The sequence below is a fragment of the Cuculus canorus genome, chromosome 16 (genome assembly GCF_017976375.1).
Source record: "Cuculus canorus isolate bCucCan1 chromosome 16, bCucCan1.pri, whole genome shotgun sequence".
Classification (NCBI taxonomy): domain Eukaryota; kingdom Metazoa; phylum Chordata; class Aves; order Cuculiformes; family Cuculidae; genus Cuculus; species Cuculus canorus.
The window spans coordinates 1,180,978-1,306,822 of NC_071416.1; the positions used below are offsets into that span (position 1 = coordinate 1,180,978).

Below are 125,845 nucleotides of genomic sequence, written 5' to 3' on the forward strand. Positions count from 1 at the left end.
ACTTCATCCACCCATTCCTTAAACACCTCCAGGGAAGGTGACTCGATCACCTCCCTGGGTAGCCTGTTCCAGTGCCTGATGACTCTTTCCATGAAATTTTTTTTCTGATATCCAGCCTGACCCTCCCCTGGTGGAGCTTCAGGCCATTCCCTCTTGTCCTGTCCTCTGTCACTGGGGAGAAGAGCCCAGCTCCCTCCTCTCCACAACCTCCTTTCAGGTATTTGTAGAGAGTAATAAGGTCTCCCCTCAGCCTCCTCTTCTCCAGGGCCTCCTCTTCTCCAGGAACTTAAGGCTGTTTCCTCTCACCCTGTCACTTCTTACCTGGGAGCAGAGCCCAGCACCCACCTCACCACAACCTCTTTCCAGGCAGTTGTAGCCCAGGTTGCAAGCCTCTTGTCGTGTGGCCTATAAGAGTTCATCCCTATCACTCAGCTCTGGGTTTTCAGTTTTTTTTCCTTAAAATAAACCAAACCTCATACATTGAGGGTCACACACGTTCGCTGGCCTAGGTCCAAGCATGCTGACCACCTTCATATGGGGTAACCCAGGCTGCTCTGTGCAGCTGCAGCAAACACCAGCTGCTTGCTTGCTGTCCTGGTGAGGAGCCTCTCTGTCTGGTCCTGCTGCTGCAGGTGAGTGTCCTGAAGCAAGGCAGGGATGGTTTAAAGCTCATTGCTGTGTGTGGTGTACTCATAGAACTGGCTGTCCTTTCGTACCCACAGGCATTGTCCTGCCAGCCCATTGCCAGCCCATGAATCCTACCCCGGCCCAGGTATCCAGTGCCTGGGAAGCAGCAAGGCAGGGTGGCACCAGGGCAGCAGTGGATGGGAGACGAGGCCAGGGCAGTGGGACTGAACCAGCGCTGAGGGCACCGGGGTCCAGCCCTGGCCTGGGCTCTGGAGAGGCAGCAGGACTGGGTTGCTTGCTCAGTGTGGTATCAAGCTTCCCGGCATCCTTCCGCCCTCTCCTTCAGCTGCTGGCAACTGCCTGGATTACCCCCGTACAGAGGTGGTCAGCATGCAGGCTCCTCTGCTTGCTGACCAAGCTGGGATCCTGCTGCCACAGCAGCCCCACACCTGCAGCCCATGGTGCTCCTCCCTGGGCACCTCTGGACTGGGTTTGGGGCAAGGACAGGATGCCTATTCCTAGCTTCCACTTTTCTAGGGAGTGCACAAGGATTAACCGGCACACATGGCTCACAAACAACTTTTGTGAGGTTCAAGTTCAGGAAGGACTCTGGCAGTTCCCTGGGCACAGCCGGCTGCAGAGCAAGGGGCTGCCATCCTGGTTTGGGGAAGGCTGCATTAAACCCTGTGCCGGCCAGAGATCAAGAGTCATCACTACAGCCAGTTGTGCATCCAGGGAATCTGGGGTGTTTAACACCTTGTATTGCAATTATGTGAAGCAAACACCTTCTGCCATCACCTGTTATGGGACAAGCTGGGGAGGAGGCAGGGTCCACATTCCTGTCTGCACAGCTCTGTGGTCTGCTGTGGTCTGCTTTTGCCTGCTGTATCCAGAGCATCTCACCTGCCCTAGGAGCCAGGAACTTGTTCAGCATCCTCGAGGGGAACAGCCACCTTCTAGGGAGCTACTGCATGTGGATATCTACATCTAGAACCCCATTTAACTACCCATTTCCATGCTAATTAAGCATTTGCAGATTAAAGAGAAACTCTAATCTCAAATGAGACAGTCCAATTTCCTAAACGAGCTTATGGTTTTCATATGGAGATCAACATGTTCTCACTCACACATCACTCACTCCAGGCTGCCAGATCCAGCTTTATGGCTGCTGTTTGTATTCCACATGCTCAAGTTTTTAACGCAAGATCAGTGACGTGTGTCCCACACACTGCTCTGCCAGCTCATGACACTCCAGCGGTCATCAGTGTTTCTGGCTGCCAAACCTTCTTCCTGAGGCTGTGGCACCACCTCCTCTGAACCACCAGAGCTGGACACCCCAGTGACGAGAACATCGATGGGCACACTGCGCTGCCAGGCTGGCCGTACGCAAGGGACAACGCAAAGCAGCGCTTCATGCTGTGTTTGTCCCTCTGCACAAGCAGCCCAGCTGCTGCTAGCCATGGCATTTTCAGCTACACGGTCTGGGGTACATCAGGCTCCTATCCTCCTCCCTTGGATTTATATTTATATTTATATTTATATTTATTTATAATTTTATATATTTATATTGTTTTGCAAGCACAAGACATCCCTACAACCAGAAGAAGCCCACATCACGCCAGTATCCCCCAACAAGCCTGCCTGGGCACCTTGAGGAGCTGGAGCATCTGTGGGCAAGGCAAAACCAGTATCAGAAATTCCACATCTGAGCCAACGCCAGCCTGAGATGAGGCAGTGCCCACATGCTCTTCCCCTTCTACCAGCCTTCCCACAAGACTGCCAAGCTCTTTTCTGCAGCTTGAGGATTGCTCTTCCCAGTTCAGGGGCTGGGGCTTGCTAACATATGGGTCCAAGCATCCTGTGGACATGCACAGCACTCCTGCCATGCAGCCCCCAACACTAGTCCCGCAGGCACAAACACGAATGCATGCGAGCACTTGGTGAAAGCACCCCCAGCTTACTGTGGGGAGCAATCATCCGTCACACACAGTTCCACCAGAGCACGGCCCTGGGAGGGTCTCACCGCTGTTCACCCTCAGAAATGGGAGCTGTTTTCAAAATGATCTCCAGGTGGAGGAGAAAAAGCAGTTGAAAACGAGCTGAGAGCGAAGGCAAGGGGGAGCTGCAGTGGTGCAGACTGATCAGCCTGTAAAGAGATAGATCTTTTCTGGAGCTAGAGAAGAACTGGTAACATCCGTCTCAGAAACATGTGAGCCAGGTTTGGGGGAGGAGGTCAGCGTATGGATGGGAAGGAATACAGCTCGGCAGCAGTAACGGGGTTATACCCAAAGGCATGTGTGAGCCAGGCTGTCTTGGCCCGCATCAGCCACAGCACTCACAGGGTATCCGAGCCGGAGCTCAGGAACTGCAGAGTCTCCACCATGCTGTGCAACCCAGGACCCATGTTAACTCCTTCATGTGAGCAGAGACAAAAGAAAACAACACTTTTAGACCATGGAGTCAGGAGAGGCTATTGTGCTAGGAGTGTGTTCAGCATTAACATGGGCAGCCCAGAGCAGCCCCAGGACTGCCCAGGACAAAGCCTTTGCAGATCAGGCGCCACCGAGGACTCTTTTCACAATCACACCTGATGGACAGAGAGACTGTTATCGCATGTACGAAGGAGAGGAGGGTCCTGGCACAAAAGCCAAAGTGCCTTTCCCCTTTTCCATCATATAACACGTCTTCACACCAGGGCATCTAGTTTTGTTCTTGCTCAACACCATCTGCTGAAAATCCAGCTCTGAGTACAAAAAAAGCCCACTTGCGCACTCACCCTCCAGTGCAAACCGATCAACGCACGAGCTGGGTGACAGAGCGCTCCGCTTGTCCCTGCAGCTGCCACAGCATCATCAGACCAGGAAACACACACCCCTGCCGCCAGCCACCAAGGAGAAGTGGTGCCAGGAGATGCAGAGCCAGGAGAAGTTCTGGAGCAGCAGGTACCCCCTTCTGGACACGGTGGGAGCAGGTAGAGGAGTACAGTGCCCAGGGAGCAGCTACATTTATCTCCGAGTACAGCAGAGAAGGCGCTAAGGCAAACACAGGATTCTGGCATGCAGGACTCACTACCGCAGGTAGGATGAGCTTGCTCAAAAGAGCCCAAAGGAGCTCCTTGGGGTCCCGCTCTGCCCAGCACCCCGTCACTATCCTGGGTATCCCACATGTCCCTCCTGCATCCATACTCTGCACACACAACAGCGTGCTGAGGGTGCTCAGGGCTCCCTCTGCACAGCCTCCCACATGCCAGGCAAGGAGTTTACAGCTGCACTAGAAACTCATCTTTCCCAGCTCATAAAAACTTTCGAAGCATGGAAACGAAGCAGTAGGTGCTCAGACAGCACTCTGACAGGATCAAACCACCTCAGAGAGGCAAGTTCACATAGGCTGCCATTCTCCTTGCACCTTCCTCCGTTGTTTTAAACCACCACATCCCCTTGAAATCTGCTGCCCAACTTGCGCTCCAGTCTGGCTCCATGTTCTTTCTCCCCAGACATCCTCCAACAGCCAAGCTACAGCATCATTTGACACCAAAGCTCCTGTCAGGGCTCTCCATACGTCACACAGCACGGTCCTGCTCCTCTGTGCTTCCGAGAGCTTTCTCTCACAGCCCTCCCCTGAGCTCTCATGAGGGCCGGCACTGGAATGGGAAGCTTGGCTTTCTGCACCTATCTTGTGTCTCTCTTCCTCTGATTTTCTATATTTTTATCCTGTCTAAGGGACTAAAAGGAGCAGGCGGGCAGCCCCACGCTGCAGAACCCAGAGGAACGCTGCACATGGCTGGCCTTGGCTCTCTGCTGCTGCTCCGCGTGCCTGAGGCCATGCTTTGAGGAGAGCTGGCCTAAAGTCACTGAGGACTGAAGCTGGAAATAACACGGCACTCACTCTTTCTGTGCTCAGCCCCCAGCAAAACCCAAGACAAAACCACACTTGCAGGGGTCAGCAGTTTCACGGCACATCCAATGCTTGCAGGGGATGGTGTGACAGAGCACACGGGGCATGCGCAGAAGGCCCCGGGAGCTCGGGGATGCCGGGAGAAGAGCTCCTCACCAGACCTCCAGCACAGGGCACATGAGACCCTGCCGAGCGTGCCACTGCATCTCACATTAGAGTGCATCGCCCAAGGAGGTCCCCAGTCGTACCAAGCTAGCCCCACCAAGAACAGCTTCCAGCTTTTCTTCTCCAACCACGCTGAGCCATTCCCCAGCAAGAAGGCATCCCCAGCTTTTCACTAAGCCTCTGGAAGCGTGTCCGTGGCCACACTGCCTGTCCAGAGCAGGGGCCAGCGCAGGAGGGCATCCCACAGCCCCTCTGCCAGTCAGACTTACCCACAGGAACTACTTGTGAGGTCAGGCTGGCCTGGCAGATGTTGTCCTCAGGCCTACATCTGCACAAATTGCTGAACATGCCCTAAACACCACTATTACCACCCAATTTGAGAAGGCCTCAGGCTCACAGCAGGGCTGGGTGGCGTGCACAGAGCCCTCCAAGTATGCCCCAGTGTCCCCATGGGCACTGCCCGCAGCGCCTCCCACACGACCGCTGGGGTGGGACATGAGGCCATCCCACTATTTGCACTGCGGCAGCTGCGAGGTTATGAGAATCGTCACAAGTCACAGCGCTGGAAGCAGGAAATCTAGAAGACGGCCACAGGACAGAAAAGAATTCCTGATATGTGGTTTGCAAAAAAAGCAACAACGCCAGCTTGCTGCAATTGGTCTGTAACGATAAAACAAGCAGCTCCGCAAGGTCCCCTCCACCCACCAGAGGGATCTTGGGTGTCCTCAGCCATCGCCCACAGCAGGCTCCAAGTCAAGACCCAAAGCAGTGCCCCAGTTTCACGGGATAAGCATATTCTTGATAGGGTTTTGAAATTTTAAAGACACCGAAGTCTCAAACAATGTGCTCTAATACTCATGGCATGTCCGCACTGCACAGCTGCTGGGCTGTAAGCAGTGAGCAGCATAGCCCTCCTGCTCCCGCCTGCCTGGGACGAGGCTGGGGCACACACACCTCCCAGCCCTCTGGGCAGAGGGAAATGTGGATGCAGTGGCTCAGGGTGTACAAGGCTCCTGAGCAGACACCAACCATGCATCAGTCCCATAACCTTGCTTCCAAAACTAAAGGTGTTCAGTATTACCGCAAAAGAATAAATTATTTCTGATATTTATCACCTTGTGGGACAGCGACAGCGGGCTCTACGCGGAATTCACTCACAAATCCTGCTCCCGTTGGGAGTCGCAGGTCTTCAGGCAGCACAGTTGAGCCTGCGTGCGTACACGGTGGGCCTGGCTGTGGCGGGTTATCCAGCAACAGCGCAAGGGCGGTGTGAGCTCCACCCGGTCTGGGTTCCATGGGTGCCCCAGCCCGGGACCCTGCCCAGGGCAGCCGTCAGCTCCCAGAAAAGAATCATAGAATGGGTTGGGTTGGAAGGGACCTTAAAGATCACCCAGTTCCACCCCCTGCCATGGACAGGGACACCTCCCACCGCACCAGGTTGCTCAAAGCCCCATCCAGCCCGGCCTGGAGCACCTCCTGGAACTGCTGGGCAACCTGGGCCAGGGCCTCCCCACCCTCACCATGAAGAATTTCTTCCTAATGTCTAGTCTGAATCTTCACTTCTCAAATTTAAAGCCATTGTTGCTCCCCTCAGCTGCAGAGGATCAAAGTGGAGTCCCAAGAATGGGAAACACCTCCTATTTTCAGCAGCTCACTATGCTCCTTTAAGGTCTTGCTTTTCCCAAGAAACAGAAAGGGTTTCAAGGAGGGTTTGAACCCCAGCCTTGCTTTTTGGAAAGAATTTTCCTGACTCAGAAGCTGGAGTTTCACACCAGGAAAATTATAAAGTCTGCCAATTTTCCACCCGAGGCCAATCCTGCATCTCCATCCCTCACAGTGCAGCAGAGCAGCTGCAGTCCAGCTCTGGCGTCGGGGCACACAGCACCACTGCCATGCTCCGAGAGGCGGCTGGGGTCAGAGCCAACCTCGGCCCTCACACCCCTCACCACAGGCGCTCCTCTGCTGTGAAATCCTTGCAGGCCACCTTTGAAAGCCAACCAAGAGCCCTAACGCTACAGGCTGCAAATCCAGTTGTGCCCATAAAGACGCTTTTTACATCGGCACATGATGCCAGCTCCAGAGCATTCTGTGTCAGGGCAGCACAGGAACACCCCACAGCAGCCCCTCTCCCGCCTCTCCAGGAGCGTGAGGTGCTCTTGGGCCTCAGCTCGATCCAACCACACCACCCCCCATCCCAAGAGGATTTGAAAGGGCACGGATGGAAGCACTCACATCCCCAAAATGGGACAACGAAGGCTGTGCAAGCACTATTAACTGAACTTCCACAGGTGGCTGTTCCACAGGAAAAGCCTTGCCCAGGGATGCCACGTGCCAGCAGCAACACCAGGATCCAAACCCAAAGCCTGGATCCCAAACAGGGAAGGAGCAACCCGTTCGTGCTGGCACCCACACCCTGCATCAGCCCTGCAGACAGGAGAAGACACATCTGCTGGCCACCTCCCCCTAGGACAGGGGAAAATGGGAGAGAGTGAACGCTGTACAATCCCTGTCCAATTGCTCGACTTCAAAATAGGAGTTTTCTGACTTAAAAAAAAAAATGCAGAAATTTGCACATAAAAGTCAAGGAAGCACGAAAGGAACCCCAGTGACTCTCAACTCTGTTCTTCGGCACTGGCAAGGCTGCGAACGGGAGCTCTGGGTGCACAGGTCGGCAGGGGAGTGGGGCTGGAAAAGCCCTGCCAGAGCAAAGCAGGAGCTGCCAAAACACTTGGCCTGGGAGAAGGCTCGTCCGGCAGCCCTGCTCCAATGGGAAATCACAGCTAGGGCTGAGAGAAAGGCAAAAGCTGCAGTTCAAGAGGGCTTGGAAGGGTTCACTGAAAGAAGTGGAGGCTGCTACAAGACCTGGGCTTGCAGGAACCTTCCACAAAGATGACCTTGTCCGATGCTCAGCCACAAGATTAGGGTCGGGATAACGCTGAGACAAATAAAGTCCAGAGCTGCAGCTGGAGTGGAGCTGAAAAGAGGCGGCAAAAGTAGCTGGCAGATGCCAAGAAACCTGGGCTGGGAGAAATCACTGGCCCAGGTCATTGGTGGGAGAATTCTCTATAGCTTCCCAGGAAAATCAAGGTTATGGCTGAGAAAGGGAAACCCAGAGGTGCAGCAGCAGGCGGGTGAGGGAGGGTTTGCCTGAGCAAAGTGGGGCTGCAAGAGGCCTCAGCTGGGAGAAAGCCTTCATCCGGGACACGGCTGGGGGCTTGGCGCTGGCTCCGCTGGAAAACTGGGGTCAGGGTTCGGAGAGTGAGAACTTCTCAAGCTCACGTGCAGCTGGAAAGGGACTGCCTAAAGGAAGAAGGGCTGCCAAGAAGTCTGGGCTGGGAAACAGCTCAGAGGGCTTCCTTACAGCTCAGCTAGAAAACAGCTCTGAGGGTCAGGGGTTGACAGGAAGGAAAGCTTACACTCACAGCTGGGGAGGGCCCACAAGGGACTGTCAAGAATCAGAACCATAGAGTCACTTAGTTCATAAAGACCTTTGAGATCATCGAGTCCAACCACACCTGTCCACAACTAAAATAGATCCCTGAGCACCTCAGCCACCCATCTTTTAAACACCTCCAGGGATGGGGACTCCACCATGTCCCTGGGCAGCCTCTGCCAGTGCCTGAGAAACCTCTCCGTGAAGAATTTTCCTCTAATATCCAATCTAAGCCTCTTCCAGTGCAACTTGAGGCCATTTCCTCTCATCCTACCGCCTGCTACTTGGGAGAACAGCCCAACACTCACCTCACTCCAACCTCCTTTCAGGCCGTTGTAGACAGTGATGAGGTCTCCCCTCAGCCTCCTCTTCTCCAGGCTGAACTCTCCTGCTCCTCCACTGCTCCTCATAAGGCTTGTGCTCCAGCCCCTTCCCCAGCTCCATTCACAGTCTCCAGACATGCTCCAGCCCCTCAATGTCCTTCTTGTAGTGAGGGGCCCAAAACCAAACCCAGGATTCGCCATGTGGCCTCACCAAGAGACCTGAGCTGGGAGACGCCACTTGCCGGGAAATGGCAGGGGCCCTTCCTTACAGCCCGGCAGGCAAACAAGGGTTGGGTGAAGCAGTAGAAAGCCTGGTGTTCCTGCTGGTGCTGTCAAAGACAAGGAAGGGCTGTCAGGAGTCCCAGGCTGAGCCAGTTTTCGCATGAGCTGTGGGTTGGGGTCTTCCCCACAGTTCTGCACAAAATCAGAGTTTGGGTGGAGTGAAAGTGCGGGCGTAGGGCTGAGACCGGGCTGAGGCTTCAGCAGCCACACAGGAGCTGACGAGAGCTGGGCTGCATCCCAGCTTCCGTCTGGGAACGGTTGTGGCCTCTGCTATTGCTCTGTGGGAAAAGAGGAGCCAAAGCCAGGGTCAGGGTTAGGGCCGAGAGACAGAGAATGGCTGGAGCTTCTCGGAGACTGCAGCTGGAGAGGGGCTGCCCAGAGACTGGGGCTGGGGAACCTCATCTGGGTTTCCACGTTTAAGGGCTCAGATGGAAAGTGAGAACTGGGGTTAAGGCTGACAGAAAGCGAAAGCCTGGGGTTTCAGTGGGAACAGGGTTAGAAATGGGCTGTTAAAATTACCTTAGGTCGGCAAGAGCCCTTGTAGAGCACAGCTTGTCGAAAGGTTCAGCTATAGAGTTAGGGTTAGGGGAACACTGATGGAAAGAGAAAGCTTAGAGATGCAGCTGGAGCAGGGATGGAAGTGGGCTGCCAAAGCAAAGTGGGGGCCTGCAAAGAGAGCAGGGCTTGGAGAAACCTTTGGTCTAGAAAACAGCTCAGCAGCCTTCGTTAACAGCTTCCCATGGAAAAGGAGAGTCAGGCTGGAGAGAGATCCTGGAGCTGCAGACAGAGCGGCGCTGCAGAGGGGCCGCCAAAGGAAACGGTCAGGAGACCTGTGCTGGGAGAGGTCTCTGCTCTGCAACACGCCTTGAGCACCATGCCGACCGATTCCCAAGAAAAGGAAGGCTCAGGAGAGGACTGAAGGATGAGAGTGGCCACTGGAGCAGGGCTGGGAGGTGGCAGCTGAGACACTTGGGATGAGAGAAATTTTTCCCTGTGCAGTGCCCGAGGGTCCTTGTACAAAGCTCAGCAGGAGAATGGGACGAGGTCTGAGGGAAAGACAGCTTCTCCATGTAAGGTAACAAAGAGGCAGCCATGCTAACAGGCTCTGCCCTCCTGCATCAGGTGCACAGAGAACAGAGCACACTGACAAACAGCATTTTCTAAAATCAAATGTTTGTTTGCAGAGGCTGGGGCCCTGCTGAGGCTAGCTGAATTCTTACAAGGACAGGCAAAAGATCAAATTCTGCCTTTTTTTGTAACCTCTTCCTCAAAAACAACATCCCTTCTTGTGGAATCCTTACATGAAAGTCAGCCTGAGGCACTGCAAAGCTCTGCACTCCAAAACAGGGAGAGCTAGACAAGAATTATTCCAACTGCACAGAGGAGCTTCGTCACAGGGAGCACCAACACCAGCTAGGATGCAACTACATTAAATCCTATCTTGCGGGAAGGAGCTGCAATTAGACCAGCCTGCCAGTCTGACAGCCTCCACAGCCAAGAGCTGAAAACATCATGTGTGTGAACAAGCAGAAGAGGACTATGCCCACAGGTCACGGATTCTGAGAGCAGGCAACAGGATGAGCCTGCAGCCATCCCAGCTGCTCTCAGCTGAGGTCCCACTTGCCTTTTAGGAGACTCTGCTGGAGGGTTCTCACAGCTGAAACTCCAGTTGACCCTGCAGTGCATCCTCCAGACAAGGTTGGGCTGATCCAAGTTCACTGATCACTAAGATACCTGGCAAAAGGTGTCCTCCAGGTAACGTAACACACAGAGGCCAGGATCAGCCAAACAGGGCCAGCCTTGGGGCCTAGACAGGACAGCCACTTTGGTGGAATGATGCAGGGGGATTAACCTTTGGCTCAAGTTTAGGCCCCTAGAAAGATCTCAAGGTGCTGGAGTGCATCAAGAGAAGCGAAATGGTCTGGAGCCCAGGGGTTGTGGGAGCGGCTGAGGGCCCTGGGGCTGTTTACCCTGGAGAAGAGGAGGCTGCGGGGACACCTCATTGCCCTCTGCAGCACCTGGAAAGGAGGTTGTGGCAAGGCAAGTGCTGGTCTTTTCCCCCAAGTAACAAGATGAGAGGAAACAGCCTCAAACTGTGACAGGGAGGTTTGGACTGGATGTTAGGAAAAACGTCTTTACTGACAAGAGTGGTGAAGCACTGGAAGAAGCTGCCCAGGGCAGTGGTGGAGTCTCCATCCCTAGAGGGATTTAAAAGCTGTGTGGATGTGGTGCTTCTGGACACAGTTTAGTGGTGCAGTTGGCAGTGCTGGGTTAAGTGTTGGACTTGATAGTCTTAAAGGCCTTTTCCAACCTGAACAATTCCGTGGTTCAAAAATTGGGAACAGACCCCCAAACCAGTAAGGCACATGGCACAGTCAGGGGCTGCTCCTGCCTTTCCCTTGGGGCCACATCCAACGTGTCTCAGCCCCTCCCTCTCCCCAGCTCCCACGCAACCATCACCAAGGACGAGCCCTACAGATGATTCCAGGCATACACTCTCTGAGTGCAGGCTGGCATTCCCCCATTGCACTTTCACCAACATCTCTTCAAGTATTCTTCTTCCCAACAGGACCAGATGCTCCAGTAGCCCCTTAGTCACAGACACACAAAGGCACTTCAGAAAGAAAGTTTTATTCAGCCTTTATCTAAAGAGCAACTTTCATTTCCTGCAGGAAAATCACATCTGCAGCGCAGCAAGGAAGGTGGGGGTCAGCAGCTCGGAGCGCAGTTCTGGTTTTGCTTCGCCTTCTCTTCCCAGCTCCATTCCTCTGGCTACTGTGTCCAAGCCCTGACCTCCTCTCTCTTCCCTCACCATCCCAGTGCTCCCAGGCCCCCCACTTCCTCACACAGTCCTGCCTGTTCCCCCAAGTCCCATCCAGAGCTGCCCCGGGACAGGGGTGGCACAGCCCTGCCTGTTCTCCCAGGACAACAGGGCTACAAACTCCAAGAAAGCAGAGGCCTCAGCACTTGCAGAAACTGGCATCTGCCCCCAAATGCCCCTTAACCAGCATGGATGAGAAATGTTTCGCTTTATTGGAGCAGATCCCTGCAGCACGGGGCCGTGTTCGCTGCCTGAGAGAGGCAGGTGCCTTCCTTCTTCACAGGGAAGCACGGACAGATTTGATCTGTCAAAATGAGCTGAGCCAGGAACCAATGTGGGCAGTTAAAACAAAAACCAACACCTGACCGCCAGGTCCTTAGAGACAGTCAATCATCTTCAGAAGGATGAACAGAAGGGACGTACAATTTTCTCCAAGGGAAGAAGCAAGCACAACAGGAGCTTGGATTGAAAGAGCAAGCAGCGCTCACAAATCACCCCCTGACTGACACAGGGCACCCTCAGGCCTGTGTGCCAGGAACAATGGTGAGAACACACACCAAAAGCCTGCTCTTTCTTTTCACCTTCCAAGTAGGAATTCTGCACCAAAGCCCCTCCAAGTCTGCTGCAGAAGAGAATGGAAACTGGCAGCAGCCTTGGGTTATACCACAGGCACCAACAACAGTCACCTGTAAGGTGACATGTGCCACTACAGCATATGTTTCAATGCTGAATTTCAGACCACAGTCATGGCAAACTCACTGACACAACCAAGCACCCAGCACCATGCACACATATACGTATTTTAATGAAGTTATAAAAAAGGACTTGGGGTGCTAGGGAAGGAGAAGCTCAACATGAGCCAGCAATGTGTGCTTGCAGCCCAGAAAGCCAAACCACGTCCTGGGCTGCATCCACAGCAGTGGGACCAGCAGGGCCAGGAAGGGGATTCTGCCCCCCTGCTCCACTCTGGTGAGACCCCACCTGAAACCTGGTGTCCAGTTCCAGAGTCCTGAGCACAGGAATGACATGGATCTGTTGGAGTGAGTCCAGAGGAGGCCATGGAGATGATCCGAGGACTGGAGCACCACCTGCACAAGGGCAGGCTGAGAGAGTTGGGGTTGTTCAGTCTGGAGAAGAGAAGGCTCTGCGGACACCTTAGAGCAGCTTCCAGTACTGAAAGGGGCTCCAGGAAAGCTGGGAGGGGCTCTTGATCACAGAGTGCAGGGATAGGACAAGGGGGAACAGTTTTCAGCTGAAAGAGGGGAGATCGAGGTGAGATCTTAGTAAGAAATGTTTTCCTGTGAGGGTGGGGAGGGCCTGGCCCAAGCTGCCCAGAGCAGTCTTGGCTGCCCCATCAAGGCCAGGTTGGATGGGGCTTGCAGCAATCGGATCCAGTGGGAGATGTTCCTGCCCATGGCAGGGGAGCTGGAAATGGATGAGCTTTGAGGCCCCTTCCAATCCAAACCATTCTGTGATTCCATGATTCCAGTGGAGAGACTGCACTTGCTCCTCAGCAGGGCTCTGTGATACTGGAGTCCTAGGCCAGAAGTGATAATCTCCTGATGCCAGCTCAGGAAGCAAAGCAACCTGAGTCCAGTGTTCCCAACTGCACCATGGCTGAGGGGAGGAGCCCCTCCAGCAATCCAAGGTAAGGGTCCACTGTCAGCCAGGAGCACATAGAGACACTGCAGGCTCACAACTCTGTCTAAAATTACTCTGAAAACATGAGCTGGGGTCCACGCCTCCGCCGACCATCCTCAGGAGGAGCCAAAAGCCAGGATTTTCAGATAAGCAGCTTTCCCAGCCACTTTTCCAACAAGGCAGACTGGAAGCTGAACTCATTCTGCGCTTCATCAAAGACATTCAAGGCGAACAGGAGCCCCACACTGCAGGCTGGAGGCCTCTCTGCTCATTACAAAGCACAGAAGCACTTTAGGACTGCACACCCAGCTCCACACACACTCCCTCACCCCTACCTGAGATGCACCCGCTCCAGGCTGAGCCCACCTGCCAGCCGTGCTCCCCGCAGATCCTTCCCAGGTGCAGGGGCAGCCCCAGGCACAGCTCAGCAGGCTCAGGCTCTAGGGAGGTGACAAAGACAAGGTCTCACTGCAAGCAGCTCCTTTGAGATATAGGCATCAAGAAGCATTCAACCTCCATCTGTAAGCAGGATTCTGGTGACACTTCCTTCCGGATGAGGAATGCGAGCCTTGCTCACCTCCTCAGCAGCATGTGGCTTTTCTCTTTCCTCCCTCCTACAGGCCTGATTACAGCAAGGATCCTTTGAAAACACAGGTCCCAGAGAGGCACAGCCTCCATCAGCCCCAAGGCCAAGCAGAAGGCAGGGAGATAAAGGAGAGAGGAGAACTGCACAGCCATGCCGTAAAATCGCTGCTTTTCAGATAAGCAAACCTGCTCTGTTGAAGCGCCTCAGGAAGTGCTGCATGTCCTCGGCGTTTGGGCACAGCTTGAAGGAGATGAGCTCAGCCAGGTTATCAGGTCCGAACCTGCTGCCCAGGCCTGCAGGTCAGCAGTGAGTTGGGCTCAGGGACTGCAGTCGACCCAGCTGGAGCAGGGAGGCTCAGCACTGTGCTGCACTGGTACCAGAAGATGTGCCAACTGCCCTGAGAAAGGCTGGCAGGGGTCAGAGTACAGACTGGTGCAAAGACTCAGATCTCTCCACAGCAGGAGTCAGTGCTCCCAGAAGCACAGAACTGCAGGCAGCTCCCACAGCCACAAGCCCTTCCAAACACAAGGCAGCAACAAAGGGCACTGGGAACAGGGCAACTGAGAATGTTCAGAAGATGGTCTCACAAGTAAGGGTCTTAATCTTCTTCTGCCTCACACCACAATCCCTGTGCCAGTGTCAACAGCGTCCTTGCAGGCACATCCCACTTTGGGGTGGCGGGAACACCCCACTGCCTCACACAAACCCCAGCAGTAGCTCTTTGGGGGCAGGAGGTGCTTCTCCAGCCCTGGCAGCCCGAGAGCTGCTCTGGTCCCCACTGCCTGATCTCATGGTGGCAGCAGCCCTTGGCTCAGACACAGAGCATCAGTGCCTCATGCCTGACAACAAACTTACAGCCTTGAGGAAAGGGGAGAGCCATCTGCAGCCACTGCCTACCACGCAGAGACAACAATGAGCCACGTCATCTTTGTATCAGGGTCAGGCATCACACAAAACCTTCCAGGCCTTTGCAGAGCTGAGGCGTTAACACTGCTGCTGCAGCAGAGGCTCCTGGAATCCTGGTACTCAGCATAGTAGTGGTACAGGAACAGCATCGGCATCTCACAGCGTGCCCCACTGCACAGCCTGGAGTGCATCTCGCATCAACAATGGACCAGCAGCACATCAAGCCGAGCTACACCAGCATCCTGGGCAAGGGCCAGCCTGGACAAGCTAACATGGATCATTCCCAAAGGAGTAAGGGTGCCCGCATCTGCCTGAAGACGGCCAGAGGAAGTAAGTACTGGCCATTGCTTGCCAACAGATTTGCTGCGTTGGCCTGCTGCTCCTGCCCTAATCACTATGAGCGCTATGGAGCAGCAGGTGACAAGCCAGGACGGATAGGCTCCAGCAGGCTCCCTCAGGCAAGCAGGAGCAGAGGCCTGTGGTGGCACCTGCAGGGGCCTCCGAAGGGCTCCCCAGCTTCAGCAGCTTTGCTGTTTGCAAGGCAGACAGCAAGGCTGAGGACAAACAAGCAGGGTTCAGGCACCAGCTACCCTCCCTGCCTGGTGCATCAACACTGCAGGTAAGCAGCAAGAGAGAACAGATGGGTCCAGCTGGGACAGACAGAGCAGAACTCGGAGCTTGCACTACCCTTCATCCATTTAGCTCAACCACCATCCTTCTCCCAGTCACCAAACACCAGGAAGAGACATCTGCAGTCCCTTGGTGCTGTTTACTTCCTGATACCTTATAAATTCCTGTTTCCAGGCAGGGCTGCACAGACACGTCTCAGCCAGCAGAGCTACCGAAGCTTGAAGCCTGAGTATCTGTGCTGCAATCCAGAGGGACTCAGGCAGCCACATTCCTGTGGGCCGCACAGAGAAGGGGCTCTGCGGAGCCATCACCCTGCCACTGGGTTTAGAGAGGTGTTCCTGTTCACCTGGTGCGACTGGACAGGGGAGACAGCCCTGACCAGAGAGCTGCCTGTGAAACACTAAGCAGGCAGAGCAGGGGAGGGGAAAAAGGAAATACAGCAGCAGAGTGACACTTCTCTTCCTGGCTCCTCCCAACCCGGATTAAGGAGGTCTGCGTGGCCCAGCAAAGCCTCCTCTGCTGGGCAAAACAGCAACACAGCTGGCTGCTCCTCCACATCACGCTCCATCACCCGCGCTGCTCTGCGGGATGCGTTTGGAAGGAGAAACCAGCCCCATTAGCAGCCACTCGCCAGCAGGCTGTCACGCCAGCCCTGGCAGTGCCGAGCCCAGCTTTCTCCCACAACTCTGCTGCAGCAGCATTTGTTTGTGTCTGCAGCTGCTCCATGCATTCGCCATGGGAATCCAGGCTGAAACTCCAGCCGCATCAAGCGCAGAAGCAGCCTCTCCGCCTCCACTCTGCGCAGCCTCACAGCTCGCTGAGCATGCGGAGCCAGCAGGCAGTGCTGCAGGGGGCACGAGCCCCTGGAAAGCGGCCTGCGGAGCGGGGAGCTGCATTCCCGGCCCTCCGCAGTGCCTCCCCCACACCTGCCACCAGCCCCTGCCGGGGGCAGAGAATGCAAATCTTGGGTTGTAATTTTTCCAAGTTAAAAATAACCCAGTAGTTCAGTGAAAGGGAAGCAGCAGCAGCAGCGAGGCAGAGGGCTGGGGAGCCTGTGAGCGTGATGTGAGGCAGCTACAGCATCTGTACATTTTTCCTTCCCGAGCAGAGGCTGTGAGAGGCAGCTCCCTGTTCTGCGCATGCAGCCGTAGGAAGCAAGGCCCTTTCAGCATCCCAACTGCAGAGGTTTCACTGAGCGGCCAAACGCTCTTGGTTTCAGACCTGCCCCCACACTTCCTCACCACTCCCCAGCCTCAGCGGGCAGGGGCCACAGGTCTCGCTCCCCTGAGCAGGATGGAGAAAGCAAGAGGAGAAAGGAGTACACAAAGCGGACTAAATGATCCAAAGTTGGGAAACAAACAACCCTCAGGCAGGTGTTCATGCCCAGGGCAGGCCAAGCAGAGCATTGCCCCAACAGCCGGCCCCAGGGAAGTCAAGGCCACGCTCTGAGCAATTTTCAGTCCTTAAAATAACTTAATTTTAAAAAAAAAAACAGAAGGCAGAGAATTAACCGTGTTCCGTGGAGCCTGGGAAGCCACGAGATCTGTGATAAGGACACCAAGCACAGGTGGCAATGCTACCAGTCACCCAGGCTGTGCCTTGCCAGGACACTCAACCCCCCAGGGGAACTGGCAACAAGACTTTGACAGGCAGGCAAGAAAAAGCCACAACCTCCCTGCCACTTGCTGCAAGGGGCAAGGAATACGGCAATGCTGCACAGCATTCCCCCCATCCAAAAAGCGTGCTCAGCACCAGTACTTCTCCCAAGCCCCCCTGCCCCTGCCCAGGCAAGCTCTCAGCCCTGAAGTGACAGCCGCGTCAGAGACCCCCAGGGACAGCGCTGTGCCTGTGCACAGAGGATGCTCTGTTGGCATCCAGCAAGCACAAGAGCACATACAGGCTGGATGCAGCCCCCGGGAATGAAGCTTCAGTCAGCTGCACTTCATGACTCTCATGACAGGCTCACGCGGTTGAAATGGCAATAGCTCCTTTTTGGAGGGTTTTCAAATGCAGCTCCTAACCCAGCCCACAACCACAATGACCTTCAGCAGATATTTCAGAGCTGTGCAGCGCACAGAGCTGAGAACCGAGGGCTCGTATAGACTCAGGGAGCACGGCAGCAGGCAGGGACCCGAGGAAGAAAAATGGCAGCTGGAAATACCTTTGGGTTTGTTCAGCAAAGGCATAGCATGAAACGCAAGGACATGAATGGCCACCCAGCGTGCCCATGAAGACAGCGTACTCTGGCTTGTGGCTAAAGACAGGGAAACCAGGTCTGAGCTCTTCCTAAAATGTATTCCTCTACCACCTTCATGATCAGCTCAAAATAAGGGGACACACTGCTCCCCAAAGGCACTGAGGGTTGAGATGTGGCCATCTGCAGTGTGGGGATGCACCTGGAGTGAGCTTCACCCCATTGCCCACCACAAGGATGCACCCAGCGTGAGCAGCACCCCATTGCCCACCACAAGGACGCACCCAGCATGCTCTGCACCCCATTGCCCACCACAGGGACGCACCCAGTGTGAGCTGCACCCCCTTCTCCACACCATTACCCTGGCATGCAGGAGCTGACAGGAGTGTAGCAGGTTTCTCAAGCACACGTCTTATCAGCAGGCCAAGAATCTCACTCCAAACAGTTACTCACAAGCCGCAGGCACTGGATTTTAATCCTCAGCATCAGCAAAGCAAAAACCAGAGGACAAATAAAACAAACCTCTGCAGCTCAGTACCTACACAAACAAGGAAGGGAAGGGAGGCAGGCCAAGCCAGCTCGGCCTCACAGCTGGCACCCAGCAGGCTGGGCTCTGCAGGTGGCAGGGCCGTCACCCCCTCAGGGGTGCCAAGGGCCAGGATTTCAAGGGTGAGGGTGGTTGGAGGGTGTGTGAACACGTGCAGCGCTCCAGTGCAGGCAGGGGCCTGCAGCAGCTCCCTGCAGGCAGCATCCACCAGCACGACTTGCGTGTCCTGTCGAAAGCATCACCAGGCTCACACTCCTGCCACGTCAGCAAAGCCCATTGCACTGATGTGGCGTTTTCCAGACCTCTGCTCCCCATCAAATACCAACATGCTCTGGTGTGGCATCTGACCCAGGCCACCACACAGGCCAAATTAACAGCCCTGTTTGGCAAATCTTAACAAGCCTCTTCTCCACTACCAGTGCCAAGTTCTCCTTCCACGGATTCACAAGCCGCGGAACGCTGACCAAGCCAACAAGGAAGGGTATGATTGGAGTGTCCAGGGAACAGACTGTGCCAGGGGCTATAACGCCTTCCCACTTCTCCCACTACACTCCTAGTACTTCATTTCCTATTTTAAAAGACAGTCACAGATACCACGTTTTCCCTTGCACTGCAGGAGAGTCCCGAGTCGCACAGGCCAGTACAGTCTGTGGTGGACTCCCCAAACCACAGCTTCTCACACAGCTCCTACTCCACTGCAGGCAGCTCACAGCCTCTCTCCTCACCTGCCAGGAGCTAGAAGCACATTCCTTGGAATGGCAGCTCAACCCAGCTGCAGAACCAGCTTCCTGGCAACCAAAAATATGCCTAGTAGGCAACTCCTCTTCTTTAGCCTGGGACCACACACCCAATCTGTTCCTCCACATGTCCAGCAGCCTCAGTGCTGAGGGGAATGTGTGCTAAGGCTGTCACGGAGACCGTGCAAAGCCTTGTGTAAGCGACAACACATCCCCAGCCACACTTCAGATGGAAACGGGCAAAATAGCTCTGAGGACCCACTCTCGGTGCCAGAGGCAGCCTCTCTTCTCCAAAGCGCCTGGCTGTTAACCCTGGGCAGAGATGGGATTGTGGGCTCAGCTCCTACTGGCTCCCGGAACCAGCGGTTGTGAGGAGCCAGGCTTCCCAGTAGCATAAGGAAAGCGTCTTCTGAATTACTGGGCCCATGGGAGCACAAGGGTTATTGCAGCTGCCTCAGAGGCTTTTTGTGACAGGGCAAATCCAGCTGCTCTCAAGCTATCAGGAGGGAGAGTGGTTTCAGCAGAAACCAGCGCCCTGCACATGCTGCACATTTCCCTGCTGCCTTTTATTTCTCACGCACAAGCACTCAGAACTCCACTTTGCTGCCCAAGTCCATGCTCAAGGTCACCAGCCCTGTGAAGATGCCACCAGGCACATCATTTAGCCCACAGCACCTTCGTTAGTATGAAAAGTGTACAAAAGCCAGCTCAACCCTGACAGCCAGCCAACTCCAAGAGTCTTTTATAAGGGTACTGCTTGCAAGCTACAAACCCAAGAGCACCCAACTCCAGCCTATCCCACACCGGGTGGCTGAAAAATGAGATGGTATTCATGAAAGCACAGATCTTCCCCTCTTGCTGTTGTTCATATCCTGCACAACAAACTCAAGCTATTGTAAAACAACTTTGCCACACGGCAGACAGGTCCTCAAAGGCAGTCATGGTGCTTTGTGCCTCTGGTTTCCAACTGTCGAATGGGCATAAAAAACAGACTTTGCAGCAGGGCTGCTGAGAGGACGAACAAGCACTTGCAACACACCTCAACACTTGGCTGCAGACACGCATGAAGAGCACACGCGACACCCATAGCGTATTTCCTGCTGGGATGGCAAAGCAACACTGGCCACAGCTCTGAATTGTGATGGAGACTCCACTGCAGAGTCTGGTCCAGTGGAAAATCACGTCAGTCTTCCGCAGCTGAAGCTCCCTGCCACAGAGACCTCCACGGTGATTGCCTTTACCCCTGCCAACCATCCAGCTGGTGTCCACACTCCCCGGTTTGCAGCTGTTACCTCCTGGCTTTCATTTATTCCCTGTTGCCCTCTTTCTACAGCCATGGTAAAGCAGAAGAGTGACCCAGGATTTGCGCCCTCCGGCCCCAGCTTCACCCAGGTAACAGCCTATGGGAACATGCCCAGAGAAACCCATCCAAGCCAGGAGCCGAATGAACCGTGGCCAAGCCACCAGCAGCTGGGCCACAAGAGCACAGTCAGCATTTTAAGCATCTCCAAAGCCTCACAAGCAGGATGGACACCATGGCTTCGCCAAATGCCTAGCCTGTGCACAGGCAGCAACTGGGGAGGGCTGTATGGTGCATGAAGTAAGCCCAGGGCCAGCCTTACTTTGTCCACCATGGCCACATCTCGCATCTCAGTTCCTGAGAGTAGGCACTGAAGGCTGATTCCAGGCTACAGCCTGGCATGTGATGAGTGAGCAGCTTTCCTTCAGGCTAGGTAGCACTGCCAGCCTGGTCCTAGGGCTGTCAAAACCCAGGATAAAGGACATTCGGCTCAGATTGTGCTCTCACACACAGCAAAGGCTGGAGGGGGGAGCAGCAGGGATCTCAGGAGCAAAAGGACATTTTGCTGCACTGCTCACTCCCCACATACAGGACATCTGCACCATCGACTTAGAGAGGTCACTTCCCTGATGCTGCCCTGTGGGAGAGGAGCTCCAGCACACACCGATCACCCTGCCAGCACTGCACACCCAGAAAGTGCCACGCACTGTGGGAGCCAGGCTGTTCCTCAGCACCCAGGAAGGCATCATCCCAAACAACCACACCCTGAGAGCTTACTGTGAGCTGGGGCGAGGTCCCGCAGCTCAGGACATCTGTTCTGCCTTTACAGCCTAAGAGAAACCAGCAAACCTTGGCCCAAAATAGCAACAAACAGAAATCTGCTGTTACCAGGCCTGAGAACTTGCACAGTGAAGCATTAGACCTGTTTCCCAAGAACAGGGAGAGAAAGCGAAACGTAGCAAACTCCCCTGACCGGACACAGAGCAAGAGCACCCTTCACAGTGGCACAGCTGTCCCACAGTCCTCAGGTCCACACCCCTACAGACACCTTTGCTTCAATTGCTCTGTCCTGCAATGCTGTTACTCCTTGGTGTTGACCCCCAAGGGCTTCCAGTTTATTTTGAGTTTAACTCTCCGGGATACAAGTTCTCCAAAAGCTCAGCTGAAGCTACTTCGAAGGACAAGCTCCAGAGTTCAGGTGCCATCCGTAAGGAGACATTCCTCTCAATCACCTCCATGCTTCGTTGCATTTGTGCTTTTGCACCATCCCATTAAACACTCCCACATTGGAGGGACAGAGAAGTACCCCCAAAAAATTAATTGATTCTTCATGTGCAAGTACTTGGGAGTTTGGCAACACCAGGTTTGGTTCCCCCTTCAGGTACAGGCCAGTCTCTAGTGCGCTTGGGTGACCTTTTTAAACAGTGAGCACCCAAAGTTCTGCCCAGACATGCTGCAAGTAAAGTGCCACGGAAAGCCCATCTGGAGAGTCAGCCCCTTCTCGTCCCAGCTCAAAACCTTTCCGTCAGAGAGTTCAGGCTGCAGTGGAGAGCATCAGCCTCGCCAGGCAGGACATGAAGGCAGCAGAGCCCTCCTCCCAGAGCACGCCACGCTGCAGTTGCTAATGCTGACTGTGGAGCACCAGCCTCGCAGATCCCTTGTCCTCAGCAGTGCTGGGATCTCAGAGCACACAAAGCCCCTTCACACAGCACCATGGGTCTCTCGTGCAGTCAAGCTGCACAGATACAGAAGACACCCACCATGGCTGGGCTCCTTCTGTCACCCAGCACAAGCCTCATGGGGTCAGCTAGCCATCTGGCAAGCATGTGGCATCAGCTGCACCAAACCACCAAGTCACTCCTATCGCTGCTTGCCTGGCAGGCCTCAGACATCGGTCTCCTTTGACATGAAGGCCAGGCAAGCAAACTGGACACAATAGCAGAGCACAGGTCCCACAGACCCATGTCCTAGCCCACTCTCACTGCATGTACTTGTCAGAAGTCCATGCCAACATGGTTTTCACATCTCCTCTCCCTCGGTACCTGGATGAGCCACTCATTTCCTGAGCCCTTCCTTCAGCAGGCACCTCTAGAGGAACTACCATGCAACAAGGTCCAGAAACCCACTTCTGCTCTGTGTCAGACATTGCCGCCTTCCAGCTCAGGGTGGCAGGAAGAGCAAGAGGTAGAGCTGCATCAAGGAAAAGGTTGAGGAGCACTGTCCAGAGCTCCTCAGACCCAGTATCATGCTCTGCTTAGGACAGCGGGCAGCATGGAGCCTGTCTAGGAACCAGAGCAGCACCTGCAGACACCTACAACTCCACACACAGTGCACCATGCCCCATCAGATGCGGGCACAGCCATTGCAGTCACACCTTGTTACAGAGCTCCCAGAGAGACCCTGCTCTTCAAGATTACAGCTGCTGAAGCTTCAAAGAGCCTGCATCCATTGTGACCCCCTGCTTCCTTTGCTTTCTGGATTCAGGACCCTAGTTCTCACTCTCAAAGCACAACATGGGACTGGTTCAGCTCCAAAACAGCGACGTTATTCTCAAACAGAAATTCTCACCCTCCAGAGCAAGGGGGTGGAGCAGTCACTGAGACCAGCCCACAAATCCGTAACCACTGCTCTGAAGAAATCTGGGGAACCACAAACCTCAGCACCTTCCCAGTAAGGGCAAGGCTTGCTTCAGTCCGCCTCCTTCGATCACCACTACCCAGAGGACAGACAGCGCATAGTCTCTGTCTGCGGTGGAGGAGAGAAACCTGCCGTTATGTATGCACAACAGTGCATGCCGGGAAAAGCTCAGATACCCTGGTGAGGGGCACCCTATGGGGACTGAGAAACATCACTGAGAAACTGGGCTTTGCCTGCCCTAAAGCAACAAGCAGAGAAGCATACAAATAAGAGCAATGCACTGTGCATTCCCACAGCACACCACTCTCCTTCCCAGGCTAAGTAGCACAGCATGCAGCAGGGATGCACCACACACATAGATAGAAGTCGCCAAGAGAGAATGGCGCTCCCTTCTCCGATCCTCAGTTAAGAGATGCCTAACACTTCAGCTTCATTTTACATTAAGTATGTTTTAAGTTCAACCAAAGCAGATGAAACATTCAGGGTTAAAGGTATTCTGTGCATGAGACCTAGAGAACTCAAAGCAGCAGCTCACACAAAAATAGCAGCTTTCACAGCACGTCTATAGCAAAGCACTAATGTTTATTCTTGTATGTAGGAATAACTTTAATTCCGCCTCAATGCACATATATAACAAGGCATTGATGTTCCTTAAAGAGCCAATACTTGACTTACATATATGTCACAAAATTGGGAGGTTTTGTAACTTTGCATCACCCTTGTTCCTGTGTGTAGCATACCAGCACACTCCTAATGCCAAATCCACCTTTGAAGGCAGCCACGGAGCATAAGGGACAGCGCAAAATGAACACCACAAAGCACAGAAACAACTCAGTTGTTCTGTTTCCTTCGTGACTCCCAAAGACAGGTTTAACAACTGGAAGTTTTTTGAAGAAAACTCAACTGTGTCCACATAACAAAAGTCTATTTCCAGTGCAATACAGAGGGAACAAAGCTCTCAACAGTGGCTGCTAATACGAAGGGCCTGGGGTCCTTCATCAGCTGAAGTCCTGCCTCTGCCTTCCAAGAAATACAAATGAGACCTCCTGGAGGAAGAGGGGTCTAGCCCTGTAGGTAGTTTTAGCAGCCCTGTGGCAGCAAGGGCCGGGTTCCATGCCAGCAGGCCAGGCAGGGACACGGCTGCTCCTCCCCACCTCCTGTTTGCATAGGCGTTTGGCCTGGGGTCCCACAACCACGCGTGTGCCCTGCCCCCCTAGGTGCAGGAGTTCCCAGGCAGCACCTTGAACAACACTTTAGGACCATGTACAATACTGAAAAGCGCAACCTTGCTCCTCCACTGCCCACCTGGAGAATGCATGTTCGTAGGGGGACACGGCCAGTTTACAGATTGGGTAAAACAGCCTTGCCACAGGTACTGCCTCCTTTCACTCAAACGTGAAGCCGGACTCTAGAGATCCCACACTTTTATGGAAATGTTTAAGAAGCACAAACATGCTGCAAGCAGAACTCTCCCCTGCTTTAGGCACACCCACCCCAAAAGGAGGCAATGAGTTTCCTGCAGTTGAGCCCAGACTTCCCAGAGCAAAGAGCAGACAGTGCCAGGCAGGCACCAGGCTTCACCAGGAGGGAGCTAAACTTAATTGCACCAGGTAAAACACAAATTAAATAGCCAAAAGCCACCCCAAAACAACTAACCAGATAACAATGCCTACCCCAATGCAAAGTTAAGGCTGCACAAAGTCAGGGCAAAGACAGGACAGCAGTAGACACACTGTACCTCCTCAGATGGATGTTAACTGCTACGGAGCAGCAGCCCTCACAGGGAAACCAGGCCTGGAGAGTGCAATGTGCACCCCATGGCCAAGCCAACACCTCGTCATCCTGATAACGCCCACACTCCTTGATCTATACCCTACGCACCATGGTAAGCACATTTCCAGTGCCCATGTGAAAAAACAAAGAGGGACTGGGACTTGGTTCCCACACTTCTCACTTTCTTTTCTGGACTGAAAGAGTGTTTTGCTCCTGTTAGAGCAGGATTTAGCCTCACTCCAGGCTGGGAATCCCCTAGAGGCAACAGGCTGCAGGAGGGAAACAGGCACCCCTTACCCTCAAGGCAGTGTTTCCTCCCAGGGAGAAGGTCCCTGCACAAAGGATGGGTCAAGTGCTCCCTGACCTCCTCAGTTACCAACAGCTCCTTTCCTAGCACCAGGCCCAAGGGCAGGGGCCCTACACCCAGACACCAAACTCCCCCAGCTTTTAACTGAGTTCCTGAGAGCCGAGTGCGCTCAGGCGTTCCCCGGAGTGCAGCCACAGCCTTTCTCCAGATAACTGTCGGGGACCTGCCTCAAACAAAGCCCAGCCACAGCATCCTAGGTATTTCCCACTTTCTCAGGCTGACTGGACACATCCAACAAAACAATGCAAAAAATTAATAGCCACATATTGGCAGATTGCTAGGCTGCATACCAGATTTTCCCATATAAGGGAAAGTTGAAGGCATTGTCCTATCACACGGAGAACATACAGCACCAGTCTGAGATACCGGAAAGCACAAACTGAGTCTCCTCGTGTCACAAGCTGACCCCCATAGCAGCTCGTTTCTCCCCTTCGCTGATGGTTTGGTCAGCTTTCCCAGCTTCATTATTTCCACAGGGGCTCATGCAGGCAGATGGCTGGGACAGGCACTGCCCGGGACAGCGCTCACAGCACACTGCTGTGCAAGGGCCCTGCACTTCCATACAGGATTTTGGTCCCACCACGCTGGCAGTGGCAGTGCCCTTGTTCCCAGGGTGAAGTGCAACTCTGTATGGGGTTCAGGGTGCTGAAAACCCACCACAAAAACTCTGTAAGCTGCCACAAATGCTTCTACTTGATCACATACCGACCACTGGCCCTGACGCCTTCCACAGCCTGGCAGCCCCCACAGTTCTGCCTCTGCTCCCACAGACCACGGCAAAGGCACCAAAACCAAAGGCTGCCTCCACTGTCCCAAGCAGGAAATGGGAGGAGAGAGGAGACGTGCTTTCACTGCTACATAAGCAATGAAAACAAGCCCTCTAGGTTGCCCTGAAGCCCTGCCAGCCCAACCACCGTGCTTCCCAGTGTCTCTTTAAGACCATGTCAGAGAAGCCTCCCTACTCTTTATACCCACCTGCTTTCACACTCAACACAAGGGATCGCTCGCAGTACAAGGCTGATCATCCCTCTCCCATCCTTCACAAGGGCAAGCTTCTCCTGCGCGCCGATGTGTGTGATACCAGCTCTTATCTCTGCAAACCTGAGACAGGCCAGGACACCGCAGCTTCATACAAAAAACAAAGGCCTGCTCTGGCAGTGAGCTCTCAGCCTTGCCATCTCGCAAAAACAGTTCCCTTGCTTGTGCAAATCCCTCCTGAAACAACACAAACCATTAAAGCAGAACACTTTACATTATCCACCTGTAAAAGTTTATAGCTTTGGAGAAGCTCTTGAGAGGATATTACAGAACTCTCAAGAAGACTAAATGTTAAAAATTATTACAATTACAATTTGGGCTAAGGGGGTGGGCTGGGGGAGGGATATTTGCTTCCTGTTAAAGAAATACAGTAAAAAGCCATCAGGAAAACAACATTCCTCCAAGGGCCTCCTCCAGCAAGCCACTGGAAACCAACAGACCCTGAAAACACCCCCAGCACCGACCAGCAAGGCCAACACTACCATACTCAGGGCTGCCTGCTCCAGAGCAGTAGTCAGACAGACCCCCTCTCCCATAACACCCACAGGCAGGAGAACAGAGGGAGAGGTAAACTCAAGCCATGAAAGAGGCACACGCTACCAAACCAGAGAGCAGCGCTCGGAACATGGTAATGAGGGACCCTGACAGCACCTTCAGCAAGAGCTGCGCGTTATTCACATGCTGCAAGCACAGAGAACAGCAAAAGAGCCTGAGTTTCACGGATCCCCACTGGATGGCTTTTAACACATGCATGCAAGCCCACAGCAAGAGCTGCAACTGCCTCCTCAGCAACAGGGCAAGCAGCGCCTCTCCTTAGTGGAAGGGGCCATGGCTATGGAGTGGGCTTAAACTTGACAAAAGTGAAAACGAACCAAGACCATTTCCCCCCCCCCAAGTCCTCTCATGGAGTCTGGGTTTTATTTAAATAATAACAATAATCCATACTTCCAGTTGCGCTGCACACCATACACATACACGTTTTGACAGGATGCAACTCTGGCATTATCATGCTTCAAGCACGAGGGGCAACATCCAACCAGCTTCACCCCCAGCTGCTGCACGCGTCCCGCCTTCGCAGTGCGGGAAGCTCAGCCATACCTCCCGCAATCCTGAAGGACCTGCAAGTAGAGGCAGCCACACCAACGTGGAAACGATAAGCAGAATTAGCTTTCCAAAGGCAAACAGACAACAACATTAAGCTCTGTAGTGAAAGAGGAATCAATTTTCCACCAAATAAGTGAGAAAGGAACCTGGTGGCAGCCCTGAACAAAACCAACCCAGTTGGAGGCCAGAAGCCTCGAGAGAAACAACCTATTTACTCCAGGAAGAATTTATTCCCAGAGCAAAACTATGCTGTAATTGCTTCATATTCCAACAGCTGGATCAAACCAACAATTCCTCTGCAGAACAGCAGAGCACAGCTCCTGCGTGCATGAGGTAAACAAAGAGCGAGGAGAGGCACTTATTGCTGTGCCATCACCCAACAGGGCCCAAAAGCAACAGCAACACTGCAAGGCAGGGAAAATACTCACACAGCCCAGCGTTCCTTCTCCTCTAGCAACACCCTAACCCTGACCAGTCAAAGAGACACAGACGGCACCAGCTGCCAAATACCTGTAGCCCTGCAGGTGAAGGAAGGGGTCAGTGATGAACATCTGGCAACCCCAGCCACATCGCTCTGCCCAGGGCAGCCCCCGGGCAGGATTACAGAGGGCTGGAGTCTTCTGCCAACCTGCAGGTAATTGCACAACCACAGCCAACCGCCTCCCCTCGTTCTCCAACCCCAAAAGCATCCCCTGCATTTCCCAAGCAGGAGGTAAACAATAAAAAAAACCCTGAGCTGTTGGCTAAAGGCATCCCAGCTCACTGAAGAAATAAACCGAGCACTTTTTACTGACAAGCTCTACCAACCCAAAGGCCAGCAGCAGACCAAACCGAGCCGCTCTCCGTGTGCCGGGGCAGCCTGCCTGGCCTCTGGGGTCCCCGACTTCACTGCGAGTTTGGCATAGTTGTCGGCAGGCAAATCAATAAACAGAGAAAACGGGTGTGCGCTCGGCGGCACCAGCGGGTGTTGTCATCTTCCCCCATTCTGGGGGGGCGCTTCTTTTGCAGCGTTTACCCTACAGATCGGGACTAAAGCCTCCTTCAGTCACCGGCGAGGAGGGGGGGAGACCAACCTGCACAGTGGGGCTGAGCGGGGCGAGAGGAGCCCCAACCCGCAGAGCACAGCGAGGGGCAGCCTGACCCGGGCTCGGGGCTCTGTAGGACGAAGGGGAGCGGCATCCCGGGCAGCACAGGGGTCTCGGGGCTGCGTGGGACGAATAGGGGGGCGGGGGGCGACCGGGGTCTGGGGCGGCGCGGGGCCAGCGGGAGCCCCAACCCGGGCTCGGGGCTGCGAGGGGGAGCCCCGAGTCGCCCAGCACAGGGTGCTCGGGGCTGCACGGGGTGAGGGGGAGCCCGGGCCGGGCTCGGGGCCGCGGGGGGCTCGGGGCCCGGGCCGGGCTGCGGCGCCGCGCTCTGACATGGCCGCAGCGTCACGACCGCCCCGCGCCCGGCGGGGGGGGACGGGGACGCGTGAGGGGGGGCCGGGGCCGCCCTCGCGCCGCGCGGACCCCGCGAACCGCGCTCCCCCCCCGCAACTTTCAAGCCGCCGGTCGTCCCGGCCGGGGCGCTGCCCCGCGGGCTCCCCCCGCCCCGCCTCGCGAGGCCCCGCGGCCGTGACGGCGCCGCCGCTCCCCGGGCCGCTCGCCGCGCCGCCCCGCGCGCGGGGGAGGGCGAAGTTCGGGGCAGAACTTACCTAAAATGGCTCCGCGGCCGCGCGCCGCTATTATTCGGTGAAGTTTCGCCCAGCGCCCCGCAAGGACAGCCGGCCCCGCGCGGGCCCGCCCCCGCCGCGCGCCCATTGGCCGCCGACCGAGCCGCGCCCGCGCCCATTGGTCGTCCGCGCCGTCAGCCGCGCGCCGCCCGCGCCGCGCGCCCCATTGTGCTCCCGCTCGCGGCGCCGAGAGCGCGGCGCCCATTGGCCGCGGCGCCGCCCCCGCCCCGCGCGCCCTCCACGTCCGCGCCCGCCGCGCGGGACCCGGATGGGAAACGGCCTCGGGGGCGGCGACCCCCAGGAGCGGGTCTGAGGGAGCCGGGGGTGTGGGTCCCTGGAGAGCAGAGAGTACTGGTTCCTGTTGAGCCAGGAATGTGGGGACTGCACCTGCAGAGCAGGGGATACTGGATCCCATTGAGCCGGGAATGGGGGTGCCTGGAGAGCAGGGAATACTGGTTCCCGTTGAGCCAGGAGTGTGGGTACCCGAAGAGAAAGGGATACTGGTTCCCGTTGAACCGGGAAGGTGGGTACCCAGGGAGCAGGGAATGTGGGTGCCTGGAGAGCAGGGAATACCGGTTCTTGTTGAGCTGGGAATGCCAGTGCTCTGACAGCAGGGAATACTGGTTCCCGTTGAACCGGGAAGGTACCCAGGGAGCAGGGAATATCAGTTCTGATTGAGCCAGGAATGTGGGTGTCTGGAGGGCAAGGAATACTGGTTCCCATTGAGCTGGGAATGCTGGTGGTCTGACAGCAGGGAATACTGATTCCTGTTGAGCCAGGAGTGTGGGTACCCGAAGAGAAAGGGTTACTGGTTCCCGTTGAACTGGGAAGGTGGGTACCCAGGGAGCAGGGAATACCAGTTCTGATTGAGCCAGGAATGTGAGTGCCTGGAGAGCCGGGAGTACTGTTTCCCGTTGAGCTGGGAATGCCGGTGCTCTGACAGCAGGGGATCCTGGTTCCTGTTGAGCTGGGAATACCAGTTCTGATTGAACCAGGAATGTGGGTACCTGGAGAGCACGGCATACTAGTTCCCGTTGAGCCAGGAACGGGGGTACCTGAATAGCAGCGAATACAGGTTCCTGTTGAGCTGGGAATGCTGGTGTTCTGACAGCAGGGAATACTGGTTCCCGTTCCCGTTGAACTGGGAAAGCTACTGCCTGTTGAGCCAGGAATGCTGTTGCCCACAGAGCAGGGAATACCGGTTCTGATTGAACCAGGAATGTGGGTACCTGGAGAGCAGGGGATACTGGTTCCCGTTGAGCTGGGAATTCCGGTGCTCTGACAGCAGGGAATACTGGTTCCCATTCAACTGGGAATGCTGCTGCCTGGAGAGCAGGGAATACTGGTTGCCATAGAACTGGGAGTGCTGTTTCCCAGAGAGCAGGGACTACCAGTGTCCTGGGAGTAGGGAATACCAGTTCTGGGTGAACCAGGAATGTGGGTACCTGGAGAGCGGGAGATAGTGGTTCTCATTGAGCTGGGAATACTAGTTCCCAGAGAGCAGGAAACACTGCTGCCCAGAGCAGGCCGGAGCTGCCTGTGGCAGGCTTAGGCTCAAGCTCAGGTTCAGTATGGGCACTGTGAGCCCTGGTCCAGGGGAGCCTCAGCCCAGGACAGGCCTGCCCAGGCGGGTGTTGTGCTAGAATTCTCACCCGTTCCTGGTCCCATTGCGCCGGGGGCTTTGACTGCAGCCAGGGCCCCTCCTGAGGCTCAGCCTCCTCCTTGGTGTGTGGGACCCTCAGAGCCACCAGTGCAAGAAACCCGCAGGCAGGCGCGAGCTGCTCGGGCAGAGGAGCAGGATGGCAGCATGGGGTCACCCATCCTCCTGCTGGGCAGAGATGCTCTGAGTACGTTACCCCCAACACCAGAGGCAAACTCTGTTGGAGCTAGTTAGCTGTGCTGGGGTTGATTAACCAAGGGCAGTGCAGCCTTGGCGTGGCAGTCCTGCCCGCTGGGGCCTGGGGGTGCTGGCACAACCCTGCGCTGCGTCCCCAGAAGGCTCATTCAGCACCGGCTGGTGCCTGTGTCCTGTGCTGTCTGGCTGGCACATTCCTTTACGCCTTCCCACTCTCCCCAGCTGCTCCTGTCTTGGCTGTAGCTCTTCCACCACTTCTGGATGGCTCCTGGGCTGGGAGCAGGCAATCCTGCTGGGCAGCACTAAGGTGCCCTGGAGGGACTGTCACTGCACAGCTGTGGGTAAGGCACAGAGGGCACATCCAAGGGATACAGCTCTGTCATGGAGCTGCATCCATCCCATTCTACACCTTCTCCAGGCCTCCTGCACAGACCAGCATGCCACTGGGCTCTTCCCAATGAGGCAAGACTTCCTTCAAACACTTAAACATTGGAATAATCTCCCCAAGGAAGTGGTGGGTTCCTCTACGCTGGACACTTGACAGGGTGCTGGGCCATCTCATCTAAACTATATCTTACCTAACAGGTTGCACCAGATGGTCCCTTCGAACCTGGCATTCTGTGATTCTCCACAGCATTCCCCTTCACCCTCTCTTACTTGCTCCAACCCACATCTTCACCCTACAGCCTTTTTCCTCCAACTGCCTTGCTCCTTGCCTGTGAATAACACTGGTGGATGCTGCTGAGATCTCACACGAGAGTTCACCTGGCAAATAGGGAAGAAGTTTTGCCACCTTCATTGGTGAATTGCAGATGTGTTGGTAGGAAAAGACCACAGGAGGCCATCTTAAAGATTTCCAGAGGTCGCTTCCCAGCACCACATTGGCAAACAATACAAGATGAGCTCAGCTATGGCTCTGCCTACCTGAGCCGTAACACCCTTCATGGCCAGGGATTCCCGTGCTGCTCTGGTGATCTGTGCGAAGGCTCAGGTCCCTGTCCTCCCAAGGAAAGAGTTTTCCTTAAGGTCTTGCCTGAACCCTTTAGGACTCACTTTGTCGTTAATATATCACCAGGCACTGCCAAGGATTTGACTCCATTGGCTACATGACTGCCCATCTGCTGCTTGCATGCTGCCATTAGATCAGATCTTCTCCAGCAGAAACCAGCCCAGTTCCTCCACCTGTATTCAGGGACCTCCATCCCACCTCAGTCATTCATCACTGATGCCTCTCTGGCTTCTCAATTTTGGGGGCCCCAAAATTTGACACAGTAAAGACAGATGTGTGCTTTTATAATGGAAACTCATTTACCAATCCAGTCTTAATCCAGGCCATGTCTGTTTCGTTATCCATGGAGTGGGATTGCTGTGTTCTGAACAAGGTGCTGTGGAAAATTGTCCCTGTGTTGGTATTTTACTGTCCTGGTGACACCTGAACAGGACTGAGCAGGGCACCCAAACTTGGACCACTCCTGCCTGGTCCTCTCACAAGGCCAGCGTGAACTCCGTTGTTGGGTCACCTAAGCACCTTTTGGCAGCGGTATTGGAAACCCCCCTCAGCCTCTCTGGAAAGCAGGATTAAGTCCTGAGCTCGGCTCTTCCCAAATCCTCCTGGACACAGGCTGTAACTCCTCTGAGTGCAGGATGTCCAGCTGGATTGAGCTGGGGTCAAGCATCCCATAGAACCCAACCATGCTGCCAGCAGCCATCGTTGTGCGCAGTCTGTGGGATCACCTCCTCCTGATCTGAATTGAAATAATAATGGTGATAATAATAATAATAATAATAATAGCAGCAACAGCTTTGGCTCACCTCCCTGAAGAGGCATTGTGGCAGTTTCCCTGAGCAAACTCCTCTATGCTCAGGACACCCCTGTACCTCACTGCCCACAGGAGATCTGCCTTCTCCTGAGGAGCGTGTCCAGCTCCGCACTGGGATGCGTATAGCAGCCATCATTACCTGCAGTGTGCCTGATGGAGGCCACTGGGCTGTCCAACGCATGCATGAACATCCACCATGGCCCTGACTTACAGATGTGCCTCACCCCAAAGAGGAAACATTTTACTCTGGTGTATTTACCTTGAAAGCAATATTAGCTGGAATCAGGAAAAGCAAACTGCAGCTGAAGGTGGTTACTCACAGCATCTCAGCTAGGCAACAGCGAGAAACGCAAGAGAAAGCAATCAGAAAATTAAAGAGATAATACGCTTTGTTGGCTTTCACAGAACGTCAGTGGGAAAGGCAGAGGCTGATCTGCAGTCGACTGTCCTGTTGGGACATCAGCTCTTGGGGTGCCTATGCCTTTCTTCTGGCCAGTGACCTTGATGTGGGAGAAGCATCATCATCTGGGGCTTGGTGACACCTAGGATGTGCTCCTGCTTATAGAAAAGTCCTGAGGACTTCCAAGGTCTGCAAGGAGTCAGGTGCAGGTATCTGGGCTGTGTCCCAAGATTGTGACATGAGTCACGTCCCCTGTGCGACTGGGGCAGTGACTTTGCTGCCCACTAGCACTGACAGCTGCACGTGAGCCACTGTGTGCAGCAGTTGAGGCTTGAAGACCAGTGAGCTTGCCACTGGGGACAGAGACCTCCAGCATCGCATGTCTCTTGCAAATGTCACTGATCTATCCAAGATGCAGCTTTTGCAGCAGAAGGTGCAGCCCCCCCACCCAGGAGTGCTCAGGCTGAGCAGAAGCACCGTGCTGAACCGTGCCTGCAGGCTAGTGCCAACCACGCTGCTTCTCCTGGACAGGAGCCCCGGAGATTTTTAGTGCCTGTTTAATATTCTGTGGCAGTACAGATTACACAGGCACACTCAGTGCCGCAGCGCATTCGGCTGGGCGGTGCGTGTGCCCGGGCTGGCACACCGCAGGTCTGGGCAGCCCTGGCACAGCCACACACAGTGCGCTGGGCATCTGCTGCCTCAGGGACAGTCACCAGCTGCTGTGGGGACAGCTTTGGCAGCGGGAAGGAAGGAGTCCCTGGAGGCTGAAGAAATGCCAAATGTTTCCAAGCTAAACTTGTCCTCTTGCAGAGAGGGATGCTCCCATGCTGCCTGCAAGAAATGTGCCTGCCTGGGTGCTGCAGAGCCTGGGGCGCTGGGGTTCCTGCCCTCTAGCTGAAGCGGCACCTCATAACACAAGTCCAGGGAGATGGAAGCTTTGCTCCGTGGTGGCAGCCCTCACCCAGGAACAGGGCAGCCACTCCACAGGTTTTAGAAGCAGTCTGAAGAGATCATTAAGGGAGCAATTAATTGCTGTTAGTCTTAGGACACAGGGCCTCACAGAATCACAGACTGGTTTTGGGTTGGAAGGGACCTTAAAGATCATCCAGTTAGCCTCAAGTGCTTGCATAGCAGCTCTTTGTTTGTTGTGGCCATCTGTGTGTTTGGACATCTCAAAGGGGTCCTTCTCTTGCCTGGTTCTGGGGAGACTGATGTGTTTCTGACCGCTATAGCCTCCTTACAAGCCAGGGGCTTGGCTGGAGCCTGGGAGCTTTTACCCACTAGAGAGCCTTCCCAGGCTGTCACGGACGTTTGGCCCACCACAAGGTGGGTGAAGGATCCATCAGCTCCTGTCTACTGTGTATCCTTCCGTGTCAGGGGCTTGGCCACACAGTGCTGGGTCCTGGCTGGAGGGAAACCTCGGCTCTCAGCACCACCAAGTTGCTCAGTTCAGCCTCCCTCCATGCTCCCTGGCTGGAGTTTGGCAGGAGTTGAGGACCAGGAGCCTCTCTCTTTGATGATCCATTTGTACAGTAAGGGTACATTCGACTAGAAGCTCTCCAGAAGCTGTCCTGCAGATTTTATAGTGGACGCACAAGACTGTTTCCAAGTCTGGACCTTAAACTCTGAGATACGTAAGCCCCTGTCAGATGCACATCAGCAGATGGCTCTGGTTGTACTACACCCTTTTTCTCCAGAAGCACATTTAAGACAGATGGCTCATGCTGATGGAGACCTGAACACAGCCACCAGGGACACTGGACTGGAGTCATCAGCATGAATAGACTGTGTTCTGGCCACAGCGAGGGACCACAGCCAACATGGATATGCTGAGCCTGGCAGACAGGCCAGCTCGAGCATCCTTGAGCATCCTCTCCCATGCATGTCAGAAGCGTGACTGAACAGTGCCAGGCTGTCACTTCGGACATGAATTTAAGTGTGACAGGGCTTTGGGGCTGCTCAGCCTCTGCTCTTCTACATCCAGTGGCTCAGATGACAGAAGGCTGAATGCGAGCCATGGGGTTTGTACTCCAGTACAAGAGCCCTGGATCTGTGAACCGGATACGGTGCACAATCATCTCAGAGGGCTGGAGACCCACTTGGTCTCTGGACTGGGGTTTGGAGTGCAGGTTGAAAGCAATTGCCAGAGGTCATGTAAAGTCATAGTATCCTAGAATGGTTTGGATTGGAAGGGACCTCAAAGCCCATCCAGTTCCAGCCCTCCCTGCCATGGGCAGGGACACCTCCCAGTTGCTCCAAGCCCCATCCAGCCTGGTCTGGAACACCTCCAGGGATGGGGCAGCCACCACTGCTCTGGGCAACCTGGGCCAGGGCCTCCCCACTCTCACAGCAAAACATTTCTTCCTAAGATCTCATCTCAATCTCCCCTCTTTCAGCCAGAAACTGTTCCCCTTGTCCTATCCCTTCACTCCCTGATTAGGAGCCCCTCCCCAGCTCTCCTGGAGCCCCTTTCAGTACTGGAAGCTGCTCTAAGATCTCCCCAGAGCCTTCTCTTCTCCAGGCTGAGCAACCTCAACTCTTTCAGCTTGTTCTTGTATGGGAGGTGCTCCAGCCCTCGGATCATCTTTGTGGCCTCCTCTGGACCTGTTCTGACAGATCCGTGTCCTTCCTGTGCTCAGGACTCCAGAACTGGACACAGGGCTCCAGGTGGGGTCTCACAAGAGCAGAGTGGCAGAATCCCCTCCCTGGCCCTGCTGGTTCCGCTGCTTTGGACACAGCCCAAGACGTGGTTGGTTTCTGGGCTGTGAGTGCACATTGCCAACTCATGTTGGGCTTCTCATCCCTGAGTACCCCAAGTCCTTGTCACCAGGGCGGCTCCCAATCCATTCTCCACCCAGCCTGGCTTTGTGCTGGGATTGCCCTGACCCAGGCGCAGGACTTTGCCCTTGGCCTTGTTGAACCCCACGAGGTTCATACAGCCCCACCTCTCCGGCCTGTCCAGGTCCTTCTGGATGCATCCTTTCCCTCCAGTGTATCTACTGTGCCTCACAGCTCGGTGTCATCGGCAAATTATATGTTATAGAGCAGAACTTAATGTGTCTGTCTCTCCCCTAGAACAAACTCCCTTAAGTTTATTCAGGAATGTCACAAAAGAGATTTTGATTTTGCAAAGATCAGTGCTTTGGGAAACGCTTTGGCTAAAGCCATCTCTGCCCACATCAGCACTAGATGCAGATATTCTTTAACACTTAGCGTCTGAAGGCTGGAGCTGTGAGAAGGGCGCTCCGAAGTTGTGCTCTGATCCCAGAGGGGACCACAGCCCAGTGTGAGGCACAGGGAGAGCTGCCTGAGACCCACCACCCCTTGGGGCTTGCCCAGGGCTCTGCAGAAAGGCTGCAGGGAGAGCTACCAGACCTCGCTGCAGGTGCTGCCATGTCCCAAGGGCAGATGTGTACTTGCTGCTTGTGTTGGTGGCCCTCCCTGTGCACAAGCTCATCAGCTGCAGTCACAGGTCCTCTTCAGCAGGTGGGGAGTGTGGTCCTGTCAGAGACAGGAGCCGAGAAGCAGAGATGGAGGCTGTAGAGTCACACTGGCAGAAAAACCATCAGTTATGTTTATAAATGGAGGATTTTTCTTGGGAGCATTTGATGGTGACAGTGACACCCAAGCGACATGGGCAAGGGAGAGGTGCAGGTCCAGCTGGGGACGGAGGTGTCAGCCCAGCCCCTGCCGTGCTGCAAAGTGGGGGAGAAACAGAGCTCAGCTCACCTCTGGTGAGGCAGCAAACCAGAGAGGGGCTGGAGCTACAGGGCAAGCAGGCAGGGAACCCCCTTTCTGCCGGCCACAGCTGGGGTTGGGTCCCAGCCAGATCCAGCCAGCAGGAAGGCAGGGGAGTTACCCCAGTGCAGCAGCACGCACCCTTCCCTGCCCAGCTGTTGAAGCACACTTATGCCCCTGTGAAATCCAGAGCCTGCAGGCAGCCAGAGGGGGAAGGAACAGACTTTTAAAGATCTGCGCAGCCTGTATGCATGCATGAGTGATTAACCATCATCAAGGCAGGATGCTGTGTATTAAAGATCAGCGTGGCAGGTTTGGTCAGAGCAGGCTGACTTCCCAGTGGAAGGTCCGAAGGGTGGCTCTGAATCCAGGTGGGATGTTTGGATGCCTCTGCTTAGGCCCATGAGCACTGCAGGACACTCCAACTCCAGGAGCCACCCTGGGCTGCCCCTTGCTGAAATTCCCGTACATCAGATGCCTTTTGCTGGAGCCAGCAGCAAGGAGGTGGCGGGTTCCTCTGTGGGCAGCTGAAGCCATGAACTGTGTGTGGGACTGGAGATGCCCCATCCCAAATGCATCTCAGCCCTGGCCTTGCTGGTTGCCTGCAGAATTTCGCTGCCCACGCTCCCTGCTGCTGACCTCCAGGCTATGTAGGGAACCCCAGGGATCCCATGGGCTGGTGCCTCCTCAGCCTCTGCTTAGGGAGCCTGTAAGGCAGGCTTCAACTGGAAATTCTCCATTCAAGGACGGAGGTTTCCTTGGATGTGGTTGTTTGAGGAAATTCCCCTGCCCTCAGGAGCTTTGATCAGATAAATTACATGGTTGCTCTTGTAAATTTACCTGCGGGATTATTAAACCATTTCCTGGGCTTTGCTGCCACGAGTGACTGATGGCAGAGGAGATAGAGTGCTCTCAGGAATTGGGAATTTTCTGGCCAGCCACCCACACCATCGTGGTTCCCTGGCACTGAGCTGCTGTGCACAGGGCTGTCCCCCTCACTGGCCTTGCAGTGAGCTTTGGCATTGCCGTAGCCCTGGGGACTGTCCGGCACTGCACCCTCTCACTGACTCCAATTCATTTTGCTTCCAGGCAGGTTTTGTCACCAGACTCTGCTTTCCAACGGCTGTCGTTGGGCACCCAGTAGGACATGGAGTCTGCTGCCCACATGAGCTTCACCTGTGCTGCTTCACCCCAAGAACTCGTTCCTGTGACTTCTCCAGCCTTGGCTTCACTCTCAGTTCCTGGGGAAAGCTTGGTGTGACCCCCAACCCACAGCATCTCCCTGTGTGGCTCTGTGAGATGATGCAGGTGTTATCCCTGTGGTCCCTATGGACCCTCTCATCCCTTTGAGTGTCTCTGGGTTATTCTCAGGGCCTGTCTGCTTGTTCCACCTTTTCTTCTTCGGTGCCAGCCAGCCAGGCCAGAGCTTTAAGGGTTTTCCATACACTTTTAACCAGAAATTGTCAATCCTGGACAGGAGGGAATCTCTGGGACCAGCTAACGCTAACGTCATGCTGCCTGGGACCCGGCTCTTCAGAAACCTCAACGATGGAGACTCCAGCCTTTTCCCCCTCATGACTGGGAATATTTTTCCCAGAGCGTGCCTTGAGGTTCCCTGTAATAATTTAAGCCTGCTTTTCCTTGTATTATCCAGCACGGGCAGATTAATCCTTTCCTCATTGCAGGAACCATTTGCATTCCTGCAGACTGCTGCCACTCTCACTTAACAATTAAGCAGTCCCACGTCTTGCTGGTTTTTCTTGCCGGTCATGTTTTCTAGGTCTCTGACATCCTTCCCTGGATCCTCCCCAACCCACCCAAAGGGCAATGACCAGACACAACTGCCTTTCCAATCGCTGCTTCCCAGCGGCACAGAGGAAGGCAAAGCCATCTCCAGCACCACCGAAGCCCTCGCGGCTACACATCCTGGTGTTGTATTTGTCCCTTTTTTGCTGTTAGCCCCCTACTCTGCTGTGATTTATTAGAACGTCAGATTCCCCAAACTATTCACTTGCTTCTTGCTCCCCATTACTTGTTCATACGATGGCCAGGTTGTGCTGGGATGCTGCCAGTGCTGGGTGGTATCTTGCTCCCCAAGCCTGTTTATCTAATTTTTAAGTGAGGGTAGCATGGAGGGAGATCTAAATGTTAGGAAACTGCCTTCCAACATAGTTCCCATTCTTCCTGTCTTCCTGTGTTGTCTGCAAGTCCTCTATCCTGTTATCTTGCCTGCTGGCAGCTGCAGCCCAGAGGTGGTTATCCGAGCTGGGACAAGCACTCGTTTTACAACAGAGTTAGGCTGAATACAATCTGCAACTTGCTTCCCAGCTTCTTTTAGGAACCTGTGTCAAAAGTCTCACAAACATCAAGATATACACAAAGAAAACCAGACTGGAGTTGCCACAGTTTGCCCTTGAGAAGAGGGCATCAACAGACACTCCTCCACATGCAGTCCTGCGGGATCCTGGGGCGGCTCCACGGCTTGCCCAGCTGTTCCCAAGGGAGTGAAGCTGCGCTGACCACTCTGTAGTTTTCTCTTCTTTTTAAAGGGCTGCACGACACTGCCCTTCTGCTGCCCCAGCCCACCTGGTTTGGGCTACACTCCTGCTGATTTTGGCTCTCCTGCTGCTGGCTCTCCTACAGAGAGGGCTGCCAGGCCAGCCCTGCCTGCACTGCTCGCTCTCTCCCAGCTCCCCAGCCCTGTTCCTGGTGGAGCTGTTGCCTGTTTGTTGTTGCTCGTCACACACTGCGTCTGACCCAGGCTGATGCAGTGAATGCCCCCAGTGCCACGGTATCCCCATCATGGGCACCCGCTTCCCAGCTCAAAGCCTCAGCCCCAGCTTTGCCTGTCCCCTTCCTCCCCACAGTGCGTTGCTCGCTGAATCTGGTTTCTTTCCTCTCTTGATTGTGCATTCCACACTGACGCATTTACATTCAAACCTGTGTGCCTGCTTCCCGGCTGCTTCCCAGACACCAGATCCAAGGCCCAAGGTTTGGTGAGAGCATGGGATGCTGTCCATCCCACCATGGCCTTTGACTCGGTGTCCTGCAGCCTCCTTGCAGCCAGGCTGGTGAGCTGGGGACAGCAGGATGGCCAGTGATGGGAGCAGGAGTGGGCTGGAGCGTGGGACCCTTGGGAAACACAGGGTCAGGATGAGACCCAAAGGGCTTAGGGAACTTGATACAAGGATAAAGCTTTCCCCATGAGGGTGGTCAGCCTCTATGGAGGCTTGTGCTCTCTGTGAAGATGTTTGAGCAGTATCTGAACAAAGCCCCGAGTGCCCTGTCAAACCATCCCTGCTCAGAGCCGCGTGGTGATTCAGGCATCCCCAGAGGCCCCTTATCTTGATCCAAAGCTCCATCTCTTTCCCTTCGCAAGACAAGGACTTCCTTCATGTCTCAGCCACATTCATCTCATGTATTGCCCCCCTCCTTGAGGTCTGAAGCAAAGCTAGAGCTGTTCTCTTCTACCAGCCTCTTCCCGCAAAAATTCACTTTCAATGCCTTGGAAGCATTTGCTGGAAGGTCTATCCCTAATTCCATACCCGACACTCAAGTAGGGACATTCCCCATCACTACGGTGTCCCAGGATTTGGATGAGCATGACAACTGTGCTCTAAAACCCCCGTCTGTGCAGGTGCCGTGGCAGGAGGGCAGCCAGGCTCTCCCTGCATTGCAAACCAAATGTACCCAGCCTTAGTATACAAGGCAACACATTCCTCCTTAATCCCCTGCCTGTTTTTCCAGAACAAGCTGCATCCTCCCATATTAATATTCCAGTCATGTGGCTTAGCCCACCAAGCCTTTGTTATGCCAATTAAATCATAATCTTGATCATGCATTGAGACTTCCAGCTCCTTTTGTTTATCCCTCCTGAGCACCCCTATAGGGCAGGCGTCCACTGGGCTGGCGCCCCGTCCTTATCTGTGCGCTGGAAACGCCACTTCCTGGGTCACCTGGAGCTTCTTCAAGCTGCAGATGTGGGGCTGCAACCCCATCTGTGTGCTGGAGCCAGCACTGGTCCTGTCCTGGAGGAGCTGAGCAGCGCTTGGGGCTGTTGAGGCTGGCACCCTTTCTCCTTCCAACCCTGGGGCCGGGAGGTGGAGTGAGGGTGGCTGAGGAGGAGACCAGAAGGAGGGTGAGCAAGGAGCACCCCGGCTGGGCTCTGAACATCATCTGTCTCAGTAAAGCAGCTCCCAGAGGTGCTGGAGGCAGCGGTGACACTGCCTGGGGACTGCCTGTCCCACACAGACGGCAGAGCACAGCTCCAGCGGGAGGCACGGGGTGCCCCACACCCCTCTGTGCTGGCTGCAGAGGCAGGAACGGGGCGAGACAGGTCTGTGTGTGTGTTGTGCGCACAGGTGCATGACAGGAGTGTCCATCTCCACAGCACCGGACCCAGGAAAAGCCAGGTGTGGGCTAGTCCAGCTGCAAGGTAGTACTTGGGCACTTTAAGGATCTGGTGTAAATCCGAGCTCTGGATATGCTTCTCTAGGGTGTGAGCTCTCTTCTGGAGCTTTGTCCTTCATCGTTGGCTCCAGCCTGGAAAAAGGAGCCCCTGCTAGGCTTACCCAGAGCAGCCCTGAGTGTCGGGATGCTCCCTGCCCACACTGCGCCAGCACAACCGGAGGACGTAAGGCAGGGACTTGCTCTGAGCCATCCCGCAACAGAGCCCAGGGAAATCAACAGCGTGAAGGAAAATTAGCTCATTAAACAGCTATCAATGCAAATGCAAGGAGCACTCGCATCCTCCCTCCATTGCATCCGTGCAATTGTTTGCTGGGGGATCAGAGAATCCAGCGGCAGGGGCCACGCTCGCTGCCTCCCCGCTGTGCCCGGTGTCCATCTCTCGGCTGGATGGGGCTGTGCTGTGCGCACAGCGGGATGTGCCAGCCGGCCCTGCCGGCTCCCTGGCACAGGCAGCACCGTCCCCCGCTGCCAACACCTGCCTTTTGTCATAGCACCTTGCAGAGAAGTAAAAACCCCTTGGGACACGTTGGCCCTCGAGGAGAGGAGCCAGCTTCCCTGAGCACTGCCCGGGGCCAGGGTATTTCCAGGCTGTTTCCACAATTTTCCAGGGAGATTTTTTTCCCTGTGGTCCCAGAGGACACGAGCAGGGTGTGAGCCAGTGGGGTGGTGCGTCTGCAGGGGACCGACAGCGCCCAGGGCTGCAGGGGACAGAGCGGGCTCTTCACTGTGTGATGCGGGGACAAGGAACAATGAGTGGATGCTGGAGAAGAGTGGCTCAGGCTGGGGCAGGTAATATCCAGAGGTCCCCTGAGTGACCCCGTGATCCTCTGTACCAGATTCTCTTCCTCTGAGCCAGGGTCTCTGATGAAGACAAACAGGGAAGAATATAATAAGGGGATTTTTTGAGGTCTCATATTTCAAGGCAGCGATGCTGTGCTGGTGCCGAATCCCATGTGACGGAGAAGTTTTCTCTCTGAAAACAAAACTGATTTTCATTTTCCGTGATGCAATGAAATAATTTCCTCCTTTTGGAGACTTCATAGCAATTCCTAGGGAATTAAAGCAATTAGATTCCTTATCGTTTTGTTATAAATCCTGGCAATCCAGCACAATTATTTAGCCGAAACTAATGGCACAGAGTATTTCCAGTTCTCCACGTGGGCAGCGGGTTGAGCTGTAAATCCCCACCACGTGCCCCTTGCCCATTCCAGCGCTGCCTTTCCAGCTGTCCCCTGCGCTGGATGAGGGGTCTGTTTGGTGCCTGCAGTCACCTTCGCCTGGGCCGGTGCGGGGCCTCGTGGTCCCTGCGATGGCATCCCGAGCGCCCCTGGCACCCCGCGGCTCCCCGCACCACACAGCCACAGCGGGCACATGGCATGGCCCAGGAGGCATCGCTGATGGGGAAACTGAGTCAGGGCAGCCAGGCCATCACCTCCTGCCCAACACCATCACCTCCTGCCCAACGCGGCTGTCGAGGGCGAAGGCTGCTGGCAGCAACTCCCACCCCTGCCAGACAGGGGTCTGCAATGGGAGATGGAAAAACGAACTTGTCCTCACCCCATCCTGGTGCTGCGCGCCAGCGGCGTGTGGGCACGGCCACGGTGAGGACAAGGCCATGCCTGGGGCTCAGCGAACACAAGCCCTCGGAGAGAGAAAAAGCCAGAACCAGGAGGGGGTCAGCCAGCACTGGCTCATTAATGGGGCCTCAGTCGCCCCATTTTGTCCCTGTTGGAGGGACTTCTCACAGGTGGACAGCGATGCTGTCACTGGCAGCACCATCCCAGGGAAAGGAGGGTGACGAGACAGGGTTTATTGTGACCCAAAGCAGATAAGATGCAGAGGAGGAGGAAAACCAGCGATGGAACAAGGCAAAGTGAAGCAGGAAAACTTCGGACACGTCTTTTTGGGGCAAAAGTGCGTGTTTCTGGGAGGACCGTTGAGGCAGGTGGGAAGGAATTGGAGTATGAGGAGCAGCCACTTCCAGCAAGTTTCTGGCAAGGGCAAACCCTGAGGGTGTGGAAGGGAGGGTGTGGGTGGGCGAGTGTGCTTTGAGGAGCCTCTTGTGCTTTCAAGCTGAGGGACTCTGAAGGAGGACCCAAACCTCAGCCCAAGGGTGCGGCGTGTGCAGGAGGACACTGCAATGTCATACAGGGAGGTGGCCATGCTTCCTCACAACCCCACAGTGTCTCCAGCCATCACTCTGCCCCACCGCTTGCCAAAGGTGATCCCGTGGTCCCTGTCCCCAGACTCACGGTGACCCTGGCTCCTGAGGCTGTGCAGGAGGTGGCTGATGTGTGGCACCCTGTGTGAAAAAAAAAATAGCTTGTCAGCTGCTGCCCCCTCTCCAAACACAGATGGCTTTTAGAGCCAGCATTGGGCTGTGTGATGGGGCTCATGCTGCCATGAGAGCAGTTGTGATGGTGCAGCTCAGCGGCTTAAAGCCACTGCTCCCCCTGCACCAGCCCTGACAGCATCAGCCCTGTTTGCACCATTTCTGTGTGCAGCAGCCCTGTCAGCACCATCCCCTGTGTGCACCATCCTTGAACAGTCATGGTCAACGGCAGCTTAGAGGTGGCCGCGTGCCGTGGCAGGTTTATTGCTGTCTGAGCTGCTCCCTGAAGCCCCGTGGTGGAGGAGGCACATGGCTGGGCTGGCAGAACCTCTGCTCTCCTGCTCCAGTGCTCTGGGAAGCCCTTGGTTTGTAACACAAAGGTTGGGGCTGGGCCACTGGCATGACGATGCCCTCGCCACCCATGATCTCCATCTCCCTGAAGGGAGATGCTCATAGAGAAAGATTCAAGTCGGGAGCAAAGGCGTCTGCATCGGGTGGTGAGTCCATCTTTGCTGAGCCTGGGGTGCTGTCCTGCACTTCTCGGTGCTCCCTTCCCCCAGAGAAATCTTCAGCTGCCTGAAGTTCAGCTTGAACCAACTGTCCGGAAATGCCCTCTGCTCCAACAGTCATTGATCAACGATCTGGATGAGTGAATTGAAGGTACCCTCAGTAAGTTTGCGGGTGACGCTAAGCTGGGAGAAAGTGTCGATCTGCTGGAGGGTAGGGAGGCTGTACAGAGGGATCTGAACAGGCTGGACCCCAGGGGTGAGACCAACGGGATGAGGTTCAACAAGGCCAAGTGCCGGGTCCTGCACTTGGGGCACAACAACCCTGTGCATCTACAGACTGGGGGAAGAATGGCTGGAAAGCTGCCTGGAGAAGGACCTGGGGGTGTTGGTTGACAGTGACTGAACATGAGCCAGCAGTGGCCCAGGTGGCCAAGAAGGCCAATGGCATCTTGGCTTGGATCAGAAACAGCGTGGCCAGCAGAAGCTGGCAAGGGATTGTGCCTGCGTACTCAGCGTTGGTGAGGCTGCATCGCGAATCCTCGGTTCAGTTTTGGGTCCCTCACTACAAGGACATTGAGAGGCTGGAGAGTGTCCAGAGAAGGGAAACAGAGCTGGGGAAGGTTCTGGAGAAAGTCTTATGAGGAGCAGCTAAGAGAACTGAGGCTGTTTAGCCTGGAGAAAAGGAGGCACTATCTACAACTGCCTGAAAGGAGGTTGGAGTGAGGTGGGTGTTGGTCTCTGCTCCCAAGTGACAGGTGATAGGACGAGAGGAAACAGCCTCAAGTTGTGCCAGGGGAGGTTCAGGTTGGACATCAAGAGAAATTTATTCATGGAAAGGGTTCTCGGGCCCTGGCAGAGGCTGCCCAGGGAGATGGTGGAATCTCCATCCCTGGAGGTGTTTAAAAGACAAGTAGACGAAGTGCTTAGAGTTTAGTAGTGGACAAGTACAGTTGGACTCGATCTGAAAGGTCTTTTCAAACCAAGCGATTCTATGATTCTGTTCTACAACACCCGCGCAGTGCCCTCATTCCTGCAGCCACAAAACACTGCTCAGGTCGATGCTGCCTCCCCATGTCCATAACACTGCAGCCTGGGGTTCGTAGCTGGGAATCTTGAAGCTGAACCTCCTAACTGTACTCCAGTGAAAGCACATCCATGTCCAGGGGTGCCCCAAAGCAGCTGTTGAGCCCTGGCACGGGGCCTCATCCTGTGGCGGGGCTGTGCCGGGGTGTCTCACCGGCGCAGGCTTAGGTGGTGGCACAGCCCTCGCACAGGCACTCGCTCTCACCGTGAGGGGCAGCGATTGGGGTGCCCCTCTCTGCCCCGTCTGTGGGAGCCCTGGGCTGGGTCTGCTGCTCGCGGGCAGCGCGGGCGGCTCATGGCCTCTCGCGTTGCCTCCCCGCTGCACTGCTCCATCCGCAGGCATTGGCACTGCTGCCCATGCCCACCCTGCTGCCCGCTCTGGATGCAGTGTTCCCGGGGGGAGGTTTTTGCTTCCGCTGAAAGCTCACAGATAAAGTCAAATAAACCCCCAGCGAGTTCTTCCCCCGCCTGCTGGCAGAGCTCGGTCTCCCCGTCTTCCCGACCATGGGTTGGCAGATGCCGCCCATGCCCATGAGCTTGGCATCGGCTGCTGTCACAGAGCTGGGGACGTGCAGCTTTGTCACACTTTGTCACACTTTGTCACACCTTTGCAGGACTTCTCTGCCCGCCGTGCGGTGAGAGGGTCCCCACGGACCCAACACCCACAAGTTGCCACCGCCGGGTTCTCTGCCCCAGCACCATCCCCGTCAAGGAGAGCCCTGAGCGCGGCAGCGCTCCGCTCCGACCTCCCCTCCTGGGGCACGTGATGGCGCGGAGCATGGCTGAGCACCCAACAGCGAAGCAGCTGCTTAGGAGGTGAATTACTACTTAATTACACAAAATGACAAAGAAATTCACTTTCAGAGTGATAGTGAGCCTGGTATGATGTAAAGTCCTAACAACGTGACATTATTGTGCCTGGGAAAGATTTCTGCCACCATGCCAGGGGTTGTGCCGGCACTGGGACGCGGTTCAGCACGGCTTTGCTGCAGCAGGTTCCTGCGGAATAAGGACAGGGCTGTGTCCCGAGTGTCCCCAGCCTTGCCAGGTGCCCGCAGGGGACGGCTGATGGTGGTGTCTCTGAACCAAAGAACTGATCCCCCCCCAGCGCAAACCAGCCTGTAATTAGCATCAGTGTTTCAGTAACAGCACCACCAGATACCACTGTGGTGGATGTGAACTTTAAGGCAGAAAAGGTCTGTATTCCCAAGGGAAAAAAGCTCCTGGCAGGCAATGTGTGCTCACAGCCCAGAAACCAACTATGTCCTGGGCTGCATCCACAGCAGTGGGACCATCAGGGCCAGGGAGGGGATTGTGCTGCTCTGCTCTGCCCTAGGGATACCCACCTGGAGCCCTGTGTCCAATTCTGGAGTCCTGAGCACAGGAAGGACACGGATCTGTTGGAGTTAGTCCAGAGGAGGCCACAGGGATCATGTGAGGGCTGGAGCACAGCCTGTATGAGGACAGGCTGAGAGTTGAGGCTGTTCAGCCTGGAGAAGAGAAGGCTCTGGGGAGACCTTAGAGCAGCTTCCAGTCCTGAGAGGGGCTCCAGGAAAGCTGGGGAGGGGCTCTGGATCAGGGAGTGCAGGGAGAGGACAAGGGGAACAGTTTTTGGCTGCAAGAGGGGAGATTGAGATGAGATCTTAGGAAGAAATGTTTCCCTGTGAGGGTGGTGAGGCACTGGTCCAGGCTGCCCAGAGCAGTGGTGGCTGCCCCATCCCTGGAGGGGTTCCAGGCCAGGTTGGATGGGGCTTGGAGCAACCGGATCCAGTGGGAGATGTCCCTGCCCATGGCAGGGGTGTGGGACTGAGTGGGCTTTGAAGTCCCTTCCAACCCAACTCATTCTATGCTTCTACGAATCTATGATTTAGACACCTGCTGCCTCCAAGCCAGGGGTGAGCTGGAAATGATCCCCAAGAGCTGCCGGTAGGTGAGTGTGTCCTGGGCTCCTCACGCACAGACAGTGCCTGTCGAGGCACGACCTACAGCCCCACGGCCTGGGCTGTGCCGCGGCACGGCCAGCAGCGCCACGGGTGGGCTCTGCCAAAAGCACCTTCTCAAAGCAGATGGCGTTTTCCCAGCTGCTGGTGGGAGGTCCAGGATCCACGGGATGGAACCCCAGGTGGACACCGGTGACAGAGGGGTCAGGGCAGGATAAAAACGGGGGCAGAAACCCCGTCAGCTGCCTCACAGCGGTGCTGGGGAGCAGTGGTGGGGGTCTCAGCGTCCTGCACTCACTCCTGTCAATCCACTGGTTCTTGGAGCAGGAAACCTCCGGTGGAAGCAGAGGGATGCGAGGCTGCCACTGCACCGATGCTGCTGCAAAGTGTCCGCGGCTGCATGGACGGTGTAGGAAGGGTTCCACGCAGTACTGTGTGGCACCACCCAGCTGCTTCCAGACTCTTGCAAGGTGCCAGGGGGTGCTCCGGAGCTCGGGATCACAGGGCACATCCTGAGCAAGAAGGGTGCTTGGGAAGAGGAGTCCTGGGGGTCAGCAGCGCTGCCTGGGAGCACCTCAACCTTCATCAGGAGCCCCCCGTGCTCCCGGCTCTCCTGCCATCCCTGACACCCTCCCGCCTGCTGCCCATTGCCGCCGTTAAAATAAATCTACCAAATAAAGCTCATTCCGACCCGAACTGTATTTTCTCAGTCTGGAGGGAAGAGTCCTGCAGTCGATAAGCAGCCAAGTCCCTGAGGGCTCCTGCTGCCGAGGCAGGCGCGAACCATTGCTCTGCTAACGAGTGTATCAGCTAATGAGAACAGTATTTAAAATAATCACAATATTTCTTTATTTGCATGTAAAGATGACATAATAAAAGATAATTAGCAGCATGTGAAGCAGTTCTACTACTCAATTTTCTCAGTTTAGCTAATTAATTATCTTAGTAAAATGCATCATTATGGCTAATTTTAGGAAATCCAGCAGCTGCAAGGTCAGAGTGGGAACAATTTCAATTTGTAATTGGAAGAAACATGAAAGTGAGTCAGATAATCTTTTATTAGATAATAATAATAATGGATCACATGGGTACGTATATTGAGTACTTCGAGAGGCAGAAAATGCACTGAATCATCAATAATGTCATCAAACAGTGCTTCCATCAGGGGCTGCTGGGGGGCTCTTGGCCCGTGTCCCTGCCTGGAAGGACGCGGTTGCAGTGCCGGCGTAGGGGAGCCTCCGTGCGGCTGCGGGGCCGGAGCGCTGCCGAGGGAGTGCTCCAGACGCCAAACCCCCGGCCTCCACCCCAGACCCCGCCGGCAGCACCGCAGGGAGCTGCGACGCCGCAGCCAGCGCTTTGCAGGGACAACTTTGCAGGACACGTCTAACCCGGAGCCTAATCCAACTCCAACGGCTCCCAGTAGACGGTTGTCACCATGGTGAGTTGTCCTCAGAGATTTTTCCTGTGGGAAGTTCTCTCTGTGGAGTTGTCCCATGGAGAGTTGTGTCCACAGAGAGTTGTCCCAACAATGACTTTTCTCTGCAGAGATTTGTCCGCGTGCAAAGTTGTCTCCACGGGACATGACTCTCCATGGTAAGTTGTCTCTGTGGAAAATTGTGCCCACGGAGAGTTGTCTCCGCAGATAATTGGCCATGGAGGGCTGTCCTCATGGCCCCCCTTGTGGTTTTAGCACCCAAAAGCAGCCTCATTCCCCGGAGGCAGTGGGGCAAATGTCCCCCTCCATCCCACCAGCGCTGGCTCCGGGGGCAGCTGAGCGAGCAGTCCCTCTGCTGCTGGGATGAAGCGGCCCATCCTTGCTTTTCCCAGTGAAACCTTTGTACAAAACCCAGCATGAGCCCCCGTGCATCCCCTCTTGCCCTTCCGCCCTGCAAAGGCAGAGCTGGGCCACAGCTGCAGGACCAGGGGTTTTGACACAGTGCACAGAACACAGCAGAATGTAGCATTGCTCCGGCAGGAAGCGTTTTTAAACCTTGCGTGTGCCTTGAGAGCCTCCCCTCAGCGCCCCTTGGCCACTGCGATGCCGCAGGTGCTGCTGCAGCTCCCGAGGAGGTGCTGGGAACGAGCAGCACACAAAGCCACACTGTCCCCCAGCTGAAAGTCAGGACTGAGACCCTCAGGATGCTCCTGGTTGCCATGGCAACATGCTGCCCTTCTCCATGATGCTGGGATTGGGTTGTTGTCATGGCGATGACCCCACCTGCAGCCCCGGGATGCTCTGCTCGTGTGGCCCATGGACATCCCAGAGTCATTGGCACAGCCCATGGACGTTCCAGCAGCACTGGTACGGCCCGGGGACACTCTGGTGGCACCGAGATGGGCCGGGAATGCTCTGGGAGCAGCAGCACAGCCCAGGGATACTCAATCAGCATCAATGTGGCCTGGGGACACCCTGTAAGCACCCACAGCCCAGGGACACCCACGGCACCCACCACCAAAGCGGGTGCGCTGGAGGATGCCCGCAGCCACGGCTCAGCCCATCACCTCCCTCCTACCAGAGACGCGTGTTCACTGCTAACAGACCAATAGCATTTTCTTAGTTTAAAGCTGAGAAACTAAATTACGTTTTACCCTGGAAAAATTATATGTAATGCAATTTGGCTCCATTTGTGGTTGGAATTAGCCACGCTGTGGTGAGAAAACTGGGCGTCTTGGGCATCAACATGCAGCGCTGCTCCTGCTCTGCTCGGAGAGTTTGTAGGAATGGACCTAAGGAAGCGGAGGGTGGAGAGTGCTGGGGGGGAGGTGGCGCCCTGGCATCCCCCATGGCAAAGCCCCTGTGCCCCTCCGCTCACCCCGGCTGGGAAGTACACGAGTGCAGGAGGGCTGCAGGGTGCTGCTGGCTGCCATGTGCCCCACGGAGCTGCTGCCCGCGACTAACAGCAAATTAGAAATTAATTCCACTTTCCAGCAGCGGCAGAGGGGAAACCGACTGTCCCTGGGCTTCTCCAGCATAAGAAGGATATGGATCTGTTGGAATAGGTCAAGAGGAGGCCATGAAGATGATCCTGAGGGCTGGAGCCCCTCTGCTGTGAGGACAGGCTGAGAGAGTTGGGTTTGCTCTCCCTGGAGAAGAAAAGGCTGTGGGGAGACCTTGGAGCAGCTTCCAGTCCTGAGAGGGGCTCCAGGAAAGCTGGGGATGGGCTTTTTACAAGGACCTGGAGTGACAGGATGAGGGGGAATGGCTGTCAATCGGAAGGGAAAAGATTTATATTAGACGTTAGGAAGAAATTCTTCACAATGAGGGTGGGGCAGTGGTTGCCCCATCCCTGGAGATGTTCAAAGCCAGGTTGGATGGGGTTTGGGCAATTGGCTCGAGCGGGAGGTGTCCCTGCCCGTGGCAGGGGATGGAACTGAGTGATCTTTGAGGTCTGTTCTGACCCAAATCGTTCTAAGAGTCTATGATTCTCTGCACTGCAGCCACTCCTGCTGCCAGCCCTGGGTGTTACTCCTGTTCTCAGGCGTGTGGTGCCTCGGGAACGCTGCACATCACGGCCCCATCAGGACTCTTCGCTGCCAGGGCAGCAGGAGCCCCCGCTGCACAGGGAGCTTTGATAACAGCCACCCAAGTTGGTGCCACACCAGCCGGGGTCCCACACCCCGAGGAAGCCGCGCGGCAGAGCAGCCGCTTGAGTGCCTCCTGGGCCCACTCGAAGCTGAAGCGTGGCACAACCCCGCGCCCACCGACTCTGTGGAGGGAAAGGCACCGTCACCCCCAGGCCCTTCAGCGAGCGCCGCAGCCCCTCAGACAGCTCCCGACCCCTGCTCCGAGGGCCCCGCGCTGGGATGGCGCCTCAGAACGTCCCTGTAAACTCAGCGGCAAATGGAGCTGCGGAGAATCTCAGCCTTTAGTGGATGTGGGGAACACAGTAACAGAGGATAAGGCTGAGGTGCTGAATGCCACCTTAACAGTCAGACCAGTCGTCCTCTGCATACTGAGCCCCTAAGCTGGAAGATGGACATGGAGCAGAATGCAGCGCCCGTAATCCCAGGGGGAATGCTTAGGACTCAGTGCACCCCATGGACACGCACGAGCCCATGTGGCCAGATGGGATCCACCGGAGAGTACAGAGGGACCTGATGGAAGTTCTCACCAAGACATCATTTATCCACAGCCCTGGCTCTGCAGGGAGGTCGCGGCTCATTGGAGGTCAGCAAACGTGACGCCCTTCTACAAGAATGGCCGGAAGGAGGATCCAGGGAACTCCAGGCCTTTCAGTCTGACCTCGGTGCCAGCAGAAATCACGGAGCAGCTGTGACCCAGTGAATCCACAGCGAGAGCTCGTCACCTCCTTGGGGAGCTTCGCGATGGCCAGTGTCTGACACTGCAGGGGCACAGACAAACCCCACCTCCTGCCCCAGGTTGCCCGAGGCTTTCCCAATTCCCCAAAGCCTACAGGGTGCTTTGCCTTCGCAGGACATCGCGCTCCAGCACCACCGCCCAGCTCCTCCCTGATGATCCAAGAAGCCGGGCAGTCCCCCTCCTTCCCTCGGCCTGCACAGCAGTAACAGCCGCCTCGACACTCACAGGATTCCGCACTGTGCTCTCCCAGCCCGGCTTCCCCACAGCAGCTCCTCCGTCCCACTCGGGGCGTCAGCGGAGCCAGCGGCACAGCAGGGAGATCCGTGCCAAGATATGGACCAGTACATCGAGGAGCTGGAGAACACTGCATTATAGGAGCATTGACTCTGCCTTCAGAAGCTGCGTTTCCATGTGTTCATTCCCCACACCACCGAGATGCAACTCGATCGCCTTAAACACAAGCTGGTGCACTGTTACCGAGCTGCTGCTTAGCAGAGGGTGCGTGGTTTTACTACGTCCCTCTGCTCTTTCCCCAGGAAACACCTCTACAGGGTGATGATTTCAAGCAAAAGCAGAAGAAAACATTAAAAATTGACAACCGCAAAGTTTCTAGATAAGAATCTTTAAAATTTATTGGACTAACTGTGTTACATTCAATATTTGATGTGTTTCTCTTGGACAAAGAATTGGCATAAATACAAACAAGCCTTTGTGTGCCTTCCCTAAACAAATAAGAGATAAAGTACTAGAGACAAGGGAACATAGTTCACATCTTCATATTTACATTTCGCCTTTACTTTACAACTCAGCGCCAGGAATATTTACAAAAAATTACAATAAGAACAAAAAGATCATGTCTTGGCAACATACAGAGCTTCATACGGATTGTGTGTGGTCTGAAGCACAGGAGATCTGGCATTCTCGGTTCCTGATAAAATCCAGGTGGAAAAGGTCTGGGTTTGACTTCAAAGACACCACTTAACTACGCAATCATTAAATTGCACCAGATTTGTGTGTTAGACTGAAATTTAATTCTCTCGTCTTTCTGGGTGTGTAGAACCTTGCAAGAAAGAAACACGGTTGTCTCTGAAAAGCCGGCGCAGGCAGCGAGGGGCTCCTGCTCCCTACGGCCACGGGCACACGCTGCTGCCCATGGGCACCATCCATTCCCTCCTCCTGATTGCTCTAAGGTTGTGATCCCTTTTTAAAACTACCTTTAAGAAAAATGCTTTTCTGACTGTTTAACCAGGTGATAGTGCCGTCCCCCCCCCCGCACCAGCAAAAGGATGCCATCATTTAAAGCAGAGTCATGAATCCAAACAGAAAGGCCTGAAGAGAAGAGAAAGTCTCGGTTTAGTTCCTACACAACATTTGCACCTCAGCTTCAGCAGCACTGCATGACCTGCAGAGTCCAACAATCCTCACCCCACAGCCCCGGAGGAAGCGGTCAACACCTGCCACCTGCGATGAAAAGGAACGCAAGCCCAAGCCCCACAAGCTGCCACTCTGAACACTCAATACAGTAGTTTGGGATGAAAAAAGAAGTATAGATTCCTGCCTTGCAATCACAACGGAAATAAATCTCTTTTACTCTAACCCTTTTGGGGGGGTAAAAAGCTCAGGGCTGTACCCTGGGCTGGCTGCTGTTTGGCCACTGGCTTTGATGGGACAAAGACTTAATTCCCAAACTGGTGTTTGACATCTTGCTAGGACGCCTGGAGCCTCTCCGCGCACAGGGAGGGAGGAAGGGATGCTCCTTGCAGGCACCTCCTGCTGAGACAGGTCTGCCTGGGGCACTCGCTGCTGCCGGCACCCACCCCAGCGGGATGGCAGCACAGCGCTGCGATCACCAACCGCGACTTTCTGGAGGGCTCCCCTTCCCAGACAGCAAACGTCAATGCTTACGGCCAGGTCACCCCACGGCTGTGTAAGGCATTAACCAGCTGGTTTTGCAAATTAAACAAAGCCCAGGACAATGCCTGTTCCCTCGCGAGATCAGCAGAAGTGTGCACAAAAGTGACCTCCTTTCAGGACCTCTGAAGAGTCGCACGGCTGCTCCTGCTCAGCTGGGTGCCATACCCATCTTTTGGAGGACCACGGAACAGACCCAACACTGGTCTTCGGCCACACACAGGCCCTTGTAAAACTTAACTTTTCAGGCCACCTATTTGGCTCTCTTGGACTTTTTGGGGAACTCTGGATCTTTTCCCCAACGTACATGGCTTTACATCACTGCCCGCACCTCAGCGCCTGAAAGAAGTTGCCTTTTGCAGCTCCTCACTGCACAAATCAAGGCTTTGCACAAAACACTCAGCTATGGTATGTGGGCTGGTGTTCTGTTATTGAAGATGTGCACAGTCGATTGCTCAGTACGTTTATTTGTTACTCATGCACTGGTCATGCCTCTTAAATCAGTGGACTAAAGTGTGATTGGCTGTTAATTAGATCCAATAAGTACATACAAAACGTGGGTAAATTTAGTGTCCGTGCATTAAACTGATACTGACAAGAGTCTGGCAGAGGAACAAAGCTGCCCGAGTCTCCCTTCAAAGCTGTGACAAAACACCCAAACGCTGCCTTGTAGCTTCTCCTGCCCTTTGCAAGTCGGGCACCGCGTGAGCGTGGGCCAGCCACCAGGCTCACTGCCCCGGGGGGCTGCATCGTGTGCTCTCATTTTTCCACTTGTGATTCATCTGGATCAAAATCCAGAGCTCCTGAGTTGAGAGGGGAGCGTGTTTGTCCCCTGCAACAAGCACAGGTTGCCTAAACCCCTCTGGCTGACATCCTAAAAGTCCTTCCACGTGTATTTTTTGGGGCCTGTGTACCCATTCACCCTCTGTGAACACACACATGAACAGACAGGAGCAGGGGATGCTCTGGGCAGGTAACTTGTAATTGAACAATACGACTCTTTCCGGTCAGAGCTGTTGCAAAAAGCAACGCTGAAATATCAAAATTAACTGACTGACAGTTATTACTGCAACACGTATTAGAATGTGAACCAAATCATTTTAGGAATAACGTGAGGAGCTGCCCAAATTCCTGCTCACACTCACTTTTCCATTACCTGCTTCCTGAATAGAAAAAGGACGCGTGCTGCTGCCAGCAATCCCAAACTATGGCCACCCGGGAGTGCCTGCGATGATTCATTACTGCAACACAAGTGACGATTGCACGGGGAGCCTGGAAGCACTCCCAAGACCATCAGCGCCCACTGCAGCTTTTATATTCCCAATATTACATTTGGAGCTGTAAACATCTTTTCCCAGCACATCCTTCAAGTCCTGAACACGCGAGAGCCACAGCCTGAAACTCCTGACCTGGGTGAAGGGGAACGACTGCTGCTGAGCATGAGAGAGCACAGCAGAATCAAAACAGTTTTCAGTTACAACCCCAAAGGGGCTTTCATGGAATGCAAGTTAATGGGGAAAAAGGATTCTTGAATTTTCTTTTTGAGCCGTTTTAGTCTGTTTAACAGGAGCTTTGAGAAGTGTTGTGGAAGCTGCGAAAATTGTTTCTGCTATAAATACCAGGCAGAAGGCAGCCCCAGCAGCTCATATTTCAATCTGATGGAAGGAAAGCAAGTGATGTTTACACTTTCTATGGAAATTGTGAGTAGGTGACACCGCCACTTCAAATAAATTAAGGAGTTGCATAAAAAAAAAAAATTAAAAATCAAGCTACCATAATTAAATATGACATTTTGCAACAGACCTGAAAGCCAGAACCTTGTTTTTATATAACCCAGAGCTCTTATCTCATGTTGGAAAGTCAGGTGATTTCAGGAGTTCCTTGTCGTCAGCAGGACGGATCACATAAGGTTACAGATTCGCTCCTGGACCAGGAGGGAACATACAGCATCCTGGCTATGAATGCTGTGACTCGATGTTTCCAAGCAATGTTCCTCCTCTTGGTTTTGGTACACATATTGGTTACAAGCAGTGAAGAATCTTCTGCGGAGCTCTGAAGGAAGCTGAAAATGCTTTTAAGTTCTTGCAGGGACGGGTAATGCTCTGAACCAGACTCCCTCCTCAGAGGAGGGTCCTGCTCCCTTCCTTCACCTGGTGGGTGTAGCGAGATGTCTGAAGGCAAGTCTGTTTGTGTTTCATTCGCCATCCTTAAATGCAGAGATGGTTCTGTGTTGATTGTTTCCCTCTCTCAGAATGTGACACAGTTCCTAATTAGTCTGGAAACCACAACTGGGTGAAGAGATTATGTCACTAGCATCCAGGAAGACTGGCAGCAAGTACTCTCGAGAGGATAGGTGAATGAAGTCAGTACCCCACCTGCCATGGTTTGGATTCCTCTCTCATTCCTCCCACATGCTACTGCTGACTTGGGCTGGAACATGATTTCCTGAATTCCAGAGGGCTGAGGAAATTTGTTGTTGTTGTTTAACTGTTTTCATTCCTGTAGCCACCAAGCTCTGATCTAATTGTCCTGGAAGGATAATGACCTAGGGGTTGCAGTTCTTGAGCCCAACCTCCTGGAAAAGCGAGGTATAAAATTCCGGCTCCAGCTGCCTGTTCCGGTATTTATTGACAATGTCTGCTATTTTTTGTTTTCGGCGGACGTGGGGGGGGTTGTACGAATCACTTTCCAGCCTCTTTCTCCGACAAATATTTATTACTGTCTGCCTCACTAAAAAGCCTGAAAAAGAAACAACATCAGAATAAAGTTTAAGTTTCAAACCTGTGCCCCCTTCGCTGGCTTTGCAGAAGACAGCGTTGGGTTCTGTCCCATCTGGAAACCATGGGGAGATGCTCAGCATCACCTGGTCAAGACCTTTTCTCAACAATTAGTTGATAACAGATGGACATGGGTCCCAGGCCTGTAAAGATGCTGTACAGCGAAAAATCAATAAGAAGAAAAACTGGACAGTGGCATCCTAAACCAGCCAAGGAAGGAGGATTTCTCTGTCAGAGCCCAGCAACAGCACCTCAGGGCCAAGAAGGGAAAGAACCCAGGGCAGCCGATAGAAGGACGGCAGTGCCACTGCCCCTGGCCATGCTGCATGAGGACACGCAGAGCTCGGGCAGGCCCCAAGGCCACGCCAGGGGAGCCTTCAGGTCAAAAGAAGCATCCATCAGTACTTTGTGCCAGTAGGAATGGCAGAGCCTTCCCCTTGGAACAGCGGATTATGAAAGCATCGATGGGTTGTGGCTGGAAGCGGGTTTCTCTTCCCCTCTCTGCACATACACTGCTGTACGTAGCTAGGAGGAGACGGCTCTGAACCAACACATCTGGGCAAAGCTGGCAGTAGACTATCCTATTTTATTCTGAAAGGAAACCCATATGCCTCTAATAAAGGAAGTGTCCATCCACCCTTTGCTGTTTCCCAAGCGCTTGCTTACAGGCAGAAATAAACACTACCTGCCTTATTTAGAGGACCTGATTCCTGACTGCAAACGAATCACATCTGCTGAACTCAGAGACACAGCAGATTTCACTATATTTTACTCATGATGCAGCTGAAAACCCAGCCCAACTCCAGAAAACACACCTGATTCTTTTTCAGTACAAGCAGTTGTCAACAGCTGAATTCACAAATGTGATTTAAAGGCCCAGTGTGGCTTCAGTTCCCCATTTCCGAATTAAGTGTGGAAAAAACAGAACCTGAAAGTCACCCCCAACAGACCACCGCAACGTTAGTTTTATGGTTATGTGCAAGTACCCTCATGTCCCTTTATTCGTTTTGCTCTGCCTTGTAAGCTGCTCTCACTTGCAGTGAGGTTCCCAGAGACTGAGGCAATAGCGGCACTGGCACGAAGACAGATTCATTCATGCATCTGGGAACACAGGAAAAGGTGGACAGCACACACGACCCCTGTTAACACATGCCTGCAGAGCAGCTTAGGTATTTTTAACGAACACATTAGAAAATCATCAATCGCTGTGGCTTTTAATCGCTAGTCGGCTTCTAAAACAGAAGGAACAAACACAGCATGCGGCACAGCCCAATCATTCGGCAGTGCACTCTGGCAGTCAAGCAGTGCCAGCACCCGGCCTCTCAATGATCAACGTTAGGGTCATATTTCTGATCTCTCTTACCTAAACAACAGGTGGTTATTTACCTTTTCCTTCCCCAATTACTAGTGCCAACCCTTCACTTCTCTCTTGCTACACGTGCAGCACAGCCCTACTACATTGCCAGCAACTGCTGACTGCCTGCTCCCTCTGGTGTTCCCGCTTCCACCGCTGCTGCAAAAAGCCTGGTTTTATTTTGTTCTGCCATGTTCAATGCTTTTTCCAACGAAAGATTCCAGGCCATGTGCAGAGCACCTCCCGTATGAGGACGGGCCGAGAGACCTGGGGTTGTTCAGCCTGGAGAAGAGAAGGCTGCGGGGAGACCTTAGAGCAGCTTCCAGGACTGAAAAGGGCTTCAGGAAAGCTGGGGAGGGGCTCTGGATCAGGGAGTGCAGGGATAGGAAAAGGAGGAATGGTTTTGAGCTGAAAGAGGGGAGATTGAGATGAGATACTGGGAAAACATTTTTTCATGTGAGTATGGGCAGGCCCTGGCCCAGGCTGCCCAGAGCAGTGGGGGCTGCCCCATCCCTGGAGGTGTTCCAGGCCAGGCTGGATGGGACTTGGAGCAACCGGATCCAGTGGGAGGATTCCCTGCCCATGGCAGGGGGCTTGGAACCGGGTGGGCTTTGAGGTCTCTTCTGACTAAAACCATTCTGTGATTCTATGATAAGTTTTGAATATATATTATTGTTATTATTAAAAAAAAAATAATCAAAACATGAGCTTTTCCACACCCCTTCAGCTTACCGAGTGCTCTCCTACTGACTATCATTCCATCCACCAATGGGATAACCATATTGAATTTCCCAGTTGCTCCCTGTAGTTTTATCCTGAATAAGCCAGTGTTTAAAGGATGGATGAAGATCACAGGAACTTCTTTCTCGGGAGTGGTAGATCTTAAGGGAAAGCACACAACGGTTAATTCAGTTTTATAGCACAGCTTCAACTAATCTATAGATGAAAAATGACCACTTTAAGTGCTAAAAGAATGTTAAAGACTGTTTTGTGGTTAAACCAGCAGGACTCCTGTGCACACCTCTGGACTTTAGAAGGGTTCTATCAACTGCACTGCTTCTACGATCTTCTGTCACCACAGTGTGAAACTTTAAGCCTCACACACGTTAATGCTGCATGCCTGAATCACCTCACACGGGAGTAAATCAGAAGGGAGGCTAATGAGAGACTCAATATAAAAACCACACATTCACTGTTCCTTATTTAAACTGCAGCAATATGAAAAGCTCTTTCCTTTTTTCAACAACAACAAAAATCCACTGAGGAAACTCATCTGTCTTTTTTAACTACCTAGAGTTTTCAGAGTTGTCTGAAAAAGCCGAAGAACACAAATAATCCACCATGACCCCTTCTACACTGTGGCCTAAACTGCTGTCGGCAAGGACCAAGACGAATAATGGAAACGAGAGCAGCCTTACCTTAGGGATGTGCTGCTGTTGGCTGTAGTTTCCACACCAGTGCTCGTTTCGGACACCAGATCCGGGAGGGGGAAGTTTTCTGTAAGAAAATGATGCACCAAATGAAGTTTATCTACCTCAGTTTTGTGGGATTTTGGTTTGGTTTTGTAGAAAGAAAAATTATTGATAAATAATCCAGTTAAAACCATGCAGTCCTCAGGCTTTTACACTATGGATGCTCTTGCACTTCTAGTGATGAAGTCTTTAGGTTGAAGCATTTACAGAGTGAACAAACATACCTCAGCCACCTTGTGCTCAATGGATCATGGAACCATGTCCCAGAACACCTTTTGCCATCAGAGCTGGGATACTAAGAGTACACAAAAGCTGGAGCCAGCAGAGGACCATGGAATACTCAGAGATGGAGTAGGAGGGAGGGCAGGCAGTTGGCACAGGGACCATAGCCTGAGCTACAAAGTGACAGCTTTTCCACTGTCCAGACTCAAAAACGTACCAGAAACATAAGGGAAAAGCCAAAAACATAAGGAGGATTAAGGCAAAGCTCTGGGCTAGGAGCAACTTCAAAGTGCTCCCCACCCCCCCCAGTCAACTGCCACACTTACTGAGGCTCACAAACTCATTTCCTCAGCTTGAGGCCCAGAGCTTCAGGAGATCCCTATGGCTGGTGAAGAATCAGCCAAGCAGAAATGTGCATATAGCACAGTTGCTGCCTCTGCAGTGAGCTGGCTCTAGCTGCCATTCAGAAAGAAGCGGGTCAGGGACACCAGCTCAGGAATTGAAGCAGCTGAGGGACTCCTGGACATGGGGGAACTCCCTCTGGGCCAATATACAGGTATGAACTGGAGAGGGGCAGATTTAGACCAGACATTAGGAAGAATTTCTTCACCATCAGTGGTGAGGCACTGGAATAGGCTGCCAAGGGAAGCTGTGGATGCCCCACCCCTGGAGGTGTTCAAGGCCAGGTTGGATGGGGCCTTGGGCAGCCTGACCTAGTGGGATGTCCCTGCCCATGGCAGGCAGTTGGAACTAGATGATCTTTAAGGTCCCTTACAACCCAAACTATTCCATGATTCTATGAATATCTGGGTAAGGAAATGATGCTGCAAAACTTGATGTCCACCTGATGCCAGTAAAGCTCCAAGAGATGTGCTGTGGACAAGATGGTCCTCTTGAGAATTCATACCTACGCTTTAAATGCAGCTTCCTCTCAATCACTCCCATTCTGCCGGCTGCTTTCCTCTGGGAGGAGGCAAGGCCTTAATTAAGGTCCACCCTTACTGCCACACTAGGAAGCAGGATTAGAAATCGAAGACAGAATAAAGCATCAGTTGCTGAGCAGCGTTACTGACTCTGCTGGGCTGGGCCAGTACTGAGAGGCTCTCGCACAGCACTAAAGCCAGGCCGCGGCTTGGAACCGGCACACAAGAAGCTCCTGGAGACAAAGGACTCCTCAAGCCTCACACCCAGCTGCCCACCACTGTTCAATGCCACGGCTGTAACAGGACGGGCAAAGCCAGCTCTCTCCCAGGCCAGCCACGACCCAGTGTCAGAGAGGAAATGCCAAACTAAGAAGCATGAACTTGCATGCAGAGCAGGACCCTGCCAGAACAAAGGTGTCAAAGGAAGCTGGACAGCACAAAATGAGCACCCGAGCACAGAATGAATGAGCCCTCATTCAAGAGCAAACACAACAGCAAGTTTCAAAGGTATCATGAAACCAAGAAGGACAATGATCCCGTGAGCACAGAAGCAGCAGGTCTCAGAAGTCAGTGTTTTAAAAGGAAGAACAGGTCCACTCTGAGGAGACAGCAGTGAAGGGGATCCCAAAAACAGGGGTACACACTTGCCTGGTGCACTAAGAACACGCATGACAGCGTTTCACATGTACTGCCAGAGCTAACAATCCCCAGACCTACACACCACCAACTCACATACGTCCCATGAACCACCACTCAAATATCAAAGAACTGCGTTAGACTCTTCAAAGTGCCAGTTACAGACATGAATAATAATACAGACATGAATAATACAGACAATAATAATTTAGCATTTTAGAGAGGAACGGAACAATTTTTCCTCTGGTTCCTGCCATGTTATCCCATCAGTGAACAATAAAAACTTCCACGTACCTATATCATCATAACGCTCTACCCAGACCACATACACTTTGGTTTCAGGTCCCATTGGTGGAATGGTCCGGCCCTGAGGCGCCCTCTTGGATCTGGAAGTAGGACTGAGCTGTTTTGGATACAAGGGAAGAATAGCATTTGCAAACATTGTGAGTTCAGTAATGCATGCAACAAGCATTTCCACAGCTGCTCCTTAGTCTGTCAGATCTGGGACAGGCACAACCCCTGCCAGGCATAGAGATGGGGCAGCTGCAGCAAAGTGCCTGCAACGAAACAGCAATCTGGGTCTCTACAATACTTGAATTCAACGTAAATTAACATATTCACTCTTAAAACCTGGTTTAAGTTTTTCTTAATGTTCTCAAAAATATTAAAACAGTAACTATATATCCATTTGCAGATGAATTCTATACAGGAACTAAGCAGTTGTAAATCCTTTGCTGTTACAGCCCTTCGAGGTTTGCCACTTTGCTACCAGGCAAAAGCAACTTCACATTTGATACTTCAGACAACTGATACATACTATTTTAAACTGGCTAGGTATGAAAAGTGTTCATGCCTACCCACCCTAATTTTCCAAGCATGGATTCGAGCCCGAATTACTTTCTAAATACCGCATTTACTTTTTCCTATGTGCATTTCAAGACGTCAGCATGCAGAGTATCACTACTTAGCATGGCCAAATTCTATATTGAACTAACGTGACCTTGCCATCTCCTGCTGCAGGGGCAAAACCCGGCATGACCAAAGCAGATGTTAAAGAACGGCTAGGAACAAGTAGCTCCAAGTGCCAGGAAACCAAACACTATGAAAAAATGCTGTAGCCTTTTCAGTACACTGCTTGCAAAAAATTTTTCGTGTGTGTGTGTGTGTGTGTGTGTGTGTGTATATGAGGTCCAACACCAAAAAAATGAGACTGTGACCGTAACTTTTAACAAATTAAGAAAATCAGCTACAATCACTTTCATACCTATTCCCTTCTGAGCTGACACACAGCTGCATGTGATGCTGAAAACGTTCAAAGCAATTGTACAGATCATCTTCTGAAAGGCTGTTGAGAATCTCTGTCAGTTTTGCTTTCACATCTTCTACCAACAAAAATGGGTTCCTTTGAGCCTGGAGAATTGGGTGGGTGCTCAGGCACAATGTTGTTATGAGTTAAAAACTGCTTCACAGATAAAGCACCGTGGGCTGGCGCGTTGTCTTGATGAGAACTCGCTGTTCACTCTTGAATACCAAGATTTTCCAATTGAGGTAAGAAAATGTGTGTATTTGAGAAATGCATCATGAGTGATGCGATTGAGCTGAGCTTTGCCTCGCTGTGACAGGTCAGAACATGTTCTTATAATGACCTCTTTGTCTCTTCCCTCCTACTCTTTGTTAGTCTCATTCTTTGTGTTGGACCATGTGTTTGTGTATGCCCATTTTCCAATGCAACTTTTGCCTTACCCGCTGGGAGGGATTAAGATTGTCTGTATGATTGGGGAAGAGTTCAAGCGTTAGAGGCGGCTGCTTCAATATTCCTGGCAGCAGATCCATGTTGGAGTCGCTTTCTTGGTCAGAGACATTGCTTTCCATTGAATCAGCTGTAAGTCAGAAGAAGAAAGGTGGGGTTAGTCTTGTCTTCTGCAAACAAAACTTGAGCTGTCATCATATGTAAAGGTTTTGAAACTAAAAAAGGCTACAGAGCTTCTGAAACTACACATAGACTCACAGAATGGTTTGGGCTGGAAGGGACCTCAAAGCCTATCCAGTTCCAACCCGCTGCCATGGGCAGGGACACTGCTCACTGGATCAGGCTGCTCAAATCCCCATCCAACCTGGCCTTGAATACCTCTAGGGGTGGGGCCGCCATGACTTACCTGGGCCAGGGCCTTCTCACCCTCATCACAAAGAATTTCTTCCTAATAATGTCCAATCTAAATTTTTCATTCCCCTTCATCCTGTCCCTGCACTCCCTGACCCAGAGCCCCTCCCCAGTTTTCCTGGAGCGCTCTAAGGTCTCCCCACAGCCCTCCTTTCTCCAGGCTGAACAGCCCCAACTCTCTCAGCCCGTCCTTGGATGGGAGGTGCTCCAGCCCTTGGATCATCTTCATGGCCTCCTCTGGAGCCGTTCCCACAACAGGTCTGGAGTCGAGTCAGCACAGCACTCAAACGCAGGAAGAGGACTCAGCAGTGGGCAACTCTCAGTTATTCCAGAAACAGACTACAATTAAAGCACTCTCCATGGACTTAGAAGCATCCCATCTATTTCATAAGGAATACAGTCTCCTCCTTCCTATGGCCATCATTCCCCAGAGCATTATTCCAGGAACCTCTGGTTCCACTCTGGTTTTAGTGTGCCAAAGATGTCACCAAGACAGGCATACAGAGCAGTTGTGCACATGCTCCTCCATGCGCGGCAGGAGCACATCGCAAAGGCAGGAAGCAAAACCAGCATCACCAGTTGATGGTGAACCACAGATCCAGCCAAACCACAACCAGGGTTTGCTGTGCAAACCTGGACATCTTCTGAAACTTAGACTGAGAAACAGGGGCACAGAACCAACACTTTAGGAAGCAGTCTAAGGATTAGGATGCTACCATTTAACCACCAGTAGCTTTCTGCCAAGGACTGTACTAGACACATTTCTAGTAAGCTTCTGAAAAAGCTCTCCAATAAAAAAAAATATTGTTTCGGTTTCTGTAACCAGCATGTAGAAAGCGATCTTACTTAGAGATTCCACTGGTGATGGGACAACGAAAGCTATTTCTGTCAGGGCATCTGCGTAGTACAGCACCTTCTTCTGCCCATTGAAGATACTGGCCCCGACATCTTCTGAAATAACCAGATCATCTGAAACAGAAGAAAAGGAATGGTTAGGCTAAAGGAAGCTCTCCTTTTCACACTGCCTCAAAGTGCAATCAAGGAGAAGAAATCATGCAAATCTCATTTCAAAATGAAAAGGTTTCACAGTCAAATCCCGTGGCTAACAACCACTCTCAGACAAACATTTTTGTTATCTTGAAGGCTATGGCATTTTGGGTTAAGAGAGGATTTATTTTGAACATATTTCCATTATAAAGGAATAAATATACCCTATTTTCCTGAGATTGAGTAGTCTGGTAGGCACGTCTACCACAAGAATTTACCTAGTAGCTATTCCTCACCCTTGCCTCTGTCAGACATCGAGTCAGTCATTAAATCCAAAGATTACAACACTTATAACTTAAGTCTGATCCTATTCTAGAATTCAAGCCAGTTCCTACAGACTCTCCTCTCTCTCTTTTCTTCTACCAAGGAGAATTAGAAAAAAGGATCTCTTGAATCAAACCCAAAGCAACAAAGCTTCTCATTCTTAGCCTGAATCACTCCCTCCTCAGCTGGCCAGTACATCAGGCCTTCAGAATACAAAGAGAAAACAATCCTTTGGTGGAGCCACACTGCAAGTAAATAAACCCTTCGCTGTAAGTAAATAACAGCCTTTTCCTCCCCTGTACCGCCTCCAGACAGACTAGCGAGGGCTTTACGCTGTATTATTTCGCTGATCCAGTTTACAGAGGGTTCCTGGGATCGCTGCGTCAGCAAACCCAACAGAGCAGTGACATTCAGCGTGCTGACAGAGGTGGCCAGAGGCACGCAGGAGCCTCCGAGCCACGCTTCTCCATCTGGAAAGCACCCCTGCGTCTCCAGTCCACGGCTCTCAGGGAGCAGCACCACAACCCAAATGCAATCACGTTTAGGAATTTCATTGCTTTTGGGGGTGCGCCGGGAAACAAAACCGAAGCATACACCTGTGAACTTATTTCACTTGTGTCTTGCTGGAAGCTATTCTGGACTCCTGAATCAGTTTTTAATCATCAGAGCTATCCGCGAAGAAAAAATACTTCTAACAAAATAAATAGCTTTAGTCACAGCAAAGACTGCAGGAGAAAAAGCAAGCCATCTTCACAAGCTGGTCCAAGTCTACTCTAAACCTTCCACTCCAGGTTTTTAGCCATTGCTTGCTACAGGTACAACTCCACTCATGGATTTTTCCAACAGCAGAACCAGATGTGAAGCAGTCTGCCTGTCCTCCCATCCCCAAAATGCTTTTTCTGTTCCTGCTTCCACCAACTTGTGGAATTAATTCAACTCTTTGCTGGTCTTTGATATAATATAAAAGGCTGGAAAAAGCCCCAAGTTAAAAACCCACACCAGAACAGGTCACCTCACGAACTGGTGGCACTTCTCCCACACAGCTGCGCTGACAAGGGCAGAGCGCAGGGAAGGGAGAGGGCCTTACACACACTGATCATCCTCAAAAGGAAATTAAACCAAGATCTGGCCATTTGTAGCCTCTGACGTGTTCAGAGAAAGCCATGCTTGTCTCCCTAACCCCTCCCCAACACCTCAATCCTCCTATCTTTTGTAGTTTTCTTCTACATGTGAACAGAGAAGCTTTCAGCTGGCTTGTAGCAAGGTAAGGGTTGGTCTCTTCCTCCTGGTAGTGAGTGACAGGACAAGGGGAAATGGCCTCAAGCTGCACTAGAGAAGAGTTAGGTTGGATATTAGGAGCAATTTCTTTACTGAAAGGGTTGTCAAGCAGGAAGGTGGTTGAGTAACCATCTCTGGAGGTGTTAAAAGACAAGTATATGTTGTACTACAGGACATGGTCTGACGGCAGACTCAGCAGGACTGGATCGATGCTTGGACTCGATGATCTTAAAGTTCTTTTCCAAACAAAACCATTCAGAGAACAAGTTGGACTAGCCTTTTCAATGACTTTGTGTGGCCCTCAGCAGAAGGCTGAAGCTCTGATTATCACCAAGAAGAGGTCTGGCTCTTGGAGAAGTGACCAACCACCATGCAAACTGTCCCAGGTGCTATTAGAATCCCAGGTAATCCCACTACATTCTTCAAGGCAGAAACTCAATCTCCAATTCCCCACCCTGGGGATAACGACTACCCTGATGATCAGTTTGGCTGACAGAATGAAGAGAGGGTGGCGTGTGACAAGGCCAGAGAAGGAGTTGCTGTGGTGGAAAAATGTGGAGTAAATTAAGCCAGACAGAAGAGCTGCGTGTGAGCTCCAGCCACCGCGACCTACAAACAGCAGTTTGTTTTCATTACTTCCTACCAAGAGTGATTACAAGGTTAACTTATAAGTCATCTCATTTTAATCTACTTACAGAACACTAAATAATCACACAGTATTGCAAGTCTTTTTGCCAATATGCAGCACAATCTGTATCCAATTGCGTCAGAATTTCAGGCTTGGGTAATGTAGTAAGGACTCTGCTAAAAATATAGCACAGAAGTGTTTCTTGCTGAGGCTGCTTCCAACACCACACACAGACAGCAGTTTTGCTCACTTTGACTTGAAGCTTAACCTAATATTTACACATTCCTTTCCAGTAAACATTGGCATTTATCCAAAAAAGTGTCTCAAGCGCTCAGACAGGTGTCCAGGAGCAGGAAGTTTTACATTAACTGTCTCCTAAATGAGCCTAACACTTTACTATTACACCATTCACCACACCTTACCTTGTTCGGGTCCCTCTTCATCACTGCAGCTATTGATCGACCAGCTTGTGGAGACATGGCCAGTCCAGCCAGGGTGCTTCCCCACATCCACAGACCAGCCAAGAGACAGCAAGAACTCCAGGAAGTGTGGTTGAACGGTTCTGGAAGACTCCATGTTCTTCAGGATCTGAAACAACCAGCATCACCATGGTAGGTACAGGAGGCTTCACGAACAGGCTCTCTTCCTTTTTTGTGTCACCAACACGGTTTTGCACACGTAAAGCTATTCAGCAAGGCAGGAACCGCAGACTTTTTACAGGAACGCTAATCCCTGCTGCCCAGCACCCTCCCATCCTGTCTGGCAATGTTCTATTCAATCAGCTTGTCTTTCTGCCATCACTGCCAAAGCCTGTGAAACAGTTAATCCAGCTGCTAGGACTAGTGACTTTGAGACCTACACGTTCATCAGGTAGAAACCCCAGAACCGTTCAGCGCAGTCTGCTTTAGCACCAAATGTAACACAAGAATTCCCTGGATGTTTTTCACTACTGAAAAGATGTGAGATTTCATGAGAACGGTCTTTCACCACAGCTCACCTGCACATGGCTCACAGGCCTCACTGCATGTTAAATCATGGAATAGATTTTGCCAAACAACTTTTAGCAGGAATGAGCGAGCATTTTAATCAACCATCACACTCTTCTGTTCACTTTAAACCTTAATCCCATTTCTTATAAAGGTCTGGGATATTTCCACATCCAGGGCAACTCTTATCCCATTGCGACCGTGTGAAAGGCGAGACCTTCACCAACCAGCACGCCAGGAGACAGGGGCGATTTGTGGTTTGGGATGCCAGAACCATCAGGATTTGTGGGACAGACAATGCTGTGCAGTGCCTTTCTGGGCCATGCAAGAACTTATTCTGTTGCAGCAGCATCCTTGATTTTGGCTTGTATGGGGGCAGTATGCTGGGACACAGGCTCCAGCAGAGCAGAAACTGTAGGACAGGCATTGTGAGGAAAGCTTTCAGGAAGGAGGGTCCTCATATCCACACAGTCCTAGTGCCCTATCCTAACACCTCATACAATATTCAGCAAGGCACTGGCACACTGCATTGCAATAGTAGCATTATTCTCTTTCCTGAGCACACTGAAGTCACAGCTGTGCCTCAGACCTAACTGAGATAAGCACTGTTTAGAAGACAAGTTTAGAAAACAGGCAAGCTCAGGCTTTATACGGCTACATGGTTTGATGTCTGAGCCCATTCAGAAGAAGAATTTAGAATAAAGCAAAGACAATGTGGTATTTTCAAAGGGCACATAATGACGTGAATATAATGGTATAAAAAGTGTGTGGGCAGTTCCATTACCCTGTATAGATAAATGCCAGGGAGATCCTTCTCAACTGTAACATTCTCTCGCCACATATTTGGGCCTATCGCAACAATTAGCAGGCTTGGTGCCACAGCTCTGGCTGTGCTGTGTCAGATAACCCACAGCAGACACCACTCCTTGTGAAAAGAGAGCAGGTGCCCTCTCAGAAGGGAACGAATTCCTGAGCGGACATGCCATGAACTCACACATGTGGATATGGCTGAGCAGAACCGGGCAACCAGCCTTGCTCAAAGTAGAAACTGTGCCACTGCTTGGCTTTCATCTCTTCCTCTCTGCATTGTTAATATTGAAACCAAAACAGGTCAAGAATAAGGTAAGTCTTTCCAAAGATAGGAGCAGTATCGGCGATTCACTCAGCTCAGTTCCCTAGAGACGTGTATGTTAACCCGACCAGCACTGCAGCTTTGTGCAACCTGAAAGGCTCAGGAATCACAGCGAGGTATCTGGAGATCTTGAAGCGGGAGTAGCACCTTTTATACTGTGTCTAATGATGTCCACAATCTCCCAAATACAATATTTTCTTAAATCTACATGGCAAACCCCATGCCAACTTGGTTTCCAAAGGCTGGCAAGTTCTACACTACAAAACAATCTCCTCTGTGTAAATCCCTAAGAGCACACAAGCATCAGATGGGAAAAAAAGCATTCTGCTAGCTCAGCAAGAGCACGTTTCACCTGGAAGGCAAACCTTGTGTCGTAGCTGACCTTGGAGATAGAAAGATTGTTGACTGGCTGCTCTGAACCTCAACCTGAAAACTCAAACACAGCACAATCCTGGTTTCCAGAATCAGCGTATTCCACACAGACACAGGTGATGCCACAGTGTTCTGTCAGCTATACATTCACAGCCAGAGGAGATGACGGGAATAACTTACTACAGAAACTACACTTCCACTCTTTACTACAAGTTAAGTGTGGAATGAGAAGGTTCTATGGAAGCATCTTTCTAATGAGCCCATGAGCAGTCTTAGTGCATTTTTAAGTCTTAGGCTCAGAAGGTACGATTTAGATTTGCACAAGTTAACCTGATTACCCTAATCACATTTGAATATAAATGTAAATATAATGAAAGATTTATAAAACAGTAACACTTCCTTACTTGCAGAAAGCTTTTCCTTCCTTTACCAGGTCTCTAACATTAGAAGCAAACCAAACTACCTGAACACTGCACACTGCCGGACCAAACTGTGACCAGTACAAGCTGAGCCAACAAATCTGAAATGCATTTCTGATAGGGCTCTTTCAACTCTACAAATACAGATAATAGGGACAGAACAGATAAAAATGCTATTAATATTTTAAATATACATATTTTATATTTTTATATACATATACATATGAATATATATGTATTTATAAGATGCTATAACAATGCCAAATGTGGTAACATACTTCAAACTACAGTAAGAGTTGGAACTGGATGATCTTTAAGGGCCCTTCCAACTCAAACCATTCCATGATTCTATGAAAAACTACGCAGTGGCTGGTTTTAGCTCATGGTGTGAATAAACACAAAGCCCAGCAACCCTGCTTCTGATCCGCCACTCCAGTCATGAGCAGTGATGCTTTATTCACGTGAGGATTACCAGAAACAGGACAATAGAGGCTGCCTGGCACTCCACACTTTCACTTACCTCCTGACTTGTTTTCTGGCCTGCCTTCATGTAGAAAATGAAAACAGTATCAAAAGGACGACATGGTAGTAAATCCAAGTAGCCAAGGTCATCAAAAAACCCAGGAAGAGCAGAGTCAAGTGCAATCAGGTGAGGAGGTAGACGACTGTTAGCAGGTTCCTATCCAACAGACAGAGTTCAACAGCTTAAAATACATCTTTCCTAACTGAAGAGGCCCTTATGGCTTCAATAATAACCCATTAAACTATAAAAAGGTAATTCTCCTTTCCTCCCAAGAGCAAAATCATACACAAATTTCCAATGCAGTATAATCTGTTACTGTAAACGAGCAACAGCAAGCGTCAGTTTGATGATTTGTTGCATTCTACCCTCCTCATTAAATAAAAATGTTATTTTGCCAGTAAAATGGACATAACATTGTGCTAAACCACAGATCCTCCTAGAAGCTCTGCTAAAGCACATGGAGGACATGGACGTGATTAATGGCAGCCAGTACGGCTTCACCAGGAGCAAGTCCTGTATGACCAACCTCGTGGCTTTCTATGATGGGGTAATGACAGCAGTCAGGTTGGAAAACCAACGAATGTGATCCAACTGGACTTCTGTAAAGCCTTTGGCACAGTCCCCCACAACATCCTTCTCTCTAAATTGGAGAGATATAGATTTGATGGGTGGATGATATGGTGGTTAAGAAATTGGTTGGAAGGTCGTATTCAAAGAGTAGTGGTCAATGGCTCAAAGTCCAGATGGAGATCCATGACAAGTGGTGTCCCTCAGGGGTCTGTACTGGGACCAGTGCTGTTTAATATCTTCATCAATGATAGTGACAGTGAGATCGAGTGCGCCCTCAGCAAGTTTGCAGATGACACCAGGCTGAATGGAGCAGTTGCCACACTGGAAGGACAGGATGACATCCAGAGGACCCTGGACAGGCTGGAGATGTGGGACTGTAAGAACCCCATGAGGTTCAAGAAGGCCAAGTGCAAGGTCCTACACCTGGGTTGGGGCAATCCCCAACTTCAATACAGTATGGGGCGATCGAGAGCAGAGCTGAGGAGAAGGACTTGGGGGCACTGGTCAATGAGAAGCTCAACATGAGCCAGCAATGTGCGCTCGCAGCCCTGAAGGCCAACCGTGTCACGGGCTGCATAAAAAGCAGCGTGGCCAGCAGGGCAAGGGAGGTGATTCTGCCCCTCTGTTCCTCTCTTGTGAGACTTCATCTGGAGTAGTGTGTCCAGTTCTGAAATCCTCAACATAAGGAGATGGAACTGTTGGAACGGGTCCAGAGGAGGCCACACAGATGATCAGAGGGCTGGAGCACCTCTCATACGAGGACAGGCTGAGAAAGTTGGGCTTGTTCAGCCCGGAGAAGAGAAGGCTCTGAGGAGACCTTATACCATCCTTCCAATACCTGAAAGGGGCTACAAGAAAGCTGGAGAGGGAACTGCTTACAAAGGCCTGTAGTGATAGGACAAGGACGAATGGGTATAAACCAGACAGGGGCAGATTTAGACTGGACATAAGGAAGACTTTCTTCGCTATGAGAGTGGTGAGGCACTGGAACAGGCTGCCAGGGAAGTGGTGGCTGCCCCATCCCTGGAGGTGTTCCAGGCCAGGTTGGATGGGGCCTTGGGCAGCCTGGTTCTAGTGAGGAGGTATCCCTGCCCATGGCAGAGGGGTTGGAACTAGGACGATCTTTAAGGTCCCTTCCAACCCAAACTATTCTATGATTCTAAAGACTGCTCGCTACCACAACAAAAGCAGCAGATACTTTCAAAATATCATATCTATACAGTCACATGTATTATTGAGTTAGGTACCACTGACATGTAAAATACTAAGCACTTTTAGACCTTATTTTTGCAAAAGCTCCATTCTCTACTTTTGTTAAGTTTTCTAGAAGGAAACACAACAAATAAAGGGAACCCACAGGTAAGAGGCAGACTTTCAAATTAAGAATATGCATCACCTCCATAAACTGTTATTTTAACTTTAAAAAGAAACCTGTACAACTGATATGCACTCCTGAGTGTTTATAAGCAGTTAAGGCACTTCAGCACAGTCACCTCTGGAGCAGAACTCCTAAGGCATTCGTACTTCAGAACCTCTTCAAGTACCACCCCTAAACCACAGCTCAAGCCAAGGCAATGCCTTCAAGCATGAACACCAGGACTGAAATCCACCCCTTCAGTTGGTTAGACCACAGCCTAGCAGTAGTTAGAATTACACAGAAGATCTTGCCCTAACAACACAGTTCTATTGTTCTGCCGAGTCAGAGCATGTGGGTACTGGGAGCATTTGCACAATACTAAGAAGTATCAGGTCACCTTCAGTGCCTCTAACGAGAGGAAACCCAAAAGTGAGAGAGGAAACAGGCGTGCTCGTCTGGAAACTCCTGTGCGGTGGGTGGGGCCCGGGCCTTTTCTACACTCCGTGAATTGGATCGGGGAAAACCTCTTCTCTCCGCCCACTCCTCTTCACTTCCTGATCTATGGAAGTCTCAAAAATTACTCTGCTGGGCCATGCCACTCTTCCAGCTCTCATGTCGCTTTTCGGCAAGCTGGAAAAGACATGCCTCATGAAATTCCACCAAGATCTACTGAGATCCACTAAGAAAATAGCTCCATTGCTCTAGAAAAGCTGTAAGTGACAGATAGAGCAGCAGCTGCAACTCCACCATGGGGATCTTCACTGAAGCACCATCAATGAGACCTCACAATGTTACAAAGTGAACACCTGAACACCCTGTTTGCATGGGAAAGCTGTGGCAAATCTATGTATTCAGCATCAGCTACCGACTGTCCCTTCCAAGTGAAGAGAAACTAGCACACATTTGGCACTGTGAAACTTTAAAACGTTGGAGATGCTCAGCTGCTCCTCCTCCAGCCCCTTCCATTTCCCCAGGAGCAACAACAAAATGCAAGTCACAGCTTCCTAGCGATACGAGGTTAGCAGGATGTGTAATACAACATGTTGACCAGTGCCTCCCAAAAAGCACATCCAAGGCATTGTCATCTTCCTGGAGAAGTGCACAGACTTCATCAGCTGGCAGAGGTTATTCTTTCATTAACGTGAAATTAGTCCAGCTGAAGAGTAAAGCTATTTACAGCAAGACATTAGCATATGATTCATGAGCAGACACAAAACCCAAGAACAAATTAAGTTGGAGACTAAGAGTTACTTACTTCCTCATTCACAATTTCGTGTAAATCAGGAATGCTCAAGTCAGCTTTCACAAAGGGGATCTTGTCGACTTCTTCAGGAAAAGGGCGGTGCTTCACACTGTATTTCAACCCAACATCGTTTTTAGGAGCTGGACGAGGTTCTGGTACAAAAGTCTGACAAAAGAGGGGGACAGTTCTCACATTCAGGCCATCAAACCACTAGATAATAGTTTATAATAATGAATGGAAAGCTATCTTCCCCCTCACCACCATAAATGCACAAATCCATTAATGAGAGCATTAGAAAAATTCTGCAAGGACTTCAAACTAAGAGACTTGTATTAAAAACGTGGCTGTAAATGTTAAGAGACACAGTTCTCCCTAATTTGGTGGCTGCACTCCTGGAAGCGATGAGCTCTGCTTACCGTCTAACCTCTAAGCAGCTGCAAATCCCAATAAAAACAGCAAGTTTACGCGGGCACATTTTATTTTCAGCCCATTCCACCTGTATTAATGAAAAGCTACTGCCTGTTTGCGAAGCCCCCATTTTAACCCTGTTGACCCTGATGATCACAACAAGCCAAGATGAGGAGTCCTGGAAGAGATCAGCAGTGATGCTGGTGGTCTGGAGTGAGATGCACTGCCAGAATATCAAAGGGCTTGCACAACTTATTGTAATGCAATGCTGACATCGTTACTACCATGTTCTAAACTATTGGTATGTAAAGTAAAAACTTGCAGTTGCCAATTAAAGTATCAAAAGATTTTGACAGAGGTTTGCAGATGCATAAGATCCAAGCAAGCAAGCCCTTTAATTACATCTTGAATGCTGCTTTATAGATCTATTTACTACCATTTACACTTCAAAAGGGCAAAACCTCTAGCATTAGTGAATGCCTTCAAGCTGGAAAAGTTCCCTTAGAGCTGGTAAGGAGGTCAGCAGCCAGGAGAGGACTTTCTCCTTTAATGTGAGAAGCAGCACACCGGGACTGACCCTGTCCAGTGGAACAGCCCAGCTCCAGAGCCAGCCCAGCTCCAACAGCACCAAGCGGAACATCCTTCAGAAGCTGCTTTGCAGGGACCAGATTTACCTAAACATGGACATGACAGCTGAGACTGACAGACCCTCCTTGCAGCTACAGTGTTATTTTCTCTATTTTACTGAGGGGCGGTAAGAAGAGTTTGAAGATTTGGTGAAGGTCACAAACAGGCAAATTTTCATAAGGGGGACATGCTCCGGCAGACACCTGTAACAGGAGTCATTTCTATAAAATAAAACTGGAGTATTTCTCTCCCCTCCACTGTTCCCCTCCAGATAGAGAATGTTTTTCACAGCAGTTTACAGCCACCTTTGCAAAATTGGGCTTCCTGGCTTGAATAGCTGTCCTCTCTGCAACACCTCCAGGCTCTGTTGCCTCTGCTGCAACGGCTTGGCCTGACATCCTCAAATCAGCACCAGCACTCATCTCTACACAGTAAATACACTGCCCGTTGTCCCATCACCTTAGGAGAAGCTTAGGAATGCCCCCTCCCCTTGGACAAGACAGAAAGTCGACAGCCCTTTCGCAGCCTGTATGTAATGTTAATCACAAGTTGTAAAGTTACCAGAGATGTCACATTACCTACGACTAAAGGCCCCGTGGCTCAGCCTTAACGTACAACCACCAGCTCTGCGGGGCTCTCACATTAGTGGAATTTCTGCTGAACAGCGCTAAGTTAAAGATTTCTTTATGGGCTTTGATAGAGACCTTTTGATTTGCTTTAGCTCCTCTTGGTAAAAGACAGAGTTGCTGGGCCCATGCAAATCTTCCAGATGTCCCACGGATCAAAACTGTGACGGAGGGGAAAGAGTCATCTGCAAAGCACATGGGTTAAGAGAATAACACATATCAGAAATTACAAGCAGTAATTGCAATAAATTGCAAGTATTCATTGTCCCTGTTCAGAGCAGGAGGTCAGACTGTGGATTCCTGTGGTGCCTTTCAATGCACGCAGTGGTGGTTTTAACACTGCAGGGATTTCAGTCACCCTTAAGACTTGCAGGACACTGACACTGGCCACCTTAGAGGGGCCATTGTACTCCTACAGCTTCTCTTTATAAAGTTATTTATATCTATCCTTTGTGCACACAAACTACAACCAGAAACATCAGGCAACTCGCGAACAGACATTCCTTCCCCAGGATTTCACAGGAAGCACAGGGTGCAGCACAGCCACACAAGCACACACAGAAAAACCAAACCAGGGCCCACAGTGCCCGCTCCAGCGATCGGCTCAGATGTGAGCCGACGTACTTGCACATTACCGCAGTTAATCTTGCATACAAATCCCCTTTGAATTACAAGTTATGCACAGCAAGAAAAGATAATCTAATTTGAGATCTAATAGCGTTTAAGGATTCCTCAGTAATGCACTCAGAGGTGGAGCAAGGATGAGAACCGCTCTACCCCATTCCAGACAGGAACACGCTTGCTCGCACAATGACTGGGGCAGGCACTTCCTAGCAGAGAAGGATTGCCAGGGAACTGACAAAATACATCCAGAACCGCAATGTTCAGATCTCACATCGTTCAGTTGAAAAGGACAATTTTTTCTCCACATCACCACCTGACTGCATGTCTCACAAATGACTCTGTAGAGGCTGCACAAAATGGGCTATAAAACTCTGTCTCCCTGAGCCGACCCCCCCAGAACTTTTGCTCAATGATTACCATATTTTCAAGCATCTTGACAACCTCCTGGAAAAGAAGGTTGCCCCTCACTACAAGAAGGATGTTGAGGCTCTGGAGCGTGTCCAGAGAAGAGCAACGAAGCTGGTGAAGGGGCTGGAGAACAAGTCTTACGAGGAGCGGCTGAGGGACCTGGGGTTGCTTAGCCTGGAGAAGAGGAGGCTGAGGGGAGACCTTATTGCTCTCTACAACTACCTGAAAGGAGGGTGTAGAGAGGAGGGAGCTGGGCTCTACACCCAAGTGTCAGGGGACAGGACAAGGGGGAATGGCCTCAAGCTGTGTCAGGGGAGGGTCAGTCTGGACAACAGAAAAAAATTCTTCACAGCAAGGGTCATGGGGCCCTGGCAGAGGCTGCCCAGGGAGGTGGTGGAGTCCCCATCCCTGGAGATATTTAAAAGACGGGTAGATGAGGTGTTCAGGGACATGGTTTAGTGGTTAATAGGAATGGTTGGACTCGATGATCCAATAGGTCTTTTCCAACCTAGTGATTCTATGATTCTATGAGTCCCATAACCAAGGAGCAGCTCAAAACACCCTCAAAGAATTCAGCAGTTGCAGGACTCCAGAATTCTATGCTATGAGAATAGAGAGACTTTTTTCTTGTTGGCAAAAATGCATAATTCTAATGGTTCTTATTTCAATTAATAAATTTTATTCTAAGCTGAGGTAAACTGCTTTGAAGTTGATGGTTAAAAATAGCAGTTATTTTTGCACCAACCTAATATACCTGTGGCAGAGCAGCAGATCTAACATAGCCTTAGACTGAGGTTGTATACGAGACGACTATCTTCCATTCTGTCAGATAATGCATGAAGACTTATGGGGGCTCGGTTATTCAGTCCAAAGCATCGTGCAATTTAATACCAGACTATTTTTAATACAAATTCTTGTTGGTCAGAGCTTATGAGGCTGAAACGAGTTAGATTCAGCTGTGATGGCCAATACCCTGTGATAGATGTCCTTTATAGCAGGCATCATTGATAGAATAGGATGGTACATGGGCAAGTTAACAGCTCCTAAGCAACCATAACCACCTGAGCTGAAAGAACGCACAGAAACATTTGGTTACAGAAGACCTAACACAAGGAAAAGCAACCATACAAGCATAAAGTGCCACATCAATTGTTTGTTGAGCACTTCCCCCTATCAAGCCTCCTGTAGATATTCACTTATATGAACAAGGTTTTTAAAGTGCAATGCCACTACTGTTGTCCATCAGCGATAACTTAGATGCAGACAGCTGTGGGTATCCAACCTAACCGGGTGAAGACACAACCGCATGAACAATTAGGATGGGCTTGTACACATTTGACTATCGGTGGCATTAAAGCTATTCCCACCACTTCATCCCAGAACAATGCCTTGCTCAATCACACAGCAACAAAAGAGGAAAGTCCCTGAAAGGTGAGAGACACTTGCTGAACCACCTTTGCTTTGCAGCTCCACACAAAGTTTTAACCAGAAGAAGAAGGAAGTAGGAAGTATGAACTTACTCTGTTCGTTCCCTAGAGGCTGCTCCAGCATTGCCAGGATGACACTGTTATCCAAAACGAAGTAACGGAAGCTATGTTTGTTTATGGTAGGTAGACGAGAATATTTAATTAACGTGGTTTCATTCACCAAGCTGCAAGGAGATGCAGGGCCACTAGGAGAAGGAAATGCTCCAAGTAACTGCATAATACTGCAAGTGAGAAAAAACGTAAAGCATTACGACAGATTAAGACAACAAACTGTTCTACCCAAGCACAGACCTTCACTCATTCTCCATTTGTATTTTGACAGAGCAGTGACCCAGTCCAGGAAAGTCTGCCCTCTCCATCATCCTGTTTTAAAACAGGAACCAGTAACCTCAGAAAGCCACACATGAAAGCCTACTGAGAAAGGTACTCTGCCTACAGAATGAGTTTCGTTAACCTGGGTTATAAAGATAATAAGATGTGTTTTAAAGTGCCAAAATCTGTACCTTTCCACAGCTTTAATGTTCCTTCTTATAGGAAAAGCATGGATGATTGGAGTTCATCATCCACGCTTTAGCTTACTCTGATATCAACAAGCAAGGCTGACATGGTAGCTCCATGAGTTATGATGGTCTTTGCTTTCTTAAGTTCAGATTACACCAACCTAAAACTCTTTAAGAAAGACGCAGGATCCCACCAGCATGACTACCATAGATAGCAACTTTCCCCGGGAGAAAGCCACCATGTGTGGTCCAACAATGCCCACCTCCACGGAGTCACGGCCTTGGGAGGCTCCTAGAAGCACCGATTTGGATCATCTGAAGCTGTACAGGATCTACCTGGTACCAATGGAAACTGAACTGGTCTATGGCAGGAACCAGTAACGAGAACGGTGCAGTGTCAGCCCAAAGATCATCTGATCTACCTTAGACAGCTTCAGCTCTAAATGAGGAGATGCATGCCTAGGCAACAGCAAATGGCCACCTACAAATTCCAATGGGTAGTTGTTTTTACCTTGGAAATGACAGTTGGTTTTAGTAGCAGTGGAGTTTATTCTATTGCAAAGCAGAGCAAAAAGCAGCTATTGCATTTTGCCAAACATATTAATCCAACCCATCCTCAATCTGGCCCGTCTGCCATCATGCTGTTCATCCAGTGCTTTTCAAATCCTCTGGAGCAAATCTGGACTTCCCACTCTGTTCTTCCCCACCTCACCCATTACCTGTCCCACATTCCCAGCACAACCTCACAAATTCACTACACAAGCCCAATGCTGCAGGCAGAATTCCATCCCATCCTCCTCAGACCTGCTGTGTGTGCGCCATTCCCTGCTGTGTTACACAAGACTGTCTCTCAGCTTCCCAGTCAGTGTGGGGATTTGCACACCCTGTCAGGCTGAGGAGAAAGGGGACTGGAAAAACGGAATCCCTAGGTCAAGCAGGAGAGAGAGGGAACGGGCTGTCTGCAGAGAGGACTGGTAGAGGACACCTCACCAGGGCTGCAGGAGAGCTTGGGGTTTGCTCTCCAAGCAAGAGACTGGGCAGGAGAGGAAGACAGCAATTACGAGGATCTTCTCCCTGTTGAATGCCTGTAATGGTGGTGGTGGGCGGGAGAGACACGGGTTTGCTCTCCAAGCAAGAGACTGGGCAGGAGAGGAAGACAGCAATCATGGGGCTCTTCTCCCTGTTGAATGCCTGTAATGGTGGTGGTGGGCGGGAGAGACAGCTCTGCCTGAGCACAGGACAGCCCTACCCAAAGGGCAAAACAGGGAGAGCTTCTAGCTGACTTCTCAAATGCTCTTGCACATTGCAGACGTCACAGCTGGGAACTCCTAAAGAACACTTTCAGACAAGGCAATGCTAAACAGTAAATGCGCTCAGACAAATTTCATACCAAGTTAGCGTAGCTTCAGCAGCATCCTTCACTCGCATGGATGCAGGGTTTGGCTCCTTATCTCCTTTGTACTTCACTTCTTGTTCACTATTTTTGGATTTACTTCCTGAAATGCCCAGCTCCACGATCTCCAAGACCTCTTTTAAACAATCCTAGAACACAAGAGGAACCATCTTAAAGTGGAAGCATTCCAATAAGCGCCTTCAAGACCCCAGTGAAAATGCTATATTATCGACTGAAATACAGCACTGCAGGTAACACGAGCTCAGAAATACAGGCAGAAGATTATTTTAGCAACGTCGGAATAAGATTGTGTCTGCCATAGGAATATTTCCTCCATCTATAGTTGTTTGCTTATGTTTGTATCCCAGTGGCAGAGAGTGCTCTGAATACACACACGTTGTATTCCATTACTTACATACAATATTGCCAAAAGAACTGAGAGCACAACTGAAAAATGTAAATGTATTTAAAGAGATAATAAATGTATTTCTGAGACTCTCTGCAGAACATTATTAAGTTCTAAGCACGTTAAGAATGAACCAATCAGGAAAACTGTGAAAAAACCTTCTCCAAGTCTTCCAACTGCCAACAGCTTTCATAAGCAAAATAATATCATAACAGTATTCTACACAATAACAATATTCTAACAGTACACAGCAAAGCTTCAACAAATAGTACAGGAGAGGCCAACACTCAGCAGAACCACACAAGTGCTGCTTGTTACAAAATCATTTGCTGAAAACATCTGGATTCCTACAGCCAAGGCTCGAATCTCACAGCTTGAGCTATAGAATGATGAGATGAGTGTTCCCAGGAATAAGTAACTGGCTTAAATCTGAACACGAGTGCTCAGTTTTCACCACTAGAGCCCAGGCAGGGCTCTACACCTCGGCCTGTATCTGTCCATATATTCATAACTGATGCAGAAAAAGAGGTGAAGAGGGAGAATAAAGTTTTCTGACAGCAAAATTAACCAGTGATAAGATGCAGAGGTTGGCCATGAAGAATTCCAGGAGGAGTTTGCAGCGCTGGCTGTGGAACAGCCGGTGTCCAGTGCACTCTGCACATGGTACCTAACACCACCTTGATAGGCAGCAAGAATTAAACTTAAAAAAGAAACTAACAAAAGGAAACGAAGCTTTATGCAACTGAATAAATCACACTGTGCCAAATCCAGGGAAGCCATCCTGACTCAGTCACCTGTGCCATATCCCAAAGTGCATGCAGAAGTGTCTTTAAATCAAGTCCTGCCTGTGAGGTTTTAATCATCTCTATTTAGATATATGTATTTTTATATATGCCATAGGATACAGAAACGAAATGCAAAGACATGTAAAAATATGTTTTATATAAACCTGTATTAATGTATATTAATACTTAGTATGTAATATTTTATATATAAAAATATAGATCACCACGCTGTCTCTAGAAGGTGGCCAACAGCAAAAATATGCACCCTAAATTTCGTTTGATTCATTATTTGTTTAACCAGTAGGGGAGAAGGCTGCTGGAAACATCCATCTCTCATTTCCTGCTCTTTTCAAACTTTCCAAGCGAATTCCATCTTGGATCGAGATTTGCCCTTCTCATTTTTTAGAAAAGTGGGTTTTTTTGTGAAACAAACTGCAATTATCAAAATATTAGCATCAAAGGAATTCCGTTGAGCCTTGAAGGTGCTTTATTCAGGCAAGAGCTGAGAAACGAGAAGAGACGTGGCTTTCAGTGAAGCGTACCTGCAGCAGTTTGTTGTGCTGCACATACACCAGTAATTCACAGAATCTTAGAATTATAGAATGGTTGGGGTTGGAAGGGACCTCAAAGCCCATCCAGTTCTACCCCCTGCCACGGGCAGGGACACCTCTCACTGGATCCGGTCGCTCCAAGCCCCATTCAAGCTGGCCTGGAACACCTCCAGGGATAGGACAGCCACCGCTGCTCTGGGCAGCCTGGGCCAGGGCCTCCCCACCTGCACAGCAAAACATTTCTTCCACGATCTCATCTCCACCTCCCCTCTTTTAGCCATAAACTGTTCCCCCTCATCCTCTCCCTGCACTCCCTGATCCAGAGCCCCTCCCCAGCTTTCCTGGAGGCTCTTTCAGTACTGGAAGCTACTCTAAGGTGTCCCCAGAGCCTTCTCTTCTCCAGGCTGAACAACCTCATCTCTCTTTTTTCACATTTTCTTTTCTCCTCTCTTTCTCCAGTTTCACAAAGGAAGAAAAAAGATCAAGACATTCTTAGAAATATGAAAGGTAAATGTAAAGCCAAAACATTCTTGGTGAATAAAGAGCAGACATAAAAATCCAAGTCTATTATGCACAGGGACTTGTTTTAAAATTCCTAGGACATTTTTGAAAACTGAACAACCGATGTTATTTTAAAGTCTCAAGAGCAGATAAGTTGAGCACTAAAGGTGTTACAGTATAGATACCCAGCAGAGCTTCTGACCTTCTCGTCCAGCATGTCGGGGTGCTCAGTGAGCCAGACGCAGAGGCACTGGAAAGCCGCCACTATCATGGAGTGCAGGTCGCGGGAGTGGAGCGGGGCCGGGCGGCTGCACTGGTACACGATGTAGCTGCACACTGAGCTAATTGCTCTCTTCCGATCTGAGCAATCGACCGCCACTTTCACCTGGGTACAGCAATGCAGGAGAGGATGAGAATTCCTCCACAAAATGCTTTCCAAGAAGAAATAGTTTTTATAGGCATTTTTAAAGGCAGTTTTTAAGAAACGGGAATAAACAGGTAAATTTTTTTATTACAGTTTAAAAGATGTAGGTAAAAAAAATTAACAGTGACAACTATTAAAATTTAAAGAAGTGCTGCAGTGAGGTGCCACCACACTGCATGGCCTGGTTTCAAGAGTGGTACCAATATGGTTTGATAAGAAACTAATTGCAAGCTGAATAAATCAGTATTTGAAATGTATTCTCAGCTAATGTCTCTCCTCCAGCTACAGCAACCTATTCTGTGTCTCCAAGAGCTCACTCACTCCACCCTGCTCACAGACCTTTCCTCTAGGCACATTTTGTCAGCGCAGTAAGTCTCACCAGAGAAAAAGGAACAGAAATCCCATCCTCAGACAAGCAGAATGACAAAAACCACCCCATAACCCTCCCCAAAACTCACTGCAAAATCCCCTCAGCTCCTCTCCCAGCTCAGAGCTCCAGGAAGCAAGGCTACGGACTGGAGGGTTAGGGAAGAGCCTCATACACAAAAGCATCAGGATCTATACTAAAAAAACTAAGTAAAGAACTGAATTTCTCTTCTATTTTCTTCCCAGCCGATGACTAGGCACAGAACAGTCAATTAAAACTGGATTTTTCAACTCCGTGGCATCTGACCATGCCATTAAAGTCCAACTCATTAAGGTGCACCCTTATGCAAGCAGGAGGGTGGATGGTTGGTCTTGCTGGTGACACCACCAGAGCCAGGCAGCTCCACAAAGCATTGTGGGGGTGTGACAACTCAGAACCCTAGGATGTAGGTAGAATTTCCTTCAGCAGCATAAAATCTACAGCAAATAGAGTCCCCTCAAGATAGGTTATGAAAAGCATGTTGGTGACCCAGTACTCTTGCAGGAAAACGGGACCTTTGAATCTACCCAGTCCCACCGATGACCTGGTGCCAAACAGACACCAGGCAGGGCAGCCCCAAACCCAAAAAGGGCTCTGGGAATTGTCCTCTTCAAAGGCACAAGCAGAACCAATTCCCTACCCCGCAGTTCTGCCAAAAGAGGTGATCTCTTTCTACCCTCCTTTGTTACGAAGGGGAAAGATATCCAAGATCCCCCCAAGAGGGAGAAGTACTTCAGGTGCATGAGAACTGTACAAAGATCACAACATGTAACATCACCCTGGGCAGGCGTTTCAAAAGATCACAGATTTTCATATTTCCATCTCACTGCAAGACAAGAACAAAACCCAGCGTGGCTTAACTACACAATCTGCAGGAACCCTTGGCTCCATACAACGCTCTCTGAGATTCAATATCCTTACATTAATTCGGTGTAGAACACTTCCACCTGCATTCTTCAACGCAGCTGCAGTAATAAAATAAACATCAGTCCAACATGGCTCAGTGCTCGCCCTGTGCTCTATGAAACACCCAAGACACACATATTTCAGAGATGTGTCGAGTTCTCAGAGGGATGTGATAGCAAGTGCTGAATTGTCAGCCAGACTGTCATGACTGCTTTGAACACACGCGGCTTTTGCTTAACCAAAGTCATGAAGCCTGACATGGGGGCAAGAGCCTCCAAGCAGAAAAGGGCCCTGTGCTTCTCAACATGAAGAGACACAACCCACTGCCTGAGCAGCTTAGGTGAGTTATTTGCTTTTGAATCAAGGCACTGTGTGCAGACAAAGCTCTGAAGATGGTGACACCATAGTATTAGAAATCCACTATCATTTTTTAAGCTCAGAAAACTATTTCCAAGATGAGATGGAAGGGGAAAAGCATGTACAACACTTACAAAAGGGCAATTAAGTTGTTTAATACCCTGGCATGTTTCCATCTGCTACCTAACAGCAACAGAGAGTCTTGTTTCTAGGTCTGGTCACATTGGACAGACAGACCGGCTGTCAGCCAAGCACAGCTATTGAAAACTAACGGCCCTGCACTGCCACGGGAAGTTACTGGAAAGTTCTTCCTCAACACGCAACCTCATACGGGAGATGTGTACCCTGTAGAGTGAAATAAACCCCAAAAAATCCCAAACAGACAAAGCTTAGAATCCATGGGAAAAGCTCGAAGCCATCTGGCCAGCTCAGCCAACCCAGACAGAAGCACACAGTAGAGCCCATGCATCCAAACAAGGCCTGAGCTTCACGTACAGGCGTCACAGGGCATGCACTGTTTGAGACCCAGAGCACAGGCACTGGGAGAAGATAAGGTACATCAGCAGCACTGTTTCCCCTTGTGTCCAAACAGAACATTTCCCAGCAAACTTGGACACAGGTGCTAGTTTGGCGGCATGACTTCCATCTACCCAGGACCTCTAACCACCCCTCGAGAAGCCCAGAGCATGCAAAGCTTCCCCTCTCACCTTCGCCAGTCCGGACAGAAGCTCCAGTGCCGCCAGAGAGATACTCATGTCCTGCCTCCACTGGGAATTGAGTCTCTGGGTGACCAGGTGAATGCTGCGGATCAGCAGTCCCGCAGCTGTATCTGTGTTAAGAGCTAGGATGTAACCCAAATGCCACACACCCCAGAGAGGGAAAATAACTAGGCGTTAGTGACAATAAGCAAAGCACAGTCAAGCCAAAGCAGCCAAAATACACACATAAAATAAGATTATTGACAACCCAGAAGCTAGAAGTTGGGTTGGTCACGTTTTCCTTAGGCTAATTTCTTTGCATACCCCACTAGACATTGTACAAATATATTCAGACTGCTTATCTCAATCTTTTCTTTTTAAAAAGAAGACATTTTGGATAATCCCAACACACTGCTGCATTTCAGCAGCACTGTGAGCTTCAGGGTTTTCTACTGTACTTAAATTGCTGTGATGTCTTGTAGTGTCAGAAAAATTTAGGCATTAGGTATAATAGAATCATGGAATGGTTTGGGTCAGTAGGGACCTCAAAGCCCATCCAGTTCCACTTCCACACCTCCCGCTGGATTTGGTTGCTCCAAGCCCCATCCAACCTGGCCTGGAACACCTCCAGGGATGGGGCAGCCCCCACTGCTCTGGGCAGCCTGGGCCAGGGCCTCCCCACCCACCCAGCAAAACATTTCTCCCTAAGAACTCATCTCAATCTCCCATCTTTCAGCTGAAAACTGTTCCTCCTTGTCCTGTTCCTGCGTTCTCTACTAATTAGACAGTAGTATTTGTATATTTAGGCAACAGTAATGAGCTAACAGAGCACGTGTAGCTTCAAATACCTAAGTCAGAAGTTACCTATTCTTTCTATATCTAGTGTTTATCAAAAGTTGTACTGGTTAGATAAATATAGATAATGTAAGAATCACTCCTGGAGGAAAAAAAGACATTTATTTCTAGACCCTTATTTTCCCTGAACATCTTGCTCAAAATTAAAATAAAAAATGCTTGTTGTCCTCAATGCAAAGTATTAGGAACATAAATATCTTAGGAACATAAATATCTTATATACTTGATAAAACCAAAGGAGGCAAATTAATTTCAGAAACAAACCCTGCTAAATGACTGGTTACAAAGAGACATGAGAACTATGACACTAAGGTGTACCCTTCCCAAAGCTTAAACCATCGCACTGAACACTTGAGCCAAGTACCCCGCCACAACAGTAGCAGACTCAAGTATCTGCTACAGGTCAACAGTAAAACCAGACCATCTTGGTTTCAATTTTCTCGTTTGAAGCATCCAGCAGAAGCACAGAAATTGTTTTCATAGATTTCTTACAACCTTACCTTCTGTGTGTAGGAAATGAGAAAAAAACCCAAAAAATTAATATATTCAAAAAATGTATTTTAAATTATTACACAGTTTGGAGACTCAGTAAATCTCTAATAAAGAAAGGATTTTTTTTTAACCTCACAAATGGCTATTTTTACAAGCACTTGTCAACAGACCCCTATACAAATTCAACGCACAATTCAAAAGGTGTGCAGAAAACCAGCGCTTTAATAATACGGGATAAGAGAGGTGATCTGCTCTCACATGTACTTGGTCAGCACTGGCTAAGCTGATGAAGATCAAAGGATCAAATGCTATTCCAGGATCTCAAGAGCTGCCCTGCCTACCACACATAGATTGAGAACATGGATTTTTTTGCAAAGGTTCAAAATGCAGAGCACAAGACACAGCAAACTACAGTTAATTACTAAATTCTCTTGTTATAACAAGTGATGCATCCCAAGTATTCTGCTCCCTTGCTCTGTGAAACAGGAGCCCCTCAAAAAAATAGAGTTTAAGAAAAGGTGCTGCAAAAGTCAGGTAGGTCAGCACTTGGGATGCTGCCAAAATGAATGAGGCAATTCACACTTGGTGTACATTTATCCCATTATTGTTCATGAAAACCAAGTGTCCTGCAAGCATAAGCTAAAGTAAAGTAATTTGCGAACACCTTTTCACAAGCTTTTACATTCTTATTTAAGATCTTGGGCAGTTTGACGTAGTGGATGTCCCTGCCCACGACAGGGGGGTTGGAACTGGATGATCTTCAGGGTCCCTTCCAACCCCAACTATTCAATGATTCTATGTTAACGGAGTCCTTCAGTAGGATTAAACCTGACCAGCTACAGGGCACGTACGAGCACAGACTGGCAGTGAACAAAGGGCCTCTCCACTCTGGGTTCAAAGCTCCCACGCACATGAATGTGTTAGCCAGCACCAGAACAGAGGAGGACACAAACCCCGTCACCCCGGCACACACTGACAGAGTTCTCTCTTTTCACGGGAGCTGTCCTTACCATAATCCCTCAGGAGGGCTTGTGCAGGTCGCTCACTGTCTGGTGTCGTAGGCTCCGTACTGCCTCCGCTTGCAGTGCTAATACCACTGTTGGTACGACTGTGGCTTTTGAAGAGCTTATTTTCACCCCCATTCTGCAAATTGAAAGGCAGTTTTGAGCTATGAGAAGATTTCTGAGCAGAGTGCCCTGTGTAGTGGGACGCTCTCACACACGAAGGAGAAAGAGATGCTCAAGCCTCAAGCTGCTGGCTGAACACCTCCCACCAGCGTGTACAATGAGGAGTGCATTCTCTCTGAAATGGTAACTTCATAAACAAAAAACACTCACCGTTTCCATCTGGCAGCCAATTGCTTCCAACAGTGCTGAATCCTGGACAATATTTAACATTGCACCTGCAGGACCAGAGACCAGAAAATAACTAATGACCACAGTACAATATTCACTGCCAAAATTCACAAAGCGGCTCTAAAGGTCTAACACACAGAATCCCCATCCTGCTGTACAAAAACTTTCTAAGAGAGTTTTATAAAACACAGGATTTGCTCCAGGCTCAGCCATTTGAAGCAGATGAGAGCTGAGATAGACAGGCTTTCAGCTATTTAAAAAATGCTTTGAACACTGGGTTTTCAAATTCCTCAGCTCAGAAGGATTTTGGTTTCACAGAAGGGCTGGAATCATTTCTTGCCTCACATCAGACCGTGCTCATTTAAAAACTCAGATTACAGTTAAGGATATTGACTGTTTCTTTGAATAAAATAACAGTGTTTGTTAGATAACAGAGAGAGAAAAAGAGCCACACAGCTCAAAGACACATCAAAGGTTGTGCAGTGCTGGACTCGGACACGTTCTTGACCAGCACAAGAGGCTCCTTGCCCTAGCTTGGCCATCAGGAGCCAACAGACAGCTGACTGGCAAACAAAACCATGTTTTCAAGTCTTAATGAACTACCAGTACCCACAGCAACCACTGGAAAAGAAAGGCAGCAAAGCCTGCTCCATCTAGTGACCCATAAGACATTAGCACAAGGGATCGTGCTTGTCCTCACACTGATCAGTGATCAGCAAAACCAACCCCAAATCATAACACAAGGATCTCCATCTTATAAAGAGATTTCTTCCCCTGCCCCACCAAAAAATCCCCAAGGCTAATACTTGCACGACTGATAATCTGTGGGTGCACAGAGCTAACTGAAAACTGCTTTCATTTCAATTCGGCTAAAACACAAAACCAATCTCCTAGATCCGGAGGCCCAGTCCTAATCTAAGCCGGGACACACTGAAATTGTCCCTACCTGGAAGCTGTCCTCAGCCTCTTGCTTTATGCTTTGCTTTCCCCCAGGGCCCAAAATATTGTATGGGAAAAGGTACAATTCCAAGCAGAGGGGCAGCCAGCCCTGCTCCATCCAAACGAGCCCACAGGCAGTCGTCCCTTCCACAATGGGAGAGAGAACTGCACACGAGTGTAAAATGCTGCTCAGTCAAAACAGCCTACACATTTGGGGTGCCCTCGGTAAAGCAGCGTGGACAGCCTGTATCTGCCTGCGATCATGCCAGGCCACAAGGAAAGCAGCACAGAGGCAGGACTGGGAACAGCCTGACCCTAGCGCACTCATTGCCATCGGGTTTTGTCTTCTGCCCATCTCCCAGTAATGAATATTTAGTGAACACCACTGGCTCTCCGGAGAGAAACACACCCCTTGCTGTCAAACAGAGAGCAGCTGAAAACAAACACTGATTTTGTTGAGAAGCTGGGGTTACGTGTGAGAAGCTCTGGTGAAACTGGAGATTCCTGAATCCTCTCCAACCACAGCCATCAGGAAATAACTCCACATACAGAAACAGGAGTTTAACAATAGGAATGCAGGAGAGATGGACTGTTGTGGACTACTGAGCAGCTGAGGAGCCTGGGGCCGTTTAGTCTGGAGAAGAAGAGATTGTGGGGAGACCTCATCACTCTCTGCATCTCCTGGAAAGGAGGCTGGAGTGAGGTGGGTGCTGGGCTCTCCTCCCAAGTGACAAGTCACGATGGGAAGAAACGGCCTCAAGTTGCGCCAGGGGAGGTTTACAATGGATATCAGGGAAAAACTCTTTACTAACAGTAGTGAAGCCCTGGCAGAGGCTGTCCAGAGCAGTGATGGAGTCTCCATCCCTGAAGGAGTTAAAAAACTGTGTGGCTGTGGCACTTGGGGACATGGTTTAGCAGGCACGGTGGGGTTGGGCTGACAGATGGACTGGATGAGCTGAGAGGTCTTTTCCAACCTTAATGATTCTGTGATTCTATGACTATTACGGAAACAGTAACAGTAAGAAAAACATTCAACACAGAGCATCTACCCAGCTGGATGCAAACACCAGCTCGCAGTGGAAGGGAACAGGAACACCTGGGTACGATTTACCAGAGCATCACCCTGTGGTTCTGGAGTTGGTGCAGCCCTCCATGCACCAAAGCACCCTGGGTCTCACTCACAGCATTGCTTTGAAGCCATAAACACGCTCAGTAGCATCAGTCACAAGTCATTCTTTCAAATTACTCTCCTCCAGTCTTCCACCAGTAAAGGAAACATTCTGCAGGAGAACTTCCTAAAAGTTTTGGCAGACTGGATTTAGCGCCCTTCACTGCCCATGCTATTTTCTCATTCAGCCCTATTAACCAGGTACGCTCTGTCTCTCACAACAAAGTGGACACCTCCCACCCCACTACCAGTCTGACTCCTCAAACAGACAAAAGAGGTATTGCAATTACTGAAGGGCAAGAACATCATAATGTGGAAAAGGCACTTTTAAAACAGAAAAATAAGGTGGGGAGGGAAGGAAAACTATATTTTTCTTGTCTCAGAATACATTTCCCTTGACAGATCATGCACTGCTCAAGTTTGCAGCTTCTACTTTCTGAAGTATCCAGAATAATACGCTCCCTACCTCACAGAACAGTTTGTTGCTAAACTGCAATGCAGCTCCAGACTCTACTCCAAAGCTTTTGTCACACAGGGCTCAACAAATGTCAGCTGGATTTTGCCAGTGCTGGCCCATCAGTCACCCAGTATTTCAGTTTGTTTCTAGGTTTTGCACGATTAAGCCTATGCTCCCTGTAGCCCAGCAGTCAAGAACGCTTCCAGATGTTAAAACATATTTTTTTCCTATTTTCATTTCTTGGGTGACTGGCTTTTCCTGCTACAATGTGCTTTACTCCATTCTCTACTTTTTAAGTACTATTTCGCATTTGTAAAAAGAGAGAGATTACTTTAACAAAAATGTGAGGCTTTTCAGGATGTTTCCAGAGTACAAGGGAGATTACATGGATGACAACCTGCCAGGAACTGCACCTGTTTTCTTGCAGAGCAACATGTTACTCATAACCCATATAATTCCAGAACAGATTATGATAGACACTCCTATAACACAGTTAATAAATAGAGAAGTTCAACTAACCTAGGATCATTTGAGTGTTGTTGGGATCGGTTTCCGTTTGCAAAGCTCCTATCAGTATATTCACAAGCCTCAGCTTCAAGGAAAGGAACGTTACTGGCTTGTCATATGTCGAGCTGTCATCATTGCTGAACTTCCCTTCCAGGACAACCTGAAGGTAAAAAAAAATATTTATTTCAGTATCAATTAGAGATCACACCGGCAGAGTATTAGTTTCAGAAGTGAATACCCACAGCGCACATCGCTACTGAGAGCTTGCAGCACAGCCTTACCGTTCCAGACTCACTGTTTCAGCATTAAACAGAACACCAAGCACAACCAAATGTGTCATCCAAATCCCACTCCACAACAACCAGGAAAACAAAAATGGAAATGCAAAATGAAGCGGTAAGTTTACTACCTCAGACTTTATGGTTCCGAAATGATGAGGGAGAGGCAACAGAGACAGCAAGATGTTAATTGAAGCTCTCCTTAACTCTGTTGGGTTTACATAGATTTTAAACTTTGACAGTTCTCTGCAAATCAAAGCATCATACAGTTAATCGACTTTTCACAGGAATCTGGAGCCACATCTAATAAAGTTAAAATTAAAGATACAGCTACCCAGTGGTCTTAAGCAACTCTCAGTATTCAATGGAGCTGCTTCTTTCTAGGCTCATCGCTTTATTTTTAACTAGCAGCTCTGGTGCAATGAATTCATGCAGGGACCATCACTGGCCAAGGGTTCTGCACCCCATGTAAGAGCAGGGACCTCATGAAAGCATCATTCATGCACTGCAACTTCAAAGCAGGAAGGTTCGGTCATGAGCCTCTACTGGCTTCTTAAAACTCATACTCACCCACGACTATCAGAGAACCCGCTTATGCGTGTATTGCATTAAATACAAGCTGCTTAGCCAATAGATGAACTTTTTTTAGCAGCCACCAGCAAATTCTTCTACTTATAAGACCTATCCAAAAGCATTAGTGGCTCAGACTGAAGCCCAGAAGATAAACAATATTTTAGGCATAACCAAAATGAAACGCAGTACTAAGACACAAAACATACACTAAAGGGAGTACGCACAGAGTCGCCTTAAATTACTTAGAAAAAATGTCCAGAAATCTACACAGCTCTGACAAGTGAGATTATAATTTCTGGTATACTCTACTCCAATTTCAGCCTAAATTACCATTTTTTCTGTTTAATGGCATGTACGATTACTTTCTTAACGAATTTACTGCAGCAACAGCCACTAATTAATATCCTCTGAAATTTTACTTAAAAATCATTGGGTTTTCAATGTATCTGAGCTAAAGCACTGCTCTTCCCTGTTCTCAGACTGCTTTCTATCAGTGAATGTATATAACACAATTCACGTATCTCACTTGAAATCAGCACTATTACTGCTTTAAAGAAAATGGCATTAAATAGAATTGAGAGCTAGAGCTGATGCTACTGTTATCACCAAATGCACACACATCATGTGTTATTTCAGTGCAAACTACTCAAGAATGACAGAGCCTCGAGAAGATACCCCCCTGTCCCAACATTTCTGATGATGTTTATAAGGAAATAACAATTTACCTGTCAGGTAAAATAGTTTCAAGAGCCGAAATGAAATAAGGAACCACGACATCAATCCCCTTCAGGTCACAGCAGAACAAAGGAGGGGAGTTTAGGATAACACTGGCAAGAACGGGATGGCAAACGAAATCTGCTATCTGCAAACCCTGAATTAAAAGCATGTAAAATCTGACAAAGAAAGACAAGATTAATTGTTTGCACGTAAAAAGCATCAGAATCCCACACGAACAAGAATGTGCAGCCACTATTTGATCTTTTCTAAACAGTTAACTTTAAAATCAGTGCTAGGGAACGTTTATGAGCATCCCCTGGAGTTACATTAGCACTGGCAAATGCACCAGATCAGGTGAACAAGCCCCCTCACCAACCACACATACCCCATGTGGAAAGCCAGCGCAGACAGCTTTACTGAATGTTCGGGCTTGTTGAAACTCAGGGACGGGAGCGTGCAAAAGCCCACGCAGTTACCAACAATGCTGGCAAACCCTGCTCTCCCACTACCTCCTTCCCATGTAAGGGTGGGGGCAGGACCTTGATTTCAACTCCCTCGCACAAGAAAAATACTGTGACGTCTTTTGGGGGCAGAGGACATGGCACACTGAACGATGACTGGGAGAAGGACACCAAACGACCATTATAACCACTGCAAACAAACAGGCAGCAGGGCAGGAGCCCAGCTGGCCATCATCCTAAAGCATTTCACAGTTTTCTTACAGTTTCTTCTTAGAGGATACTTATATCCCTTTACTTTATTTCTTTAAAAGGCTTGCAAACAAAGGAATCTCCCTGATGGGGTAAAAGAAACAGGAATTGTCCGTGCATACTACAATATGCAAGAAATAACACCATTCAGTCTCCCAGGAAGTTTTGATGTCCTCTAGGATAAACACACCTGAATGGTTTGAGAGTCAATTCTCTGCCTCTCACATTTGCTGCTTCACTTTTTAACAAAAATTCACAAAAAATATATGCAATCATGACCTTATTTTATTAGAAACAAGACAGCAAACAGAGGTACTTTCCTAACCACGTTTGTCCAGGGACCTGACCAGGTTTTTCTGAACTGGCAGCCAGGACTCGGATAGTACCAGAACGCTATTCACTGTGAACTCATTTGCACCATAAAGTTACCCCAATAAACAACTGGAAGAGAGGTTAGTACCGGGATAGGTAAGCTGGCAATATTTCCTCCCCAGTCTTCTTGCTACAAAATATCCTACACAGTGTCCCGCAAGCCTCTGCCCTTCCTGCTTCATAGTTGTCTGGGAATTCACTGGCGTCAAACATGGGGTTGGAAGCCATTGTATCTGTGGACATTTGTGATCCTTTCCGGCGGAACTCCACGCTAGCTTGCGTAGCTATAGCTGGGAAGAGAAAAGAGAGCATTTCACTGTGCATGTTAACGTATGCAACAGGCTCATGGGACCCTGGACACAAAGATCAAGTCAAATTTAGCAGTTATGAAGCTGTTAGTTCACTGTATTTGAGTTCCTCTGTTTAGAAAGTCTTTGTGGGTGTAACTGACTTTTCTTAGCAAGAATAAAAACTGACCTTTGTATTCTAGAGCCTGTCCCAGCTTTCTGCTGGGAAAAGTATGCCTACAGCCAATATCAGCTCTTGCCCTCTCTGGAGGTCAAGGCTCTCCCTGCACCTTGCTCTCCTCTCCAGAACAAAGAAGCACCTCCCTGCCTTGCCACCTTAAAACACCCAAAACCATTCAGGCGGTGCCATACTGGGACCTCCAAGCAAGTACTTAATTTCATAGAATCACAGAATGGTTTGGCTTCGAAGGGACCTTTAAAGCCCATTCAGTTTCACCGTCTGCCATGGGCAGGGACACCTCCCCACTGGATCCAGTTGCTCCAAGCTCCATCCAACCTGGCCTGGAACACCTCCAGGGACTTCCAGTTGGCCAGTTCTCTTATACTGCTCTGAACTGCCTGGATCCTATTTTGCTGTATCAAACATACTTTAAAAAGAAAATCAAAACATTTTAAGGACCCATATCAGAAAGGGAATATCGCTGACCCCCACTCCCCTGATTTGGTCCCTCTCTTCTCACATGACCACCAGAATGGCTGAATACATTTGAGGTCTGATAGCCTCCAGCCAGTAGCTACTGGGGAGGCTGGCCCTCTCCTACTCCCCATCCCATAATGTGCTCCCACAGAACTCTTGGGGGAGGCCAGTATCATCTAAACAGGACATGGCTCTGCTAAGCCCCACACTCCTCCACTGCAGAACAGTTTGGCCTGTCTGAGCCCATTACATACATGTGTTTCTACGGATTTCTGATCCCCCTTCACACATCAGCATCACACACGTGATGCAGGAAGCCACTCGCTTTGCTGGCTCCATCTGTCCTTCCAGGATGGCAACCTCAAAAGAAAAGATTGCTCTCAACTCCAATCTTTCTTTCTGTTTTCCCTTGGACAGCCTCACTCTTGGATTCCCAACAGCAGACAGAGCACATCCTTCTTACTTTCAGCTGAACTATACTGACTTTTCAGCCCTTTGCTAAGCTAGAAACCCAAGCAGCAGATGGTGTGTGCTGCTAACGGCGTCACACCAACACAGGTCTACCTGGACCAGACAGCGTCCTCTACCTCAAGCCTGGGATCCCACTCAACACCAAGTTCACCATTGGTATTGCAAACAAAGGCCTGTTAACACTTTGGCAGTTGGAATATTGTTAATTTACAGATAGGGGTTGGGATTTTGTTTTAATTTTTAAAGGAAATGTCATGATGACAAGAGTCTACTCTTAATTTTTTGTCTTTAAATTCATTGATTAACCCACTGTTATCTTACAAATTTTGATGACGTAAGTAGCAAATAAGCACAAATCTTTATGCATCTTCCCATGAGCCATTTTTGTCCTAAATAAGCTATCCAGCAATATATTGTCGTTGGAAAAAAACACTACATGCACAATGCATACAAATCAAACACTAGATCTGTAAAATAAGCTTTAAGTAAAAAAAACATGGTTAGTGCAAAGTCCTGAAACTCATGGCATGATCACAGACTAAAGTACAGAAAAGATGGGACTGATTCAGGCAGATTAATTTGCTTTTGCCAACAATCCTCCCCATTCAAAAACACACACAAAGAAAAATTACTTGTCTTTTTCAAGTAAAAGTGCAAAAGCTACAAGAGACAATGAGAATGGATTCACAAATAAAATATGGGGTTATGGAAAAAGAAAAGCATGACCGCAATCAAGGAAAAGCTACTGGTTCCTACTTACAAGATTTATAAGAAAGAAGAATTTGGATAAAAGATGCTGCAAGATAATAGAAATAAAATGGAAACAAATCAAAGGACAGCAGTAGTTATAAAATACTTTTAAGATGGTGAAACCGTAATATAAGTTAAGAAGCTTTTAGCTTTTTTAAAAAATAGATTAAAAGCTTTATGATACAGCAAGCTCATTAAACACACAGGAAATCGGCATTCGGGTCCAAAATTATGGGTTTGAAAGTACCATGCAAAACAATGAACAAAAAGTTACAGAATACTAAGGATGTTCAGAGCTCTTCATACCCTTGCACATCAGTTCCTCAGAGGGCTGTGTTAACCCTTCCCAGCTCGAGGACATTTCCCTACGCTGTGCTGTATACAGAGCGTCCTAAGGCTCCTGGGACTCGGGAATCAGTTTGGAGGGAAGGTTACTTACCTGCAGAGCCTCCTCCCAGCAATGCTCCTGCTTCCAAGCCATGGGTTCTGGATTGCATTACAGCTCCCCTAGTCCCTAACCCAAACCGTTAGAAAACCTTAGCAGCAGCCCACAGACCTGGGCACACCTCCCCTGGCCACCAGCTCAATCCACAATCTCACAGAGCAGAAAAACAGGCAGAACACTACCAGAAATACCAACATCTCAAAACCAGTCTCCAGAGGAAGAAGAGAGGAAAGGCTCCAGCAGCCAGGTCCCAGAAGAGCATGTCACCACCTCCTCAGAGCTGCTTCTTAGCTGTGCAGTGTCAGATAAAGAGCTGTGACCAAGCCCCTCAGCAAGACCCTAGATGTCCCTAATCAGGGCTTCTTACAGTTTGTAGTTTGTGCTAGACCCCCAGAAGCATTCTTTGGGATATTAATGACAATCGGGTGATCCCAAGATTCCCCACTGCCAGCAACCTGCCCAGGTAAGACTCTTCCAGCTGCTGTAACACAGAGCTGGCTGGCTCGTGACAGACTTCTTCAGGTACAAGGACTAAGAATGAGCCCAGATTAGAAGATTCAGTTGCTGATACGCACACACAAGATATTCACAACTTTTCCCAGTTCTCACAAGCTGCTGAAGACAGCAACCAGCAGCAGCACACACCAAACAGCCAAGCTCATCTGAAACACATCCCGCCAGCAAAATCATACTCAGCACAGGTATGCAGAGCCAGCACATTCAGGGTAAACTTGACAGAGGCTCTGCAGTGCGCTTCTTATGAAGGCCTTTTCTCCAGCACCAGTCACTGGGACCATCTATGCCACACCAACAGCTAAATACACACCATGCAGCCATCTCCAAAACCTGCACCAGCAGGACCCAGCGCCTTTCAAGCCAACTCTGTGTTTCCGAACAGACCATTTTTCCTCTCTCACCACAATACAGAGCAATGTTCATAGCTGCCTGCTATAAAGTTATAGAGCTTCGCCACTAAGATCAGATGCAGAAACTGAACCCCAACAGAGGGCACTCGAGGCACAAAAGCATTTCACCAATGACAGCAAGATCCCTGTTTTGCTTCAGAATCCAAACGACGACACAAGCCCATCTTGAAGGATGGGGCTCAAAGAGCAAACAGGAAGGCTGCTTTCCAGGTGGTGCACTCCACTCACACTCAGACATACACAGATGACCTCCAGCTAATCTCGTGGGAAGGAACAACACTCTCTTCTCAAAGAGAGACAGACAAACTAACAGCCACCACAAGCATCAAACACCTATGAGTACCCTGAACCATACAAGGGGTGGTACAACAAAAAGTTCACCAATGAAGACAACAAAATTGAATGGCAGTGGGGCAGCAGCTATACTGACAGAGCCAGAGAAGAGCCAAAGTCGGATGGGACCCTCTGGAGACTATGTAGTCAAGCCCCCAGCCCCACCAAAGCAGGGTCAAGCAGAGCAAGTTCAGCTACCCTTCCACCCATCTAGGTATTTTTCACCTCAGAACCTACAAAAAGCTGCACGTTTTTTCCACCAGTTATTTTTCTTGACTTCGCTCCTGCAGGTTAAAGAGTTCAAGAAGAAAGCTATGTGAGGCTTCAGGACAAGGAGGAAAGCAAGGGTAGGCAGGTACTCATTCACATTGACCTTGATCAACTGCTCTTTACTTCCTAATACTCATCAAAAAATATCTCTTGTTGTAAGATGGGAGGAAGAGGATGTGCCAGTCCGTGTGAATCAGCAGGGTTTGTTTAAAAGACTTGAACTAAATCCTGAACTAGAACCTGACGCCACAGCCCATCCCCAGGGTGACTTGTTACGCACTCAGATTTAGCTTATGAATACCTCTTTAAAACCGTGCCATATAGTTTCGCACTGAGAACGTATCACATGACCAAAGAGGAATCAGAAACGCACACTAGAAAATGCAGTGTTCCACGAAGGTGTTGCAGGGCACGGATCTCTGCAGGACCAAGGAGCAATCCATATCGTGAGATTTCACCTCTTTCCTTCTCAAAGTGGGCCTCATTTACAGTCAGGAATGAAACAGAGAAATCATATTGGAGAGCTAGAGAAGAGAAATCCTTAACCCCATGGCACTGAAGCAAACGGAACATTAGAAGGGTTAAGAGCAGTTGAGATCTTATACAGCTGCAGTCCCAGACCCAAAAGAAAAGCAGTATGTGTGCACCTGTGGAAGATAACGTTGAACAGCAAAGCTGGTTAAGTGCAGACCCTTCCCAATTGTAAAATATTTGAAGTATCCACAAAAATAATAGTGCTCCCTGAAGGCAACACAAAAATGATCAACAGCAGTGGCAAATAGGGCAAGAATGTAAACGCTGGTTACAAAGGCATTACTGTACCAGGCTACAGAGGATGGCAGAAGGACAGTGACATACAGCTAACTGTCCCTTCTCTGCTGCCGTCTCTTCAAGACACATCTGCGTTGGGTAATGTGAGCAGAGGCAGACAGATGGGGACAACACACAGAGCTGATCATTACTGATGGGCCTCACTTGTGTGATGGAGTGGGACCACAGTGCACAAACCCCCTGCCACCTCAGTCCAGCACAGCACCTCCTGCCTTATGCTGTTCCAGGAGGAAAAAGACCTCACCTGGAGGCACCAAGCTTCACAGACTGGAATCCCAGAACACAAGCTTTCCAGTTTAGTCTTAAACCTGATTTAAGACACTGATGCTTCAAGCCAACGAGGAACTGGAGGAGCCTAGCCCTTTACAAGGCTCAATACATTCTCCAACCTAAAGCAGATGCTGAGCCAAAGGATTTATCCAAAAGGATAGATCATGCAATAGGACTTCGGTGTATCTCCACTGAGTTCCAGCAGTATGGGTCCATCCACAGTTCGCTCTCCCTCCGACAGCCTCCCATGACGTCGCTGTGACCAGTACTTTATGCAGCAGTAACAACACTCATGAGCCAAAAAAAACTCAACTGGACTGAATTCCCCAAGTTAATTCTGTCTTCCAAATAGCTAGAAAAGCAGGACACAACACAGCCAGTTTTCTGGGTCTCCGCCAACATAATTCTCTCAGAAGCACTGCTGCCAGTGAGCGGCACAATGTGCAGCATGGGAAGACTGGTCTCACTACAGACAGCTCAGAAGAGCATGGAGAAGGAATAGAATCAAGCGCTTTCTAAACAGTTGTTTCTAGTTTTCAGGAAACTAAGAAGCCTCACTGCAAGGCCTGCAAGATGACAATTCTGACTGCAGCTGGTGACTGAAGACATGGGATATATGAACAGAAAGCCCTGGAAGCCCTTCAAGAAGCCAACCATTTTGATTTGGGGTGACTTCTGCTAGGATCACAACAGCTGATGCTGTTGCATAAGCAGCATCTCGGCTGACACCCTTTTCAGGATAAGCACTTCACTAATTGCTCAGGATACAGGCTATGCTAATTAAAATGATGCAATCAACCCCAAAAGAATTAAATACAGAAATACATGAGCTGCATACGCTACAAACACGCCCTCAAATTAAACCTTACTCCTTGCTAAGCTCAGCGGTTTCTCCAATAACATGCCATGGGCCTCTTATGGAGGGACCTGAGCCTTCTCCACAGAAACCCTCAACTGAACACTTTCAAAATCCACGTGCTGCAAACCTAAAAACACTTTGAACAGATTCCACATACTAAACCCATCACCTCCAGACAGGGATTTGTGACTCGACAAACCAGGAAGATTATCAGTTACACTGCTGCTGTCAGGTCCCATCAGAAACTCAAGAGGCTCCATCAAACCTCTTCCTCCTGTTTTCCTTTCTTAGGCCCGTGAGCTCTTGACAGATTGTGCTCTTGGAAGAATTCAGCCAACATCCAAAACGCTACGTGCAGAACAGGAAAAAACCACAAGGAGTGGCAAAGTTTATTCTTCTCTGACCATTATCATCAAAAGGAAGAAAAGAGCTAAAGAGCCTCTGTGAGCAGAGCACTAAGTCAGCCATCAGGTCTCAAAACACCCAACTGCTAATGCTGAGCGCAGCACAGCAGACAAGTCACATCCAGCAGCTGAGGACTGATGACAACCATGGTATTGAGCCCAACACGGAAACACACAGCAACCCTCACTGAAAGACAGCAGTTTCATTTGCTATTTTAAAGACTTCTCTTTTCAGAATGCTCTCCAAAAACAAAGCCGAGTACTATTTCATGCAGTACTTGGAGCGATATCTGAAAATTTTCCAAACATTAAAGAGTCTCTGTAAAAACTTACTGTTCCCTAGATACCCAAGCAGATTTCAAATGAGGAAATGGACTCTTAGCACATTATACCCTTCACTTAATAAAGTCTTCCCCACTACCACCACCGGGACTGCCATGCTTGTTAGAGCAAAGGAGCTTTTCATAGTAAAAAAGGATTTTTTTAAATTTCCAAGCCTCTGGCCACCTGCTCAGCTAACAGCAGGTGCTGGCTCAGCTGGGAGGGGTTAACCACAACACTGCACTGCAGGTCTTTTTTATTGGATTATGCATATGTTAATCTTGCAGGTAGGAAATGCCAATAAAATAAGGAAAAAAGCATACGTCTATTTCTCAGTAATATTTACCAGTCATGCTGCTGTCTCTGTTTATTCCATTATGAAGTTTACAGTGAACAAATGCTGCATCAAATAGCCATGATCCAAAGAGGTTCAAGATGCTGTTAACCTTTGGCCTGCGAGGAGCTGGTAGTGGCCGTGGCTCAGAACTTGTCTGGTTTGGGCTAGAGAGCGGAGAAGTAGATGAGGGTTGGTGCTGCACCTTTGAAGGATGTGCAGTAGTTACCTATTTGAACAGAAGAACAGATCAGCTCCTGGAAGCAGGAAAATTACTTCCTGTAATAAAGGAAATTATCAAAAGGGTCAGGTGCCGAGATCTAGAAGATGAAATCTTACAGTGCTGGTCTTCATTGTTGCTTTATTCACTGTCACTGCCCGATGCCGGCGGTTGTGGGGTGGAGTGGTGTTGGTGGCCGTGGTCTGGGGCATGCTCAGCCTGTTCACCGGCGTGGGTGGTGCACTGTCAGACCGGGGCCGTGAAATACCTGCAAATCAAGAACAAAGCAAGCTTTCAGCAAGAACTCCGCAGGCTCACACACAGCATCCCAGCTAGTGAGCACCTGGGCTTTCTGTACAGACAAATCTTTCCCCTGTCCCCAAATTAGCAGGAAGAAAAGCATCTCTCCCCTTCAACTATTTATCAGAAATAAAGGCATAAGCAAAAGAAAATCCTGCTTACATTAGATAAGTAAATGATTAAAAAAAAAGCAAAAAACCTTAACAACATGGGAAACTGCAAACAGGAGGACCAAGTCCAGAGGGAGGCAGAGAGGAAAGGGTGAGGTTCATTTCTGAAATCCAAACAGCTCACTCCCACCAAAATCCAGATGTCTCTCACCTTTGCCTTTCTTTCACAACCACACTTCCCACACCTCGTTCTAAGACATCTCTAAGATGTCAGAATCTTCAAAGCTATCTCAGCTCAGTGAATTAAGATGAAACCCATCCATCATGCAGTTTTCTGTCGGTCTTGTGAACTGAACCAGGTTGCTGAACAGCCAAATAGTAAGAACAAGAGATGCAACAGGGAAGCAGAACAAGTAAAGTATTTCTGGCAGCAGCAGGACGGTAGGTCACTCTTTACCCAGCTGCAGGAGAACACTTGTAGCATATAAAGCTACTCTTCCCAGTTGCCGAATTGGAGGCAACTGTCCTCTGCAAAACCCAAAGTAACAAACCCCAGTTGTTCTCCTTTTAATAAGCATAATTAACCTCACACTCCATTTGAAAAATCAAGCGGGGAATTGCAGTGTGGAGATTTAACGCTGATTTTTTTGACGCAAGAACTTTTCATAGCACCTTACAGAATGGCTCCCGCTAAACCATCAGTGTGACACTGCACACAGGGGGCACAGCACACCCTGTGAGATGTCCTGGTTTGGCACACTCTTTTGGAAACAAGGATGCAGTATTTTGCCAAACGTACATCATGTAGGTACATATGAGGGAGGGGAAATAAAACCCATGTTCTTTGGCCCTTGGGGTAGAAGGCAATGAGATTGCCCTTCTGCCTTAGCTGAAGGAGTCCACACTGCAGCTCCCATCTGCCTGAGCACTCTCACATCCACACAGTTGGAATTTAATGTCACTAAGAGCTCTCCTGTGCTGATGGCATTACGGTCTGCAGTCTATCTTCGCGCTCCAGGTGGGCAACCATCACCCTAGGTGTTTCATCTTGCTATAGAAGACCTTCAGAACTCTAAAGTCTCCAATTCAGCACCCAAAAGTTCAAGCAGACAGCAAAGCTCCTGGCATGCTCACAGGAGAGGCTGGGCTGCCAGGGCGCACAGCAGCGCTCCACAGCCAGGCAGCGTGGAAGACCTCAACCCCACACACCACCACCTCACACTGCATCCCAGCAAGAAGTTGTTTACGTGGTCTCAGGCAGCCAAGGCCAGAACACAGAAAGCACCACACCACAACTAGTGGGTCAATGGAACTTTCTACAAGAGCTCTCCCTGCAGAGATGTGAGCACATCCACCGCAGGATGTCCTCTCACCACTCTCACATTTCAAACTGTTTTCTCCACCAAAAATTAATTACCAACCACACTTTCACAAAAACCTTGGATACAGCATGGTTTTCCTCAATACAAAGCTTATATAAACCATTTTACCTCAGCTTACCCGGTGACAAAGGCCACTGCTGAGGAAGCCACACCAATGCACAGCTGGACTATTTTTACTTATTTTTTTTTTTTACAACTATTGTTTCAGTGCAGATTGCCAAACCCTCTTGTCATAGGCAGGAAGATGGGGTTTGACAGAGTAACACAAGAAGGTTTCTGTAAGGTTTGACAGAGTAACACAAGGTTTCTGTAAGGCCAGGCCACAAATTGCCCGTATGAAATCCTCCTTTAACAGATAATGATATTACTTGACAGACTGCTGAATAATTTAAATCTCACACCTAGTAAAAAGCAATCACTAAAATTCCTTAAAATTAGTGGCAAGACATCTGGAAGAATCCTAGACACAACAGGTTTCAAGGTTCAGTATTACAGCTGAATTAAAAAAATCACCATTTGCTCTTTTACTACACTTCATAGCTTCTTAAACAAAGCTATTACTACAAAAGGTAAATGGACAGTGGCAAAAGCTTCTGTGCAATGGGGAATAAAGTACTGATAAACTATTTCCTTGCAATATTGTTGCAGAAACACAGAATGTATCTCTAGCAAAAAGGATAATTCAATGAGAATGGAGGATCTTTAGATGCTTTGTTTAAAAGGACTGAACCATTGAGGTTTTTCCAAAGAAACACCACGCCAAAAGCCAACAGCATAACTCCACAACCAATCTTTTTTCTGGACACTCTTTACATATTTCCTCAACTCTCCCACAGCCTCTCGTCAGCTCACACTTCTGGCAGATGACAGCATTTGTTTACATATATCTGAGCAAAAAAAAGCAGGAGTTGGGCAGCTCTTCAGAGCTTACAACAGCACATAGGCTCTGAAGAATTTTTAACAAGCCTGAAGCATACCAAGAACAATGCTTTAGATTTCGGGTCCTATTAGTGTTACCTACAGCTTACCAGCCAGTGCTTACAACTACTTTATTTTTCAGTCAAATCCGAGCTGCTAAGGTACCAGAAGACATTAAAAACACAGCTTTCTCAGCAGTACCAGCCACACGTTAATCACAAACCAAGCAAGGTTGGCACTTGCAGTAAAAAGATCCAAAGACAACAGTCAAAATTCAGTGTCTCATCAGAACGGGCATTGCACCTGGCTGCTGCCATGTTTATAAGTGGTCAGAGCTCACAACATGCTAAAATCATAACACCTGCATTGCTGGTAGACAAGAACAGAAAGTAGCCCCATTTGGGAAAGAGGTGGCCGGTTTGATTTTAGACTTCAGATATAGCCTTAGTTATTTGTTTTGCACTTGAAACTAAGGCCACCTACAACTTTGTGTGTTCAGTTATCATTGTGTATACGCGTGATCCATTCAAAGTGATCCGAGTCCCCTTCCTTATCAACTGCAGGACATACTTGCAAATGATAAATTGTTATTTAAGGAGGAGACAGGTTTGAAGACAATAAAATAATCACTCAGCTACTAGTCCTAGCTATCCAGAGGTAAGAGAAAAGCATTACCTAGGAATGCATCCACTAAACAGCTGATCCCGCGCATGGCACGAAAGAATATCTGAGGCAGATGTTTAAGGCAGGGGTACTGATTCAGCTCTTGCGTCATCCCACTCACATTCAGAAACTGCTCCTGAAATTTGGGGGTAGAGCTAATAATGGCTGGGTTACTCAAATCCACAGGATTACTGCACACAAAAAGAGAAAAATACACCTTAGTAAGTTCAAGAACAGCTGTTAAATTTTTAAAATCACTTAAAGATGCAATAGTTTAAGGCATTTAAATAACACCACCACAAACCAGTATCCAACATCAATGTATTTTTAGCTGTTACCCCACCACGGGATCTCAATTTTCACTTCCTAGGTTGGCAGGACTCAATTGTCTTCATCTCAAACATTACCCAAATACACCAAACAATTTTATTACGATCCAGTGAATCAGAGTACACACTGGATAAAATAATCCCCCCGTCACAGTAACGTTAATTACTTATCAGATCTTTTGAACTCTGTTTAAGAGGTCCTCACATGGTTAAAATCATTCTTTACTGTCACAAATGAATAAAAAGAACAGTTTTTTCAGTTAGCCAGGAATTAAGATTTCAAACAGCCTAACATCTACCTAGCTTTAATTAGTAAATAATGGTTTATATGGGAAGTTGAATATTTTGGCTATTGAGAACATTAATGCCATGCCATTCCCAAGGATCTTTAAACCCAAGCATAATGCTTGGCTTTGCTGTGTTTTTAAGGAACAGCAACATGGATGTAAAAATTAATTGCATAGCTTTCTCACAAAAACAGAGATACACCCATCTTAAAAATAATCTTTTGTAGCTAAATTTAACACCCTGGAGAATAAATGGAAGCAGCGTACATCTCTTGGAGCTATTGTTCTGCTTTTCCTGTTTGCTATCTCAGAGAATCCGAATTGTATTGAAATCTTGTTTTTCAGACCCTCTAAAATGCCACATAGCTAAATCTTTTAATTTAAATGAACCAGCTTAAATTCTGAAAGAGTCCAACAGTTGGAAGTTGAACAAATCCCTCGCAATCCTGCCCCAGCCACTGCAAGGCACTGGTACAACAAGTCTTCAGGCCCTTATTGAGGAGTGCAGTCTTAGCCACCTCTGGAGAAATAATTGATTTGTCATGCAGACTGATAGGAAAGATGCAAGAGTAGGAACAACGGAAAGCTGCAATTACAATACCTCAGCATATGTAAAAAGCGAAACCAAGTTTGTGCAACGCACTCATTATCCATTTCTGGAGGAATCAGACCAGCATCTTCATCAGGAATTTTAAACGGAGGGAATGAAGGTCCATATGTAAAGCGCAGCAATCTAGAAAGCAAGGCAGACAGCTCTGTCATCCAGGCAGTAATCCTCAAAAGTTTAATCATGCATTTGAGCCTCAAAGGAATCGGCAGCCCACAGGTCAGCAACAACACAGCATTCCAAGTTTTCCTAGAGATCCCCATTTTATACAACCATTTGGTCCTCCTAAAGCTCAGAAGGGTATACGCCTTGGAGCCTGCCCAAAGGTCCAGCCCAACCAAAGACCTGTATGGCATGACATCCCATGGCTGCTCTCCCTCCTGTCTGCACAAGTAGGGAGAGGGGGAAAAGGAAAACAACAGAATTTAAGCCCTTATCCTCAAAGCTCTTTAGCTGGAGTCCAAATCACATTAGGGCGTAGGTCTAAATGCCAAGTTCATGATGACTTACAATGTACACCCCTGAGCAACACTCAGTGCCATCCTGCAGGCAGCATGAGATCTGCAACCTGCAGAGCAGCCAGCTCTCCAAAAAAGATTCACTGCCTTCCACAGAAGCTGGGAGGTGCAGAGCAGTAAAGAGCAAACGCATAGAGGGCTCCACAGCAGGGAAGAATCCTGAGGACCACTGCTTAGATGACCCTTCTCTAAGCAGGCTGTAACACCTGAGTAGCCACCAAAAAGCTTCACTGAGCCACCATGTCTGATTTGACCCCTGCTTCATCCCTAGCTTTGCAACTTACACAGCAATTTCCCTGCTCAACAACGTCTTGGTGTTCTCTAAAAAGATTGAAAAGACCCGAGTTACAACTTCTCAACATCCCAGCATTCCCAGAAATCAGTTTTGTCTTTCCCTAAGCTAAACTCACTTTTAGAATCATTTCCTGCTTCAGTTACCACACCCTTATTTCCAAGCTTAGAGTTGCTTGTAACAGACAAGAAATGTCATCATTGCCCACTTAAACCCATGTAGTTTTATGCAGATAAAGTCATTACAACTAGGAGAAAGGGGAGAAGAGCAGAAGTCTACACTGACTCCTAAACCAAGAGCTAAAGGGGCTGAATTACCACCAGGTGCTTCCCTAGCCCCAGACACTGCAGTAACTTGCAGCCAACTACAGTGAAGCACACTCAAAGCACATTTGGAATCACAGTCTGCCACCGTAACAAGCCTGGACAAAAGGCAAATCAGCTTTAGGGACACAAGGCCTTCTTCAGGTCCAAACCAGAAATACACAGCTGGCTTCAGGGCAGCAGCTGCATGCCAACACCCTGACACCCACCTACATTTCCTGCCACAGCGGCACCACACCAGAACCAGTTGTCGCTGCGGAATTCCTAGCTCTGACAAACCTGGAGGAGCCTGGGCACACCTCACACACACCACAGTACGGCAGCAGACTGCCCTCCTTCACCACTCGTCCCCTAGAAGCTGTGAGAAATCAGGTTTTCAAGGAACACAGCCAAATCGTAACTGAGACTGGGGACATTTTCAAGAACGACTGGAAACAGAAATAGATTGGAATGCACACATCCAAGATAGTTAAAATAGACATAAATTGCTCTAGGTAGATAAAAGTAGCATCTATGGGGATTGCCCAAGTCAACCATATCCTGGGGCCAACAGTGTCTGGGTTGCATAAAAAGATGCGTGGCTAACAGGGAGAGGATTTTGCTCCTCTGCTCCACTTTCGTCAGATCCCACCTGGAGTCCTGTGTCCAGTTCTGGAATGCCCAACATAAGAAGGATAACGGACCTGTTGGAATGGGTCCAGAGGAGTCTACGAAGATGATCTGAGGGCTGGAGCCCCTCTGCTATGAGGACAGGCTGAAAGAGTTGAGGTTGTTCGGCCTGGAGAAGAGAAGGCTGTGGGGAGACCTTAGAGCAGCTTCCAGTACTGAAAGGGGCTCCAGGAAAGCTGGGGAGGGGCTCTTGATCAGGGAGTGCAGGGACAGGACGAGGGGGAATGGCTTTAAATTGGAGAGGGCAGATTTAGACTAGACATTAGGAAGAAATTCTTCAAAATGAGGGTGAGGAGGCCCTGGCCCAGGTTGCCCAGAGCAGTCATTGCTGCTCCATCCCTGGAGGTGTCCCTGCCCATGGCAGGGGGGTTGGAACTGGATGATCTTTAAGGTCCCTTCCAAACCAAACCATTCTATGATTCTATGAAGTCAACTCCTGGTTTCGCTCTGCTATCAAATCCCAGCCATGGTACCGGTTGGCACCGCACATGTGCACACACTGGCCAATACAATTTCCATACAGCTTTAAGGTGAGATGTTTACTCTCAGACTATTGCTAACAACCCAGTCCAGAAAACTGTTTACTAAACCAATACTGTTTGAAGCTGGAACTTCACTGAAGTATTAGAAGTTCAGCTTAAGATACCACTGAACTTGGCCTCAGAGTTCAGCTTTCTGTGTGTTAGGAGTAAAGCAGCCCTATCACACAGCAGACAAAGCCCTTACAGAACACCTGCAGATCACAGCGCATCAACAGAGCCGAAGCTGTTCACCAACAGCAGGAGATGCAGTCCGGGCACAGAGCACACCACCAACATGGGCTGGGAGACAGCTGTTCTTTTCAGACCAGTGAATCATAACATTTTCTGTTATGCAATGTTACATCTAATAAGCTATAAATAGCTAAAGAAATAGTGTGGGAACTACGCTGAACTTGTATTGCAGCTTTATTTCCCACCGGTTTAACAAGTAGCTGGAAAAAATCTCTCCACATTTGGAATTTTGACAGGTAATTTTAAAAGTGTCTCAGACTCAAAGCATACTATTGCATTTCTCAGAGTGCAGCAATTTTTGTGCATCTTTAGTTTCACAGGAATTATAGAATTGTTTGGTTGGAAAAGACCTTTGAGATAGAGTCCAACCGTACCTGTCCACTACTAAACCAGATCCCTGAGCACCTAATCTGCCTGTCTTTTAAACATCCCCAGGGATGGGGACTCTACCACCTTCCTGGGCAGCTGTTCCAGGGCCAAAGAACCCTTTTGGGTTTCACACTACAAAGACCCCAGTAACTAAGGGTGCTGTGACTGTTCCCATTATTCAGGGCCTTCCACCACAGCCTGCCCTCTCCTGCAGGTCCTCACTGTTCCATGTCCAGCGCCTGCCTCCGGCCCCCACTGCACCCACACCAGCATGGCACAAGCACTGGGCAGCTCTGGCACAGCTCCCGCTCCGTAGGGCAGGAGTTGCCTCAAGCACAGCAGCGTGCACTAGTAACAAGCGCCTCATAATTGTGGTGGTTACTGCCATTAAACACACAGACCATAATGCTACACTAATAGTCATGTCTTGTTCTGCATGGGACACAAAGAGTTACAGTGAGGGAGACTAACACACACACACTGTGAGGTGCTAAATACCTAAGAGATCACAATTTAACAGAGATGATCCAATTCGGATCTTTGCATGCAGAACAGACACATGCACCAACAGGAAAAGCCCAGGAGAACCGGCAAGATCCCTCACATGGTCGTGCTCCTTCACTTTTGGATTACTGCACACTCCATAAAGAAGCAACTCCACAGAAAGACAAGTATAACCACACCCCTCCCCATAAACGTGTGCTAATTCCCATGGGATTTCTCCTACCTGGAAGTGAGGGCACAGATGACCTTGCTCCACTGCTCCACCACTGCAGGGTGATGTCGCCAGTTGGCCACCATCTCTTTGGCAGTTTTCCAGTACGGTGGTGTTGGAAAGCACCGCGTACAAGCTAGTAACCACACCTCAAACAGCACACCAATTAATTTTTCAGCCAGGTTCTCAGCAATGCCACCTTTCAAGAGAAACAAAGCATGCCTTTAGTGAGTATTCAATTGACAGATCTTTGAATACGTCCCCAAGCAGATTTCAGTTTAAATGCGTAAAGATTAAGTTCATTTTTTTCCATCATTTTTCACTGAAGAGTAATTCCTGATTGCTTAATTGCTTCCAATTAACCTTTTTACAGGCCAAAGATAAAGCCCAGCCACACGTGTGTCACTATGGGACACTGGGGGGACACTGGAATTCCTTGATTGTAGGCAGTCTTCTCGTGCACTCTGTCTATACTGATGTCTTTTTTTATGAATCAGTATAAACTGAATGTGATTTCCCAGCTGCCGCGCCAAACAGCGGGACATGCAGCGCTTTCAGCAAGACAAACAGGGAACAACTGTGTCTGAAACTGTTTACCATGAACTATTCCTGTACAGACTCATGGCTGTGCAAAAGCACTTCTAGGAAAAGTCAGCTCCAAACCATTCAGTCTTTCCCGACAAGGCTTTATCTCAGAGCAGCACAGCAGAATTAGGTGTGAGGTGTTATGCTCTGGTGGCTACTAAGAGCAGTTAACAGGTTCGCTCTCATTCCCTTGGCAGCTCTACATCAAGCAGAGCCCAAAGTTTTTACAGTAATTGAACTAAATGGAAGTTGAACATGAACCTTGCACAGTTGGAGCTGCTAGAAGAGTGTCATTGATCTGGAGAAGAAATAACAACAAAACCTCCCAGGTTTCTCTTGCCATAATTGTCGATTCACGAGCCAGTTTCTGGACAGCTTTCAAAACCTGCAAGCACAATCTAATCTGACTCGATCCTGGGTCCGGCCTGCAAGAGAAGAAAACAATGCGTCTCCAAACAAGAACTATAAAGCGATGCATACAATAATCTGAACTTCGAACTATTACAAGAGGAAACATCAATATTATTGAACAAAAGCCAAGCACACAAGCCAAGGTGCTTCTCTGCACCCTGACACTGCCTTAATGAGTACCGCATTAAAGATGTACTGCAACCTTCTCCTCTACATGACAGAGAACTCATCATCAGAGAATAATCACAACCCAGGAGCAAGCACAAACTATTGCCCCAAAGGAACCTCTCTTAGGCCAAACAATGAGAATGCAGTTGAGACATCACTAGTTGTTACATACATAACTTAGAAAGTAAGTGGCAAATGAGGAGAAAAAATTGTTGGCAAACTAATTTAAATTCTTCCTAGTTGTCTTCTTGCTTCCAAATGTAGATCCAACTCTTATCCCTAATTTCATGGATTTAGGAAAAATAAAATCTAGAGGGAGGTCATTAAACAAGAAACTCAGACTAAAAGAAGAGGGGATGATTAAGGAAGAAAGGGAATAAGTTGATATTATCATGGTTAGTGCCGTAATAACAACCAGTCCCACACTGCCAGTGCTGAGTCACTCAACACGAAGTGCTGCAGAAGCAGCAAAGCAGCATACTCTTTTCCCATCAGTTGGCTCAGACAAGGCAGGACAGGTACAAAACACCGGATTTCTACCAAATGCTTGACTTGCGGGTTCTACCACATGGACTGTTATGTGGTAAGCATCTCAAGTACACGCTGATCCAACTACACAGACATCTGCTCTCCTTAGAGAATAGCAGTTTGCATCAAGATCACTTATTGACAGACACGCACCAAAAATAATATTAACACTCATCTTGATAGAAGAAAAGTTGGAGTGGAAACAAGATCCCAAGGAGACAAGACAATATCTAATACAAAACTGCAAACGAATACCGACAATCCAGGTCCTCAGCTTGATGCTGGTGCTGGATCCTCACAGGCAATCTCTGCAGAACAACAAAGCTTGGGACAAGCAAGCTCTGTCCTGGTTATAGCATCATTATAGCAAGCTCCTGGGAAGAGAGCTCATATATTCTCTTTCTGTGCTTCCACAATAAGAGTGTGTTGCACCAAAACTTCACCTGACAGCATAACTACAACTACTGCTTAGGTAACCTGCACAGCTTCCTGAATACCATAGGGCTGTGGGAGATGGAAAGCCTGGCAGTGCCTGGGGACTGAATACACCAAGACAAGAAGTGTCCATTCCATCAGGGTGTAGAGAAGACCAGTGCTGGAGGGCAGGGTGCCATCACCCTCTCTCTAGCCAGCCCAGCAGACAGACAAAAGGGACTTGACTCACCCATCTTTCACTGTCCTTATCTTGCAGTACCACAAGTATTTCAAGGCCTGTCTGTGCAATCATTTGAGTGAGCCAAGCACTCCGACTAGAACAATTTACACGCTTGCTTTGTATGTGGTACACACATGCTGCTGAGATGCTGTTTAAGTAGCACTGCTTCACTTCCAGCTGCTTTCACACCTTAGCTGTACATTCTCCTCGGGGTCCAAAACCTCACCACGACCCCAGGCCACCACTTTTATGGTGGCCAAACCAACAGCTACATCATTTCCAGGAAACCAGGATGAGGGCAGAAACGATTTTAATCACAACCATCCACAAGACACAGGCTTATAATAAAGGCTTAGTGTTTTCAATGCAGGAACAGGAGGTTTTTCCAGGATAGTCCAGTGCAGAGGTACCAGAGCTCCTGAGTAAGCATTCCACAGGAGCCCAGCAGCACCAGTAACCTGCATCAGGGGAAATTAGAAATTATTCTCCTCTTCCCCTCCACAGGCACATAAGATGATGAACATTTGCTTTCACTCAAGCAAGGTGTGCACGACTCAGTTCTGCATTTGTTTTCCATAACAGAATGCCTTCCTACTGCTGGAAGGAATTCTGAACATAGCTCCCTGCAGGACAAAAATGGAACTTTAAGCTCTTTTTCTTGAAAACAGAGTAGGGACTTGAACATTAAGCATTGACAGAAGCCATGAAATGGTGTTTCAGACATATCTCAGAGGCTTTTGAAATAAAAACAATACAACAGTTCCATTGGGGAGGGGGGCGTTTAAAATAACAATTTTCCAGCCCTCCCTTTCTCTGGAAGTTCATTATTTCATTCAACAGCCATCACATACAGTCCACCACTCTGTACTGAGCTCCATCAATGAAATTGGGAGAGAAGGGTGGAATGGCAGCTTGTGCCAACGGCATGCAAGGAACAGGAGCACTGACTTGCCAGTGCTTACAGAAGCACTGACTTTCCCCTGCTGGGAAATAGTCAAGGGATCATACCAAGAACTACTGAACGGACTGGTGAAGAATTGCTTCTCCACAGCCCCAAGGGAATCAAGGTTCCCAATCAGCAGACTCTATTCTGCATATCTCAAAGCTTAGAGACATACTTCTGCAGAAATCTAATCCAGAAGCAGATTAGACTGTCCTCAGATTTGTACCACTGCCTTTACTAAGGAGAATTAAAATTCCTTTTTCACCATAAGTTAAGAGCAATGACAATGAAGGTCAGGTGCAGACTTTGAAGCAATCTACAAATAGCAATGAACTCCTCATCTGAATTTGTACAAGCCCTTTATTAACAAAGCTTTCAGGTAAAGTTCAGTGCTCTAAGCACAGCAGAACACTTTTAAGACTGCTTGCACTGATGCATTACTAATATTGTTAAAAGCAGATGATCTGGTACTTACAGGCAGACTATACACTGATCTGAAGTAATTTCAGGTCATATTTAAGTACTGTTTTGCAGGACACCAACCTTCTCTTACTTATCCAACATGCGTGTTCAACAGCAGCAGGTAAATGAGTCACAAACTACGAAGTATGATGCTTAAGCACTCTGAGAACATAAATTTCTCCGAAACCTAGAAGCACAGGACGTCTCGTGTAACACCAGGCTGTCAGATAAGAAGTATTCCCCCACAGGGTTCTTCCGAAACTACCAGCGAAAGATGGTCAGCATAGTTATGCCCATTAAACAGGCAGCAAGGTGCAGGCACAAAGCAGCTGCTTACCACGAGATCGTCCAGCACATCAGAAATGGGATCAAGTCTCAAGTAAACAAAGCATGGGACTGCAATGATGTGCCTTCATTATCTCAGTTTTACACCACACCAAGCACGTGGTCACACAGCGATGATATTTATCCTTTTCCCCCGCCCTCCAGTCATCTAGGGATGGGTCTTGAAGTTCTTAGAACAGCAAGCATTCAAGCCTATCCACGATCTGTAACTCTAACTGCCTAAATACAACAGCAAAAACTCCATTTGCTACTGAAATTACAGAACACCTTCCCTCTAACTTTGCAACAACAGCAGTCTTATCAACATCAACAGCCTCCCTGGCTCACCAGGCCTCTTTGACAGCTCACTACACCTTCAGGCTCCTGAGCATCCCAAGTGTCCCAGCCCTAACACTCACCTTGGTACAAAGAGATTTTGGAGATGTTTGAGAATGCTTTGAACATAAAGGTTTGGTTCCTTAATAACGGGTAAAGGAATGGAGTCCTTAGGTAGCACAAGAGCCATGATCCAATCTGTATACACGTCCACACAGTATTTCACAGTATCGCCATCCAGAGGGAGGGTCAGGCCATAACAAACCACCTCCATAGTCCATTTTACCTGACCAAACAAAGTAATTAGCAAATAAACATTGGTTCTATCTCAACAAAATAACAGTAGTTGCGTGGTACGGGCAATTCTATTTAACATACACTGCAATGCCAAATCGTTAATTTGTATATCTTGACATTGGGAAGATTACAAATAAATGCAAACCACTAAATCCTGAATCTCTTCAGTCTAGCCTGTAGGGAGAGCTCTTTAAAAAAAACACAAGAGCTGTTGTAATGGAAGATTTTCCAATTCTAGGAAATACTTGTACTAGCCAAAGACTTCTATAGAAGGTCATATACTGTTGCTCCAACAATGAAGGTAATTAGTAAAGTTTTAGGTGTTGCCGCTAATTTCTTTGGTTGATGCAGGGTAGGGCTTTCTGACTGAACTTCCTGGTACAGTTGCTGAGCTAAACGCTACTAGGTCATGAAATACACTGCTATAGAAGCCTGATGTAGATTACTAACTCCAAAACACAGCACTCTTCATAAAATTTGGACTACTAAGAGAAAATTATAAAAGGGGCTACAGAAAATCATTAAGCTGGCACTCTAACATGAAGGAAACTGTGACCTTTAAGAAAATGCACTTACTTCTTTGTCTGTTTTCAGTAAGCTCTCACTTCCAACTGATGATGTAATTAAAGCTTGTCCTAGAGGACGCACCACTGCATTTGCCACTTCTCTTCCCACGTTTTCTGGATAGCTGTGCAGTACACTGGTATTCCCCTGATCATTCTGAATGACAAGGTGCAAGGATCTCCACTCCGAGTACATAGTGCCTCTATGCTGCAACCCAAACAACACCTGGGGGAGAGGGAGAACAGAGACAGGGTTAGAAATGTCTGTGACACCAGTTACCCCAACTGAGGATGTTTGCCACCATATGGACCCATGTAAATTCAAGACGCACATGTCCGTGTCAGACATTTGAACACCTGAAAGAGATTCTAACAGCTGTTTTAAAATCTCATTGTGTTTTTCTAGAAAACCTCTTGCAAAAAGTTTTGGCTAGGGACCAACAGCCCATCCAAGACACTTAAACTGACATCACCTCACACACCTTCTGCTTGCGCCATCCTTGCAGAAGATGCTCTTGCTTACGTGCCATCTTTGGTTCAACAGAGAATAGTTCTACAAGTATTTTGTTCATATAAACAAAAATATAATAAAAAAATATGTTCAAATAAACCAAAATAAATAGCTCAAATTCACACCTTGTTCCCTTCTTCTGCTTAACAGTAGCTAAAAAATAAAGGAAACTTTCAGGAAAATCTTATTCATCTCAGAAGACAAAAAATTCAGCCTCTTTGTACATCCATGAAGTTTTCCTCCTAAAACATATGCTACTCAAAAGTGGTAGTTGAAAAACACGACTGATGATGAAAAGCGCATTTTTCCCGAAGGGGTGTCCGGACAAATTGAGCCTTGGTGGATCCCAAGGTAAACCCAGTATCACTGTATAGTTGCATTATAACATCTCATCCGGGCAGCAAACCCAAGGCATCAGAGTATGCCCTAATACCTTCCAAATCCTTGTGAAGTCAATACACACGCAATCACCCTCTAATCAAATTTGTCCCAAAGATTCAGGACAGAAAATTCACTAGAAAATTACTAGATGAGAAACAGAATTGTCCTTTCAATAGCACTCCCGGCACAACTGCAGGTTTGTGTTTTCCCCTCACTGGAGGGAGCCGACAGTGAACTGACTCGGTTTGTGCAGTGGTGGAGGGTTTCTTTGGGACAGGAGGTTGGCATTGTTGTGAAACCACAACCAGGAGAGGCAGACTAGAAGTAGCAGAGGTTATGCTATGCTTCCACAGTCCCTCTCAGATAGCACTTGTCCAGCAGCACGGCAGGGTATGCCCATCTGCCCCAGCAGCAAGGGGTCACGCTGCACCACTGCTCACACACAACCTCTCCTGCTGCACACACCCCTCCCCGAGAGCCTGACCAGGGCAAGCTGCCACGGCCAGCAGGAAGGCCGGCACAGCAAGGGCAGCACTTCGTCACGGGACTGGCGGTACACTCCCCGGGCAGCTCAAGGAGACCAGCCGTGCACTGCCAGTTTAACCTACAGACCAAAACATTCAGAAAGCTAAGCCAGCACAAAAGTGTGTCTGCTAAGACAATTGTTAGCTGGATCGAGATCTGCTCTAACTCCAGTGAGATGATCACCTATGCCAACATAAAGGAGCTGTGAAGACACAGGGCTGGCCAGGAGGGTGGAAGAGCACTCAGCCCTTCTGGCAGCCGCAAGCTCACAGCAACACTAAAGCTGCTGCTTACACAGGACTTGGGACATCAGAATTGGGACTGCACTCTCCCTCCTCTCCCACCAACAGTTACCAGTTACTTCTTTTATCAGTTATCTGAGCCAGCTGCCCATGTGAACAACGCAAGGAAAACAGGGCTGGCACAGGAGAAAGGCAAGGAGTGCTCAACAGCCACAGCCCCGATCAGTTCAAGCTGCCATGAATGGCACCCCAAGGGTCGTCTGCCAACTACGCTTTGCTGGCACAGTTTGGAAGCTAGTTAGTTGTACATGGAATGTTTTGAATGCCTCCCAGAAGAAGAAGACAGGCATGGAAATACATCTTCCTAGGGATAAGCCACCATTTATACAGGTCTGCCTGTTTAGCTTTTTCACTGTGTTTATTTACAGCCAAAATCTATGTAAAAAGCCTGGTGATTCCCTTCAAGGGAGGAGGGAACGTGAGGCAGCAACATCTTGGTTTTCCAAACTATATCCTTCCTGGTTTGCGGCAGCGATCACATGCCCTGATCTGATAACAAATTAATCAGAGTAGCCACGGCCTGCAGGAAGCATATCCTCTGCATCCTTTAGGCATTCTCTGCTCTGGGGTCCGAGCCAGGCAGGGGGAATAAGTGTGGCACTGCAGGCAAAACCCTCAAGCTTAGAGGAAAACAGCAATTCCAAGACTAGCTCTGGGGACACAGAGAAGTCAGAAAAACAAAAACAGTAAAAAAAAAAAACAGAAGACATAAAACCCTAAAGTTAATGACTCACAATCCTTCATGATAGCTGCTGTCACTGCTTACCTTCTTACATAGGTTTGTCTACCACTACTTTTGTTTTCACATACCACATCCACATCCTCCTCCCCTCTCTGCCCCACCTGAACACCACCTTAGTCTCCAACTCCTGTGTGGAGTGGAAGGAAAGACAGAAGCAAAACTACATCCCCTTGGCAGCATTTTCCTGTCCATTCTTGGGCCCAGAGCACAGCCCTTGCTCCCAGGACAGCTTGCCCCTTCCCCTGTCCCAGCTCTGTTGCTCCCCACCACGGACAAGGGCATGTTTTGTCCCTCCCATTCCACACAGAAGTTCAGCACAGAAGCACAAAACACCACTGGAGGAGCGTTAGTTTATATAAGCTGATTTCAATTGATAAAGCAGCACATAGTTTCCATTGCCACACTCCAGCTGAAGGACCAGCAGCTCACAGCAGAACTTCCCAGCACACCAACAACTGTGAGCACGTTCACTGCTGCGGGTGCCCTTGTACCACAATGGAAGCACTGCACACTACAACCAAACAGTAAGCAGCACCTGTGTTTGGGCTTTCTTGTCTAGTAGACAAAAGCCAGAGAGGACAAGGATTCCCAAATCTTTCTGCACTTTAGAAAGGCCACATTGCACCCAGGCAAGGCAACGGGAGTATACAAGCACCTGACTTCAAGCAGCACCCTGTCATACTGAAGCAGAGATGCAAAGCTCTTCTGGGGAACCCTTCCACACTTGTGAGGTGAGCAGCATTTGTAACAGATACAGCACAGATATAACATTCCATGTTTGAGAGAGCTTTAGCAGCAGGACAGGGTGATCACAGCCTCTGATGCCACACACACCCACATAACTGCACGGCCTTTGTACAAAAATTTAATGATCGAATTTCTATCTTAGTAATATTCAAGAATTCTTTGGTCTTGTCATAGAAGAAAGTCTTACCAATACACAAGGAAACACAAGGAATACTGAAGCAAGTAATTGCTTCAGGTGTGCAGTCCTCCTGAGGTGTGATTTCCGAGCACATCAATTGATTCGCTCCTTATACCTCCAAGTAAGATTTTATTTGCAAGGCCTAGAAGTTACTTTTCATTTAAGACTCCACTTTGAATCGGAAATCACTGCCATCTGTTAGGACTGGGCAACAGCTAGACCCCAACTGTGCAGCTTCTGGTAACTGCGCAGAAGTTAGAAGGCTGGTGAGGCTCCCCACACAACTATGTTAGGATGTTTTGACAGATTCAGTGTATTGACAGGGCTATAACTTGCTTTAGACAAGAGGCACCCAATGCTTCGCAGCAGCAGGACTCACTCCCTCAGAAGAGGCTCCATCTATCACAAATTACTTAAACAGTAAACCAAAAAAAAAAAAGCAACTGTCACACCAGGCAAAAAGCACATCCTGATCTTTGCTTCTAGTTTTGCTGTGCTTCTGTGTTCCACCTCCAGAAAAGCACTCTCACTGCCCCAGAAATCACCTCCTAAGGTTCACGCAGCTGCATATTCATACTTCACATAAACAGATGTCTTGTCGAGGTTCAAATCACCAAGGACTCTCAGAATGATGGGCAACCTAAGTAAGAGGAGGGGTGGGAAGTAAATCAACCCCTGAAGTTTCCCAAGCAGCTTTACACACTCTCAGGCACTAAACAGAACATCCCCCAATTCTCAAAGACAGACAGATCTAGAAAGAAACTGTCAGTACTAACACTGGCAGAACAACCGTGAGATGAGAAGTTCAAATACTGACCACCTACTGCGAAACTGAGCATAGTTCCAACAGTCATTGGTGTAGTAAGTAATTTGCCTTTCGATATATTCCCGGCAGATCTGTTTCAGCTCACGAACTTTAGTAGCTATCACTATATAAACCGGAAAATAGATGTTTCAGCATTTAAGACCAAAGATCCTCACTTCATAAACACTTTACAAGTTGTTGAGCATGAAAGAACTTACCAATGAGCCCATAAAACTCCAAAAATAAAGATATTTAAGTTCTATTTCCAGCTCCCAAAGACTTAATGACGACAGTTACAGCCAAAATATTTGAACTGATGGATCAGTAAAGTTAGACAACAAGCATTACCCAACTAAACAGCAGACTTCCATTCCGCCATTCCTTTGGAGAATATGGACTAGCTCAGAGCCAAAAGCAGAGGTGGGAGCTTTGGAGGGTGTACAGGGAGCACAAAGACTAGCTGTCCCAGAAATGAATGCTTCTGGTTTGTCAGAACCAGAATAGCAGAGTAGAGGAAATTGTTATTAATGCAGTAGATGCAAAAGACCACCAGCAGAAAGATGTGCAAGGAAGGCTGAAGACCTAAACCAGAAAGCATTAACAGAAAAGGTCTACACCATAAGAGATCTTGGATGTTGGATATATTTTATAAGTATTTCACAGAAAACAAGTAATCCCTCTCTCTAATATGGACTGCTCTACACCAACAGCACTGACATCTACTCTCTAGAGCCAGAAAGCCACCTTGCCACAACTTGTCTTCCCTGGATTCCCATAATCTTCCTCCTACTGAGGAGGTTCATGAGCAATTTTTCAAGCCAGATGAGGCCTACGATGTCCGGAGCATGGACAACTTGCCTCACCTTGACAATGTTGCCCCTTTGTCCTCCCAGTTCACACTGGAAAGAACAACTTGGATCTTGACACTTAGCACCTCTTGTATTAAGCCCACTCACACCGAAGCGGCACAGAGCCCTCACCAAGGGGCATGCTCTGCCCTTGACATGCACCAAGCACAAAGGACAGCAGGAGTAAAATAAAACAGGCAAGAGCCACCTCAGAAACAATAGCCAAGAGGTGGAGTTTTGTTTAATCAGTATTTTGTTAAAGGATAAGCGGAGATATAGATCAAGATTACTATTAAGTGAAAAAGCATTCAGATTCAAAGGAAGAGGAGATCAGGCACAGAATAAACAGGAACTCATGTCATCCTTTTCCAGGCCCTTCATCTATGGTGCTACCGAGTAAAAGAGATTCACAGCTGCCCTTGCCCAGAGAAGGTAAGCTTGTCTGGCTTTATCACCTAATTGTAGCAGAAGTCAGTAATGGCCCTGATGCAGGTCTGAAACGTAAGGTGCTGTGGAAGGCTTGGGCCTCCTCTCCCTGGCACTCCCTGCTCACTGATTCCACAGGCCTCATTGCCACTCCGGCTCCTGAGAGCACCACTGGACACGAGCCTCTCTGGAGCAGGAAGCAGGGCACCTGCCTCAGGAAAGCAGGCTGCCTAAAAATTGCTTACTGTGATACATGCAGATTAACAGAACCATGAGAAAGCAAAACTGTCAGTCTTTTCTGTATGTTCTGCCTCTTACTCTGTTCTCCGGCATCATCACTCGGACACGAGTACCACTTTGCTTTTCACTATCATTCTCATCGTTAAAAACAGGTCTGAGAAATTCTCATCCAGGCAGGTCATCTGAGACCTTAAGGAGTTTTCACATCCCTCACTTATACCAAAAGCGACACAATGAACTCCACCACAGAACCAAGCCGAGAACGGTTTTGACTTCCCAGTTTATTTGATGTCCACACTTCTTGCCCAGCTCCCCATGCAACTCTGCAAACTGTACCCCCACGACAGACTCTCCTGCAGGTGACAGTCCCATCCCCAGGGCACCAGCCTTGCTGCGCTCTGCCCACCGCTCTCCGCGGAACCCGACTCTCACCGGCGGGCCTTGCGAATGCCAGCCCAGAAGAGCACGAGCCCGGGAGGCCGGCAGCCAGAGCCCAGCCTCGCCAGACCGGCTGTCACGGAGCCTGCAGAGAAGCACCGACAGGAACTTCACCCTCAGCTCCCGCTGCCCGGGAGCCGGGAGTGGCAACGGGAGGCAGCGAGGCCGGGTAAAGGCGAGGGACGAGCGGGCAAAGGCGACGGGAGGTAGGGGGCGAGCGGGACAAGGGGAAGGGAGGCAGGGGGCGAGCAGGGAAAGAGAAGGCAGGGGGCGAGCGGGGCCCACACGCACTCCGCACCGGCCCCGCGGCTGAGGGGCGTAGGGGGCGCGGCCCGGGAGCGGAGCCCGAGCTCCCCAAGGCCCCGCCCGGGCCCCGGCGCGCAGGGGTCAACGCGTCGCAGCTCGGCCGCCTCACCTGCGCCGAGGGTGCCGGCGTGCATGCCGGGGCAGGGCCGGCCGCCGCGCCCTCAGGCCGCCCGCGCCATGGCGGCCGCGGCCACTCCGGGGACGCCGCTCCGCTCGGCCCCGCGCCGCTTCCGGCAGCGCCACAAAGCGCACGGCGGCGGAGGGGCTCGCGCCGTTCTGCGCATGCGCGCGCCTGCGCCGCCCTTGTGCTCCTTGCCCGCGCGCGGCGCCAAACAACTCGCGGGGAGACGTAGCGCGCGTGCGCGGGGCTGTGGAGCCCGCTGCCACCGCCTCTTAAATGGGCCGCGCGCCCCCTCCGAGGCGGTCCTGAGGGCTCCTGTGTCCCCGCGCGGCGGCGTTCGCAGCTGTGGCCCCGACGGGAGCTGTGTCTCGTCCCGCTGAGCCCATGCGGCCCCCGTCGCACCCCAGTAGCAGGAAGGGTGGGAGGACACCGAGGGCCGCGGGCGGGTCCCCGGGAGAAGGGGAGGGGCTGGAGCACGAGCCGTGTGAGAGGCGGTGAGGGGCTCGGGAGTTCAGCTGGGGAAAAGGGGCTGAGGGGGCATCTCATCGCTGTCTGCAGCTGCCTGACAGGAGAAGTCAGGCAGAACGTCCCTCTGAGAGCAGGGGTTCTTAGTCAGTGTTTTTCCAGACACTGTTCGCTCTTTGGGGATGAGAACGCCTTGTGTTCAGGGGGGTCTGTGCTGAACAGAGGGGGCTGCTTCTGGAATCCCCTCTGGTGGGAGTTTTCTCCCTATCCGACAGGCAAGGTCAGGCCGAGCTGGACCCCGGCTCCAAATGATTGAGAGTTTTGACCGTTGCGAACATTGACATTAGACCTTGGAAAGATAGAATACGCATAAGATTTCAGGGGAAATCTATCCATCTGCATGGAAGTGGGAAATCCATTCTGTGGCAGCTCGTGTCTCGCTGCACACAATCAATGGGGATCGCTCCTGGTGCTGCCCAGGGCTGATAAAGGGCGCTTTGCTTTCTAAAACTCCAAACCAGGTCCAAGAGAGTTGATTTGCTGACATTTTCGGTATCACTTCCAGGGCCCATAGCGAGCACCTGCACCAGGGCAGCAAGCGCAAGGCAGGTTACAGAGGACGATGGTTGTCCAGGCTGCTGGGTGGCAACTGCATTGTGGCATTACAGGACCTGCTGTAAAGAGAGATGTTAATATAGACAAACCAATGTATGCCTGTGTAAAACTGTACAAATGTGTATAAATATATTATACAGATGCACTTTTATATATATTTTTAGGGAACATAAATATTTATAAAAGTGTATCCAGGAAAACATTGTGCAATAAGAGGTGAACTCAAAACTGAGGTTTATATGCAACAGAAGGAAAATTAATCAAGAAGGAAAGGCAAGCTCAGGGGCCACAATTTGCAGGTCTGCAGGCAGTCCGCACCCCAAGGGGCGCAAGCAATGCGCATGCAGCTGGGGCTGGGAGCCAGGCCCGTGAGCTGACCGAGAGGCACCCACCCAGCCCCATCCACGCAAAGCAGAGCGCAAGCCTCTGCCTGGGCAAGAGGCTTCCGCGCGTGGTTTCCAGCCAGCCGAGTGAGCAGGGCTGTGGCCGGGGCAGCCTGCGGTGTCCGTGCTGTGCAAAACGCAGGCATGCTGCCTGCAGAAATGGAAAGCCAGAACTAAACACTAAATTTCCAGGAGTGTGCGTGTGTGCAGACAGTAACACCAAAAGGATTCTGAGAAAAGACCACATGCTGGGAGAGAAGAGGTCTTGGTCAGGGGGGTTCCCTTTGCTCCCAGTTGAGCTCACAGCCCCCTGCACTCGCTGTTCAGCAGCACCAGCTTGTGCCAGCCGCCTTCTTAGTCTTCGGCAAACGAGGTTTTTGCAATGTGCTTTGAAAACACAACCCTGGCTGACTGAGTAGAAGACAGCAGCACTCAGTAAAGAGTGTGCATCCACATTTGGAACTGCAGCTCTCAAAATAAGGACAATGTCAGAGAAAGGCCATTGACATTCCAAGAACAAGAAGAAAAGGCTTGTTTTAAATTAAAGCCTTTTTGCATACTGTCATCCATCTACTAATGGGGTTATTGGCTGTGGTCATCCAGTTACATTCTCCGAGCCGCCCTGTTGTGGTTTGTGTTGCATGCAGGAGTAACCAGGATGAAAGATTACTTAATTCAACAGAGAACAGGAAAGTAAAATGCAGTTTTTAACTCTTTCTCGGAAAAGTTTGTTTCAAAATTCCTAGCTCATTTTCAGATCTCATCAGAGATGATTTGGTCTGGAGCCCCTGGGTTCTCCCCAACCAGTGACTTGGTACTGAAAGCTGCAGGCAGGGGGCACTGCCCCTATTCCCATCCCGTCCCCCTGCTTCTCCCCAGCAGCAGAGCCGAGGCACTGGGGTGCTGCCACCCATCACCCTTGCAAGGCAGGCAGTGTGCTCAGCCCGGGAACAGCAGCCCAGCAAAAAGAGGGGCAAGCCCTGGCCTTGCTGCTCCCCAGCCAGGGGTGCTCCTTTTTCTTCTGGGATCAGCATGGACCCCTGCCCTCACTTGACAGGGACCTCCAGCCTCTCTGCTGTGCCAGTGAAGCACTTTCCCCTCTGTAAATCCATCATGACTCAGTACTCCTTTACTGTATTTTTCCCACGTTTCCATCAATGATATTTTCTAGTACAGCTTCCATATATTTGTCTGATGGAGACATGAAACTCAATGGTTTGGAGTTCCCTAAACCCCTTTTAAGAAGTGGAATCACATTTGCCATGTCCCATTCCTCTCATATCAAGGGCATTTCGTTTCATGGTTACATAAGAGGTAGATGACTAATTTCTTGTTTAGTCTACAACACAGGAGCGAGTGTGATCTAGTGCTAGCAATTTCTTCTTATGAGCAATTTGTCTTAAGATTTATTCTACTTACTTCAGTTCCAAACAGATTTTCTGGCTGACTCATTGCCCATAAAGAAAAATCTCAGCCAGGGATTAGCCTGAAGCTGTTCTGTAGTAAACAGCAATGCAAAGGCTTCAGCTGTCTTCTTGAAAACCTTTCTGATTTCCTCTCAGCCTGAACTTCTGTGCATTTGGATAGTAAAGAGACAGATGGGGTCATCTTGATCTTGGGACTCACAGAGGAATTTATCATTCCACCTGTGTCTGGCTGCTCCTCTCAAGGCCTTCCTCTCCCCCTGCTCGCTCCTGCACCCAGCTGGGCAGAAATCCTGGGCACCATCCCACCCTGCACAGCCAGAAAGCAGCTGCTGCCCACGACCGTCTGCTGCAGAGTCAGCCCTGAACCCTGTAGAGAAAAGAGCTGCTTCTGCTCAGCTGAATTAGACACTGGGTTTGTCACGTAAGTGTCCTGCAGACAAGGGTTGTGCTGTGGCTGGGCAGCACACTGATGTCTGACCTTCAGGAACTCAAATATAAGCCAGAGCTCTGTTTTATCAGCATTTCATCAGTTCCTTATTATGCTGCACCATGCGTTTTCTTACAGTCTTCTATCATTCATGTTTTAATTCACTAATTATTTTACACACATTAAGCATATTTCCAGTTCAGAGCTCCAGCCCACTACTTGGTCTCCAAGACCATGCATTCAGTTAATTCTATTTCCATATGATATCAGTTCCCTATACATAATACATCCAATGTATATAAGTAATACATCATTAATACCTATCATATGTAGCAGACCTATAATCACAACCGTTAGTTTAGGTACAGATACCTCCATGTCTATAGCTTTAATCTGGATACTTTGGCTACTTCCTCAGCTTGATCTTCTGCATCAAGCCCATGACCCAGGTGTCCTGTGAAGATTTTCATCCATTGTTTAATGTAACTCTGGTGGTGGTGTCCCACTTAGAGCTTTGTCAGAAAAAAAAGTGAAAAAATGCTGTCCATCAGTGTCATTCTCACAGTGCCCATTACTTTGCTGCACACCTCTGTAGCTGAATTTGCAGGCATGCTTAGCATTCATTGCTTGAGTTTCCAATAATACTTGCTAGACAGTGAACACAGAGAAAGCAAGTACTAAACAAGTAAATATTTACTGAAGGAAAGGAATGGTTTTATAAAAGAAAAAGGAATTTGATGAGGTCTGTTTTCTAGGCTGGAAGGCATGGAGCAACCTCTATTCGCACACTAGGAGTCAGCACTCCAGGCTGCCCGGCGCTGGGCACAGCTTGGCCAGAAGCAGGGCCTGAAAATGAGCAGAAGAGTCTTGCATGTTCGGTAGAGCTGTTGAGCAAGTATATGGTCCTTCCACACCCTTCCTGTGCCCCTCAGGCATAAACCATTTCACCTACAGAAAGCAGCTTTCTGCTCGAAAAACAGCCTCAGTGCTGCCCTTTTTTTGCACAGAAAGCTGTGGTGCCCCACTTAGACTGCTCCATAAATAGTCAATACAATGGGTGTGCTGTGATGATGTGGAAAGTGTTTTTCAACATGCCAGTGAAATAAGAAGAGTCCTCCTTTCAACTCTTCCACTTTATGAAAGCCCCAGAAAGACACCAGTGACTCATTGCCTGTGATAGAAAGAAATGAGCTCTGCAACCCGGCCCTCAGAGCATGGTGTTACAGTGCTCTGTCCTGCAGGGAAGGAGCAGGAGTTCTCTGAGCAGCACTGTTGAGCCAAGGACTCCTTTTGATGGCAGCACACCATGCTGCAAACGTTCTAGGCTCTAGCAGTTCATCACTTTGGAATCACGTGCCCTTACATCAGGTCCTCTTGCGCAGCTTGCCATTCTCTATCAATCTTTGACCTCACAGTATAGCACCTTTCTTCATTCCTCATCTGTGACTGAAAATGAGGCATCAGGACTTCTGTAGCCTGGGAATATGCTTGGAAAGTGCAGCCGGCAGGAGAGCCCCATCCTGGTGAGGCAGAGCTGCAGGCTGGTCACCCCAGGTGGCCCTCAATCACCCCAGGTGGCCCTCGACGATTCAAATGACTCTCCTATGGGGAGAAAAAAAAAATGGAGTAGGCTCCCTGTACCTCACCCTGCAGCTGCAAATGCTGTATGCTGCTTTCCATGCTGTTGGAAAAGCTGTCAGGGGTAGAACCATTAGATTTTTAACTAACTGCAGAACCAGAACACTCATAGCAGCCTTCTAGCTCAATGCTTTGATAGGGAGTCTGTCAAAGCTGATATCTGGAAGACATCCTCTCCTTGGAGAGAGCTGAATGCAAACATGCAAAGACGCTCTGGCATCTCTAACAGCAACAATATTTGGGAAAATCAGAATTGGATTAGGCAGAAGAGAGATTGACAGAGACAGACTGAATGCTATCTGTTATTTTCCAAGTACAACTTTCCTTTGAGTGCAAACACTCCAAGCACTGAGATGCACTTATATATGCACATTGCACAAGTGATGGATGAGGGTTAAGTTGGCTTAAAATGGTTTTACCACTTCTAGTGAAAAAATTCATTTTTCTATAAAGCTTGGACAATAATTAATTGAATTAAAATACAATATCATTTCAACCTTGTCTTAATATTTTGAACTACAGACCTGGATGGGTAGAGTAGTTTCTTCATTGCTACCGATCTCTTAGACTGACTCACGTAAGCTATTGATTTTGGCAAGAAAGGACATTCAGCCAAAGCATTGTGAGGGATTTAGACTGACGTGAGAAAGTTTGCACCTTACTTGTTCAGAAATGAACAATGACCTGTGTTCTCCTGGTGTGAAGTCAGCTGGTGCTCCCAGGGCTCACGTGAGAGCTGCCTCTGCAGCCCTGTCTCCTCGGTGCCTGAGCCCAGAGCCGCCTTGTGCCAGGGCATGGGTCACCTAACCTGGCATGCAACTGCATGACTGCAAAAGCACCGAGAACCTCAGCCCCAACCCCAACTGTCCTTACGGCTGGAGAGCCCTCTCCTTCCCAGCCCTCACTCACGCTCGTAACACAGTGCTCTGGCCGGCAAGGCCTCTGCCCAGGCCAGCTCTCCTGTCCCCCAGTGACCAGCCAGCCCTCATCGTCCTCTGCTGCGTACACATTCAGCTTGGATCCTGTTTTCTTGTTGGCAGCTCCTTCAAACAAGGGCAGGTGTCTGTGTTGAACTAGGAAGCTTACAGGAGAGCTGGTCACCCCAGCCTGAGTTTCCATGTACAGGCCTGGCACAGCCAGGCAGTGGGGCACTACGAATAATGGGGGTGTTGAGAGAGTTGTGCCAAATGCAACAATAATGGAGCACTGCTTGCCTCCAGGCCTGACTGCATGTGTAACCCTGCTGAACTCTGTAGTGCTGAACCGAATCTGACTCTCTGGAAGCAGACTTGGCATTCAATACTCTGGATCACCTGGATCTGCAGAGTGTTCTCCAAAGAACTGAGGCCAGAATTGGGTTCACTCCAGGAGCCTGAAGACAACCAATGAACTCCACCTTGCTACCAACACCCGGGCAGCACT

At 49.7% G+C, this 125,845-nt stretch overlaps 2 protein-coding genes across 7 annotated transcripts in view; both read right to left on the minus strand.

Annotated features, from left to right (window-relative positions):
• The window catches only part of CHD6 (chromodomain helicase DNA binding protein 6), a 90,867-nt gene extending 62,060 nt beyond the window's left edge, over positions 1 to 28,807 (minus strand). For all 3 annotated transcript variants that reach the window (XM_054081211.1, XM_054081212.1, XM_054081213.1), the window contains exon 1: positions 28,699 to 28,807. In XM_054081211.1, coding sequence (XP_053937186.1) covers positions 28,699 to 28,804 — 106 coding nt within the window. In that variant the 5' untranslated portion in view covers positions 28,805 to 28,807. The remainder of the gene's footprint in view (positions 1 to 28,698) is intronic.
• Positions 28,808 to 53,712: 24,905 nt separating this feature from the next.
• RALGAPB (Ral GTPase activating protein non-catalytic subunit beta) lies at positions 53,713 to 119,625 on the minus strand. Of its 4 annotated transcripts, none has more exons than XM_054081373.1 (30): positions 119,457 to 119,625; positions 112,912 to 113,124; positions 112,122 to 112,324; positions 108,473 to 108,636; positions 107,639 to 107,825; positions 103,962 to 104,093; positions 102,757 to 102,935; positions 99,491 to 99,639; positions 99,164 to 99,380; positions 94,169 to 94,204; positions 92,081 to 92,282; positions 90,919 to 91,086; positions 89,752 to 89,866; positions 89,355 to 89,502; positions 86,254 to 86,318; positions 85,927 to 86,059; positions 83,579 to 83,700; positions 80,981 to 81,163; positions 78,533 to 78,684; positions 76,676 to 76,863; positions 74,202 to 74,308; positions 72,475 to 72,627; positions 69,290 to 69,448; positions 66,283 to 66,448; positions 63,490 to 63,612; positions 62,226 to 62,362; positions 60,777 to 60,885; positions 58,648 to 58,726; positions 57,962 to 58,110; positions 53,713 to 55,837 (listed from the first exon to the last, which is right to left on the minus strand). In XM_054081373.1, exons 2-30 carry the CDS (start codon positions 113,092 to 113,094, stop codon positions 55,644 to 55,646), a joined length of 4,302 nt encoding a protein of 1,433 aa, XP_053937348.1. In that variant the 5' UTR covers positions 113,095 to 113,124; positions 119,457 to 119,625; the 3' UTR covers positions 53,713 to 55,643. The 4 variants fall into 4 exon arrangements, with proteins under 4 accessions (XP_053937348.1, XP_053937347.1, XP_053937350.1 ...); XM_054081372.1 differs by having other exon boundaries at positions 83,579 to 83,712; XM_054081375.1 differs by lacking the exon at positions 94,169 to 94,204.
• Between the last annotated feature and the right edge of the window lie 6,220 nt (positions 119,626 to 125,845).

Bases quoted from the DNA above. Each gene is read 5' to 3' on its own strand.
- RALGAPB (XM_054081372.1), bottom strand. From the start codon at position 113,094: ATGTACTCGGAGTGGAGATCCTTGCACCTTGTCATTCAGAATGATCAG. The intron at 107,826-108,472 runs GTTCATGTTCAA...TTCTCTTGAAAG, and splicing joins AGCAGCTCCAACTGTGCAAG to GTGGCATTGCTGAGAACCTG. The intron at 78,685-80,980 runs GTCAGAAGCTCT...CTTGTGTTCTAG, and splicing joins CCGACATGCTGGACGAGAAG to GATTGTTTAAAAGAGGTCTT.